Genomic DNA, 108475 nt, shown 5'->3' with positions numbered 1-108475 from the left:
CCATTTCAACTGAGCTTCCAATTCTGTTTTTAACTATCCCATTGATTACAAAGCCTCTATCACTGACCATTCTTCAACAGGAAATAATAGGCTTTGAGAATATTCTATAAAATCAGAGCAGCATAACCAAAGGGTGGCTGCAGTTTATAAGCAGCAGTTAGTTTTAGCTGTTTTTCCATACTTTTAGACATAAAACCTAAGATGCCTAATTCCACAGCTGTTCTTTTTGTGCTCTTTCATTTAAAAGATCCAGCTGCTCTTCTCCAGCTTTAGGGAACACACACTGATTTCCCCAAAGTTCCATTGTATAAATAGCTCCCATCTGCTCCACAATCTCTTTCTACCATATACGCAGCCATAACCAGAAAAATCATCAACACACACCTTGCGTTTCACTCCAGTTTATTAAAATGCAAGTTTTTCTTTTAATCACTGAAGTCACGTTAAATATAATCCCACCGGAGAGCCAAGTTCTATCTCCTCCCTCCATTCTGGGCTTGCCAGCTCCCAGTCCTGATGCCAGGCTGACCAACACATGCCCCTCTGAGTTCTGGGCAAGGGCACCAGGATGCAAGATAGCAAGATAACTGCAGCCCAGCAGGCAGCAAAAATGGCAGCAGGCAAGGGCAGAAATGGGGCTTGTCCCCTCAGAGCCAGAGCCAGCCTGACCGAAGGGGCAGCTGGGCTCCCCTTGCAAGAGCTGCAATCATTCCCTTTCCCCTTTGATCCTAAGCAGCGGCTAAAGCAGCCCGAGTCATGGTTGCCATGAAGAGTGTCACAGGACAAATAAAATACAACAGGAACCCCTCAGCCCTCCCAGCCACACAATGAGCAACCGCAAACCAAAGTCCAGAGGGTTGGCTTAATTCCTCCCCAAACGGGGCAATCCTGAGGGGCTGGCTAACACTGCTTCCCAGCTGTCCCACAAACCAGTCACCCAGCCTCCTCCACATCAACACGCCCCACCTTTGCTGATGCTTCTGAAAACCCTTCTTCTAGCTGTCCTGGCAGCCACCAGGCAGGAACTGGAGCCCTGAGCCATCATGCTTGCCAGCCCTCATGGCCTGGAAGAGAGGGTGAGCTTCTGCTAGACAAACAGAGCAAGACAGCCCTGGGGTGGGAACAGACACCACCCACTTCCGTTCTCTTCCCCTGTCCTTAGTGCCACCAGTAAAGCCATCTAGAAGGACACCCGAGGTTCAGAGCGTAAGCAGTCACATTCAGCTCTCCTCTGCCATTTCAGGAAGTGAAGGTAGGGGAGTGGATGTGCTGAGAGGCAGGGGAGAGCTCGGCCTCATGTACTATTGCCCTGCTCCTGCTCAAAGAGCACCATGGCCAGTTGGGAACGGGAGCCAAGGCCCTCCAAGCTGCTCTGCACGCAGCGGTGATACTGCTCCTCGCTCAGCCGGGGATTGCAGATATGGGGCCTGAAGGGCTGCAGGAGGGCAGGCTCAACTGCACGGAAGACATGCAGATTGGAATATTTGACAAAAAGGTCATATATGTCCATGGTCTCCAGGAGGTCTTCGTTGTCCTGGGCATCAGCTGCCATCCGGGTGCGTGCCGCCATGTAGTCAGCATTGTAAAAGCAAGCTTCATTGAAAGCATCACGGTCAAAATGACCAGCATCACGCACCAGGTCTAAACCAGAAAGTGGGGGTGGCTGGTTGTGGAAAGCAATTGTCGGGTTGTAGCCCTGAAAATGGATGGGGAAAAAGACCTGCCAGCTGTTGATGGTGTTCATGCGGCATCGGTTGAGGAACTCAGTGGTGACTTCAGTGCTCACCCCGGCCACAAAGAAGAGTGTATCTACTGGATGCTTCTTTGAGATGATGTCCATCACCTTAATCTGGGAGGGCACATCTGTCTTGACACTAATCCAAGGAATCTTCACCTGAGGGTGGCGCCGCTCATATTCTGTGATGTGTGCTTTCACGGCCCCAAAAACATCATTCTGAGCCACCTTCTGAGCTTCAAAAGGATCATAGATGAAGAGGAAGGTCAACACGGCATTCTCAGAATTCTCAAAGGCCGCTGCAGCGTAGACTTCAAGGAAATGAGCAGCATAGTCTTTTTCTGAGGCTGTCAGGGGCAAGATGACATTGACACGGCTAGCCTCTGTTACATAGGGCATGGGGATGATCTCTACCTCACTAAGAGGGCGCAACAGATGCACGCGTTTGACCAAGGAACGGCTATGTCCCTTCTGGGTCACCACCTCCAACTGCAGATCCAACGTGTACTCCATGCCCCGGGTAGGGTCAAAACGACGGTAGCCATTCAGCAGTTGCTGCTTGTGCACGTGTAGCACTGGCTGGTATCGGCGGTTCAGCTCTTCCACTGCTGCAGCAACCACATCTGCTACATCAGCTGCATCTGCACCTTGGAGCTCACACTTGGGGGCCCCATCCACACAGGCAAAAGCTGCCTCTTCAGTGAAATAATCCCAGCGAAGCACCTCAAAACGGGTCTTTGGCTGGAAAGGGGGAGGAATGCCAACAGGCCATGTGCTACTCAGGTCCCCATCGGCAGAAAGGCTGCTGGTATTCTGGATCTCCAGCTGCAAAAACAAGGTAAGAAAATCAAGGTAGACTCAGGAACATTTGCTTGGCTGAACCCCAAAAGGGCCCTAAGAGTTAGACTCAGATATATCCATGCAAGTCCCCATCACAGTCTCCCTACGATTAGTAGCAGATCTAACCCTTAGCTGATTTGGGGGCTAACTCCCTTCCCAAAAACTGTTGCTGCAACATAAAGAGGGGGGAAGAAGGCTGACAGACGAAATCTTGTACCCAGGCCACACACTGACTCCAATTCAAATTTCCCAGACCCAAAGGCACTCCCAGCAATCCCCTCCCCACACACACCACTGAATTTCTCTACTTAACAGAAGGAGAGAAGGATCGGAGAATAGCTGGGTGTGTAGCCTTATGCTGTTCTGCCACCTGGTGGCAGCATGTCCACAGTTAGAGCCCGATTCTGGGGATCACACCTATCCAATACTTTTCCCCATGAAGTAAAAGCGTATTTGTATTTGGGTGGAAATTGGCCACATCATTCACAGTAGCTGTTCCTTAATCATATATACAGTAAATAATATGCGTATCTATCTCCAAAGACAGTAAATAATGTGCGTATCTATCTCCAAATGGACCTGCACATATGGAGATCACTATTCTGGAGGCTAAAACGAGGCCATTTAGAGAGACCCTGCCGTAAGAATATATAAAGTTATCTTAAACCAAATCAGTCTTTCTAGCTCAGTCCTATTTACAGTGAATAGCAAGAGTCCTCCAGAACTTTAGAGAGGCATCTTTTCCATCCCATCTGGAAATTTCTTGACTGAGCCTGGGACTTTTGTATTCTAAGCACATGTCTATATCAGCACATTTGCTGCTTGACTGAAAATGTGATCCAGATTATGTTTCTGCAAGCTGTAGTTCCATTCTTAACATGTCCAATGTGCGCAACTCTCCCAAAGCTTAATCACAGCAATGTTACCTTTATGGCTATATGCTTCCTGGATCAACATACATCATTTAAATGCCCAATGACAAAACTTGAGAACAGGTCAATTTCTTTCCACTTTCTGTGCCCCAATCATTGCTTTACTTAATTCTGCTTCCATGAGCTATTATTTTCCTGGCAGTGTCCCATCTCTCTGCTTTTACAGCACAGACTACTCTGAGTATGGAAAGGGAAAATCTGTGGCACATGATACATACTGCCAAGAGCAATGCTCAAAACAGTTTTGTGTCAGATTTGGATATCCAACTCTCTCTTGACGACAAATGCATAAACTCAATTTTGTATCAACTGGGCACAAAAAGAAACTACTTAATATGGACCAGAAATCATCTAACCTCCATCAGGTCCAAATGACCCAACCTTCTAAGTAGAACCTTCAGTACCAAACTTCCATCAAAGTCTGCAGAAGCCTTCAGCCACCTCCTACAGTGTGGGCAATGTTGGAGGCTTTGATTTCTGAGCAAGCGAGCCTTACAGCCGAGTCTCCTTTCACAGGTCTGCAATTCCATGGCACTAAAACACCACTGTCTATTTTTTATGGTATACTGCATTTAATTTATGCCACATTAGTTACTGAATATTTATTCTGATTGCGTGCACGTCTCAAAATAGTGATTCCTCAAAAATAATTCCAATCTAATCTGGCCCGGGGCTCAGCTCTGCAATCAAAGCTTGCACAATGTACTTACTTGTATTATTATACAATCCTCTGGGGGTATATTCCTGTCAAATAGTTGGTCTAGACATAAAAACTCCCTGAACAAAGTGGATGCAGCATTAGCACCCAAACTTCAAGATCCTTTAATCCAGTGTTCCTTCAACCTCCCCTCCCCTCCCCCTTGCAAAGTAGTTAGAAAGAGATCCACGTCTAAACCAGGAGAAGAATAACCCATGGCTTATATCTATAACAAGCAGGAGTGAGATTAGCATGACATTTACTAGAGGGAGCTGGAGTTTACAATGGTAGCATTTATTACCCTTTGGAAATCATTTCTCACAATCAAGGGAAAGATCATAGCATTTGGATTTTTGTTAGCTGCCCAATTAATATATTCTAATTATTAAATATAGCAGATTCATTTAGTTAGGAGCATACCACAATAAATTAAATCTATATGTCTATTTAGACTTAAATAGTCTCACCTTGTAGTTTATTTACTCAGATACCAACCAATGGTCAGCAATTATACCTTATCTTAGTGGCAACTGAATACCAGCCATGCTTCCTTCCCAAGGGGCCTTCAAAGGGTTAATTCATTCAAGCAACATGTTCGCTTTCCATTCCCCATTGAAAACAGCTTCCTTAAAAGGATATGCTTTCTTTCTTCCTCTTTTTCTATTTTTGTACAGTTACTTTAAAATGTATTTTCATTTTTATTACTCAAAAGATTGCACATAATTTATATGAAACAGTTTATGAAGCTAGTGGAGACATGATAGAGATAAATCACTTAAAGATCTATTATAACCCAAGGCAGTAGACTCCTATATTAATTCACAGCAATAGAAAGAAAGACAACCTATAATAGTGATAAACATTAGTATAATCCTATTAAATGAAACATGATGTATTACAACTGAAGATGTCTTGGTCCCGTATTTTGCAAGCATGTTTTCATGTCTTCATATTCTGCTGGTTTTCTACATAAACTAAAAGATTAATAGCAGAGTTATGAAGGCATCAGTCACACCAAAAATTTCTTTGCTTCTAGAATTCACAGTTGCAGACTATGAGTCAAGATTAATTCTGGTAGCCAGCGCTAGGCCCAGCAGTGAAATTAGCAACAGCAGACTCCTGTCTGGACTCATCTGGCACCTTTCCTGAAGCAAGCCAACTTCTGCATTCTTTCGTTGCCTAATTTCTAGTAAGGAAACTGCACAGTAAGATTCAGTGGGACAAATAACTATGGGAAATATCCTTGTTTCACCTAGGCTATTTTTGTTTTAATTCCCACATTTTTAAAAGAAGTAGTAAGGACCACCATGTCCCTTAGTGAGATGTCAGCAAGTACATCTAAACTTTCAAAAGCCAACACCAACTGAAAACCATGCAAGTCGCTGGTCCATCAGAGAACCAAGGTTGTTGATCCACTATGGTCCATAATGGGGACAGAGGGGGGAACGTCAAGCCTTCTCTGGCATACTCATTTATCCCTGCAAGTGCACAATAATAACTTTTTCTTCAAAATATATACACACATTTAGTATAATAAATGTAGTTGGAATGGAAGGAAAGGAAGGAAAGGAAAGGATTTGCAGGGGAGGAAGAAGAGTTTTGCAGAGAAGGAAGAAAAGGGTTTTTCAGAGAAGAATGGTGGGAAGAGGAAAGATGACGCCTGTAAGCAAACAAATAAGCCCCATATTTTCCTTCAAGATTTGACCCTTTCTCTAATCTAGCCAATTTGCAGGGGAAAAGCAACCATTCAGGGCTCAGAGCTGTGGTGAACACAGAGATCAGTCCACCCACATGCCACTCAAGACTAAAATAATTTGTTAGCTGTACTGCTTAATGAGCTGAGAATGTGGCATGGGGTAAGGAAGACTAAGAAGTAGGACAGGTAAATATAGAAGTCAAATTTTCCATTTAGAAAGAATAAGCCTGTAGAGCAGTGTTTCTCAACCTTGGCAACTTCAAGATGTGTGAATTTCAACTCCCAGAATTCCCCAGCCAGCATGCTGGCTGGGGAATTCTGAGAGTTGAAGTCCACACATCTTGAAGTTGCCACGGTTGAGAAACATTGCTGTAGAGTGTGGCTTCTGGAATTCTTTCCACCCCCTTCATAGCAGCTTCACTCTGGATCGGGTAAACAGGAGGGAAGGAAGCTTAGACCAGAACAGTAGGCAACAGTATGAGGGGCAGCCCAATTGCCTCTCCCACAGGGAACCACTGAGGGATTTTTTTCTGTATTTCCTTTCTCCCTAGCCTGACTCAGTTCATTTTCAAACTTAGTATTTCTTTAGCCTGCCAAATCTGGTCCTCTTTTGTTTAGTTTTCAGAGAATTACAGATGGTCCTTGCTAAATGACCACTTGTTCAGCAACCATTCAAACTTGCAATGGTGCTGAACAAGTGATACTTACAACAGGTCCTTGAAGTTCCACCCATTGCAGCATCCCCGCAGTTACGTGATCGCCATTCATGACCTCCTTTGCTGGCTTCCGACAAGAAAATCAATGGGGAAGCCAGCAGGAGGTTGCAAATAGCTACCACATGATTTCCTCACTTAACAGCCTGCATGTATTCGCTTAACAGCAGCAACTAGGGGTGCCAGAATTGCCATCACTAAGTGGGGCAGTCACATGATATCATGCTTTACGACCATGTCCCTTAGCATGGCAATTCTGGTCCCAATTGTCATCATTAATCGCGGACTACCTGTCTGCTATCGGACATACGAATAGCCCCATGAAATCATTTATTTCCAACGTTCTTTTGGGTCCAGAAGAATAAAAGAGACTGACATTGTCCACCTTAGAGAAGAGATATTTTCAGTAGCTGAGGAACAGAGGGAAGAAACCATTTTTCTGACCACATTCCCTTGAGATAATCAATCAGGGCTGTGCCAGGAGAGCCTAAGCCAACAACGGTCAGGGCCAGGGCCAGAGCCAGAGCTGGGTGGGACAAACTTTCTCTCTTTCTTTTTGCCATATCCCAACACCTTCTGTTCTCTTTTCCCTTCTTACTAAAAGAAACAAAATGAACCTGAGATTTGGCTAAGGGTCAACAACTGGTCTACTTCTATCTTAACAGACACGAGAGGAGGAATAGCTTCTATTACAATTCTTCCCAATTCCTCAGACATGTTGAATTCCAATTCCCAGAATTCCCCAAAATGGCCACACTGGGTGAGCAATTCCAGGAGCTGAAGTCCACACGTTTGGAAGCTACCCAGGTTTATTGGTATTGCCCAATGTGTCTGATTTTCCTGATAAATTAATGTGGCATCACAATGACAGCAGGCATGTGTCAACAGAGTCAAGGGACCCTTGGATCAACCACTCATAGGCCTAGAATCTTGTAGTTTGCCCACCTTACCTGTAGCTGCTGGATCTCTTGGTAAGTGTGCTCCAGCTCTACACGAGCAAAGTGTCTGTGCAGCCGATACATCTGGAGAGGGTCCAGCACTGGATGAACAGTGAATGCAGCATTGAATTGGGGATCACTCTCCTTCTCAGGATCTGTGTTCTTCCCAAGCTCAAAGTAATGGTAGCGTAAGCCCTGACAGAGGAGAGGGAGAGAAGCATATCAGTCTGGAAATTCAGCCTTTCCAGCAAATATACCCAGAAGCTAACCAGCACCTCTCTCTGGTTTACTAGCAAAATAAAAGACTGCTGAAGAAGATGTTCAGTTTTCAATTGGAGGGCAGGTATGACCAACATCTTTCACAGCATACCATTCTCTCAAGTCACTCCTGATCTGTCTTCTCTGAATGAAAACATCAATTGGGCAAATTATTTTTATTGTTTGCTTTTTGCTTGTTTCACCACTCTTCAAGTCACCCTGCTCTTGCTGCTATTGGACTGGACTCCTTGGTATGGAGATGGGATGGAACTGAACAGTTTTAAAAGTTTGTTTTCTTACTTCAGCTCTCGCTTGAAGGGCGAGGGCAAATGTACTAATTACTTTAAGTCTCAAGGGCTCCTTACAATGAGAGACAGAGCAGTAGAACGTTGCTTCCCTTTTACCCAAAAAGAAAAGCTTTGCCAGTACTAAAATAGTAGTTAAAAGCTACAAAAACAACAGCTAAGTAACATTCCCTCAGTGAGAAGAGCCCAACAGGAAACATGTTCCACCCAAAAGCATCTCCTGTATCACAATGATTCAGAGACTTTACAAAAAATAAAAAATAAAACCACTTGTCTCTTTGATTCTGAAAGCCCAATGAGGCTTTAGGATAAGAGCTTGAACAGGAGATGTCTGATAATTGCATGCCACACATATCATAGCTCCCTTCCTTGAACCCTCCATGTGATAAGAGCAAAGGGTTTCCCCCCTTTTCCATTTCTCAAAAGTTGTGACTGTGAAAATATTGTACAAGCGAAGCCATCTTCAGAGGAGGAGGAAACGGGACACAGCCACATCAGGGGGAAGAAAGCCTCACCTCCTGCTCCACCACACAGTCCACTCCCGTATAGTCAATGATGCAGCGGCCCAGCCACTCATCGGGGCGTGCACTCAAGATATCATTCCGGCAGCTTTCCAAGTGAGGCTGCAAACGCAGGAGCAAAGCTCGAGAAAGTAGGTAACCAAAGCCACCATAGCAGTAGTGTCCCTGAGTGTCCCCGCCAATGAACTCCTCTGGTCGGCCCATGTAGAGCAGAGTGTCGATGCTGAGGTGCGAGGCCAAGCGGTTCACCCGATGGGCCTCGACGTAAGTATCATCCTGCACCAGGAACACCCAATCAAAGTCAGACAGGTAATGGTCTATCACGTATTTGACAGTCTGGTACATGTTCCAGATGGACCTCTCATCTCCATGAGTCACCACCGTCATGCCGTGGGGTACCTTGCGCCCCCGGGTGCCTGTGAAGTAGATCAGGCGCTCCAGCCGGTGGCCTAGCGTGCGATTCACTGCCACTGCCAGTGAGTTCAACGTGTTCTTGGAGGTCAGCACACCCACAAAGAGACGCTGCCGCATACCCAACTCTGTGCTGATGTATCGGGTTCTTCAGGAATAGGGAGGGCATGCAGAAAAAAGGAAAAAAAAGAAGACAGTTAAGTCCTTCCTTCTCCAGCAAATCACACCCCTCCGATCAAGGGAAGGGCATCTCAGCCCTGCCTCTCATAGCGACTGGCCAATCTCTAGAGGTGTGCAAATGGTTTCATTATCAAAATGTCCCAGCCCTAAAACCTTTTGTCCCAACAGTATAAGAAGACATCCAATGCCAAATAGCCTGTTCCTATCTTACCAGCAAGATCATTTGGGGGTTGAGATGCTTAAACCACAAAATGTTTTGCTTACTTTACTAATCAGCTTCGGGACTTTTTGAAGAATAGGTACCACCGAGTGGAAGTTCCGCACCAACAATGGACATATTTGGAGACCTCAAACCCAGTTTTCCCATAAAGTCCACTGTCTTCAACCCCGTTTGCTCATGTACATAAGAATCTGCTTATGGTGGAATCTGCTTCTTTATGGTGCAGTCTGATACAGTTGTAGCATATATACATGCCTGTGAAAATACAGACTCCACATGGTTGAGGAAAATCATGTTGGTCTTCACCCAGCCAAGGAAGGTGCAAGAGATGACCACTGGGTGGGAAAAACTAATGAGATTTCTGTATTTATATAAAGATCACAGCCACCTGTGTCTAAACCATAAACAAGCAGTTTCCACATCATTACCTTATATATAAGCAAATACGTACAATCTGCAGTAAACTGATGTAACATGACCTGCTCCTATTCACTTCTCCGTTTAATCAGCCACTCCCTGTTCCATGCTCCCTCATTTAATTTCTCCTCAACTATCAGTGGTCACTAGACATATGTAATCTTGTTACTGCATACATTACCAGAGTACACTTGTTCCCAGATATCCTTTGTTATCATTACCTCTCCTACACTCTACCTCCTTTCTCTTCCCATCATCACATTTCTGATCTGGAAGTTACACCCCCAGATGGGGAGGGGCTTCATACCTTTTGGCTATCCTACTCTGTAAAGCACCACGTACATTACTGTTGCTTCATCATTAATAATGTTGTATATTCCATAAATAAAGAGCCAGTTTGGGGTAGTGGTTAAAGACACCAGGCTAGAAACCAGAAGACTGTGCGTTCTAGTCCCATCTTAGGCACAAAGCCAGCTGGGTGACCTTGGGCCAGTCATTCTCTCTCAGCCCTAGGAAGAAGGCAAGGGCAAACCACTTACAAAAATGCTGCCAAGAAAACTGTAGGGACTGCTCCAGGCAATGCCAGGAGTCAACACTGATTTAAAGGTGCCACAGATATAAACATAGATACAGATACAGATAGAGATATGAATAAGTATCTCTGGCATTTGGGCATTTACAAAAGCTAAAATCCCACTTGGTTCACAGAGCACTGTATTATACTTGCAAAAATACTAAATATCGCTGTATTTGTAGCGATGTTTCAGAATGCTGTGCCTTGGAAAAGGTTATGCTCCCTACAAAGAGGTACAGTATGCACTTCCAACCAGCTGAGCCATCAAGAGCTAGGTAAAGAACAAAAAGACTTTTAATGTGTTGCAAAGTATGCAATATTAAAATGAGATGCTGTTCCTTCAGAGGGGCCTCTTCTGGAAACCCACAAACAAGGTGATCACCATAATAGGTCAGAGTCTGGAGTGCATCAATGGGGGGGCAGGACTATTTGTCTGGGCAGGACTAATAATATCCTGGAGAGTCAAATGCAAGTTGGTAGAAGAATGTCAACTCTTTAGCCCTGCTCAGACTTTGGGAAATGACACAAATAGCCAAGAGTAAATAGGCTCAGAGCGTACTTACTTATGTAAACAATTCTGAATCTCATGCACAATCTGGAACAAGCAGATCATGGCCACCAGATCCAACTATAATTCTGGCAATGAGAGCACAAAGAAAAAAAAAAGCTAGGGAAACCTCAGAACATACCAGAGAGTAATTTTACTGCCCTCAAGGTTTTTTACTCATTTCTCATCTAGGAAAACTCTCAACTTTCCTTGAGATTTACTTTTCCATAGAATTCTTTCCATTAAGGAGATCTGATTCCATTTTCAAGTTTTGGAAGCAGGTTCCATCCAAAATGAAGTATCAGGCATAACAGTAATGCCACTATAATGCCTACATTCTATTTCTATAACCAAACAAATGACTTTGTGGAGCGCCATGTAGTTTAGAATCATAAAGTTGAAACCAGCCACTTAGGCCATCAAGTCCTTCTCAGTGCAGTAATCCAAAACAGAGCATCCCAGAAAGATGGCTGTCCAGCTTCTACTTGAACATAAGTACTTTAAGTAAAAGGAAGCCTACCAATGCCCTAGCTAATTGGTCTAACTGCTCTTATGATAAGGCAGCTGTTTTTCAACTTCAATTGGAATCTGCCTTCCTGCACTTTAGATCTATTATTCTATGGAATAAGAGAGAACAAGTTCTGACCTTCCCGTCATTCAGGTATTTGATGTTTTCTCAAGGCTAAAGATACCCAGTGCCTTTAATCTCTTTTCATAGGTCTTAATTTCCAGCCCCCTGATCACCTTTGTTCTCTATCTCTTTGCCTGAGTCCATTTTAAAGTCCACACAGAACTGAACATTGTGTTTAAGGTGGATCTAACTAATGCAGAACAGAGTGGTACAATTATTTCTGATAACTTGAACATTAGATCTTAGTTCATCTTCTTTTGCAGCCCCATCATGTATTTCCCATCCCATCCCCGTGCACTTTTGTTCCTTTGATGATGCACCTTGCATTTGTTTCTGTTAAAATGAATTATATTACTTTGAGTCCATTTCTCCAGCTACTGTAATTAAGATCATTTTAAATTTTATTTCTGACTTCTAGGATATTGGCTGTCTCTGTGTGTTATTTGCAAGTCTGATCATCATTCCTTCCAACCTCTTCATCCAACTCATTAACAGAAATATGGAAGAATGCAGAAGCCAGGGCTGAACCTTGCAGCACTCCGTTTGATATCTGACAAGAAACTACTAATAAGCACTCAGACCTATTTTTGAACTAGCTATGTGTCCATGTGTAATCAGATGTCAGGATGGATTTTGTCAAATGCTTTGAAGACACAATGCATTATGTGCACAATATACCCACATTCAGTTAAGAAAGTTACCAATCAAAAAATGAGATTAAACTGGCAACATTTATTCTTGATCAATCCATGCTGACTTCTGGTAACTACTGCATTATTTTCAAGGCCTTTATAGGTCAAACTCTTTATAATCTGCTCTAGAACCTTCCCAGGTATCAATGTCAGACTAGCTATCTATAGTTTGCTGGATTTTTCTTTTCCCCTTTTTGAAGTCAGGGACCACATTTCCAGCCATCGGCACTTTACCAATTCTCTAGGTTTTCTCAAGGACCCTATAAAAGGGTTTGACCATACCTCCTTTAGTACCCTTGGAAGTAGTTTACCAGGTCCTGAAGATTTAAACTCATTCAAAATCAAGCAGTATTGCCTGGCCATTTTCTATCAATCTGAAGCTTTGTCCAGCCTCTTCACAATTTCACGATAGAACACTCTGTTTCTGTTGGAGAAGATTTTATTAAAATAGGAGGTGAGTAGTTCTACCATTTCTTGAATATCCGTAGCATTTTGCCTAACTATACAAGCCCTTTTTTTTTTTTTTTTGTGGTTATTCTTAGCATCCTTTACTCTGGGCATTCACTTTCCTAACACAGTTCAACTTGTCTATATTCTTCCTCTGTGAATTGGCTTTCATTCTATTTCCTATATGTCCTCCTTTTTGTTTTCAGATTTTCATTAAGCTTTTTGTACAGCTCCATTGGCTTTTTTCAATGTCCTTCATTTTTTATCTTAACTGGAACAGTTTGCAATTGTGCTTCTAAGGTACAGTGACCATATTGTCTTGGAAAATATAAAGGACAAACCTGAAAAAGGGGCAAGTCTGAAAGAGGTTCATGTTTATAGCTTTGCTTTACAAAGAAAAATTCAAGAGCAAAACCAAGAAAATAAATACTTAAATTAATCTAAAGAACACCTTTCTGAAATAAAGGACTGTCCTTTATAATAAGGGACTGCTAATCACTGTATTGTAATGTCATGTTCTCATGAATTCCCACCCATCTTGAGTTCTTTTTCCTATTTGTCTCTCTTCCCACAGGATCCTTATTATTACTCTATTTATTAAAATCCACCTCTAAAGATATGTGTTTGACTGCTCTCAGTTTTTATTTCTCTTAAAATCAGGAACTCCAACCTTACAGTCACTGTCCTCCAATATACCTGTTACTTCCACTTCCTCAGCTAAGTCTTCTCTATTGATTAATATCAAGTAGGGACAGTTGATCCTCTTTTCTTCCTCCACTCTCTGAAGGAGAAAGTTGTTGGCAAGGGAAGTCAGGGACTTCCTTGAAGGACAATGCTTGGCAGAAGTTGCCTTCTGTCAGATGTTGGAGTAAATGATTATTGTGTCAGGTGATTCTGGTGTGTTGTGACTATACACAAGCATAAGTCAGAATCTCAAACCAAAGAAATAAACCAAATGCCAGAGAGTAGGCATCCTGATCCAATCTGCTTTAGTACTGAACTCTTTCCTTCCTAGGCCAGTAGCTGCAACTTCCAGATCAGCCTCCTGGAAAGAGGTAATCATAATCTCCAGTTCAGCTGAAAATAACAAGAGCAGCACAAAGGGCATGAGAGGAAGAGGAAGGGAAGGTGTTAAAATTAGAATTCAGTGCCCAGGGAATCTGGGCCCCCCATCATAATCTCATGGCTGCATTGGCAAGCCTCTTTTTCTCTGGTGAACAATGGCTTTGAGTCTGGGTGTGTCTTTTCCCAGGGAATGTCTATCTTTCCCAAACATATTTGAGACTGGCAACTCAAAATTTGCTGAGTACAAGGTAATAAATCCCCAAAACAAAGCCTCCATATTAGGAAAAGCCTACCTTATGCTGCATTTTGAAGGATCAGTAAATGAAAGGAAAAGATAGAAATGTTAATTCGTTTTATCTATTCAGAATACATGGTAGGAATATAAAAGTAGACAAAAACAGTATGTTATATAAATCAAGCCAATATTAAAATAAATCAAAGTTATATATTCTCAAATCCTAGAGAGTTTTTCTTCAGAGAGCTAATCTTAGGTCAGAGAGGTAATCTTACTAGTCTAACACCATCCTTCATAGAGTTAAAAGAAGCTTCTTATATGCCTATGCGTCTCTCATTATTCACTATTAATGAGCTCATCAGTACTTGCTAAGAGTTCATTTACTCGAGCACCAAAACAAAAAAATCTGCAATCAGTTCTGTTTATGATTTAGTTTCTCATTTCACAAAAGCAGACTGCTCTTGGTTCTGGTAAATGTTTACTGTGATTTCTTTGGTTTAAAAACCATGCTGGTTTGTCTTCTTAATTTTGAGTTCTTAAAATATCAAAAGGCAGAGCAACCTGTCAAGAGTTTAATTACACAAACCTGAAGGTTGATGCTTATCTTACATATGTCTTACATGGATGTAGAACTCTTGTTTGCTCTGCTCCAGGGGATCTGATTTCCCATAACAGCTTTCCCTATCCTCATAGTAAGAGGAAATGCACAGGAATTGGATCAGGCAAAGGATGGGGAGAAGCATTTACCTGGCTCCCTATTAACATTACAGTGTTGGAAGACAGATGGCCTTTCTCTACAATTAGCTTCCAAGTTTTCTAATTCAAATGCAGCAGGATGTCCTTGCTGTCCAGCCACTCCCATCTCTAACCTCATTCACAGTAGACTCATTCAAAGCCTCCACTTCCTGTTCATTGCTCTCTCCTGTGGAAACACAACTCATTCAATCTCTCCTCTCAGGACCCCTACTGCTGATCTCAGCCAGCACACAGAAATTGAATTTGGGGCCCTCAGAAGAGAAAGGCAATGCAGCAGAGGGCATGGTCCTAAATATTAAGATGTTATTTATCCTTACACACATGGTAAAAAGGAACAAAGATGAGGAGTGAGAAAGTTTCTCACTGCTGGAAAGTAAGAAATAAAGAAGCCTGTTCACACTGGGGAGAGAGAAATAAAGTGCCAACTGAATATAGCATAAAGGGAGAAGAATGAATTAGAAAGATAGACAAATTCCGGGAAGGTCATGTGGCCTTCCAAACCAGCAATTGGTAGAATTAACCACCAGTGTCTACTAAATACACAGAATCTCTGTAACACTCTTGGAAGAGCAGATGTCTCCATAATTAGAGGAACTGATACTTTACTGAAAGGAAGTAATAAACTGATCAACAATTAAGAAAAAAAAAGAACATGCAACTGTGGCATTAGCAAATCTCTTGGCTTCCTCCAGCTGCAGTATTCTCGTTCATGCACCTATCCACCCAATTTTCATTTCTGTAATCCTAGGAGGTGTCTGCCTTTCCCTGGGAAAGTTCACTGCTCCTGATCTTTTGAATCATCACCTTAGCCAAAGAAAAACATGTTGCCCACCACAATGTGGAAATCTCTACACTAAGGTGATCTCAGCATCAACCCCTTCTCTGGCTGCTACACACAGTTAACAGGGATCCCTGCAAAACTAACAAGGATTGTCCAGGCTGCACAGATGTTGAAGTCTTTGGATGCATCCTTAAGATAGTTACCAAGCCTTGGTCTGAGCGCCAATTATGTGCAGGGGATGCTGCACTGAGGTTTCAGGATCCAGCTGACCACAAGCCAAACAGAATGACCTCAACCTCCCCAAAGCAAGCTCAGATAAGATAAGATGGTACACCCACTGGTGCTGAGAACAAGCCAGAGCAACCCAACCAAGAGATAAAAGGCAATAAGCCTGAATATACCATCTAGGGAAAAGGAAAACATCCTTCTTCCAACTCTCAGCTCAGTTACGTAAGTCTCTTTACTTTCAGTGATGCCCAGGTAATTACTGAGGGTTGGGGAATCGCTGCGCCCCTTCTTTCCATCACATTTTCTGCTAGCATCCTCATGTTGTCCTCAAATGAGAGGAAGGACCAAAAAAAAAGCAGTGGAGAGATCAGTAGAGGAATATATGCCTCAATGCATCCATATGCAAAATGCTACCCTGAGTACTGAGTATCCAAAATGATTGCATAGCCCCATCTGGTGACAGCAAGGCTACTTTTAGTTTTGCCTTCTGTCTATCTTAGTAAGATGTGCAGCACACCCACACTCCTGCTGCTATGGATGCAGGCAGCTTAGGAATGTCTAGGTGACCAGCGGCACATCAGCTTGGCTTTTTCCCTCCTGAATTTACAAAACATATGCCACCTCCTCTGCTACTCAGCTATTCTGCTGGGGACAATAGCAACTCATTTTACACAAGTAGCAATTGTAGGGCAATGAGCAAGGTGCATCCAGGTACCCACTGCTTGCATCCTAGGATGCCTAGGATCTCAGGGATAAACAAACTCATGCCCATCAATTTTTGGTCATTGGCTCTCAACAACCAAGTAGTATAGTAAATCGCAGTAGTCCAAACCATCTGGAGAACACCCAACTACATATCCAATTTCATTATATCATCCTTATTCCCTGTCCTGGAATTTGGACTAATGCAAGGCTGGGGAAACAATTTTTATGTTGGTTTTATATAATGGCTGTATTTGCTGTGCCACAATCTCTTTGGAGCAGCATGCTAGCAGAAAGGGAAAGGCAAAGTCAGATGTGGAGAGGATTCCATCTTCATGCATTTGTTTTCTCCCCATCCTGCAGAGAAACAATCATTCTTCCCAGAGGTCACACTTGCAGAGAACTGCCTAAAATAGGATAAAGGCCAAATGAAATTAAGCAAGGGGTCACAGATTGTGCTCTTCTGGATGCAGAATCATCAGACTCCTAGTGTAATTTGCTCTCTTTTTGCCAAAGAAGATTGGATAGATTTTTAATTATTGAACGGGCCAAGCAATTTACCATCAGCCAGGGAAAGCTTAAATACACACATTCTCCAGTCCACACACACACACACACACACACACACACACACACTTCCCGTCTTCATCATCTGACAGACATAGAGAGATGCGAATGCAGGAGCAAAGAACCAGGGAGGCTTTTCAGAAACGTGACAGCATTATGTACATTACTGGGAAAGACCAGAAATCAGTGCTTGTATGTGTGTGTGGACATAAAAATGGGGAGGCCCAGCCATTTTAGGAGGGTCTAAGGCTTTGGGAAAGCACACGCACACAAATCCAACTTTTCTGTCTCACTGCAAATTAACTGTTAATGGTAGCACAACATGATAAAGCAGGACCAGACAGTATATAAGTGCAGAAAAGGTGCTTCTGTAATGGTTTTATCCCATTTGGGCCAGAAGCCACAGACCAGAAACTGATGAAAACTGTGCCTCAAGGTCTCATTTTAGCCCCCATTAGTTATTTCTAAGAAAGATATGCAGTTAAGGTACGACGGATGGAAGTGAGCAGCACTGCACAAAAGGAGTTTTGTTGGTTTATTCTTTAAGCCAATAGTAGGAAAGCAATCCATGCTCAATAAGCAGTAAATTCCCCAGACACAAGGAATGGCTAGGGGTCCACAAGAGGAATTTTGTTCGTATACATGGTTTCCCTCTCTATACCTTGCCACAAAATAGATGTATGAGCACTCCTATACTTTATAGCTGTAACTGTAACATTTGACACACTTTGCCGGGGGGGGGGGGGGGGAACTAGACCACTTGTAATATAATAGAAGTTGCATTGGGAGAAATTTATTTTCTCAGTAACAAAATAGAGTATTCCTTTTGAGAACTGAAAAGATTCTTATCCCATCTTTTTTTCAGAGTATTTAAGATAGCAGTCTTAGGAATGCAGAGTCCCTGCAAGAGAACAGACCTGAATTAAATAAACTATACAGTATTTAAGAGACCTAAATGCAAATCACGAAGCACTTGATTTGAATTTTGCCTCTGTTATGAACTAGTAGATTTAGCCAGCCACTGTCTCTTAATTCCAATTCCTCCCATCTGCAATATGGGGGTGAACTAACAGTAAGGGAAACTAATCTGCAATATGCAGGATATTAATAGTATCTAGTTGAAATAACTAGACAATGTATTCACTTGAAGTTCAAATGTGAATGTTTATTTATTAGAGCTGTGCATGATTTAAAAATGATTTGGAAAAATGCTTCAGACCTTTCACAAGCAGAGTACCTCTTGGCTACATGTTAAAGCAGTTCAAACTTCTGCATGAATTTGCAGAAAAGATGTGGCTGTCCTAATCAATGGAATAATTAAAGCAGCACATTTTTAAGGTGATGTTTAAAACACCTGCATCTTCAGGGGGGGCTTGCATGTTTTAATAAATAGCAGGACACTGCTGTGCTTGTACAAAGTCCAAAACACTTCTTCTGAATTATTTTTAAAATGTGCAGAATCCTGAGATATGTTATTTCTACATTCATTGTTCCAAAGATGGGCAGACTTCAGACTTAAATCTGCTTCTTTTTTACTAATCCCACAAATCACTCAACTACTGAAGAGCTGGTTAGGGAGACTCTTCACCCCAGCATTTGTTCTGGATATCAGCACTAAAAATGGTTCAGCCCTTTTATCAATAAAGAGGGGGGGAAAGACCACTTCAGATGACTTCTTCCCCCTTTGCACTTCTTTTCTGCCACATAATTTAGGACTAGGTACAGTAGCACTTCATTGCTGGTAATGGAAACAATGAATCAGAAACTTGTCCTGATCCCCTGCAAATCCCCCAGAAACCTAACAGCAGATCCTGATCTACTTTCTGTCCGCCCTTGCATTTATCTAAAAAAACCCCACTGTCTGAAAATACTTTGAAGGAGCCCCAAACAGTTGTGTGACTCAGCCCTCTCATCCAGCCTGCTCAGAATAAGCCACAGCCACGCTGCTTGGTTTGTGGGAACAGCTGCCAACAGCACTCCTCCTCATTCTAGCCCACCTCCTTCTAAAGGAAACTATTTGCACAGAAGGACTTCCTGAATAGCGGGAGTGCAGCCCCAAGCTTTCCTGTGGGAGATCAGGTGCAGAGGTCCATCGAGCTCAAGCCCCACTACCAGAAAACAATTCTGCAAAAACAAAAACAAAACCATAGAAAACCACATGTAGCAGCTCTGCAGTATCATGCTGCCCGCACCCCACTCTTCCTCCCATCTTGGGCACTGTTTAAAAAACAAGGTTTAAATCCTTCTCCTAGACCCTTCTAATTCCAAAGATCCTTTAAGAGTAGGAGTTACCTTCAACTGCTATTACAGTGGCCCAGGAAGCTGCAGCTAATTTGTGAAGCGCACCGCTCCTTCAAGAGCTGATTAATTAAGCTATGGAATTCACTAGCCCAAGATGTAAGATGACCACCCCTTTGGATGGCTTTAAAAAAGTCTCAGCCACATTCATGGAGGAAAAGGTTATCAATGATCAGTCATGCTGGTTATATATTATGTCCACTATTGACAGGAATTAAATTCTCAATCCTGTTTGCTGATTTTGACTTATAAATTTGTAACCACTTGAGCCCAAAACTTCCTCCCATATTAGCCTTCCCATAAATTAGAGTCTTCCACTGAGGCTCAGTGGCATATCCCACTTCAAGGGGGAGCAGGTCAGCAGATCTGTGAGATGGGACCTTTTCTGTAGCAGCAACTCAGTTGTAGAACTCTCTTCTAGAATAAGCCAAGCTGCCTCCAAGCCTGTACTGGGTTTTAGGGTCTTTTTTTGGCAGAACTTTTTTAAAGATTTTTTTAAATCCTGCCTTTAATATTTTTTTTATAAATAACCCAAGGTGGTGAACATACCTAATACTCCTTCCTCCTCCTATTTTCCCCACAACCACCCTGTGAGGTGAGTTGGGCTGAGAGAGAGAGACTGGCCCAAAGTCACCCAGCCGACTTTCATGCCTAAGGCGGGACTAGAACTCACCGTCTCCTGCTTTCTAGTCTGGAGCCTTAACCACTAGACCACGCTGGCTCTCCTTTCTCCCCCTCCTCAGGACTTTCACAGTTCTGATAGTTATGGTTCACCTCTAACAAATATTTTGGTTTTGTCTTTATTTTATTCTTTTCCTGTTTTCCTAAAATTGTGACTGCACACTATCCTGAAGGCCCTAGTTGTCAGAAAAAAACATGCATAAATACTGCAAATAAAAACAAAATACTGTTTGTTTTCTGGATGCATTTATGTTACCTAATGAGGCAGTTTGGTGTGGGCCATGAGACCTGGGAAACACAAATGCAACTACTTTCTATATAGGCAGAAAGAGATTGAGCACCTCCAGTTTCACATTATACTAAGGTTAGCATAAGGACATACTGGCTCTGCCCATGAGCTGTGTAGCCAATAAGTCACCTGTGGTTTTGTAAACCATGTTTAATATCACTTATGACTCTGGAATTCTGGTTTTGCAGACACAACACCCCCCCCCCCAAGATTAGGCCTTTATTTTCAGATTGATAACTGCTTAATTTTTGGCTCCTCCTAGATTTGCAAGTTATATGAAGCTTGGTTAACCAACATGTTAGCCACACCTACTTCCAAATGGAGCCAATGGGTACACAAAAGCACATGCATATTTATTTATTTTAAAACTTAGTTTGCCATACTTCAAAGCTAAGATTTTCCAAAGTGGTTTCCAATATATTAAAATCAGAAGATAAATCCCTAAGCAATGTGGTTTTAGTGAGACCTGCAAACTGGTCCTCAAACTTTTATTTCTTAGCCTCATACTTTGTGGGGCTGTTGTGATGCAGTTCAGAAGACTGCTTTCGTATGAAGGCAATCCTGTTGCCTAAATATTGATGCCAGTAGGCCAAGAACTAAACAGACCCACAAACAGGCCTAACCTAGTTGCTGATCTGCATCAGCATTTACAAAAGGCCACAGGTTGTTCGTAAGACTCTATGTAATCCGATGCCCAACGGGAATGGTGGCAGAGGTTACACCAAGAAGGAAACCCAATCCCCTTTGGAAAAGAGTTTGTGTCCTAGACCCATCTTCCCCAACCTCTCCAGTTCCCCTTCCCCATAGGTACCTGATGGTTTTTTTGGCTGCCTTCCCTGGGTTCAGAGGCTTGTAGGGCAGAACGCGGGGCTCCCAGCTCTGTTCGGGCTCTGTGCCTAGCCCCCCAGAGACAGAATTCGGTTTGCGGGCAGCATTGCCCTGCCCTCCTTGACGCTGATGCTGCTCCAGGCCCCCATCACGTAGGCTGCCACGGCCGGGCCCACACGGCTCCTCCACCCAGGTTACACTGAGCAGGCTAAGCGTGAAACCTAGAGACACCCCAACCACCACAGGCCCCACAGGACGCAGGAGCGACAGAAGTGAAGAGAAGCGCATGGCACCGGCCGAGGGGACAAGAGCTTGGCCCAGAACGGAGGGGGCTAAATTAAAGGGACAAAAGGGGAAGCACAGCAAGCACCGAAGAAGCGCACTCTGAAGGTGTGGGGATTCCGGGGTGGAGAACCAGGGTCCTGCCCAGGAAGATCCCAAGGGGGCTCTTCAACCCGCACAGCACTCCTGGGGATCAAGGCAGCAAGGGACCATTCCCACGAGGCGGGGACGGAACCTGGTACCGGCGTGAGGTCCAGAACAGAGGGAGGGGCAGCTGCAGCTAAGTAACGGAGGAGGTGGGCCCGGCCCAATTCTGGAACCTTGAGGAAGCAGCGCCTATTGGTCCAGCCGTTCCATGCCGGCCCTAGAGAAGAAGTGGGGGTCAGTCCTTCGCCTGTGCTCGCCGAACGGGAGAAGCACCGCGGAAACGTCACTCCCGCTTCTCTTGGAAGAGTCGCCGCTGGCGCTGGCGCCGCCGTCCGACGTGTCACCCTGAATAGTCCCGCCCTCCCCGCCAACCGTCATTCGCCCTGCCGCGCCCCCTTCCCTCCTCAGCCAATCCCTGACCGAAAGTGCGTGGTCGGCAGAGCCCGCCTTAAGTTTCTAAGCTCGATTGGGTTCAGGGTGGAAAGGGGTCGTAAAGGGGCGCAGGACCTAGGGGCGCACTTCGTCTGTGCAACTGAGATCCATTGCATTGGTGCCCAACCCCCGGCTCACTGTCAAGCTTGGACCTGGAGTGCAATGCCTTTTTAACCTGGATGGTACAAATCGTGAATCCAGGTGACATGGGTGGATTGGCACATGCAATGGACTTCTGTTATGAAGTGTTAAATTAAATCGTGCTATTTCCAACCGTTGGTAGTAAGCGAACGCTTTTGAAATGGCAGCGGGGGAAACAACAATAAGCTTCCTGCATGCAGGAACCTAGCAGATCAGGAAGATACTTGGATTAGAATTTCCCCCCCTGCGCTCATAGTTTTCTCATTAACGAGAGGGAAGGGGTTCCGGTATGGCTTCTTTGCAGGCTGAAGTGGGATTTCCAATCTGCCACTTCGGGTCTTTTCTCTCTCTCATTCTGTTGAAAGCATAGATTCGCCTTTATTGCCTAAGCCACAAACAGGGATGATGAAAACGTAAAGATTCCTCAGACCTGAGCTCAGCTTCTGGTGAATACGTACTGTACAAACTTCTTGGCAGCAGTATAGATGTGGTTTCTTCCCATTGTTATCTTCCGATATTTTTTTTTTCACTTCCCTGTCTAGTCTTTAAATTCGGGATTTCCTCCTGGTCAGGATTAACCAAATCCCAGCTTGATCAGCCAAAGGCAGCTTAATTGCTGCTAAAAAAAAAGAAGCTACAAATCATATTTCACTGTTTAAAAACAAAGAAGAGCAAGACACTTTCCAGGGAATGGAGATCATTCTAAGCATCAGATACTTTTTTCACTAGTTGGCTGAATTTAATTCTTTATTAACTTTCAGGTTAATTCACAATGAATACACTTCTAAAAGTGTAGACTATGGCAGGATTCACACATAAGCCATCTTGTGGTTCTGTTTTTGGTTTAAGGTGATGAGCAAACCCAACCATTATGTAGAAGTACCATTTCTGGGCTGCAGAAATCCAGGTAACCACTCGATAACAGCAAAGGATTAAGTATTCTCTTTTTATTTCTGACATCTAGTAATACTCTGGATTTCTGCAGCCCAGATTTGATAGCCTACCAGTATGGATTATTCAATAAGCAAATATTTTAAAAATTCGTTCTGTGTTCAGTATGGATGCAGTTTATTGTAGGTACCGGTAAAATAATTTTGGCAGGCCAATTAATATAGAATGAAGTTTTGAGTATCATTTTTTTTTTAAACAGGGCAAAACAGTGTTTGCTTTCTCCTATACCAATCTATGTTGCTTCATCAGGCCATATAATTTACTGAATCTGTTATCTTTCCTTTAAGGCCCAAAGGTCAAACATTCACTTTACCTGGATATTTTGTATGATTCTTAGAAGTAATTGGGTTCATATGACTAATCCATAGAAAGCATGCCCTGTTGTAGTCCCTTCAGACAGAAATGTGGCAACCAGCCTTTGCTTTTTCTTGCCACAGTGCCTTGCTTTCATAGTTCTTATTGTTTTTATTCCCATTTTCAAAGGCAGCATATACTAATGTATGTACACATAAACTCCATTCTTGTACACAAATATCATAAATACAGTAGTCTGTCCTCTACAGAGATCATTCAGTTTTGAACTTTATTGTATACCCAAATTGGAGTGGGGGTGGGGAATTACAGATCAGTCTCAATTTATGTAAAATGGGATGGGAATCAGGAAAGGACAAATCAATATGTTCCCTTTACATTTCTCTAAGTGTGGGCATATGCAGTCCATGAAGCTTTCACATCATTTCCCAGAAGAATGGCTGTTGTAGTGAACACAACAAAAACATTATTACAATCAATCTTTAATATTGACAACAAATCTTTAAAGTGCCATATTCTCTTGTTTTCTTTTCTGCACCCTGTTTGCAGTTATGCTCGAGACCTCAAGCCACTAGCTTTTCATAACACATTGTAAATTCATAAAAAATTATTTCCTTTATATGCACATTACATTTGTATGGGAGATTAATGCTTTGCCAAATACTTATGCTTATGTTTTGTTGAATCCTTGTCAATCATCCAAGATTACATTCCAGTCCATCCCAAAGGGCTGTTTGGAAATGAAAAGCATTTTCTAAACAAAAATTTTAGAACCTTACTTATTTGGGCAAGAGCACACAAAGACAGAGGCTGAAAACTTCAGAAAGTTTTCTTTACAACTTTTTCAAACACATTAATGTTTCACTGAACTATATGTATCAATATAAAACTTTATTTTTAAAAGGTTAGCATGTATTAAGTCATATTGTTACGAACCCTGCAAATCTGATAAAAGTTTGTAAGCAGATATTCCATTTACCTGTAGCTGGGAGTAATTTGATATTAAAGCATTCTAAAACTTCACACAATGTTTCTTATTTTGTAATACATTTGCTTTCTGTCACCTCATCTTCCTTTGATTCCAAAAGCCTTTCTTTCATATACTATACTCAGAGTTTACATATTTTCAGAAATGTGCTGGTTTGAGCCAAAAGTGAGTACAGTATGCTTTAGGTTCTAAGACAGGAATATAAGTACAGTATGTCAACTCCTTCTCCCCATTGTGACAAATAAATAATAGCCTAATAGATGGAACTTCTGGGATTAGGGATGTAATACCCAGAGCTGGACAATTTAAAACATTGTTTGGCGTGCTCAAAAATAGAGGCCACATACAATTTTGAGTGCCAGTATGGGGGTTATAGTATCTTTGTACAACCATTTACATTTTAGAGGAAGATTTTAAATGTACTCAAATTCTGCTAGAGTATAGCACTAAGACAAAGAAAGGCTTTCCAGTCCACGAGGCAGAATTAATCATCTGGTATAGCAGAGGAGAATCTAAATTGAGCTGCTGAATACCAAATGTGGGAGGGGAGAAGGCAGCAAGAACAGCAAAGGCCCATCATTCCTACACATCATCCTCTTCATGATGCTGAGAGCTCAGCAGATGGCAAGTGGGATTCAGACTTGAGCAGATTGGGTGACGTGTCTAAACTAGTGAAGCAGCTAACCTCTGGGGGGGTCAAGGATGCTTGCTTTGCTTTCAAACTCACATCCTTCCTGTAATCCAAATGCCACCAATTTGGTATTTTGCAGTTATGCTTTACTATTAGCCTATATGTAAAGGAGCAACTTCAAAGAACCAGTCAAATGGCCAAGCAATTGTTATGACTTTTAGCAATGGGAATAGGAGAGTTTCCTGCTTATGGTCAAGCCAGCCATGTCAGTGGATATATTCTCCTGTCCATTGCTCTTTTAGAATGAATTCCCCAGCTCAAAGACTAGCACATAGTAGAATTAATGTTATTTTTTCCCTTTCTTATCATAACCAACTAAACTGATTGAAATGCCTTGCAATTTCATGTGAAACTCTCCATTTCATAGCCTATAGTGGGTAAAAACAATAGATCCAGGCTAGTTTTAAACTGAACTAAGTATTTCTGCCACTGCTCTGCTGGAAAAAATTAAGATACCACACCAGGTTCTGTACCATTCCAAAGCTCAGGAATACATTGATTATATTTCTCTTCTTACAGTTTTGTGTCCAACTTTCTTTAGGATCCTTGATCTTAAAATTGCTGATCTATCCAAATGGCTAGTCTTCCGGCCTCATGTATAACATCATATATAAACCTGTGGAATACCTTCTGTAAATTTCACAGTGGTGACTATTCATCTTTCTTGGTGTTTTAGTGTCATAATATTTTATGGTTCTTTCATAGGCAATAGTACAGGTGAGAAGAACTGGATTGAAAGGGTGCTTTCTACTTTGGATAAAAGCAATTCATCCATAAAAGATTTCATATATGTTGATGAAGTATAATATACTATCCTGCAACCCCTGTGGGAATTAACCTTATAGAAGGATTAACCTAATTGTCAATAGCCTAAACACAGTCTGTACAATCACAGCAGAAATAGATAATGCCAGCAATTAGCCTGTGCGTGTTTGGAGTAAGGAGGGAATGGACCGTTTCTAATTCAGTCTGATGAATGGGATTGCAGACCAAGACTTAACCCAGAATAAGGTATGAGGCGCCACACGATGCTTTTGTTTCCATTTTTCCCAGGTGCAGCGCGCGCACTAGGACTTCACAGCAAATGCAACGGGTAGCAAAAGGGGCTGCACATCCAATGTGTTGCAAATACAGAGAAGGTTCAAGCGGCGGCCACTAATGCGGTTCAATTACGACGAGGCAGCCTCAAGGACCAGCCAACGCAATGCTCTGGAAACAGGCGGTGTACCGGGATATGCCTAAACAAAGAGATCTCCAACCGGAAATACTGGGACGCGAGAGCAGCCAGAGGGGAGCTGCCTTCTCTCCTATACAGAGAGGGGCGACAGGAGGGATCCTGTGTGGGAGCTCGAAGGGCGGGTGTGACATGTTCGCCCCCCCTCCCCCGCGACTCTGCCACGCGCTCCAGGCGAAAAGCGAAGCGGGGGCGGGGGGAGGATGAGACTTGGGGGTGGGCGACGAACTCAAATTGAGGAAGGAAGGCAAAGGGAAACGAGGAAAGCGGCCGGACTGCTGTGCAACGCGCGCGCCTGGCCTGAGCCAACCTTTCTTCGCCGGGTCTCGCGAGGGCGCGCGAGGAGGAGCAGACGGGAGGGGAAAGGAAAGCGGGGGGGGGGGAGAGGGAGGGAGAGAGAGAGAGAGAGCGAGAGAGAGAGAGCGAGAGAGAGAGAAAACTGCGCCGTGACGTCACGCGGAGCTGTCCCTCAGCACCGGGCCGAGCCAGGCGGGCTCTGGCGCTCCGGGTTCGAACCTGGGTCCTGCAGGTAGGGGAACTACTGAAGCGAGGGGGGTGGTTGCTGGGGCCTGCTGTCTTGCAGCAGCGACCCTTGGTGGAGCAGGGGAGGGAAACGGCCCCCGCCGTCCCTACCGAGGGTTGGGCGGAGAACGCTCCCCGTGATGGAGGAGCAAAGGAGAGGGATCGGTGGGAGGGAGAGAGGAAACACAAAGCGGCATCTGCGCTCCGGGATCACCGGGAGCGCTGGGTTAATGCAGGAGCGAAAAAGAGAGCCACTAGTGGCCATGCCTCTTTCCTTCCTGCGCCGGGACAGCCTCGGGCAATGGTAAGAAGTTTGGAGAGCCGAGGGGTGAAGTTCACTTGCATGCCCGTCATCGCGGTGTCGGGCCACGGGAAAGCCACCGACGGGACTAGGCAGGCCTAGCCCTGGAGGGGGAGAGAAGCGGGGGGGGGGGGGGGGGAGGGGTGCTATTCCATATTGTCCTGAACATCCATGCACACAACTGGCTCTTCTCGGGTCGTAGGCAAAGCTCACCGTAGTCCGGCGCAGAGGCTACCGCTCAGATCCCCCAAGCTCACCCCCATTGCAAGCCAAACCCTCAGGGAGCCCATGTGTGCTCCTATTCTCCCGGCCTGTATTGCTTAGACATAGCATCCTGCGGGGGGAGGGGGCGGGTAGTAAAAGCCCAGCCCACCCACTACCTCCTTCCTTCTCTTCATTAGCATCGCCCTGGGTAAATAAAGGCTAAGCTTTAAAAGAACAGCCACAAAGCCCATGGCTCTTGACTGGGGGGGCAGAAACAACACCGGCCCCTTCTGCAAAAAAACCCTTGCCCTTTTGGTGTATTCCAGCTTTTATAGGGTCCCCAAGCCCATGATTCCCGGTGGACCCCTCATCCCAAACAAAGGGAGTCTGCTGGGTTCCCCAGAAGTCTTTGCAGTTCAGTATCCTAGCAACCGTCCAGCTTCCCTTATGTGGTCTGCCAGCCCCAAACAAGGATGCGTCTTGATCTGACTTGCGCTAATGACAGCAGCACACTGATGAGCTGATGGAGCAGCCTGGGGTGTCAGTGGATGGACATAGCCAGGTATGGTGGAAAGCAGAGAGAAGGAAGGAAATACAGGCTGGGAAGAAATGGGGGACAAAGTGGGATGAGGCTGATATGCTCTGGATGGCAAGAAGGTAGGCTGGTATCATTAGCAAAACAGGATTGCTTAGGAAGACATGGCAAAGGGGGAGCCTTGTAAAGCTAACTGATCCCAGTCACCCTACTACCAAGTCAGAAAGTACTTGGCAATATTTGCGGTTTTTGTTATTTACTTTCCTTTTGAAAAGACAAACTTAAGTCAAGCTCAACTTCTCTTGATAAATGGAACATCATGACGCAATGATCTTGGCAACAGTATGGGAGTAGTTTGCCATTGCCTTCTTCTAGGAGATAGACAGACACACACACACACACACACACACTTCCCAGTGACTTAACTGTTTATAATTCTCACAACTAGCACCATGTGTGTATTTATATATATCTGCAGTTATGATAAAACTTTGTATGTCTTATACAGTTGACTCTGATCTACAGAAGGTTGTGTCATAATAGAAGTGTTACTTTTTAAGGTGCCACCAGGCTCTCTGTTGTTTCAATGAAATGCTATTTTCCACAGAAGGAAGTGAACACTTATACTGATGTGACTGTTGTTTTAATCCAAGTAGTTCATTTGGATGCATAGTCGTTAGCACAGGGGTTGGCATGAGTATGGCTTCTAAATGTTCAAGTAGACTGGTTCAGTATACTTAAAAACTGTAAACATTCTTTCTGAAAATACCTGGAAGCCTAGTTTTATGTTTGGGATGGAAAGGGGTATATGATTTGCTATGAAATGGGATGTAGTCAGTCTACCAGGATGCATTTGAAGCTGGATGCTGTGTGAAACAGGGCAGTAGAAGGGGTCCTGCTGCTTGGAAAACTTTAGGATGAGGTTTGCATGGAACAGAGCAACGTGGATTCAATTCTGAAGGCTCTTGTATTCCAGAGTAATCAATCTATGCTTTGATAAAGTTACTTCTATCTGTGAAGCTGCCCCCCAGCCACTAGGCTCATTAGCTATAAGATAATGAGAAATTAGCCACAGAGAACTGCTTAATGAGGTAATCCTGAACTAATCATTCTGGAGACCAAAAAAAAAAAAAAAGCCTCTAAGTGACAAGGACATGGGTAGGCTGTGGCCATAGTCTCTGCCTTGTGTGTGCATGTGTGTTTATATGGAAATGCTATTATAAGTACTTATAGCATGCTTATCTTTCACGCAAGGAGGAATTGAGTCTAATGCCAGGTACAAAATTAATGCTAAAAACATTCAAGCCTGTGCCTTCCTTCTCAAACAAAACATACATCCTTTGCTGCTTCTCTAGAAACACTGCACACTGTTTTGTTATAGCACAAAGCAAAGCTCTGGGGTCTCCTTGCTTGCAGAGCATCTGGCACATAGGCCCCTGTGCTGCAGCTGCTCCTCATAGTACTACCACCCTGGGTTGCTCCCAGGTTAATAGGATTATTTCAGGAGGAGCTTTTCACCAAGCTGCCAGAATAATACCAGGGGGAAGAAGAAGATTCCCTTCCTCATATACAGATCCTAAGAGCTTTGAGGAAACATTTGCAGAGCATCACAAGGTATGCTCTGGCACTGTTTCCTAAGACACAAATAGCTTGGGGCCATGCCTTTGTGCCTTGCAGAGACGACTTCCATCAGGACTAGCTTGCGCAAGTGACACTTTCACAGCATCAATTTCTTGTCCAACTCCTCCCATATTCCACATGCTCTCACAACCTCTTATAATATCTTTAGTCAGGTCAATCTTTCTCCCATCTCTAAAACCTGATTCAAAGAACCTGAGCTGCATTATGGCAAGCCTTGCATGTAATTTAGGATTGCAACACTGGATGCAGTGCCTCTGTAAAAAGACTGGTTTGCAGAGCTACCCAAATCTTGCTCAGACAGATTCCCAGAAATTGGTATGGAGACAGTCTCCCCTTCTCCTCCTTCCCTTCTGGAGTCATCTATTTTGGACGGAAAGGTCAGCTTCACTGCTCTGTTTGTAACTGCAAAGTTTCCTGGGATGAATATTGTTTATGAAGGAGCCTGTGGGAAAGTGGGAACTTGAACCCTCAATCACTGCAGAGGAGGATTAGTTGGGACTCAATCAATTCCGGGAAAGGAGCCGAGCTGGCTGGCCTGGAACACACAACACAACACAGCCAGTCAGTCAGGCATGCATCCCCCCTCCAGATGCCTCTGGAGAGGACTAAAATATGTTAAAAACTAACAAGTGTTAAGGTGTGAATTGCCTTGTTCCCAGTGAAGAAGGATGGGGACGTGGGCTGTTGTCAGCCAGGAGCAGAATCTTGTTCGCTTAATGTACACATGTGAGATGGTATGGATCAAGAGTTCTTGTACAGCAAGTGTCAATGGTTATACTAGAAACTAGGGCTACCACAACTGGGTTTCAAAAATCCAGGCAACCACTAGATGGGAGCAAAGTAAAACTGTATGTCTTTGCTGCCATCTAACCCTTGACCGCAGTTTTGCAGCCCAGATATTATAGCTAGTATTGGGCCTACCAGCTTGCTGTGAGCTACATTATTCTTCTTCCCTTGGCAACAGTACCCTGTAGAAAAAGGGAACATAGCTACCAGGGTGCAAGAAGAATTAGAAAAGCTGTGCTGCGGGGGAAAAAAAGCCCAAACTGGTGGTTGATTAGAAAGTATACTCAATTGAGTCAAAGACTCAATTCCCCACATTTAGGTTTAGACCAATGTTGGCAGATAATTGGAGGGATGATTCCAAATGTTGATGTTATGGAACAAGAGCGTGATTATTTGTGTCAGTGGACTGTTGTGGCTTTCACTTATATCAACAAGGGACAGTGATTTGTTTTTATTGGACCTGTATCTTGTTAATGTAAAAAGGAAGATAAATTCCACCAAATTTGAATGATGAAACCAAGATTATAAAATTTTGTGTAACCTAACAACCTACATATTTTATTAGGGCTTCCTCTGTGGAATTTTTATGGTAGCAAATGTATTTATTCAATATTCTGTGTTTTGTGCATGCATATTTGGAATTAGGCCCTGCTGGATTCAGTGTGTTTTGTATATAAACATTCATAAGAACAGGACACAAGCCCCTTCTTGAGTTAAGAGGTTCAGCATGAGATCCTGGCATAAATTCTCTATGTGTACTAGATCTTCTGATTCTACAATTCTCAAGCCAATTTTCAGAGGTAGTGTATTTAGGAATAAGAAATGTTAAGGTTGAACTACAGGCCTGAGCTATTGGTTTGGTGTCCTGCTTGTGGGCTCGCATTTAGTGGCATTTAATTGGCCACTGTAAGAACAGGTTGCTGGATTCAGTAGACTGTTGATCTAATCCAGATGACCTTTTTCTGTCCTTCCATTTTTTATTCACTCCTCACATATATTTTCACAGTATAGCTTCCAGAAATTTATGGAAGTTTTTCACTGTATATCTATTACAATTTTCAGATTTCTTTTAAAATTACCTAGGGAAGGTAAAAGTTGTACCTCAAGGGGAGGATATTCCATCAAGTAGGGGTCACAGTTGAAAAGGCCCTGGCCTTAGTTATTTCTAGCCAGACTTCCTTTCCAGGCTGTGCCCATAACAAATCTTAGTGGAAAAATAGAGTTTTCAGTTGATAAAATATCAGGGAAGTCATTCCTTGAATTGAGCAGAATTAAGAATAAAGCAGAATTATCCTTGAATTAAGCAGATCTGACATGACCTTCACCCAGGATTCCTAGATCACCTGGTCTGGACCCATCATTCATTATCCTTAATTATATGATAGGTAGCTGACTATTGGGCAGTTTCCCATTATTACCTTTAGATGCAAATCAAATATGAGATTCGAAGAGATTTCTTCTTTCCAGTAGCTTTGATGTTCCCTTCCCTATAAACATTTGCTGCCACCCAGGACTCTGGGGATTGTGGGGCATGATTCACTGGGCTGCTGATCATGAGGGCATGTAACTTAGACAGCAATTATATGTAGCAGGGATGGCACTGCATAGCCCACCAGATGCTACTGAACTTCCCACGCTAGCCAGCTCCCACGCTAGCCAGCATATGAAGATAATGGGAGTTTCAATCTCCCAAAATCTGGAGAGGGACACATTATCCACCCTGAAAGCTATGGAGAATGAGGATAACTTTCACCCAGCTGTGCCCAACCTGGTGCTCTCCAGGTACTTTGGGCTATATCTCCCAGAATTCCCAGCCATGCATCCAGCAGATACTCTATTAGAGAAGGCTGATTTCATAATTTGGTGAGCTGTTATCTGCAAATTCTTGCCAGGTGATGAGGAGCTTTTGAAACAAAGCAAAGCAAAAACAAAAAAGCACAACCCTGAAAAACGCAGTCAGTTGGTCATTGCTCAACAACCAATCAGAAAATGCCTTGCTTCCCTTAGCAACAAAGAGCACACCAATCAGAAGAAGGTATGCTTTTAGTCCTAGTATTCATTGGCTAAGGGGAGGGGGAGGGGGAGGGAGAGAACGAAAAGCAGAGTGTGGGGAGAAAGATCAGAAGGAGCTTCAGCTTCCCTAGGCTACTGACCTCTTCCTGTGTGTTTGTGTGGGGGCCGTACCACCTTCCATGCTCCTGCCCCCCACACTAACAATTGATGGCATTGCTGCAGAAGGATTCCTGTGTGCCCATTTGGGTGGGTGGGCAGATGTAGAAGGAGGCATTCACTCATGCCTGTCTGGAAGTGGGTTGCACAAGCAATCATCCAGTCTGAGATGAATCATTGATTCAGGATGTTGCCCTTTCAGTTGCCAAACGCTAGAGCAGGGAGGGCTTGTGTGCTTCTTCAGCTTGTATTTTGGTTGATTAGCAAATTCCTTCTGAGCAGGAAATAGTTAACAAAGCCAGGCTTTGTTGCTTGCCTTGCAGCCCATAATCCATCAGACGTGAGAAAGCAGGGCAGGAAATGTGCTGTTGTATGTTCTGGTTTTAAACTGGAGCCACATGGTATCTGTCTTTAAAGTATTGTTCTTGTTCTTTGTGTGGTTAAACAGTAAGCACAATAAACACAAGAGGAGACTGCCCAAGATACTCTGATTGTTCTTAGGTTTAGATTCAGGCAGCCCACAGGCACCAAGATAGGGTTAATGCAAGTAGGCCTTTGACAGATGCTTTTTTTGAACTGCTACACCCCCTTTGATGACTCACTCCCTTACCCCTCCAGTTCATTATGCTAGAGACTGGGGGTTGGAGGTGGGGGGGGGGAATGTTGTTAAAAGTATCATCTGTTCTTGGCTTAGTTGCTATGGAGACCATACGGTGGCGATTCTCTTTATAGCCACTTTTTTTTTTTCCATTTTGGAAACTTGTCCCATTCCTGTTTAGCGCTCTCTTCTTCCAGAATTGCTCTGAGCCCATTCTGTCATGGAATATGATATAAAACTGTTTCCAGCAGGCTTTGCAAGGTTCTCATAAGGGAGTTTCTAAATAGCCTCAAGAATAGAAATAGCTAGGAGTTAGGTATCTGGCCTGTTTTGCCTCTTTAATGCCTTGCCGACATTGTAGATAGCTGTTTCTGCTTGACTGTAACATTTGCTGGATTTGGCTCAAGTTCAAGGAGTTCCTAACTCTGATGTCATATGTTTAATTCTGATTCTTAGTTGTTTCTTGCAGCCATCCCAAAAGAAGAGAGTTGTTCTAGCTCAGTGCCAGAGCACACATGCATTGCATAAAGAAGGTCCCAGCTTCTAGCAGGACTGGGAAAAACTCCTGCCCAAAGAGAGAATCAGGAGTTAGGTGAGAGTGATGATCTGATGATTGAAGGGGAGCTCCTTAAGTTCCTATGGAATTCTCAGTAGTAGAGCCCTGCCGTGTTCATAGGGACCTGCTGGTTCTTCCTTCAGAGATGTTGTAGCCCGTGAAATTCATATGGTAGGTTGTATTATCGATTGTACCACACTGGACTTCCAAGAAGCTGGGGTTCACCATTCCTTTCTTATCCTTTCTCAACAGATGGAAGCTAAGTCATGAGGCAGCATCTTCTTCTGCAAGTGACTGGGAGGGAGTGGGGAGCTTGACATTGCCACAGAAGCCCTGAAGAGCCATGACGTCAACTGTACAGACTCTGCGTTTCCCACTGCTTCCACATGAACCAGACCAAGACTGGACACATAGCTGCGATCAGGAGATTGAGAGGCACTATCAAGTAGTGCCCTCAGTTGTATGTGCCATGTGCTGCCTCTTTGGGATCATCTATTGCTTCTTTGGTGAGTGTGTTGTGGGGGGAATGGCTTGTAGATTACTCCGGGTCTACAGAGGACAAGTGAAAGTACAGCATGTGGACTCAAGGAGAATGTATTATCTCAGTGCCTTATAAGGTCATTGGAATGGGCCATCCCACTTACAGCCAGCCACAAGTCTCATTAGCTGTGTAGCATGACAAACTAAACTGATCATGAGGGAAGGAGCAAATGTGTTGTGTCAACTCTCTAATCCACACTTAACTAACCCAAGTCTCTTTTTCATTGAAACTTTTCATGTGCATACTCTGTGGCTGCAAGGGATGGAGGGGTAGGAAAGTCCCCACACACCTGTTCATAAAACACAGGAAGTGAGGAAGAAAAGGATGGCCTCCTTTGATACAGCTGGTAGAACTTAACCCCCACCCTCAAAAAAAGACTGTTGGCATGACACATTCAGCCATTTTGAGTTGTGGGCTACTTGCACACCAAAATGAGTGGCTGTGTTCCCAGGTGTGGGAGTCGGAGCCAGTGAAGTAGTTGTATTGACAATTGCTGCTATTTTTATCTTGGCTGCTGATTGTTCATTTATTTAGTGTCTCTTTTGTGCTTTTGCTAGTTTTAATTGTTAGCCACCCAGTGTCACGTGTTTGAGATGCATGGCCATGTAAATGGAATAAAATGAAATATAAAATAAAATAAAATAAAATAGTCTGTTGACTGAAGATGGTGAAGGCATCTGGATCAGCCATGTTGCATGAACACAGCCAATGTATATTTAGCATCAATGTAATGGAACTCAGGTTTCTGAACTGCTCTGGCCAATATCCTCCTGTGGTTACATTCCTAAACATAGCAAGCTCCTGTGCTAAATGTAATAAAGCCCTAGGAGGAAACATTCAGAGTGACAGTTCTTTGCTTCCAGTTACACATTACAGAGGATCTGAAATGTTAAAGTAAAGGATATAAAGTCCTGGTTTTAAAACTCCCCAGTTATCCCCTAGTAATATATTAAAAAAAGGTTGTGTGTGAGAGAAGAGAGAGAGTGTGCACACACTCTCCCTCTCTCTCACATACACACACACACACACACACACAGGTCATCCAATGGAATGGGAATTGTCCTGCTTCGCTAGAGCAAACACTTGAGTAGCCTATCCTGTCCCCCTCATCACTCTCCTTTCCTTCTTTCCTCAGGATACCGTTGCTTCAAAGCAGTGATGTTCCTGACTGGCCTGATGTTTGGTTCAGTAATCATCTTCATGTTGTGCTACAAAGAGCGGGTGCTGGACACTCAGCTGAGCGTGGAGGCCTCTGTGGGCATTGGGCTGGGCATTGGCGTGCTCTGTGGGCTGGTCACCATGTTGGTACGCAGCGTCGGGCTCTTCATGGTTGGGCTGCTGCTGGGGCTGCTGCTGGCTGTGGCTGCGCTGATAGTGATGGAGCAGTTCTACCACCCGCCTACTGTCTGGATCCCCATTGGCTTATTGCTGGGGGTGGGCATGCTGTGTGCTGTCCTGACCCTGCAATGGCAGCGCCTCTTCACCACATTGTCGACTGCTGTCTTTGGTAGTGCTGTCATGACTGCCACTGCTGACTACTTTGTTGAGCTCTTTCTGCTGCTGCAGTATGTTTATGAGCGTGTCAAGGTGGCACCTGCCCGGCCCATCTGCTGGTACAGCTGGGTCATCCTGGGTACTTGGCCTGTCCTGGCATTTTTGGGCGTCTTGGTACAGTGGAAAGTCACAGCTGAAGGATACTCACACACTGAAGGTGAGTATGGTACCATGGGGTGGATGGCAAAAAGGCCGAAAGCAAGTAAATTAATATTCAGATTGAATGAGTTTCATGGATGATTTGCTTCCTATTGACTGGTCTTGCAGATCATACTTGGTTAACCATGGTTTATTGAAGCAACAACAATTTATTGAGTTCTCCTCATACACTAAGACCTAAATTTGGAATGGATCACTTTCCCAGTTTCAGGGGCCACATCCTGCTCTGCCAACCACTTGTAGGACCACAGGTGGCATCACAAGAAGGAGTAGAATGGAAGCAAGTAACCCTACTTGAATTCTGAAGGCATGATTCAGGGAGGCCAGTTTCTTTGAGTTCTAAAGTGTGGAAATTACAGCAGCTAATTTAGGTAATAAATCTCAGGTCATTCTGGCATCACACAAATGCTTCCGTGCAATGGGTCAAAGCTTTCTGACATGTGGGGTTCTGCCCACCATCAGATTCCTGTATATCATAAACAGTAGACTGGATTTATTACTGCAGTTGGTGGTAGGGTCTAGGCTTCCTGATAATAGTGGCCAGCACTGCTTTTATTAACAAGGCTATCCTTTGCTCAGGACAAAAAAGAATTGTTTATCAACCTTTCTGCCAAAAGCAAGGAAGAGGTAGCACTGATAGTGCCTAAGCAATGCTTTTTGAGGGTGTGGCCCATTGTGTTTCAGACCCAAAGGCCCTGTTCCAAGGTTGCAAAAGAATAGAACAAGAAGTAGAGGATTCTCTTGTATCCTTCCTTAGAGGGCCACCTCTCCATTTGTGCTCCCTGTGACTCTTCTCATATACAGCAAGTTTTTCTACCAAGCTTTGCAGCTGTGCTCTTCATCACAGTGTAATGAAAGTTGCTGTGAAATTACACAGCAACTTTTCCTTATTCTGGTTTCTGTCTTTTACAGATTTGTCCTTTTCCACATTGCTTTCTGGAGCAATGAATCATTTCAACTTCCTGAGTGTGGAAAGCTTTCCCCTTGGTCAGGTGTGAGCAGAGTTTGAATGGTTAGGAGGACACAACTCGATTTCCTGAGCTTCTGGAGGGCCACGGGGGGATATCTGATGATGAGGTGACAGGGGTACCTATGAGAGGCCATCAAAAAAGTCAAAATAGCACTGTGACTGTGTGATCAGAGCCTCACCCTTTTTACATGCATTTTTACATGCGTTGCAGGTATTCAGTCATTCTGTTGCAGCCACCATCTTGACTTTTCCGTCCCCCTTCCATGCTGAGATCACCAGAAGGGGTGTAAGTGACTCTTTTCAGTCCGATAAAGGGTGGGAATAGTAGTGGGAGGCCTCAGGGAAGCAAACTGCTCCCATCCCCATCCTAAAGCCTTCCCAACTCTAAATAGATGCCCACCAGATCACCGTTTTGGAAATGATTTGGGGCCATCTTTCAGGGATGGGGAGGCAGAAAGATGGGGTGAGCTTGCTTTGCTTTTCAGAGGTCTTCTGTCCCGTTCCCACCCGTAACCCTGCAAATACCAACAATATCCAAAACTGCAGATGCCAGCAGTGTCCAAAATTAAGCCTCTAACTCCAATTTCCAGCTTTACTTTTACAACAACAACAAATCATGTCATACTGCTATCAAATATTGATAGCATGACTTAAGGCTACTAGTGAATTGCAAATGGGGGGCGGGGGGATGAATGCCTCGTGATTCACAGGCTGCCCACACCTGTTGGCCCATAAAAATATAATAAGAGTTTGTTGCATTGCTTTACTATCAACACTTGAACTATTCTTTCTTTAAAAATAAAAGCAATCCTGGCCAGCAGTCATATTATGGAGGTTGTAATCCAGATCATCTAGAGCACACCAAATTGTCTGCTGTAGATAAAATGAAATTAACCAATGAATGATTTTATATATTGCAAAATCAGAATTAAATTAAACCTGCCCAAATGAAAAAAAATATTTTGAGAAGGTGTGAGAACTTATAATTCTATAAGCAGAAGGGAAAATAAAATACTATTTTGTTACATGAACTATGCCAGAAACTAGATGGGGGAATGTGATCCTGCTAGTTCTCTTGGACCTCTTAGCTTTTGATACTATAAATTATGGTATTCTTCCAGACCATCTGGAACAGTTGGGGACTGTTTTGCAGTTCCAATTTTTTCTGTGGGGATGTACCCGGAAGATGGTGCTGAGGGACTTCCGTTTGGCATTTAGGTTACAGTATTGACCTATGGTATTCCTCAAGGTAGACTCTAAGACTGAGGTGAAGCTTGTTCTTGATAGTATTGCATTTCTCCAGAAAGAACAGGTTTACAGTTAGGTGGCTCCTTGTCCCTCATCTGCCCCTGGATATGACTGTGGTGAAGGTGTGTTTGCATATTTATGACTAGTGCACCAACTATGGCCCTTCCTGAGTTAGTCAGACTTAATTATCCATAGCTTGGTTACAGCCCAATTATTTTGAGGAATTATTTTAATTTTGGTTTTGATTTTAATGCCATTGATTGTATTATGTTTTACACTGTTAAGTTTTATTGTTGCCAGCTACCTTGAGTGTTGGAATAAACAGAAAGGCAGAGATATAAATTCAATATAAATAATCAAAATAAGATTGGAATGATGGCATGTTCCCTGCGATGGTAACACATCTGTACCAATATAGTTTGAAAAATAAATTCATGACCATTAGATTTACGTAAAGTCTAACTTTAAGAGCATATTGCCATGAATTTGGGCTATGCAACGCGTTTTATGTGGGGCTACCATTGAAAAGTGTCCATAAATTGCAATATATGGTAAATACAACAGCAAGGCTGCTGACTAGTGCAAGGTACAAGGGTCGTATATGCTTGTACTGAAAGATCTGCGCTTCACTTTATGTGGGGCTATCAGTTACTGATGGGTACAAGTTAAAATGTTGGTGTAGGCTTAGGGCTTGAATATCTGTGAGACTGCCTCTCCCAGTATGAACTTGCCCAGTTCCTTAGATCTCCTGAGGCTCTCCTGAAGATGCTCCTACGGCCTGGAGCTGTACTATCAAGTGTCCAGAAAAGGGCCTTTTCTTGTGTGGCTCCTGGGCTAAAGAATGTGTTCCCCAAAAAGCTGTATTTCACTCCCACTCTCTCAGTATTTAGGGAGACAGTAAAAACACATCTTTCACCAAGTTTTTAATTATTAATTATTTTGAGGAATTATTTTAATTTTGGTTTTGATTTTAATGCCATTGATTGTATTATGTTTTACACTGTTAAGTTTTATTGTTGCCAGCTACCTCGAGTGTTGGAATAAACAGAAAGGCAGAGATGTAAATTCAGTATAAATAATCAAAATAAGATTGGAATGATGGCATGTTCCCTGCGATGGTAACACATCTGTACCAATATAGTTTGAAAAATAAATTCATGACCATTAGATTTACGTAAAGTCTAACTTTAAGAGCATATTGCCATGAATTTCAACTGAATGCTCTCAGTGTCGGTTGCCTTGGGTTGTTATTGTTAGAAGAAAGTCACACTGATTTCATCCTGAAAGGCAACATGTGTGCTTTCTATTAGCATCAGATGGAACAAATGCCATTTCTACATTCCATTTCTCTGAAATATGCATGAGTCCTCCTCACATAAGTACCCAACAATTAATTTGGAACAAACTTTAATATATGAGTAAAGCTTAGCTGATTAATTATAGTAATTAATCAATTACTATTTTAAAACCTTTATTCAGACTTTATTCAGGCCATATATTTGCCTTTGAGAACTAAACTACATTATTACATGCAAGTAGCTATAATTGCAACTTGTCATCCTTTTTTTTAAACCCACTTTAGGAGAATGCAGCTGATTGTGGTGACAGCAGAGTATGCCCAACTCTTTTTCTATCCATTTCCTCATTGCAAATCCCTAACACCTTTTCTCCCTGAACTTTAAATGCGCACAAACAGTGCTTATTTATTTAAGGTTCCCCATATGTTCCCAGCAGAGCTTAAGACTGGGTAGAGATTATGGTGTGAACGTAGAAGACCTGCCCACGGTGAGCCTCTGCTAGTGGGGCTGTCTCCTGATTTAGTGACTGATCCTGGGGAAGGGAGCCACCAAGCCAAGTGCCTGGTCCCCAACCTATGGGAGCAAAAATGCTCCTTCTGCGGTCGTGCCAACTAATACAGTGGTACCTCAGTTCACGAACTTAATTCGTTCCACAATTCTGGTCGCCAACCTAATTGGTCGCCAACCGAATCAAATTTCCCCATAAGGTTCAATGTAAATAAGGTTAATCTGTTCTGAACCATATGTGTTTTTTTTTAACCACAAAAATATGAAACAAAGTACAGTGCAGTATGAAGAGAGAGAACACTAACTTTGCTTGAGGCGACACTAAAAACCTTCACAGCAAGTGTCTGTCTGCGACCGCGATCTCGCCTAGAGGAAGCCACGACCACGTGTCAGAGCAGGGAAGATGGCCGCAGGTCGTGTTCGTCACCCGATGCGGAGTTCGCGAACGGAAGCAAAATTTTGTAAACACTGCTCTTCGCGAACCGAATTGTTCGTGAACAGAAGCATTCGTGAACCGAGGTATTACCGTAACTCAGGACCTGTGTCAGCCATGAACTTACCAAATTTTTGGTAGGTGGCAAGTGGATATCAACTCTGCCTTTTCATTTTTTTTAAATCCGCACTAAAGAAGTTTGGAAATGGCTGCGCTCCCTCACTGCTGCCAGCCTTTTGTCCCATAGGGTTCTCACGCCACACGCTTCTTCCCTCACAGTGATTATCAGTCGGCAGCAGCGCCGTGTGCAGCTGATGCGGATCAAGCAGCGGGAAGAGCGCAAAGAGAAGAAGAAGAGGCGGCCACACTCTCACCCCCACCTGCAACACAAGGCCCACCCACCCGAGCCGGCCTACCGCCGCAAGCCTAATCCTGTGCGTCGATTTGATGGGGATGTGCTCTCCCCGGTGAGTAAACGCCAGGGCCTTCCTACACAGGGGCAGAGTGGTAGGAACCTCAGCTGAAATTGCCATTAATGGGGTAGAAGAAGCTGCTGGAGGAAATAAGCTGGCTCCTGTTCTTTTCCTCCCAGGCCCCCTGTTTGTTTCCACCATTCTGCTCACTATCCATGAAGCACTTCCACGGTGTATTCCTAGCACTTCACTTTTTCAGTAGCCTTTTCTTGCAGCATGGATGTGTTTCTGCATCGGCTGCTTTCCATGCCCCCCACCCAGTAATTTGGGTGGAATTTCTTTTGAGATGCAAGGAGGAAAACAGAAATGGAGAGAGCCCAGCCCCATTGGCTGGCTATGAATTGATGCCTTCACATTAATCAAGGTGTTGCATATATCAGGAGAAGATGCTCAGAGAAAATGTATTCCAATTCTGTTCTTGGCGGTTGCATTTGGAAGGCAGGAGTGGAGGAGCATCTTTCTAACTCTTCAAAATTTATTTTTAACCAGAGGAATGTCTGCCTTTTACCAACAGTGTTGCCATAAGGCTCTTGTGGAACCCACCTAATTAAAGTACATGCAGTGAGGTTTCCACCCAAAAATGATAAACATAGTTAACTATGCCAGCCAATGTCTATTTACACTTTTGTAATCTGTGCTATTTAGTTCCCTAACTACAAACAGCCTGGGCCAAACTTTTCTTCTGACAAGCCACCCCCCTGCTACTGGGGTGCCTAAATGCAGTAAATTGCAACCTGTTTAAAGTGGCAAAATGAGTGAAAACTCTAGCAGCTATAGAAAGTGATAGCTGTACTGCAATCATTTGTGACAGCTCAGAGATTATTCCTTCTCCCAAGCAGATCAGGAGGTGAAGCCTGGACTTACCCAAAACACTTTGGAGCAAGACAGCAAAGTCAGTTCTTCCATACAGTAAAATTTCAGCAAGAAATGGGGTGGAGATTTTTTTTTATTTTTGGTAATTTTTAATCATTTTAAAAACATTAAAAAAAATTTTTTTTTTCTTTTCCTAGAGCTACATACAGAGCTTCCGGGAACGGCAGACGGGTTCCTCTCTCAATAGCCTCCTGGCCAATGCTCATGCTGCCATTGACATAGACTATGACTGTGGCTCCACTGTGCCCCTGACAACCGGCTCAGGCCCTGCCATGCGAGTATAAACCAGCACCTCCCCCCAGAACACAGGTGCTGTCCCCTGTGGTCACCTGGGTCAAGCCATGTGGCTATAGCTAGCATCTGGGTTACCACCAGGACTTGAGGATATTCTTCATTGGTATTTGTGGCCTACGTGCAGATGTAGTTCAGCACCTCTCAAACTGTGAAGTCTAAGTGGAATTCTTCCTAGTGCTTCACTGGCTCTGTCTAAGCCATCATGCAACAAGGGGCAAGGAAGGAGTTTGAGCAGGTGCTTGAGGCAAAGGGCTGAAGAGGGATCTGGCTGCAACCCACCCCGGTCAGGAATGTGAAATGCAGAACTTGGGGGGAGGCCACTAAAGAGAGAACTACTCATCTGGAACAACCCCCACAACAAGCAATGGCAACCTTTCCTACCCATCACTTCTGGAGCGGGCTTCAAAAGGGAGGACTGTTGGGTGGTTGTGTGCTCTCTTGCCACAACTTCCTTGTCCTGCAGTCTGTCTTTGCATGCACTGACCCTAAGGACTGTTTCAGGGCGCAAGTGCCATCGTGTACTGGTAGTGGAAAGTTTTGACTCAGTTCACTCCAGTCTGGTGGGAACTAGCCAGCTCAGGGAAATGGGGCCCTCTGGCCCTGGGCCCCTTGCCCATACCAGTGCCTGGCATTCTGTTTAAATGGGTGACTCAAGGAAGAAGGGGAGGAGGGTGGGGGCTGGCAACCTGGGCTGGGCTTCGTCATTGTTGAAGTATGCAAGCGTGAGTGTGAGTCGGTGTGCATGTGGTGGCACTGGAGCAGATACAGACATGTGACTGGTATCCAGGCAATGAACCTTTTGGATGCCCCTCCCCCCTCCACTTCTGATGCTGGAAAGAGGGTGAGGTAGTAATGGAGCTGAGGAGGGGGAACCCATGTACATAGTCTTGTGACAGTTATTTGTATTAATTTATTATTGACCAAGAGCTGGGCCTGGAGAGTTTTGTCAGATCCGGAAGATGGAGAGAGAAAAGGGAATAGGATCTTAGGCCCAAACCATGTTTTCCTATCTAATCTCACGAAGCTGGGGGAGGACAGCGATGGAGGTGTTTCCCCTGCGCTGGAGTTGGACAAACTTTAGCAGCTCCGACATTTGGGTTTTGACTTCCACTGTTGTCTCTGGGGCTGGGGCTTGCTCAGTATCTCCAACTTTAAGGAGACTGGAAGGGGGGGAGGATTCATCAGCCATTTATTTCAGGGGAGGCAGATAAGGATCCAGCAAGGCTTCTCTCCATTGAGAAACTGCATGTGTCTGTCACCAATCATCACTGTTGTCACCCCAGAAACTTTGCACTCTTGTTTGTTTTGTCTCTCTCTTTTTGTATATGTGCCAAACGCTGCCGGGCTGTGGCTGCGCAAGTAAAAAAAAAAGCCTTTTAGGAGCAGTGCTTCCATCAATGAATGTGCTACAAGCATCACACTAGAACCAAACCACTGTTTCTTGCATGCGCATTAAGATAGGACTGGAGATGATTTAGAGCTTAATTTGGAAGGAGGAGAATGAAGTCAACCCACATCTTGAAACATTATTTTCAGCAGATATATCTAACAGAACAATCTTGAATTTTGACATTTTCCTGCTTTGTAGGCAAAGGCATAATGCAGCCCAAATAATTGCTTTAAATTATCCATTTGTGTTTTTCCTCCAAAGGAGGTTCTTTCTCTTTTTGACTTCAGGTCTTCCTTAAGGAATGAGGTTTGGAAGTGCAAGTAATGCACTTTGTGTATACTGCACAATGGACATATCTAGGCATACGGCCTTTCATTGAGCCTATTGCTGTTTTATATGAAGATCTTTGGAGAAGAGGGGAATGCAGTACATACCATGACATCAATTCATCTGGGGGGGGGGGGGGAGAAGAAAGCAGAGCAGTTGGCCATTCAACCAAAAAGCAACAATATTTTTTAAAAATCAGGACTTAAGAACATTTAATAAAGCAGAATGTGCTTCCCACGTCATGCAGAAGAGGAAGAAGACAAGATGACTTGTCTTTCTGTATGTCAGTTCTCGTGATTGTTCATAAAATGGTCAAACTTGTTGTCTTTGCCTTTCCAAGCTTAAACTTGGCTCCACTGTATTCAGGATTTTCCTGATGCTAGCACTCTGTTGAAAAAAGCAAAAGTTGCTACAAATAAATCTATCAGGACTGGGGAACAGTTCAGCCACTTCCCCTTCCCTCAGTTGTATATTCCCAGAGATAAGAATCTATAGTCATCCAGATGTTGCTGAACTATAATTCCTAGCAACCCTAGCTAGCATGGCCAGTAGTGAGGGATCCTAGGAACAGTAGTTCAACAGCAAGTTTAGAGATGGTCACTCTGAATTCAGTCTTTTCTTGGACCAAGTACACAGCCCATTTCATCTTCTTTGAACAGTATCCCAAGTGTGTCTGTGGTAATGTCCAAGCCATAGAAGGTCTGGTCCATTTCTCACATGATTTCACATGGTTCAGACTAGTCTTACAGCCAAGCCTTTTAGAATAGGGATTTGCTTACATGTTCTTATTCTAGAATCAATTTCACATTTTCCCTGCTCCCATCCAAACACATCAGACAGATTTACCTCGAACTGTGAGATGGGCTTTGGAACGGGCATTACCAATGGTAATCTTCACCATCCCACTCATGTTAGGGGTAGTCTTGTAGAGCCTCAGCTTATGGATGTGTCCCATGCTCTCCATTTGCACCTGCAAGCCAGGCTGCAGCTCCTCCCCATTGAGGCTCCACTGGGGAATGAAGTCTGGAGGGGCAGATATTTCACACTCAAACTGAGCCTCTGAGGGAGCCACCACTTCTGCATTCTTCAGAGGCCGGACCACCTGGATTCCCTCAGCTGCAAGGGCAGAGAACAGCAAGAGTTGTTCATCGACACAGCAGCCAATCTCTAAAGAACGAGGCTGAAACAGACTAACAGATCACTGGATAATTTGCCATGGATTAGCAAGTTTCCAATTCTTAAGTGTCAGACAACAATAACAACAGCAGCAGCAGCAACAACAACAACAGTAATGTGGCTCCTTCCATTGTGTTAAAGCTAGAATAATAAGGCAAAGGCTATTAGGTGAAAAACTCAAAAAAGGATGATTACTGCTTTTGTACGAAAAGACAGTCTAGGTAATGAAAGCAAACTCGAGCAGAGCATATAACTCGGGCTGCGCAGCTTTTTATTTTGGATGGCTGCAGTGGAAAGAATAATGGCAGAAAGTGAACTACATCTTGCAAAAAGGGAGGGGGAGGGTTTTGTTTGCTTGCTGGGGGGGGTCTTCACACATTTATTTATTTAAAGTTGTCAATCCTATTTTAAGGCTTCTGCTAGTTGTCATCTATTTGCCCCCTCAAAAGTTGAGAAATCACGCCAGGTTTAGGGTAGTGTCACCAAAATGTGGCGGGGCAGTTAGTAGGGCACCAGAGGCTGCCGAAAAGGGCTTGTTGCCATGCAGCTGCAGGTTGCCCATCCTTATTCTAATTTTAGCTCCGCTTCTGCCTCTTTGGCCTTCTCAATCTGTTGCCGGCCGGCCACACCCGCTAATCATTTCTCCGCAGCGTTGTCTTCCTTAGGAGTGTGCCATCTCCCCTCCCTGTTGTTCTTCACTGCACTCACACCCTTACCCTCCACTAGCAGGCGGGCTGTGGAATGGTCATCCAGCGCATCGCAGGTATACAGGCCTTCATCTGCAGGCTCAACACAGTGAATAACCAGAGTTCGGTAGCAATCCAAATTGCAGATCTCATACTTAGGCCCAGCAAAGATCTCTGTGTCACCACGAAACCAGCGCACACGCCCTCGAGCCTGAGACACCGTACATTCCAGGGTGGCTTTGTGGCGCACCAGTACAGTTTTATCCCGCAGCGGCTTCACAATGCGAATGGGCAGCGCTGTAGAAAGAGCAGACCCAAAGGCTCTGAGAGGTTGGCTTCTCCCCTCCTGACCCCTGACCCACTTTTGCGAATTGATAAAGGAGATCTGGGTCCTTACAGAAAACCCTGAATGGCATCCTCAGAATCTTGCAGCTTTTGTAAAGTGGAGGAAAGCAGAACCCTGCCATAAGCTCCACCCCTTTCATCATGATGCATGTACAAAGGAGGCGGGGCTTGCATCACAGCAGTGGAATGCCACTTTTCTCATTTTGCTACACGATGAGAGTCATTGGATTGTAGTGGGATAGAAATGCAACAAATAAATAAGAGTAATTCTGACCCCACCTGTAGACACTGCTGTGCACGCACAGTATATACATAACATTTCTAGACTTATCAGAGCAAGGTAGATTACTGGAGAGGCCTGTTTGCTACAAACGTGCTTTCAGCTTCCCCTTCTATGTTCACATATAGTCTTTCCCAGGCAGCCACATCAATCTTTATCCTTTCCCTGCTCGTACTTGCGTGCACACGCGTGCACAAGGCCTGGTCTAGCTGCCTATAAACATACAATCCTTGTCATTATGTAGCACATGCTTCCTTAAATTAGAGATGCACAATCTGGGGCCCTCAGGCCAAATATGGGCCCCAAATCCTTCCCAGAGACCTTCAAAGTTGTTGCTAACTCACCATTTTTAATGTACAGTATCAGGCAGGAGAAATGATTAAATATGAGACTGGAGAGCCATCACCTAAACTACGCTTAATTTTAATTAAACATACATGCAAATGAAACAACATTTCTTTTCTGTCCTGACCCTACCCACTGCTTTTTGAAGCGCATCTTGCAGCATGCCCCGGAAAGGTCAAAGCAGCTTGGGGCAAGTAGTGCCTACAAAGAGACAGGCCTGTTCATCCAGCATCCCAGCACAGACTCCATCCTTTGCCTGCCGAGCCCAGCCCAGTCTTGCCCTAGAGCTGCACATGGGGCCCAGCTGAGGAGCAGTTTCCTTACCTTCCACTTCCAGCCTGGCTTCTGAAGCAGCTGTCTTGGCCATGAAACGGACCTGGCCTGTGTCCTCGGGGCGGGCAGAGCCCAGAAGCAGGAAGTGACGGGTTCCTTGGGGTGGGGGGAGGAAAAGGGAAAAAGAGAGTTTTCTGCATTCTTAAGGAGGGATGTGGGGGGGGGGGGGTTCTGGGGGGCCCTAGAAACAAAGGGGGTGCAGGATACTGGTGGCTCTGTCTTGCTCAGAGAAGTAATGAAAGGCTTGTCTGGGTATAAAAACACAGATACAACTGTATTAGTAATAAACAGCTGTTCCAAAGGATCACAACACAGCCTTTGTTGCTTTTTCCCAGCTGTTAAACCACAACATTCAAATCCTGGGGAAAAAAACTTCCTCCGCCTATTGCAATAAAATACAATGTGGGCTGCAACCACATAGGTAATTGGTGACTGCCAGTGACATGATTCTGTCCCCCGACAACGCTACTGTTTCCAAATTAAGGCATGGAGTAAGAACTGGGAGGAAGTCACCAAAGGGAAAGTTACGTGTATGCTTAATTCCTTATATAGATTCAGCAGAACAGAAAAATGTTTTTTTCATTGGGAGACTCATGTTCCAAGCCAAGGTTGAAGATCAGCAGATGCTGTTTTCACCTCCCAAATCAGGGTTACTCTCTAAACTAGAGCAGACATCTTTCGCCATCCTTGCAAGTTTCTTGGCTGGAAGGCAGAAGCTTCCACCCGCATTGCCACTCCAAGGCCAGCACTTCAACTACAGACAGGAAAGAGAGCCTCCTGGATGGAAAGCAAGGCTTGGCTTTCTTCAGACATCTCTTCCCATGAACTGGGGGCAGCAGGGGGGAACCACTAAAATTATTGATAGGCTCAATAGGAGATAAAATGTTTTTGAAAGTAGAGGGGCTCTGTCACTGAATGGCAGCTTCCCCATCCCTCCTTCCTTGTTTTCTTTCTTCAGTGCTAGAATATCACTCTCTTGTGAACTTGAAATAGGACTACCTTCTAGAGCATTTACTTTACAGTCCAAGAAACTAGGGAGGGTCCCTTCTGAGACGTTTGCCACACTCCCATTGCTTCTGCAGGCTAAGCTGCCTCTTATCAGACCGTTGTTTAGTCTGCGGCTCTTCCTCCTGCCTCCCAAGGTCATTCCCACATACCATTACAGAAGGGGCCACAAAGTAAGAGGGAGCCAACATGATGTTTTCAGAGCAACTGCAGTAGGTTCTCTCAAATATTTTCTTAGGATCTTCACTGTCCCCCAGTTTGCTTTCTCACTCCAGGTATTGCCCCATATACTTGGAAGTCTGTCTTTGTAAATTATAAGGGTTAGGAGCTTAGCTTTCAAAAAAATCTGAGAGGAGTACTTATAGCACTTGATTGTTCAGATTTTTAAGGATATTTTTTGCCTTTGTTACAATCTGAAATAGAAGGAGGATGTGCTATTTGTTCAGCTGACATTTTCCCCAATTTGTTTTTAATCCATGGGCAAATCATCGGCCACATACTATGGCATGAATGCACCTTGCTAACCATTTTTAAGGGACATGACATTGTCTCTGTGTCAACCACACCGTGCTGGAGGCATCCAGAGCTCCACTTCAGTTGATTCACTGTCGAAGGGGGTTTTCTCTCCCCCCCCCATACAAATCTTGCTGTTTAATCTGTGATGTCTGATAATGATATATTCGGGGTAGGATCTGTCCACCAATTGTCGGCCATTTAAGTCTTCTGCAGACATGCCTCCTCCCCATTTGGTCACTGTCAGGTAGTGCCTTCCATGGCCATTTTGACTGGGGCTGTGAAACAGACCAGACACCCAACTCGCACAGCTATTTAGCTGTTGTTTCTGGCAAGGAAATATTTATTTCCTGGAAGAACAGCACTTTGTTTTTGTTATTCACCAGTCAGCTCTCCACCTTTTGGTCTACAAGGGTCTCTGCCACACCAAGCAAATGCTGTTTTTCCCGGAAATTGTGTCAAAGATGTATTTGTTTGTTTATTCTATTTAAGTATATGCCACATCTCACAATTTTTAGCAGTTCATATTATACCCATTCTCTTTCTCTTAGTTCCATAGGCACTCCTTCCTTCCTTCCTTCCTTCCTTCCTTCCTTCCTTCCTTCCTTCCTTCCTTCCTTCCTTCCTTCCTTCCTTCCTTCCTTCCCTCCCTCCCTCCCTCCCTCCCTCCCTCCCTTGTAGGCATGGGCAAGAAACAGAAGCAACAGGAATTTCAAATATGCTCTGTACTGTAGAATAACAGAATCTTGAAAGCCTGTCAGAGTTTCTCTCTGCCCCATCTTATACTAAACAAAATCAAGGTGGGGTTATTTTGAGTTTCTTTCTCACACTTTCCTCTTTCCCAAAAGTGAGTTGCCTTTCTATCTCCTTAATGGTTCATTGTTCTCTTTCCCCTCCCCAAGGCCAGTTCCTACATTTTTTCACACTTTCTTTAATCAATTCATGCTCTTTATAATTTATCTCTCTAATATTCCAAGTTGCAAACTTCCATATCCATGATCATCACTAGATAGACCTCACATAACTTTCACCGCACATCTTGACTTTATTACACTTTTTACATACATACATACATACATACATACATACATACATACATTTTAGTACAGTAGAGAAGGTGTTACCAGCTTTAGTTGCACCCATGCTACATGCAGCATTTCCTGCTAATGGTAAGAACAGTATCAGTCAGTTTGGGCCAGTATGCCACAAGTGCAATCCAAGCCCAGTTTAACTCCAGCTATGTTCATGCTATTCTGTGCAAGCTAGGATCTCAGATGGGATTGTTGCCTTATTTGTTTTGTCATCTACTGTCCAGGTATAACTGTTTTTCTTATCTACCTTTTCCCTTGTAATCTAATCAGGAAATCTCGTATTGACTGCCATTGCAAGAATGAAAGAGTACATTTACCTTCTTGCCGTATTTTCACGGTGCTGGTGACTTTGATTCTCTCTCCATTATGAAACCATTCACCTTTCACCTCCACCAGAGACACCTCACACATGAAAACAGCATTCTCATTCTCCCGTACACAGACGTCCTCCAGCTCTCGCACAATCTGGACCTGACGTTCTATGGGGGAAGAAAGCCCATGTAGTTAGGATTGAAGAGTTTTTCCACAAGTGATATTTGGACCCATGTGGATCCCCCGAAAGGACTACAGGTAGTCCTCACTTAATGACTGTTTGTTTAACTACAGTTCAAAGTTACGATAGCCTTGGAAAGGGTGCTTTATGGCCCATACACAGAGGGGAGGGGTACCCCTCAGCAGTCTGCAGGAACAGAGTTCAAATCCTGAAGATTTGAGCTCTGTTCCTGCAACCCGCAGAAGATTTTTTTGTGCACAGAGGGGAGGGGAAACCCTCGGCAGGCTGCAGGAACATTTGAAAGTGAAAGGGCTGCCTGCCAGGAGGATTTCAGTTCTGCACAGAGCTGAAATCCTTCAGCAGGTAGCTCTTTTGTTCTGTCCACTTAACAACCCAGGAGATCACTTAACAACCGTAACCGGGACTGCCTGGATTGCAGTCATTGAGCAAAACAGTCACGTAGGCGTATCGCTTAACAACCACTTTGCTCAATGATTGAGGTTTTGGTCCCAATTGTGGTCGTTAAGCAAGGACTACCTGTAAATTAAAACTCTACCCTTGATCTCCTTCAGCTGTGACTAGAACAAACAGATGTCATCTATGCAAAATATATCACAAGTCATGATTTCATGAGAAACAGTAAAGACATTCTTTAAGATTGTAGAAGCTACCAACTGTAATCTAGTCACAAGAACATATCAAGAACTCTGCTGGATCAAGGATAAAGTAATATGAGAACAATTTACCCTTCCAGACACCAGAACATAGAGTTCAAAGTGGCTGTTTTACAGTAAAGAAACTACAGTACACCTTTGCCACCATTACTGAGTGAGAGGCTGCAAAACTCACATTCATCAAAAGGTTATCTCAGAAGACCTTATCAAACACAATGGGTTTTTAACACATTACAGTTGCTAATTGATGAGGTACTTGTAATCTTTCTCACATATAACTTGCATCTTCCTACCCAATCTTTCTTCATTCAAAATCCTATAAGGATGCTTAAATCCTTCATCAGTTTAACAACCAGGCCATGCATCTGATGAAGTGAGCTGCAGTTCACAAAAGCTATGCTTTTTATTAAAATTTGTTAGTGGGAAAAAGTGCTGTCAGACTCCTCCTGATTTTGGGCTACTATGGATTAACATAGCTCTCCTTCTATAATGCCTGCTGGATCAAGGGAATCATTCATCTATTGCTCCATCCTGGTTTTCCTACTTTTAGGAAGCCCCAAGCAGGACAGGAGAAAAACAGCTCCTTAGTAACAGTGCTGTCCAGCAACAGGTATTCAGTCAGAGTGGAAATGCTCTATGTCAGTGTTTCTCAACCTTGGCAGCTTTCAGATGGATGGACTTCAACTCCCAGAATGGGAGTTAAAGTCCATCCATCTGAAAGCTGCCAAGGTTGAGAAACAGTACTCTATGTAAACATTATTTCATAGCCTGTTTCCAAGAATGGCCAGGCAGATGTTTCCAGGAAGCAGTGTTCCTTTTTATTTGTCATGAAGTTCTCCATTTCAGGCATATACATGGAAATGCTACCTAGTGACTGGGTTAGTAACCATGGATTACGTAACTCCTTTAAAAACCCACTTGAGCATTCATTGGGCTCCCATCTCTATCAGACATAGGAGTCCAAATGAATGAGTAAATTAAAACAATCTTTCCTTATTTTGGAGGTACTGGGACTGCAACTCCCACAATTCCGAGGCAACGTTATTGAACTATGTGGCTTGGAATCCTGGGAGTTGTAGACTCAACATATCTGGTGAAAGTTGGAGCATGTTGTCAAAGTATTACCGATCAGTATCATTTTCTACTAACTCCCCTCCAGATCTGGTAGCCCTAATCCAATACGTTGGGAGTGTTGTAGGGTGGGTGTTTTCAAACTTTTTCAGACTGTGGAACCTACTAATTAAAGAAACAACAACAACAGAAGCCCTGATAAAGAGACAAAGCTCTGGTGACAGAAAATTGGCTGTGTCATATGAACATTTTCCCCCTTAGTCTCTCCCAGAGCCCCATCAAGTTCTCACAGAACTCTAGAATATCTACATTAGGGCTACCATATCTGGAGTTCAAAAATTACACAACTACTAAATGAAAGCAAAGAGTTTGTATTTCCTGTACCTTTTTGCTACCAGGTACTTGTTCCAGTTTTTGCAGCCTAAACATGGTAGGCAAAATCTGCACTAAAAACATATTGGTTTTAAATCCATACAACTGTAATTTCTTCTGTACTATGCTTGGAATTGTAGATTGGTGAAATAGGTTGAAAAGTTCAGAGTTTGCTAGTCAGTCTTCCCCTTCCCCGTCACAGAAGTACAATTCACAGAGTCCTGTGAAGTATGTAAGGGTTGATCCCCAGCTGTTACCTTGCCTAGCAAGATCTGTGGCATTTAATTTCAAAAACTCAAAGGCATGGGGTTTCAAGAATCAGCTGGAGTGATTCAAGAAAGTACTCCAACTAAATGGTAGTCCTCATTTCAGTTGTGGAATTGTGTTATGGCTTTCTGACTCACAAGGCAAGCTCCGGAATTAAAAAGTCAAGGTTGAGCCTTCCTTCAGTTTAGACTGAGAGGCTGAATGGTTTCTGAATATTGATTATGTCATCAGACAGTATATTGTCTTCTGCAAGTTTTCATCCTGACTTACAAAGAGGGAATTGTACACCGCTCAGAATTTATTCTTATTGGAGCAGCCTATAAGCTCTATTTTTTTTTCCATCTTAAGCCTTTCCCCACAGCCTGCTTTCTTCACAAACCTGGAAGAGTTTTTGTGTCAATTAGCTTTAGTCTTAGTCTCCTATCCTAAGACAGGTATCCTATACTTGGAAAAAAAAACAACTCTTGACTAAAGACTACCAAATGTTCATTGTTAAGATTGTCTCCATGGGCCTGCTGCTGAAATGCTCTTATAGTTTGGTCGATTAAAAATGAAGTCTAGCTTTCTGTATGAGCCTCGCAAGTCTAAAGAAGATTCCGACTCACTATAGCACACTGTACATTGGATGATAACCAGCCTGCTCCAGGCCACCAGAGGCAAAAATCAGGGAGGCGGAAAGGGAAAGGGGCCTTACCCTCATCCAGAACATGATAGGGAGGGTGCTTTGTACAGGGAGCACCATCCCAAGCCTTGGCCCCCATTTCTGCTCTCATACCCAGCCCAAGCCTTCCATACCAAAGACCCTCAGTTTGGCAGAAGCACGGCAGTCACCAGCATCACACATATATTCGCCGGCATCTTCAAGGCTGCAGTGGCTGAGCTGCAGGAGACGCCGACGCCCCACTGAATATACGCGGCAGTTGGGGCCCACCTGGATCTCCTTGCCATCCTATGAGAATTAAGAAGACAGAGAGCAGAGGGTCTGCTTTAGAGCTGAGCAAGGCAGGGGTGGAGAAAGGACTAAGGGCAGCTCTCGGGTGTACTGAGAACACAGAGGGGAGAGATGGACCAGGTCATATTAATCAAGAATGTTCCCTTGAATAAGTCAGTTTTTCAGGAGAGCCCTGTTCTTGGAGGTATAGAGCAGCTCAAGGAAGGGGGGACAATGCTAGAGGTAGCACCCTCACCTTGTACCACTTTGCCTCAGCCAGGGGTCGGGACAGCTCGCACTCAAAGGTAGCTGAGCCCGTCTCAGGGATTCCCAAGTCCTGGGGCAAGCGCAGCATAGTCACTGGTGGCTCTGCAGAGACAGATAAACACAGAGTAGCTTGCAGGTGCACTATCTGGGAGACTAAAATGACGTAAAATCTTCAAGACATGGTGCTTAGCCAAACCACACCAGCTTGCATCCCTTATCTGCACTCAGTTTGAAGGACACCAATTTATTTATCTACTTGTCCTACTCCCCATGTCCAGTTTTTCCCAAGCTGCCATTTCTATCAACTGCTTTGCATTTGACAACACTGCAGATACCTTGAGTTTTGGACATTAGATCTGTTAGAAGGTAGGACTGAACCAAAGAGCATCTAGTCTAGCATCTTGTTTCCTGCAGTGGCCAGCTAGATGCCCCTGGGGACATTACAATCTGGGCATGATGGCAATGGCCTCCTCTTATTTTATTTCCATCACCAGCAAGTTGCGTTTCTGCTGCCCTCCCTCCACTGCTCCAGTACCTCGGACTGTAAGGCGGGCACAGCTCCGCACAGTATCAGCAGTGAAGACCACAGTCCCTGTGTCATCTAGTGTGAGCCCTTGCAGCGTCAGGCTGTGCACGCAACCATTGGTGCTCATTCGGCAGGTGGAACTAGGCTTTACACGGATGCCATCACGCATCCAGACCCCCAATACATTGGGGTGGGATAGCTCAAGCTCAAATGTCACTGTCTCCTTCTCCAACGTCTCCACATCCAATAGCGGTTTCTTCACTGTCACCTTCCGGGCTGAAGGACAAAAAAATCTGTGATAGATTCAGTTTTGTCATGAAAGGAGTTTACTTGCTCCTTATAAATAAAAGCAAGTTACCAGGAGGTGTATATATAGTATGAACAGTCTAATCCAGGGGATACAGAATCCTAGGATAACTCTCATGGGGCTCCCACTAGCAAGAAAATTGTTTGCTTCTCTGACCTACTTGGGCAGGATCCACATTTACTTCTTCTTCCTCGTGCATTTATTACTAATAGGGTAGAAGGTTCTGAATGGAATCAGCACAATTATCAGAAATCAAGATGAACTAGAATTCAAGATGATTCTTCCTCACAAGAGAAGTTACGAGCACCAGGGTAATCTTGACGAGTCTCACAAAAGCTAAGCAGGGTTGAACTTGGCTAATATTTAAATGGGAGACCAACAGGAAACCCTGGACTATAGAGTAGATTGGGATATTTAAAAAATCTCAGAAGAAGGCAATGGCAGTCCACTTCCATATTATTGCCAAGAAATTGCTTTGGACATGTCACCAGGAATCATATTCAATTCAAGTGAACTTTGGATAGAAAAATGAAATATAAGCAAAGGCAACAGTCCTATGCAGTGTCCACTACTGCACTTTGGCAATTAGATATATATCTGCTAAAGCCCAGATTTCAAAAAAGGCAAGGATAGGGCCAAAAAAGAAAAAAAAAAGATTACAATAACTGAATTAAAAACTTCTAGTTAAAAATAATGGCCTGTAAAATAATGCACCATATTTTTTAAAAAAATTGATCTCTTCTCTGTGTATACCAAGTTATTTCATTCATGCATAAATCACTCTTACATCCATAAATATGCAAGTAGATGTATACAGATACTGTCATCTTGCCTTCCAGCATAAATAGGAAAGAAAGAAAGAAAGAAAGAAAGAAAGAAAGAAAGAAAGAAAGAAAGAAAGAAAGAAAGAAAGAAAGAAAGAAAGAAAGAAAAGGAGGAGGAAGGGAAGGGGAAAGGGGGAGGGAGGGAGGGAGGAAGATGAAGATGAAGATGAAGATGAAGATGAAGTGAGAAGAAAGGTTAGCTGCACTGGGAAGGAAAGGAAAAAAGAAACAAAATTAGATGGAAATGAAGCAAGGGGAAGAGGAACTGAATATGGAATGAAGCTCTGTTTAGGGTTACAGAAAGGGTTAAATTCACCAGGCATGCAGACCTTCCCAAACAATTGGTAATATTCAGCTAATCCTTGTTAAAGGAACTCTCACATTCAGCAGAGATGTCAGTGGGGAAAAAACCCTAAGGTAAAGTGACACTGACCCTGTCTCAAGGATTTACAGTACACAACTGTGAGACAAAATAAGAACAGGATAGAAACAAGAAACTAGAAGTTGGCACCTACGTTCCACACTCAGTCTGGCTTGGGTGCGATCATGCAGGCTCTCACAGCGATAGGTGCCTCGGTCAGCAAGCTCAACATTGTGGATGGTAAGGGCCCGTTTTGGCCCTTGCACCTCCATGGAGTGTCTTGTGTTCTGCTGCAGCAAGATGCCTTGCTTCATCCACTGCACCTCAGCGCTTTCCAAGCTCAGCTCCACTTCCAAGCGTACATCCTGCCCCTCCTCAGCTGCCAAATCACGCAACGTTTGCACAAACAGCACCTGAGCCTCTGCAGAAAGAAATTCTCAAAGGTTGGCTACTAGCTGATACATCCCTAACCCAAATGCATTCCCAGGCCATGATCTTTCCCTCTTTACAGAGGGAGAAGCCAGGATTCAAGGAATGGGTCAATTAGGTATGTTTACAAACACAGATTTCAGAAGCCCGAGAACCCTAGCTTTTATTTTTCAAAAGTACAAGTTCAGAACCTGCAGGGCTATAAAGTTTTGAAAATTCGACATGCTGTGCCTAGACAGATCTTCAAAGAGGAAGGGTAGTCAAAGTAGAATTTCCAAAAGAGATTCTATTATATTCCCTATGTGACTAGGGAAGCAGCATAAATTATGTAAAATAAGTAAGTAGAGACCATTATTTTGAGCAAAGAATTTACATTTTCTTAGCGTGGAACTGGGGAGACAAGCAAGGACGCAGCCCTAGCATTAGCTGATTACCCCCTTGAAACTCTGCCTATTACTAACACACAGTAATTCTGCCCAAGTATCTGCATTTATCAAAAAGCAACACACCTAGTGTTGCCTTTCCTCTTACCTTGCACACTGAGTCTGGCTGAACTCAACAGACCTTCCGCATGGACAGTGACTATGCCAGTGTCACTCAAGCGACATTGTCGTATGGTGAGGGTATGGCAGAGCCCATTCTTGGTTATAGTCAACCGCTCATTAGGCACTACATCTTGTCCATTCAGCTGCCAATTCAAACTCACATCATCTGGACATACCACTGCTTTGAAGGTGGCATCATCCCCTTCCAGCACCGTTAAATTGTGCAGCTCAGAGATTATCTCCACCAACCTAGGGACTGAGAAAAAGGTGCCATGTAGGTTTAGAACCAATCCAATACGAGACCCCAAAGCCCACCTAACATAGTATCTCCATGAGATTCATCTCTTAGGACCTACACACTTGTCTCTTTGTAGTCAAGCTTAGCTTTATTGCCGTTCATTCCCTCTATATTTTATCTCATTCATTGATTTATGCAGATTTATGGACATCAGTTCTACTGTATAGCAATGTGCAGAGAATTATAGAATTATACTGCTGCATGGAGGGGTATGAACATGGTATTATGAACAAGAAACATAGCTAAATGACTTAAACAATTTCCTAAGACTGTGTTCTTCCTTAATTTGATGTCATTGGGATGTGTTCAAACAACTTCAGTCCCCTTTAATCAGTGGGGCCAAACGGTGGTTTACATTAACTGGAAGTTGTACCTAAAGATACTAGAAATTGAAACTAGACCTTTTCCATGCAAGGCATCTGCTCTCCAACTTCTCCAAAGGACTCACTTTGGACTGTGAGAATAGCCAAAGTACGGTCATCTTTACTTTCGCATGAATATTCGCCAGCATCTTCAGGCCTCACGTTGCTGAGTGTCAAGGAACGCTCTCGCCCCTCTGCTCGGATCTCCAGGTGTGTGTTGGGCTCCAGCTCCTGCCGATCTTTCAGCCAAGTTACATCTCCCTTGGTTTTGCACAGTTCACACCAGAACAACACTGTGTCACCCTGCAGCGCTGTCACATCTGAGAGACCCCGAACAAACTTCACCAGCAGTTCTGAGGTGTGTAAAGAACAGTATGGTTATGATGATCAAATCTTGGCAACTGGTAGAACTCATGCCAAATTGTAGGAGGTTTAGAACAGACTGGAAATCTTCAGAGCGTCCCAAATATGCCACAACTCACAGCTTTTGCAGACTTTCAAATTCCTAGTTTGCTCTCTTTCTGAACTTCTAGACCTCATGACTACAGTTTACTCTGGCTGAAAAATATCTAGGAAAGGCTTCTACAAAAAGGAGAAGGACAGTCCCTTCTGTCCCTTCTCAAGCTCAGTTATCCTTACCTATGAATGGCTCTAAAGATTATGGCTATAATCCTCGCAAGCTTGGGCCTGTTTATTTTGCCTGGCACAAGGAAGTTTCAGGAAAGAGGATTTCACTCCTTCTGTACCTTGGGATCTTTTTAACTGGAGATGACAACAAATATGCCTGAGACTTTCTGCATGTGCAGAAGCTACTCGGTGACTAAGTTGCAGCCACTCCAGAGTCAGGTTAACTGCATCAATCGTATATGAAAATCCAAAATTATTGGTCAAAATATGTGCACCTAGAAGAGAACTTTGAACATTGCTGTGTATCACTGAATAGAAACTACCTTACTGAATCAAATGGGTTCATTTCACCCTGCATTACATTTTCAACAGCGATCAGACAGACGCCTCTGAAGCCTCCCAGTAGGCTATAAAAGCTGTCCCACTGCTTGACCACAAGCATATGCTAATCAGGAATATATTGCCTCTACACACTGAGAGTCCATTTAGCTCTCATAGCTAATAACCACCAATAGTTCCCTTGTTGAAAAAAACAGGCTACTTCTTTTTCAAACAACCAAACGTTTTTATAGCAAGAACTACTGAAGGGATAATAGGAAACTCTCCCCTCCTCCCAACTGCTTGAGCAACACATTGGGAAATTATCTTTAAAGTTTCCACACTGCAGACAAAGGTTTACTGCCCAGTTTGTTTGCTGCATGATCACAAGGCTCCCTCTTGCAAAGAAAGCTAGTCAGTCTGTAGAAGATCTAGAGTCTCCTTAGTCAATCAAGCTAAAGAGACAGAAGGTCCAGCTGGGATATACAGAATCCTTAGAGAGACAGGTTCTTTTTGTGATTGTGTTGTTGGGAAAATTTCAACTAGTATGGCTTAGCCCATGGCTGAATGCTCTACCAAAGGTCCCCCGTCTGTCAAAATACTTGTTTTAATATAACAGAAAAACTCATTCCATTTTGACCCTAGTCATCCTTCCTGAGCAGGCTGTATTTTATTTATTTAGTGATCCCATAAGATAAAGATGCACAACCTGATGCCCTAAACATTGGACGTGGCCTCTGGAGGCCTCCCAAACTGATAACCAAGAGGAAAAATTAAATTGAGTACAGTTTTTGTCTGGATCCCATCTCCTACTTTGTGGAGCACAACCTCTGGCACACTACCCAAGACCAAGTAGGAGCCCCCTGCTGTGGGCCCATATCTGATTGCCTCTTGAATTGCCTGGGCTGCCATACTGAACAGCTTCTGCACAGAACTCTTACCTTTCACGCTAAGCTCAAAATGCAGCTGGTCATGAGAAGAATGGCATATGTACTCTCCGGCATCAGCTTTGCCTACATTACTCAGCAAGAGGCTGTGGACCCGTCCTTCTCTGCGCAGCTGGCAGTGCTCCCCTGCCACAAGGTTCCCTCGGGGTCCTTCCCAGCTTACCACAGATGACTCCTTGGAGACAATGGCTGAGAGCACTGCACTGCCCCCCTCCAGCACCAGCACCTTCTCTGGATGCTCTGATTTTGGCACAAACAGCACTGGGGCCTCTAGAAGAAGAAAAGGAGCAGAGAGAGGAGCACTTGAAGAAAGCAAGGAACACTCAACTACATCTCTAATCCACTTCCATCATTGTGACCATTGAAGCTGCTACTCTAACTAGCCTCTCTCTACTCCCTCTCAGCAGATGTTGCTTGGGTATCATCAAAACTCTCCCTTAGAGAATGGAGCTGGAGAAACTGGTTATTTATTTGCAACTGTGGTTCATAGGAATATTCCAGAACTTAGAGATTCTGGGGGATTCACCCCACTCTGCATACCATACATACTCATAGAAGTTACTCTTGCTAATCTCTTGTTTTTGAGATCAACATAGCAATCCTCAAAACAGACAGGTGTTATATATGCCATCAGCACTGAATGGGGATGGGTAGCATAAATTCACATATGACCACTAAAAAAAAAACACAATTAAAAGTGAATAATTAGCTCTTCATCATGGTCTCTATGACTAACACACATGGGTCATTACTTAGCTTTATTAACTGAAGGAGGTAGCAGTTCACAGAAGAAAGCTCTCTCACATCTCCAGGACTGAAGATCAAGCAAGTTGAGTTGAATAAAGGCAGACAGCTGTTCCCAAATGTTTCTTCAGTACAGTGTGGGCAAGAAAATGTGATTAAGAAAAGCTGCAGTGGCTGCTGTTGCCCTCCTTGAGTATCCCCAGTTGGCAAGTAGGCACTGATACTTAACTAAACCATAACTTATGACAGCCATAACTCATTTGGAAAATTTCTGAGTCAGTAAACCTAAACTCTTCTGAGCCTCTGAAAACACACAAATGGGTGCTGGTTTCTCCAGAAAGCAGTCAGTTGATACAAATAAAAAGCAACCATTCTGTAGATATCCAAAGCATGCATAAATCGTTCATCAGCATCAAAGAGTTTGGCGGGGGGGGGGAGTTGCATATGTCTTGATTTAAGCAGGAGGACTTCAGCAGGAAGGAAGGAAATATCAAAATGCAAATCTAACTTGTTCTCTGCCTCAGTGCATATTGTACATAAGGGATTCACCTAGTTCATCTGCCTGGAGTCACAGCTACTATGAATGTAGGGTTTCACTGCAAAAGTGGCCATCAGTTCAAATGGCTTCAGCAGTAGCACCATCAGGATCAGTGACATGCTCCATGTTGATACCAGCAGAGATAAAAGCAAGTACAGCTAAAGCAAGTATTTCATGAAACATTTATTTAACAAATGGATATAAAACCAGAAAAAAGTCCATAACCAGTAGTTGACTAGCTATAAGGTATACCCCTAACACCACTAAAGCTAATCCGCTACATGGAAAGCCAGTATATGGTGAGTATCACAAGCATTATATACTGAATAATTTGATAGGACACACAGCTATATTCTCTGAATGTCTGCCTCTCTAGGGTAGAGTGCAAATATCAGAGTTGCAATGGATGCAAGTGGGTGAACAAGGTGACAAAAGTAGCTGTTGCTATATGTCCAAGCAATTGAAGGATTGTGCAAGTATGCATCTTGCATGTGGGAGTGAAAGTGTCTGTGAGGCACTGGCAGGAATGTGTGCTTGCCAATGGGAGAAAGATTCTGTCTTTTCTTGATTCTAGAACTGCCCCAATGAACTGCATCACCTAGGAAGAGATGAAATGGACTTTCTTGGTCTGAAGTCTATAGCTAGTCAAGAATATATTGTACATTTCAAGTAAATATCCCATAGGATGCTCCAACAATAAATCAACTGTCCAAGTATGGATAGGCAATAGTGTGCAAGTGAAAATTTGTCACCATTATGGCCATATTTTTTGAAAAAAAAATTGGGAGGCCATGGCTGTTAGGATGAAGAAACTCAAAACTGATCATCCAAGCCATTTGTGATAAAACAGAGATTTTGATAGTGGTAAATGATGACAGAGATACATAATAAATAAATCTTTATGCAAGAAGGACAAAAGGGTAGAGAGTATAATCAGAATCAAAAAAGATGGAGGAAAGATGGTCATGCAAATCCTGTATGGGACAGCTCAGAGTCCAGAGTCTTCCCCAGCATCAGAGACAACAATATCATGCCCCAAGTCAATTGTGAATGATTTTTCTGAGGCTGCCTTAGACATGTTGGTTGTTGCCTAAGATATAATTAGACTGAGAGACAGACCACATTGTCTTCAAGGTAAATGCATTAATTGGTCCTGAATCAGCAGATTTCATTACCTGTTCCTGAAAGGTTGTTCTTCAGTGAGAAGAGTAGCTTAAAAAAGGATATTATATAAAGGTCTGGAAACATTAACAGACATCCACAACATGTTCCTCTCCTGGCACAACAGGCAGAGATCACAACCATGAGAGAAGGTAAGCTTGGCAACATTGGCAATTATAGAAAGAGGGCTTTGAGGCTATGCAGACCAAGAATACCACAGAATCTCTTGTCTCCATAAATCATACTAATAGATTTCAGTGAAACAAGAAATACTGTAAGCAGATGAGCACCAGACAAATTAAAACCAAGTAACAATAGAAACACATTTAAAGGGAAAGGCAAATATCCTGGAGAAGCAAACCAATGTACTACTCCTGTGGCAGTTGAAAAAACCTGAGGATATTAGCAGGACCTCAGCCTATGAGCATATCTAGTATGCAGAGGAGGATGAACCTTCAAGAAAAAGCCTCTGGGTTCTGTGCAGGCAAAGAACCTCATATGTGTGAATCTCAGAAATGGCAATATTTGAGAAATGGTCAAATCTGTTTCAGCCCCATCATTCCTCCCTGTCCACACCCCAAGGGTCATCCTATGATTCATAGCACAGTCAGACTCATAGTCCTCTTATCACAGTACCTCCTGCATCCCTTCCCCTTTTCTAAGGCCTCTCACTCCATTCCATGAGCTCCACGACCCCTTGTCCCATATATGACCTAGAACAGGGTTGTCATACAGTGACCTTAGTCTTCCAGGGATGGAAGAAGGATGGAAGGTTTCTGACACCAGAACAGCTGGCTTGAAATCAAGACTGGTACCCTTACCTTGTACATTTATTGTGTAATGCACTTCATCATCTCCAGTATTGCAGCTAAACGTGCCACGATCACATGGCTCAGATTGTTGGATGGTTAAGCTGTGTAACAGCCCCTCACTGCTCATAATCATTCGTGGCCCGGGACAAAGTGGCTGCATGTTCTTGAGCCACTGGACACAAGCCTTCTCTTGAGAAAGTTGGGCAACCAGTGTCACATTCACTCCTTCCTGGACTTCAATAGGCTCCCGGGCATCATCCTTATTCACAATGCATACAGGGGGTGCTAAGAGAAAGAGAGTTCCCTGAAATCAAAGCTGGATATGTTTCCTGTCCTATGACAGCAAAAGTAGTCAGGGACACAGAAGATGTGGGCTACCACTGAAGTACAATACGTTATAAATGTTTCTGAAACTGTGAAAAGAGGACTATATGAACTACAACTACATCTTTTCTGCTTGGATACTTATTTTATTATATCTTTCTCCAAGAGAATTGAAATCACCTTAACATTAATTCAGCATATCCAGGCAGCAGCAGCATCAATGTGAGTTCCTTCTATTAATTATTGTTATATGCTAAAAATAAATAATAACTAGACAACACTGTGACTTGTTGGGTCATCCTTTGAGAGTAAGGTAGTGTAGTCTGATGTGACCAGAATGAACATTACATTTTAGTCTGACCATATTTTTTTTTACCCCAATGCTGGACAGTCCCATGATCATCTAAGAAGAGTATATATCATAAACAGAAAAATAATTGTAGTGGCAAATGCACATCAATAATAAGTCAATATTTACTTACCTAAACAGATAAACAGAATGACCACGGGAGGGCAAAAAAGCAATGGGAGTGGGAGCAACTTCCAACTTCCTGCCGGCTTCCCCGTTGACTTTGCTTGTGGGAAGCTGGCAGGGAGCATCAGAAAACACGATCACTTGACCGTGGGGATGCTGCAATGGCCACCACTTTGCAAATAAAACTGATCTGAATATCGTGCAAATTTCAATTCCGCAGGAGTAATGGGCCCTGGATATTTTACACGTTAAGTTGGAGGATTTTGAGTACCTTGATTCAAAAACTGTTGCGATATAATGCTAATTTGAGAGTACAAACAGACAAACAAACACAATGAGAGTTTTAATATATTTTATATATACACACACACACACATATACACACACACAAACACACATACATACGTATATATATAATTTATTTTAATGGTATGTAATAATATTAGGTGGAGAGGGGAGGGGGAGGGAGAGGGGGAGGAGGAGGAGAACTGGAAATATGGAATACAATTTAGATTTTCTGTCTCTTTTTAGGACCTCTTCATATTACTCTGGGGAAACTGAGTAAAAATCCATTACCAGTGGCAGGATACCACCGCTGCTCTTTGTTCTTCTGCATAACCTTCAGAAACAAATAGCTTTTAATTAAATATAATTTACAGGGTAAATTAAATTGTTAATATCCACAATGCTCTGGATAATGTTGTTGATGTATGTGATTTATCTTGCCTCCTCCACAGAAGGATGCTGTAGAAATGGAGCTGAACTTTTGCCTCAAAATTCATTGCTATTCTAGAAATGTTCCAGTGTCCTCATTTCCCCAAAGGGCCCAGGATCTAGTCCTAGATGCTGAAAGATGCTGCTTTTCTATGCTGCCACCTCATCTTTTGGCAAGGTCTGATGAGCTATTTTCTGCTTCTCCTCAAAGCATCTGTCTTGGTGCTTCCCCCACAGTTTCTTTCAAAGTCTGTAGTCAGTAATATATGTATTGCTTTCAGTCAGGAGAGGAATTACAGGCAAAGAATATAGAAGTCTTGGTAACCTAAGAGTCTGACCAAGTTACAATCAGCTGAGCGCAGGCATGTTCCCTTCATTTGTTTTATGTCCTATCCCACTGCTGGACCTGAAAATGGGAAGAGGTCCAAGACTCAATTTCCAAAAAAGTTCAGAAACATTGGATCTGGCAACTACTGAGATAGAATCATTTTTTCACCAGAACATGGGTGTCTGTGATGGGGGCAAGGCAAGGGGGGTGCAAATGATTGCATGCGTGTGATGACATAATCACACAAATGTTAATCCTAGTGAAGTACACTACTGTGGAAGGCTAGCTCCAAGCCCTCTTAAGGTCATTCAGGCAACTAGGCAGCTTCTCACCACATCATCACTAATGCCATTGCTGAAGCAGCAGAAATCATGCTTATAGCCAGGCTTGTGTCAGAAGATGGAAAACACAACCTTAACATCAGATCAGCTAAATATGGCATTAGGCAGCTTAGCTCTGGGCTGGAGATGAGACAAGGCAGCATCATGAGGACATGTCTTTATAAAGAAAAATTGCCAAGCCATCTTTGAGCCATAGTTTAGGGGACACATGGATAAGTACTTTGTCAGTCATCTGTATTACAGCCATCAGATAGCTATTATTGCCTACTACAGTTGACAGGGTTGAGGATGAAAGATAACGGCTTCTCTGTGATACTTCATAAATTCTGAGCTGAGACGGATATGGAACCAATAACTTCTTGCTGAACATCTCAGACGCAACCATTACTCTACACCAGCTTCTCCCCCATAAGCTACAATTTGTTCTGCCCCTTCTGTGCTTCCTCCTTTCAACCCTTTCCCAAGTGTGTCATTTTTTCCCCTTCGATTCAGTCTCACCTGCTACTTCTATTGTGGTCACCCTCTGGTCTGTGCCTGCGTCACACACGTAAGAGCCTGAATCCCCTGGTCTGACACTCAGGACAGTGAGTTGTCGGCGCCTACCACTGGCTTCTGTGAGGATGCGCTTGCCAGCTACTAGCTCCTCGCCATTCCGGAGCCATCGCACAGCAGCCGTAGGTGAAGATGTATCACAAGCCAAGATTAGATCTTCTCCAGTTGCCAAGGAGCGATGCTCTGGCATCTCTGTATCTCCCACGATGGAGATGGGAGGCTCTTGGAAACCAAGAAAAAGAAAACACTGTCATAAAACAGGGCCCAGACGGGGTTTGATGGGCCTCTTGTCAGTCTTCAGAAAATATCAGTGTACTGTAACTGACCCAGACAAACAGAATTGCTCCTGAAAGTCACTTACGGTACTCCAGGAACTAAAAATATGTAGCTGCCTGTCTCACTTCCCCACTCAGGCCAAACCCAAGATTTAGCATTAGAGTCTTTTAAATGGGCAGGCCCCCAAAAGCTCCATGGCAACAAAACCTTCCCCTCGATGTCACTTGAGAGCAAAGGAGAGGACAACAAACATCTCTAATGCTGGAGGCAATATTGCCATCATGGCAAGGAAGCATCTACAACCATGTCCTATATAAACAGTGTTACTTCTCCCCACAACAAGCAAAAGTGGAAGACATTATATTAAATAAGCAAAGTGTTGTGTAGCTACTGCACTTGATGTACCTCAATAATACACAGCATTTCTTGATGCTAAATTTTGATCTTATTTTTTTAAAGAACCAGCTCTCTACAGCCTAGTAATTATTGATATAATTACTTGATATTGATATATAATTAATTGATATTGATATAATTGCTAATAATTATATTAGTAATCTGAATATCAACAGAAACAAAGCTCATCTGCTCAGACCGATAAAGCTATGTTTTATTAGTGGGATTTCAGATAGGTGTTGGAAATGCAACTCAGTAAAGATTAATTATCGTTTAAGAGTCTTTTTAGATTGAAGTGGTATATACAACCTATAAATAAATAAATAAATAAATAAATGTACAGTGGTGGTTCTGAGAAGATATTAAATCATATTGGCATTAAGTAGCCAAAAGCTAATGCCAATGTACATATACAGTGCATATATGTTGTGGAATGTGCATTTTCCTGTTTATGAATAGTGAGGATCCCTCTAAGACTCTATTCACAAAACAGCAGGCACAACTATCACTGCCAGAAACAAGAGACAAAGCTACTGACTGTGAATAAGCTGACCTTTTTCAAATGTAAGTAGCAGAACAAGTTTGTACTGAATCCTTTATTTCCTGTACTGAATATGAATTACCGAAATAGTATTGAACTAATCTGGAAGCTGGAACATAATGCTCTTTCCGTGTTATTCTTGATATTCTTGCCTTATAAAGTTGTATTTTTTTATAAAAAGAAATTGTCCATGAGTGGTCTTCCCCTCCATCCCCCCCACACTCAGACATTACCTTCAACCATGACATAGAAGATGAGGCTGTCATCACCACTGTCACACAGATACTCCCCAGCATCACAGATTTCCACTGATGAAATCACCAGTGAATGTCGTGTTCCATCCTGTTCTAGCCATGCACGTTCTGTGTCCTGCAGTTTTTCCCCATCCTTGTACCACTTCACCTCTCCTTTGGGGCAAGACAGTGTTACAGACAGCACCAGGTCTTCAGAAACCAAGCAATGGTGGTGAGTTTGCAGCTCATCTCGCCCCACTATCTGAACTGGAGGATCTGCCAGTACAAACAAATGTTAGTTAACTTTCTGTACCTGTTCTAATTTTAATGGCTGTCTTAATGAGGGGAACACTATTGTGATTAACCTAATAACAATATCCTATCTTAATCCTCTCTTGTTTTACATAAAAAGTCTCCTAAGTGGTGCACAATTTGAGAGAAATTGGAATGATGTGATGAGCTTATCCCAAGAATCTAGTCTCCAAGGGGAATCCACACTTAAGACTCATAGCTGAAGGTAAACTTGACCTTGACCTGAGAGAACATGCTGCTTGGAGAACCAAATTTCTCCTATTATACCCTTCCATCGTGTTAGATTACATTTCTCACCATCCTCAGCTAGTTTTAGAACCAGCCCTCATTTTCCAGAGAAGCACTAAGAGGCTTCTTGAGCTTGGGAAGAAATATAATAATGATTAGTCAATGTTTTCTAACAAGACTATGTCAATCATAAGATTGGCCTTTTGAATCAACAGGCATGCAGACAGTCACAGGAGTTTAAAACATGCTGAAGTCAATTGGATACCCCAGACACAAAAGAAACAAAGGATGTTATCATTTTCATTTGTAAAGCTTCAGTAATTTGGGACCACTCTCCCCTGGTTTTGTAGCATCCCATCATTGTTCATACAGAAAAGATAGCAGGGGAAAGGTATCTGTAAGACAAACAAGCATCCTATCCCTGTAGCTTTTATTTTCCCATTACAAATCCAACTGAAGAGCTCTTTAAATTGCATATCCTCCTTTTACTAGATGCTCCCTAGTAGTTTCCCATACAAAGGTTCTCTTAGACTTTCAGCAGGTCTGCAACATGAGGCACCCTGGAACATTCACTGGTCCCATGCGAGCAAAATGCCGGAGGATGCTCTGTCCCCTGAGTTTGCACGTTTCCTTTGTTGCCTTGCCTTTTGTACAAATGCCTCTTCTATCAGAGAAGAGGCCCTTAAGCCCCAAATCCCCATAACAAATGTGTATCAAAGCATGCCTTTTCCCCAAGACTAACACGTTATAGAAGCTTTCCCTGTTTAAGGTGGTGTATTAAGGAAGGCAGCCTTTGAGAGTGCTGTATCTATTTCCTACCTCCTCTCAAACAACAAAAAACAAAATCAGAACCAAACAACAAGGATCCTGTCTCCTGGCCGCCATCACCGCTGTGTACACTGAATACCCTTCGGCTGCCAAGGCTGCCACAAAGCCAGCTCCACCTAGTGGGCAAAAAACCCACAGCAGCTCACTTATGGCTTTTATTGCACACCCACTGGGGTTAAACTCATTCAGCTTCTGTAGCAGCTAATCTCTTTCCTCCAACAGGGAATTAAGTCCCGTCCCCTCCCCAGGTTTGTGCTCAAAACATACTTGAAAAATATATTGCAGATTTTTTTCTCCTGTCCTCAATTACCCAGCTAGGACATTCTTACACGTGGCTGGTATGACGGATAAAGTTCCAACTTGGCCAAAGCAGCAGTGGCCGTTCTCTTGCAACGAGTATCACTTTCCTACAGTACTTCCCATTACACTTCTTATTTGCTAGCAACTGTGTCTCTTCAAAGTGATGTATGGAAATGTAGCAGATTGATCCCAGATGTTTTGCTGCCGAAAGAAGAACATTGCTCATGCCAGCCTCTCAAATCAAGGTGTGTAAGAACCAAGCTGGTCAAGTGATTCTGGCACTGTGTCCAAGAATCCAAGCTATTGCAACAGTGACCGAATGAGTAACTTAGGACTGGCTGTCCTTTCATGACAACTAAAATGCATTGCTTAAGGCAACCTCCTTATTTTGCCTAATTGTGGGGCAGGCCCTGACCTACAAAAGATTTTTGACACCAAAAGCTACATTCTGAGGAAACACAAACCCTGAATCAATGCCATTCATACCCCAGTTTAAGAATGCAGAAGCATTTATCAAAGATCTCCATTTTTAAAAAGCAGAGCAACCATTCTATTAATAATACTTTCTCTAAGTGAAACAGCACACAGGGGAAGGAATCCAATTTTCTGTCTCAAGAAAGCTCAGGCATGCTCAAGTAAATGAAATAGCCTGAAAATGAATTCATTGTACCCAGCCACCTCCTTGGGTATTCCAGCTGCCGCTTTAGAAGGAAAGCTTTAGTCAAAGATTCCTCAGAAGCAGCAAATGATCGGATGGCCAGTTGGGGGGAAAACTTCAGTTGTGTGACATTGTGTAGGAACGTAGCAATTTGAGATATCAGAGAGGTAACTTTTAATCAGAAGGGAGACTGGACCACGTGTAACTACACTACCCTCAGAGCTTCAAGAAAGTTTATCAAACTAAGAATTAAATTTCAAAGGAATGGCCAAAAAAGCTCAGTACTTTAACAGATAAAGCACTTCTTACCACTTGCATCTACCAGACAAAGTTCAACTAAGCATTAAACACAGAGAGATTCTGTTTGTACCATAAAAAGCCTACAAGAATCCTAAAACCAGAATTTGCAAGTTAATGAGATGTATTTTGCAGGAACACCAACAGATCTGAGCTGACAAGTAGAAGATGGGTTAAATTTCCTCCTATCCTCAAATATAGGCCATGGGAAAGTTCAGATTCCTTCCATCTGCCACACTTTGGCTAAGGACCTTGGAAACTTTTTATCTGGTCCAACCACATTTTTATAAGCTGTGCATTTCTGAAAACATAAAACACTTCCAGATGCTGATTTTTCCTTGCTCCTTGGGCCCCAACCCCCCCCCCCTTAGTAGCACCACATTGTCCACAAACCAGCATTGATGCAATGCAAATTTCTAAAACCTCCAGATCCTCACCACTTTTGGATAACCCATTTGCATTCTCTTTCTCCCTCACTTCAGAGACAGATAAAATTAATTTTCCAACAAGTTCATCCTCTGTTTCTGGCCATTAAAGAGGCTGCCTTTAACATTTCCCAGCTCCTAGCCAATATTTCATTCAGCCTAGCTGGGGAAAAGCCCTTAAATGCAATTCTGCTGAGATGCCACACTCTAACAGAGTTTGCTGCCATATACATTCTCAGTTTGCAAGGTTTGCTAGAATGTTACCTCATCTGCCACATGAGTTTGGTACTATGGTGTGCAGAAAAAGGCAAGGGTTGCTTGTTAATTCTCAGAAGAATGGATTGAAAACTCTGGGGATAGTCTGCTCAGTGATTAGACAATTTGAAACAAAAAGATGAGCAGCGATTGACTAGTGTTCATCCCTGAGTATTACTATTACTACTACAATTATTACAGAAGAACTATTAAATACATTATGGCTTTAACAATCTCAAAGTCTCTCTCTCAATCAGGCCATTTCTCCCTCTCTGTTGATAGGATTGTCTATGAGAAAAGCCCCAGTTATTTTCAGTCTATGCTACACTTACAAGCTTGCAAACATACTGTAGCCAATGATTGTAAGAAAATGTACTCATTGTCCACAGTCAATGAACAATGAGCACATAAATGTAGTGGGAACACTGAGATAACACACGGAGAAAACTTAAACAGAATACTTTTAGGCCAGCAGAATAGCCAATAATCCACTCCAGGCTAACAGAAGTCAATATGTAGGGCAACTGAAATGCCTGCAGCAAGATGGTTTTGACTCATTGATAGTGTTCATACCAGTCCTCAAATACAGTCTGTCACCAAACTTGTTCAAGGCCAAACAATTGCAGACCTAGAAATGTTAACCTGCTTGGACAGTTGGGCGTAAGAGGTTGCACTTTCTGGCTTTCTTGCATTATCAAAGTATACTTTCTTTGAATTAGGAGATAAATTATACTTATGTCCAATGTACCAACTCTAGGGATCGGATAGCCCTGGCCTTTCAGAAGCTCTGGGGTGATTTTGCTCAAGCTTTGTATGGTGATGCTTTGGACTATCTACTCAGAGAAAAAAGAAGCTAAGGTCTGACACAGAGTAGTATATCTAAATGATTCAACCAATGTTAGACAAATTCTCCCAACAACCCCCCACCCCCAATAGTAGGTTCTCAGCTCCTTTTCCTAGCACTACCAGCTTCCCTGAACGCTGCACTCACCAGACACCTGGACGGTGAAGGTCATGGTATCGTCAACAGCGTTGCAGATGTATTTCCCAGAATGCTCTGGGCCAGCTGCAGGGATGGCCAAACACCGCCGGGCACCCTCTTCCTCCAGGATAAGGCCGCTGTTGGCCTCTATTGGGACACCGTCCTTAACCCAGCGGACAGGCGCATTCCCATGGGAGAGCACACAGGCCAGAGTCACTGTATCCCCCGTTGAGGCCTTCAGGACAGAGGGAGTCCTGCGCGGCTGCACGATCTTCACAGGGGGCTCTGGAAGGAGAGGGCAGGTAGCCCAGGTTTGAAGAGGCCACAGGCAACATTGCTGTTGCTGGGCAAAACTGCAAACGTTTATGGGTGAGAGAATACCTTTGCAACAAGAAAACCTTGTATCTTGGGGAGAGAGAGGGGAAGCCTTGGAGATACTTGGGATCCATCTTTTCAGTAGATACATTATGATAAATCCCTTTTCCATTTTGCCCTCAGGTTGAAGGATAAGAGATGCTCTTCCTGCCTTTCAGAAAAACACTCAGAAAATTTATCCTCTGTTCCACCTAAAGAAGTGCTTCAAGAACTCCTCTCTATCTTGATATTTTTCTCTATAGAGAGGAAATCAGCAAGATGTGGATTTCAGAAGGGAAAGGGGAAGGGAATTTGTTAAAGTTCGTCTTTTCTGCTGCCGCTAGTTGCAGCTTCTTTGTTTGTGTGCTTCTTTGTGTATATTTATATATGAAATATCCTATGTATCCTCTGTAAAAAGTAAAGATGCCCTCAAGTTGAAATATCTCCTCTTCCAAGATACGTTTTATTCCCAGCTCTAGCCAGTCGTTTTGGTATTTCATGGTGGTCACCCATCCAAATACAACCTTACTTAGCTTTAGAGGAGATCAGCCAAGATCAGCAAGGTGCTGCGACCTACTGACATGGGTAGTTTGGCTCAATTTCCCAAGGTGTAGGTTATCATTGTCTTTGCTAGTAATAATTAAAATCCCATTTTAAAGAGCTGCTATAGCTTAAAGCAATATTTTGCAACATTTTTCCCACAGCTCCATTAATAAACCCAGGTATGATATTAGCCATTTATGCTGCATCCTCACACTGGCAGCTTAGGCACAACCATTTTTCTCTGAGCTGCATACTCATTCTATAGGTGTTGCCCCTCCTATATAATGGTCAGGATAAAGGTGTGATAAATACCACTGTAGGGATGCCCTTATGCAAAATGTTGCTGTTTCACCAAGCATCTTGAAGATTCTGCATTTACTATTACTTTGGGCAGGTGTTCCGCAAAGTTCTAGCATTTCCAGCACTATGCTTAGTCAAGGCTTCAACAAGCAAAATCTCCTGTATGACATAGCAAACACTGGTGATTCAGTACAGTTTTAAAGACCCTGTAAATTTTAGTCAACGAGGATTCTCAAAGCATAGCTAGCCGAATGGTAGTCCGTTTCAGAGCAAACCAATCCCATTGCAAATATATGCAATGCATGCATACATTTAAGGACAACTTTTTCTGCATTTGCTTTTAACAGGATTTATTTTCACAGCAATTTTACTTATCCGTTTAGGGACAAAAGATTGTAACATTTGATCTCGTCATTATTTTTATTGTTTTAGGCAAAAAGCAAGCAAGGAAGGCATGTGAAGAAATGGGTAAGATTTATGCATGGTGTGGGAAAAGTAGATCAGTCTCTCAGATCCCAGAATCATCCAATGAAACTGAATGGCAGGAAATTCAGAATGACAAAATGAAGCATTCCTTTACACCTGCTTAGTTATGCTATGGAATTATTTCCCATAAAATGCAGTGATGCTTCCTAACTCAGAAGGCTTAATGGGGACTAGCCAAATTCAGGAAGGAAGCTGTTCACTATACCCAGTTTCCAACATCAGAAGCCACAGAATCCGGGCAGTAACCAGTTGCCACTGCTTTCATGTCCTGCTGTGTGGCTCCCCTCGGATATCTGATTGCCCACACTAGAAAACAAATTGCCATCACTTGACACAGATGTAGCCAGCATTATGCTTGTAGCATTTACCCCAAAAACATATTATTATTTATGCAACCAAATAATAAGTTTAGGTTAAGGAGAGAGATGCATTCTTGCTAAAATTTAATAAGGCCTAAATGTCCATAGAGGCCAATTATATAAGTTACCTTCATACTTGGCTCTCCCAGGCGCTGTACATGCCTGATCTCAGTTAATCTTTCCTTCCATTCAATTTTCCTTATTCTCCCCCACCTCCCCATCATGAACTGATAAAAGGCAAGGTTTGGAAATGAGTAGTATAATATTTATCCCATACTTGGTTGCACATTACCATAAAGAATGTAAAAAAACAACAACAACAGAGCAGAGCAGAGCAGAGCAGAGGAAACTCCATGATTTTTGTAACACTAAATTCATTCCTATTATTAATTCAGTTTGCAGAGGTTTTATAGGCATTACATAGGCTGTCAGCAAAATAGCTGTGAAAACACATTCCATATTGGGATAAAAGTAGAAGTACAAGTATAGACCCAGATTCAGGAGTGGCAGGACAGATAGACTGAAAAAGCTGCATTTATAGATTAGTTAAATTAAGGTAGGCTTTTGTGGGATTGATGGTTTTGCAATTTATAGTCTTGCATCAGATTAGGTTTTGGATTATTAATTAATTTGAGAACTGCAGAATCAGGGCTGGAGAGCTCACCTGAAACCATGACATCAAAGGAGACAGACTCATCCTTGGTCTCACAGATATATTCCCCAGCATCTTCAGCACTTGTCCGTAGGATCACCAGGCAACGTTCCGGACCTTCTGCATGAAGCAACAGGTTGTCTGTCTCATCCACCTCCAGGCCATCTTTGAACCAACGTACAGGGGCATCAGGAACGGACACTGTGCAGCTCAACTCCAGGCGGTCGAATGCCCACACCTGTTTCTCCAGTGAACATTCAGTTGGCTGCAAAATCTGCACCAGAGGCTCTGGTAGACAGACATACTGCATGAGTATAGGAGGTCACACTGCTGTGCCTAAGATCAAACCATACATCACATACATTTAAATCCAATAGCTCTAAAGCAATTAATATTGGAGTTCCTTTTGCTAGATGGGGGGGTGGGGTGGGGTTACAAATTTGTTTAATAAAAAATAATAAATCAGGAGGGGCAATTTTTAGGAGGGATGTCCCTAGAGAGATGCTAAACAACACACGAAGGTGGAAGAGAGGTGGTTCCTGAAAGTACTTTGCCAGGCATCAGTGGGATTTCTTTTGAAGAATCATTTTTATTTTATTTTATTTTATTTTATTTATTTGCTAAGTACATTCTTATACTCTTCAACATCTGAATGTCAGACAGCTACTGCTTCTAGAGAAAAGCAGCTACAGGAGAAGATAGTTTTCCATCAAGGAGCATTAAACTTTTTCCTGCTTCTCTTCTGATTGTTTCTTTCTACTCAGCTGCTTTCTCTCCTGCTAGATTTCAGGTACACTGAAAATCAGGGAATATATTGATGGGGTAGAGAATGGCAGCAGAAAAATGAAAGGGAGGAAACAGTAAGCACTTTCCAACCACTGCTTCTCCACTAACAATTGTCTTCCCTCACTGCCCTTTTCTTTAAAAGAAATCGTTCCTACAGTATCTGGATAGTGTATAATGATGATTTTGATATTTACGATGCCCCCTTCTAATTTCAGTCCAAGCCATGCCAGCAAGATCTCACACTTAAGCACAGGACTGTCCTTTCCCCTTTCCTGTTTGAAGAAGCTCAAATCCACATCATGCTGGAAAGCTCAAGAGCAACCAAAAATGCTGGAACCAAAACCTCCAGATCTGACTTCTTCTCATCAAGATACGAGCACCTTCAGGAAGTGCAAAGAGGAAACAGCCCACATCTGCAAAGTCAGAAGGGGTTGGTACTATTTATTTGAATACAAAACATATGTAGTGAGGTCAATCCCCAGAGAATTCCTCACTTGTGACGGTGACATTGAAGAAGATGGAATTGCCAGCAGCATCACACATATACTGTCCTGTATCGTGTTCCTGGGCTGCAGGGATGACCAGATGATGATGGGACCCCTCATTTTCCAGCAAAAAACCACTGTTTTCCACCACCTCCTTCCCATCCTTATACCAGCAAACTGCAGCATCTGGGCAAGACAGCTCACAGGATAGCACCACACGCTCTGAGGCCTGGTAGAGGTGAGCTGCATCTGCATTGGTGTGTATAACACGGACAGGCACCTCTGCAAAAGGAAAGACCATGATAGCATAGAATATGACATTTCCCAAATGAGCTAGGTTAGTGGAGATTATGAAGGAAATGTTACTGTGCAAAGAAATTAAATAGTTCTGATATGACAAGGAGATGGTGAACCGGTGTCTCTGCATCCCATATGCTAGCTATAAGTGAGAAGCAGAGATCCTGGTGATTGCTTGGCAAAGTTTGGTGTAATACAATCTATTAATGAACAGAAGTAACTTTTAGGAATCAATTGCAAGAAAATGGTGAGAGGGTAATGGAACAAAAGAACAAGCAGAAGTAAGACCAGTATTAAGGAGAAAAACGTAATCCAGGACCCAAGTTGGTGATGGACAGAAGAGATTCAGCAGTAACCCAAGATGCTTTCTCTTCACGTGGGAGTAACCTATCAGAGCTATGGGTTTACTCATGCACATTATTCCATCTTTTTGCCTCAACTCACCTTCCACGGTCACAGCGAAGTCAACTGAGTCATCAGATGTGCTACATGTGTATGTTCCTGAGTCCAAGAGGCAGGCTGAATGAATCAACAGTCTCCGAATGCAGCCCTCTGATTTAACAATGAGGTTATTATCATCCATCAGCACAGGATCTCCATCCTTGAGCCACTGGACAGAAGCATCAGGTGTGGAGACTTGGCACTCTAGAAGGAGTGGCGTACCAGCCAGGATAGTCTGGAAGCACTGAGCTTCTGGCATTGGAGAGATATGTACCTTGGGAGCTAAAGAGATACACTGTGAATGGGTGAAGAATCTTTGTTCTCTGATGGCCGAGTGAATTAGAACACATCCTCTCAAGGTGTTTTTTAAGCAAAAGCATGCTATGAATAAATGGAACTTCATTGTTAAAGGTGCTCCAACATTAAATAGCAAGAATGGGGACCTTCACGTATTGCTGAACTATGACTCCCATTACTCTGATCATTGGTCATGCTGACTGGGCCATGAAGGGCACAGATTATCTATCCTTCTTGCAAAAAAAAAAAAAAAGTTGTTTCTGAAAAGAGAAGTGCTGGACTCGAGCTTATCTGATCTGCGCATCTGAATTCTGCACCAGTGAGTTTAATATATTCATTAACATTCTTTGCCCATGTTTATGAATGCATTATCTTTCTAGTCCTCAGATTTCAGAACAAAATCCCAGCAGTGAACACACAGTGAGTGATGCTCTCTCTAAGGTGTTCTGGCCTCAATGCAGTTTGCTTGATATCTCTTGTTGCCAACTGGATGCTAATGAATAATAGGCAAATAAAACTTGCTCCAAAAGCTTGTTACCTCCATCTTCCTTCTCCCTTTCTCCTTCTCAATGAGTTCAGCTTATGCTAGAAGAACAGTTGAGTGGGATGTATCTCATATTACAGCCATTTATAATGTTGGACCAAGAGTTTTCTGTGAATTGTATCTTGGAAAAGATCCAAAGCTAAACTCAGTTTCTCCATGAGGAGCTTATTGGAGAACTCATGAATCTGACAGACATCCAAAGAAGTGTAAATTAACTTTACTGAGAAGTTAAAATGAAAACACAATATGTAATCAAATAGGTATTGAATAAAAAATTGCTATTCAGAGAAGTATGCAAAAGGTAATTCAATTTAGACCTGGCTACAGTCACTTTTAGGTATGTTGTAATTCTCCTCTCTATGAATGCCCACTAGGAGAAGACTTATTTTATCATTAGTTTTTATATTGCTTTCATCTTTTATTATGGCTATAAGTTTTTCAAGATATGTTCATTATAAATTTGAGAGAGAGAGACGTCTGCGAATATAAGGTGGATAGTTGTGAAAAACCACAGGCCACACAAAGTTTGTGTTGGGAGATAAAGACATCATCAATCAACAATTCCCACTGCTCCTATTGATGTTTCCAGAACATCCTCAGTCTCAATTGAGAGCTTTGGAAGTAATGGATTCCCATAGGAAGTAAACGCAATGTCTGATTATTTTCCAGGGTTTTAAATCTCCTTTCTGTGTCCCTCTCCAGCTTTTTAATAGGCAACCAGGCAAGTGCCTCCCAGAGATCAGCTGGGTGGCCAGACATTTGCCTCCCCAGAATACATAAGGATCTAAACTCCTTCTTCCCTGAGGTTTTTCCCTTCGGTGGATCCTTGCTGGAAACCAATTACTTCTAGGGGTTCCTTTTTTGCATCTGCATAAACATATTCAGAATTTATCTTTCTTCTTTGCAATAAACTAAAGCCGGAGCTGTACTAACAATTTGTTCATTGCAAAGAATGCCTGCTGCGGTCTCCAGCACTTATTTTTATATATATCTTCAGGCTGAGTAGTTTTATTTAGATTTGAGCCAGCTCAGTAAATACCTTAATACTGCATTGTCACAAAACTGGGCAAGTTCATTAATAGGTCACTGTTGCCTGTAAGTTGTGCTTAGATATACTAGACCGCAAAAGAGCAGAGAGGGCCCTGGAGAGCAAGCAGCTCGCTGAGGGGAAATAAGGGATCTCCCAATTCCCCGCAACTGAGACTTGGGCTTCTTTCATGCTACTGGAAAATCGGAAACTGAATCCAGGCACAATTGCTCAGACATAGGAACTAGAGACCTCAGATGAAGAAAACATTGGGGTTTTGTTTTTATTCTTTCAGCGCCAGAGGATGTGCACCTTCGAGGATATGACCTTTACCCAAATCTTCCCACCCGCTTCCCATTCTATTCAGCCCTCTAAGCTTGAAAGGTCAGGGATCCCCACACAACTTGATAGACCCAGGGAGGGGGTGGAGGGAAGATTTAAGAGAAAATGCACCTTTGTAATGATGGGGGGGGAGGCGTTGAATGAGTAGAGCAGGGTTTCTCAACCTTGGCATCTTTAAGACGTGTGGACTTCAACTCCCAGAATTCCCCCCCCCCCAGCAATTCTGGGAGTTGAAGTCCACACGTCTTAAAGTTGCCAAGATTGAGAAACCCTGGAGCAGAGAGAAACATCTCCATTGCTTTGACCCTCAGGGAATTAAGGAGATTCAAGCATGGTGACCTGAGCTCTTCCTTGTTAACAGCCTTGGGAGTGAAGCTGCCATCCCATAATGGAAATGGGGAGCTGGTGCAGGTCTCTGAAGGCCCATGTCCACAGAGTGAGCTCTGGTGGAGAAGCTGCACTACCCCACTGCCCCCATCGTCACCAGAAAGCCTCAGCCGGGCCCTTGCATGTAACATAAGCGTGGAGAATGGCACAAGGCCCATATTGTGCATTAATCTAATGTTATAGTGAGACGGTGGAAGGTCAGGTTCTTGGTCAAAAAGTCTGCAGTCACTCTGAGGTCATACAGATATGGCAAGAAATACAATATATACAAACTGTATTCCTTTCGGCTATTTTCATGTTTCTTAATTTTGTTTTCTCATGAATATCTCTTTGTCTTTCAGTACATATTCAATTACACGTTGTCCTTTTGTTTAAATTTCTCAGGAAATATCATGTAAATATCTCCAGCTGTCTCTCAAACTCTTGGACGACTCATGAGAGGATCAAAAAAAATTCAGAAATATTGACAAAAATAAAACTATTATTTTATTGAAAGCATTTTTATTCTGCTCTAGCTAGAAGGTCTGTCAGAACAGTCTACAAGCTCAGGACTATGCTCGCCCTGCTTATAATCGTGACACACAGAGGAAAAATGGATGGAACAGGAAAGAAGCATGTTTAGGCATCCATTTCTTAAGGTTATTGGTCTTACAAGAACCACGCGTGCACATGCAAAGGAACGTATACGTGGGTCCAGAAGTGGCAAAAGGCAGAGACAACCTAAGCAAGTTACAAGGGAACCAGGAGCCCCAGAAGGGGAGCCAAGAGTGCTTGTACCACTCTGATAATTATCATACAGTTTCTTTTCATGACAGTGTCATGCAGTTATTAAGGTTTTGAATGGGGGAGATGCAGATTCAAGTCTCTACTCAGCCAGTGAGCTCCCTGGATGGCTTTGGGTTAGGCCATCTCTTTTACTTCAACCCACCTCACTAGGTTGCTGTTACAGAGAAAGAATTAGGGGAAACCCTCATGTCCACCATCTTGAGCATGCCAAAACACAGGAGGATATAAATGCAATCCTCAGTGGAGACTGGGACTCTGCAATCTACCCAGCTGTCAGATGCACTAGGGAGATGAGGCCAGGAAATTAACTCCCCAGGAAGACTAAAACTACTTTAACTGCAATTGGCTGTAACTACAGAATCTTGCAACTCTGATTGGGCTGTACTTCCTCCCTCCCTCTTATAGTTCACTGAATTAGGGAGGTCTTTGTCTGAGCTGCTTCCAAGTGTTATCTGGTTACTCTGGACTTAAAAAATGTTTTAGCCCCTTTTGCCTAGGTAACGGCGCCTGCATTTCTCTGTCAAGGTCATCTTTCTTACTCACTACACCAGCCAGGCTGCCAAGAGACCAACTTTTTTTCTCCTGGCAGGACTGCAACACTTTCCTACTTAGGGAAAGGCAGACATTCACCATGCATACTTTTCTGCCTCTCTGGAAAAGCTTCCCCCGTTGAATTTCTACCTTTCAACACTGTTCAAAGATAGTGAGTCATTCTTTGCAGGGAACAGAGAATATAAGAATTTTCATTCATGGCTTCCCAAGATAGAATTGCCATCCTTGCTAAGAATATCCAATTACAGCAAACAGGTTCTGTATTTAAAAATAGTTGCTTTTTAAATACATATTCCTGAGAACAGGATTTCATTGCAGAAGGAAATGGCATCGTGTCAGGCAGTATGAAGTAAGGGAGAAATAGGAGAGGGAAGTGAGGTGGGGGAAGCTGTTATTTAGCACCATTAAGTGCAAACATCAAAACATTATTTCAGGACTCTTAATGGGGCTGTGTAAGCAACTGTCTCTCTAGCCTCAGAACTTCTCCTTGGACTGTTTAATTCTTTCTATTAATACCCTTGGCCCTTGCTGTTCCTGTTGCTCTCCCCTCCTTTCAAGACATAATTAATAGAAATCTGAATCTAACCCTTTTGTTGTTGCTGCAGCACTTTTCATCCACCACTTTCAGCAGCATGAGAATGTTTAATTATTTTGCCTCTCCCCCCCACACATAAAAAAAAAGCTGTGTGGTTAAATACAGGTAGTCTTTGTTTAGTGACCACAATTGGGACCCACAACTTGGTTGTTAAGTGAAGTGGTCTTACTTCAGCTTTCCTTTGCTTTACAGACCTGTGAAAGTCTTAAATGCAAGAATTTATTTGTTTGTTTATGTATCATATTTATATGGCCACCAATCTCACGAAGCATGACTCTGGGTAGCATACAATCAAACCATAAAAACAGTTGGTCTTAAAGTTACTTTTTCATCACTGTCGTAACTGTGAATGATCGCTAAATGCAGACTGACTGTAATGTTCTAATCTCAGCATCTTTGCCTCTGATGGACTGTGATCCACAAAAGCTTTTTCAGTGATAAATTTATTAGATTTTCAGATTGCGCCCCCCTCCCCAAAACTCTTCCTAATGTAGCTTCCTGGCTGAATGGCTACCTACACTGCATGCCAAAGATCCAAGTTCAATCTCTACCATATAAGGCCATGGCTGGGAAAGGCTCCTATGGAAAGCCACCTCCTCAGTGTAGGGAAAACCAAGCTAGATGTCATAAGGCTGTTTCTCATCCTCCTTTGTGAGAAAAAAAATCTTCTTTTTGCGGGGTGTAACCCAGGAAAGCTGAAATTATTCTGGCCACAAAGCAAATGATACTCTGACACTTATCGATGAGGAAGAAAATGGGCACAATGTAGATTGGGAGAGCCAAATACCTGCCTGATCCCTAACACTGAACAGAGTTATACCAGTTCAGAGTATTTAGCTCAGAATTGTTTCCTCTGAATGACAAGTCAGAACCAAACTTCCAGCGTGACTCAAAGCAAATATATTTAATTTATTGTAATGGGCCTAAAGGAAGACTCATGGCACATTACTGACCTGCAACTGTAATGTTGAAGAAGGCAGAGTCATCACCCACATCGCACACAAACTCGCCAGTATCTTGCACCTGCGCTAAGGGAAGGATGAGTCGTCGGTGGGGCCCTTCGCTTTCAAACAGCAAGCCTTCACCTTCTTCTAATTCCTCCCCATCTTTGTACCAGTGGACAGGGGCGTTGGGGCAGGACAGCTCGCAGGTCAGCACCACGCGGTCAGAAGCCTGATAAGCATGAAGTGCTTCAGCGTTGGACCGCACAATTTGCACAGGGGGTTCTGCAGGAGCGTAGGAGACAGAGAAACCAGAAGGAGTTTCAGGAGAACAGCTGTATACCTGCACACTCGAGGTGTAGGGATGAGGCCTGTAACGAAAAGGGCTCCCACGGGTGGAAGACCATCCAGTGCCCTCCAGATGTTTTTTAAAAGCAATTCCCACATTCCTGACCACTGGCCATATTGGTAAAGATTCATGGGAATAGTAGTCCAAAACATCCGGAGGGTACCTGCTTGCAATCCCGAGTGAAAAAGCACAGACCAAAACCCAGGAGGAAAGAGGAGTTGGTGCACCATGGGAAATGCATGTGTTCTGAAAGCTATTTTGTGTGAAGCAAAAAGGAAGGAAAATATTAGAGAAAATATTCACTCCTTCCCATAACATAAAAATTGAGGATCATCCTCTGAAGCCAATAGAAAGCAGGAGACTTAAGAAAAACAAAAGGAAGAATTGCTTTTCACAAGGCATAATCAGTTTATGATATTCACTGACAAGGGTTGTTGTGACGGCCGGGCATTTAACATAAACAGTCTTGTAGAAGGATTAGATAACCAGTAGAAGATAGACTGCCTTACTATGCAGAATAGCTTACTGTGCAAGTCCTACATTCCCAGTCATTGTATCTCTGAGTGACCACCAATTACCTGAAGCTAAGAACTGAACATGGAAAGCACAACTGCTACGCTGATCATAAAGTTCCTATGTGCTTCTGTTTCATCATTCATCAGAAACACGGCACAGTATAAGTGGGTCAGGGACCAATTCAAGTCTCCTTCAGACCAAAATACACCCATATAGCCTTTAAAACAACTCGGTGTGCAGCAGCTCACATTACACAGTGCATTCTAGATGTACTAGACTTTAATTCCCATAACTCTCAGCCAACCACAAACTTTGTTTCTGCTATATGGAAGTTCTAAGAGCTGTAATCCAATCCACCTAGAAGACACTTGGCAGGGGAAGAGGTGAAAGTACACGGTTTGGGAAGATGGCCTTTGCCTAGTAAGATAAAGTAATCCTCTTGCCTGTGACAGTGATGTTGAAGAATGCAGAATCGCCGCCTGCATCACACACAAACTCCCCTGAATCTTGAACTTGAGCCAAAGGAATGACCAGCCGACGATGGGGGCCCTCACTCTCCAGCAGGAGCCTCTCGCTTTCCTCCACCTCTTCTCCATCCTTGTACCAATGTACTGGAGCATCAGGATGAGAAAGCTCACAGGATAACACCACACGTTCTGCAACCTGGTAGGCTTGGGTCTCCTCGTCACTGGAGTGTATGATCCTTACAGGACGATCTATGGCAAGAGGATACATTCTATGAATGAGGATCAGCAGAAATAGGATTATGAAACATGTCCCCCCCCCACCCCATTTGTCTATCCATGTATGTGGCTTTTATAAGGTGCCTGCTCCAATGAGTTTGAAATCCAATATAGGACATGTTGGTCTGGTTGCTATATTGTGGTAAATCATGGTTTACAATTTATTGAATGAACTATAATTGGCTGTGTTCACACATACGTGCTAAGCAAAAATTGAACAAGCTACATTTAATGGGTTCACATAGTATGCTCAACCCTTAACAAGAACTTTTAAATCACAACTGCAACACTGTCATAACATATAATACCCAAATAAATAAATCTGATTTATACAACACACTAAGACAATGCCTGAGTTCCTACAACATGCTGAATCCCAAACTACCTATCTTCATTTTGCCTAGCCTAGCAGGTCATGCAAAGCTTGTCATTATGGCTCAGAGTGATTGGTAACTCAGCTATTGAAAAGAGCAGAAAAGAAGGCACAAAAATTGAGAGATGGAGCAATGATGAATGCAGAGAACTAACGATTGTTGGAGCCAAATAATTAAGAATTATATGCAAATTAATATGCAAATCTGACCCCCTTTTTTAACATTGGTAACCTTACAATGAACTCCAATTGGATTAAAAGGATTAACTGACATTTTTGTATAGGACTGGATGGAAGGAAATCTGCAAAAAATCTAGATCAAATCTGGATCCCTTCAAAAGTTACCGATGAATGATTATTTTTAATATGACAAAACTATTACATAAATGGGGAACAAACAGAATAAGCAGATTATCTCACTATAGTTGAGCCCTATGACAATGTAACTTTTATGTGACAGGCAGGCTAGCTTTTTGTCAACTATGCAAAATTGCCAGCAAACTACTTCAGAGGTTCTTCTTTTATTTGGTTTGTTTTTGGGGTGGATTGAATTAGGCTGGAGAGGTCAGTTGTTCAGGTACTTTGATGTCAAGCCATTAAGGGTTTTACAAGTCAAAATAAGCCCTTGGAGTTCCACTCAGAAGCCAATAGGAAGCCAGGGAAGGTCCCAGACCAGCTGTACAATGTGCTGCTGCTAGGATCCACCAGCTAAAAACAGAGTGCTGCATTCTGGACCACTTATAGCTTCTGTGTGGTCTTCAGAAACAACCCCACAAAGAGCCCTTTATGGTAGTCCTGACCCATAAAAATGAGGGTAGGAGTTACTGACATGAGGTCCTCCTGCTCCAGGTACTGTATGTCTGCAACTAGAGCCCCAAATGCCCCACTGGCCACAGCAAAGGGCCCCCTACTCATGGCCTCCACCTACCCATCCCAAGTTGTAGCCATGAATCCAGGGGAAACTGCAGAATTATCACCACGAAAACCAACCTTCATGAGAAAACAGTTCAGCCAAGCCTTTCAAGAAACCAAAGTCCCTGTTGGGCTCTTGGTAGTCTCTGAGCTTGGTGTTTTCCTGCAGATGTTTCATTACCAGGCTAGGTAGCATCATCAGTGCGAGGGAGAGTGGGGTTTGCTGGCTGTTTAGATATACCTTGCCCTATCAGTCTTGGCTATTGGGGGATGGTTTCTTCTTTGATAGTTACTTGATTAGGACGCTCTTTTTTCCTGATTGCTTATCTGGGGCTGTTTCCTGCTTATCTGGGTATCAGTTGCTGGGGAGGATGTGCTCTGGGCTGGTTGTTTCTTTCCATGACTTCTGTTTGTATCAATAAACGGTATTGAAGGGATCAATATCTAAAGTGGCAATGAAGCAATATCTAAATTGGCAATGTTAACTTCATAGCTTTAGAGTATGCGCAGAGTTCTCTATAGCCAAGCTTCAATACTAACAGCACTTAGCGAAATTGCAAGAGGAAGCAACTAACCACAGATGAGCTAGCTCAGATAATAGGGACAACTCCTCCCGAAGAGACTAAGTCTGAGGCCTGATAAGGAGGGAGGACCCAGAACAAGGGTCTGCAGGGACTGACAAGGTATAAGAGTTAGGGGGAACTCCTTTAAATTAATGTAAGCAAACAAGGGCAGGGAATAGAGTTAATGTAAGCAAACAAGGGCGGGGAATAATGTATTCTGCTAACGTTTCTTTGACTGGTTGTAAAACTCATCTTTATTATCTGCCTTTTTAAAAATACTATAAAAGGCTGTGGTTTTGTCTCCAAGGATGTGCCACCCTGCTCTCTCTTGGTGCATGGGGTGGGCACCCAGACTTTTGCTTGGCCAAATAAAACGCTGCTTAGAGAAGTCCCTGCTTGAAGTCTCTTATTTTGTGCTGCTGATTGATTTCAAGTTTTCTGGGTAGCCGAGAACCTTACAGTATGTAGATGAGGTTTATCTCTCTGGATCCCATGATGGCTGATTTGACTGTTTTGTTACCAAACTTGGTCATGAACCATCTGCTGGAAAACAACCAAGCTCAGAGAACACCAAGAACCCAACAAATCAAAGTCATCTAAAATGTGTAGGAAAGTGTCTGTCATGATTCAGCCACAAGTAAGATGAGCGTAGGAAAACTGGCAGCAATTTCAAAGGGGAAAGGTAAACAAGATGGTCCCTCCTGTAACCTGCTCACACATCTCCACTAAATGCCTGAGAAAAGGGACAAAAAGGAAGGTGACTGAAGTCTTCTGCAGCATCAGCTCCCTTGAGTTTGCTGAGCTAAATCAAACATGCAACCATGACAATTACAAAAAAACCCAGCCTTGTCTGAATTCCAAAACATAGTAGCTTTCTAAAGTGACGTGGAACATAGATTCTTTTTTAAAAGGTAATGCCTCCTTCAATTCAAGCTCAAATCCTGTGGACCACATGACATGCCTACATTGTTTTCTTAGCAACAGAATGGAAATGGTTTGTTATTCCCTTTCTATGGGATGTTTATGCAGCTTCCCAGTAAGCCCCAGGATTTCCTTGTGGTCTCCCATCCAAGACTGAACTAGGTCCAACCCAACTTAGCTTTTTTGAGATCAGCCAAGGTTAGCCAGGCATAGCCACCTGCTGTGGCCTTTTTAAGGAAAATGCACTTTAAATCCCTAAGAGGGAAAAATAACAGATCCCACTGACCTGAAACAGTTACAGTGAAAAAAACAGAGTTGCCTCCCACATTGCACACAAATTTTCCTGTGTCTTGCACCCGGGCTGAGGCAATGACCAGGCGGTGATGGGGCCCTTCACTTTCCAGCTGCAGACCTTCCATGTCTTCTACTTCTTTCCCATCTTTGTACCAGCGCACGAGAGCATTAGGACAGGACAGCTCACAGGCCAAGGTCACTCGTTCTGAAGCCCAGTAGGTGTGAGCTTCATCTGCATTGGAGCACACCACCTGCACAGGTGGCTCTGCAAGAGGAAGGGCACCAGATGTAAGGAAAAGACCACATTCAATAGCAGTGAGCAAATCCTGGCAACTTCAGTTATGGCCCTGTGAAGCCCTGAAGAGTTGCTGCCACTTTGGTTAAGTTCTATTGCACTAGAGAGACCATCTCAACATAATGCAGCTTCAGATGTTTTCCTAACAGGAGGGTCAGTAATTAGAAGAGTTCTCGAGCCTGGACCAAACCATCTTTGTAGCACAGCATGACGTTGTGCCACATCTCTGCATCAGGTATGATTGCATCATGTAGTCATGACTGATGAAGAGACAAGCAGAATCAGCCACTTCCACAGGAGATTTCCTGGGACTGCTCACATGACCCCTTCTTGAACTTCCCTCCAATGAGGAGAAACACCCAAAACTGTGGTGAGCTCAAGCACAGAGCTGAACTTTGACAGATATTGAGTAAAACCACCTTTTGAGATGTAAGAAATTGCAAGTGCCTCCAAGGATCGCAAACCTGGAAAAGCGGTGTTAGAGGCAACATAAAATAAAAGGGAGGTATATCCCAGCCTCTCTCGGGAAAGGAAAATGAGGAACCAAATATATCTGCAGTAACTTTGCTGAAGCAAAACAGAACTGGGCCTGCCGAGGGGTTGGAAAGAAGATTTCTTAGAACAGATTTTCCAGCTTTTCCCAATCTGAGAAATTCTGAGTGTTCTGGGAATTGCAATCCTAATTCATCTGGAGGATGGGAAGGGCTGGTTTAGGAACATCAGGTATGAGTCCAACTGAAGAACATTGAAAAATAGAAAGTAATTCTATATAAATAAAGCACGAGGCTGTTTAGAAGGGCTATTTCTGACCTGTGACGGTGATGTTGAAGAAGGCAGAGTCATCACCTGCATCACACACAAACTCTCCTGTATCTTGGACTTGGGCCGAGACAATGATCAGCCGGCAGTGTGGACCCTCCTTCTCCAGCAGGAGGCCCTGGCTTTCCTCCACCTTTTCCCCATCCTTGTACCAGCGCACAGGGACATTAGGGCGGGACAGCTCACAGGCCAGCACCACACGCTCTGAGATCCAGTAGGCGTGGGCTTCCTCAGGACTGGAATGGACAATCTGGACAGGAGTTTCTGTGGCACAAAGAAATGTGTTGGGAAGATTACAGTGCCTTCTTACCGCACCACTTCATCTGCACAAGTGGAAACTCACTAAGGGCATTTTGCATTGCATCCTTAAGCTGCTTCTGCTCTGTGTTCTTCTAAGCCACCTGAAGAAAATCCTGTCAGACTAAGACCCTTGGCAGCCACTTGCAAGGTCTTCAGTTTGGACTGTAGGCTACCATGTCTTCCCAATGGACAATTCTCCAGCTTCCCATTCCAGAAAAGCAATTGCCAGTCACTTTCATTCTTGTGGGCAGGTCCCACTGGCCATACATATTTTTACATATGTGTATGTGGGTGTGTATGTGCATATGCACACACATATGTGTATCTCGTTAAATTTATATATACAAACTTAAAGGATCAAAATGTATGTACATGTGTGTATGTGTATACACACATACACACACACAAACTTAAAGCATCAAAATGCATATATGTAGCTCCAGCCACCACCTTTAAAATAAATAAGTCTCCTACATCTCTACTAACTATATAGAAGAGGGAAATTCAGGAGATATAGCTTGACACGCAAATTATATATGGGAAACTTCTAGAGGAATCCAGCCGCTCTTGGGCCTTGGGCAAATCACTCCCTCAGCCTTACCTATTTCACATTGTTATTATTCTGATACTCAGATAAGCACTGTTAAATTCTTTATACATAAAATCTAAACAGATGAAAATAATGTCCCTCATAACAGCTTGTTCATATGTCTTACTAAGCCCTATTGTGGCTTAACAGTGAATGAGCAAAATTGGCTTCCCTTTGAAGTGGGTAGCAGGCTAACAAACAATGAAGGCTCTGCCTGAGGTTTCCTTAGTTCATGACTGAGCTCCAAATCTGTTTCTGGAGCCCAATCCCTCAGGATTCTCCATCAAAATTCAGAGGCAAACCCCCAGAAATAGCACAATTTCCCAATAAATTCCAACATAAAGAAACAAGGTTTGCAGATCGATCGATAGATCGACCGATCCTGGATGATTCATCCTTGACAAAACAATTAGCCCTTCCCACTTTTTGATGTCATTGCATTGCTGTCCACTCTTAAGTACCAAAAACATTATGTTAAAAAATGCAGCCTCCATCTGCAAAGCATTTGCTGACTCTGCTTTAGTATGTGAGGAGAACCATAAACTCTGGTATGTTTGAAGAGGTATAATCCAGAGAAGGAATCCAAGGAGATCTTTTGGAGATGCTTTCTTTGCTTGTGGCTCTCATAAAGAGACCCTCGTGTAGAAAACATGCTAAACAAACCATGGACACAACTACCTCTGATTTGTTAGCCATGCCCATTCGGGAAAGGACCAGTGACTGCGATGGTGCAGATTCACAGCTAAGCATAATATGATTTAGTGTCATATGTAAACACTGTCAATCCTATATAGGGTCCACAGATATAAACTTCCACTGAATTCAGTGGGACTTTCTCAGCCCTCACAACGCATCCTGTAAAGTGGAGCTACTGCTGGCATCCTGTGAATATGTGCCAGGATGGATGAAATGGATAAAATGGATGGATGAAAGGCTGCGAAGGTCCTTCCCTACGACTCACATTGCTCTCAATAGAAGAGAATATCTGTAGCTCAAGGTTGAACTGTGGAGTCCTTGGTGAGTCCCAGCCAAGCTCAGAGAACACCAAGGACTCCTTATATTGCTCTCCTTCCATCCTGGAAGGATGGAAGAAAACAGCGGCAGCAGGAGATTTGCAATCGCCGTTGCTGATTCCTATTCTGCTTCTTTTGCCTTTGCTCTGTAGCCTCCTGTCTTCCCTCCAAGGTGACCGGGCCTAACAGATTTTGCACACGTTGAAGCTGTCCTCAGACAGCCTCAGAACAAGAGGGAAAACATTTGTTTTTAACCCTAGCATTCCTTCGGGCGGCTTCAGCCTGCCTCACTCAAGGGCTGGGGACAAAATGAAGGCAGCCTCATCGGAACAGGGCAGTAAAAGGATGCTGCCAGAGTACGGTTACATGAGAGCAGAGAAGGACCAAAGGAAAAATTGCCTGAAGCAAGACAACACTTTTGCAGTGAGTTGACCCCAGGCTTTTAGGTCCACCGGGTTCAAAACAATATCCCTGTGGCTCTTATATCACATCACCAAAGGAATCTGTGCCAGAAAGCATCGGAAAGGCTCCCTGACCCCTTGATGAAGTTGGTCACATGTTTTTGTTTTTGTTTTAAATACATTCAGAGAGCACTCGACTTGCCCTCGGTTGTGCCTGCAGGAGCTTTTGTCTTTGAGGAAGAGGTTGTACTAAGTACCTGCTTCCACCCAAAGGCAACAAAACAAGCAGCCTTTAAAGGGAGGCTTTCAGGCATCTGCAGCAGCTGCTTCACTGGAGCTTCATACCAAGACTTTGGAATAACAATGTGGTTGAAGAGGCTTATTTTCTTGTTCACAGATAAAGAGGCACCATTTCCACTAGAAAGAAAAGGTAGAAAGAGATTCTTTCAAATCTCACATCTGCAATGAAATGGCATTAGGCCATTTCAAAAACAGCTCAACGTTTCAGATTTGTAAAATCCTACAAGTAGGCATCCAGGTTGCTGAGATCCAGAGGCACAAATTCTCCTGACTTTAGAAATCACTCCTTGCTTAAGGCATTAAAAACCAAGTCATTTCATTCTTCCGTAGATATAGACATAGAAAAGACAAGAGTTTTCATCAGAAACATGAAGTCAAAACAATACAGTATAACAAATAATTATTTTTCCATGTATAGCGAATATTTTCTTTTTTCTTCTTCCATTTAAATATGCTCTACCTAGCAAATTTTGAGAAATACCTAGTTTTGAAGTATCACAAGTCTTACAAGGCTTCTTCATGAGCCAATAGAAGTCTATGAATAACAGAATTTGGGCAGAGCAGGAATCACTTTAGTAGAATTCTGTTGTAGAACTTTTAAAGGGTTAAAATATGGTTAGACTGTTGACCTGTCATCTGGAGAGGCTACTGACCTGTAACAGTAATGTTGAAGAAGACAGATTCTCCACCTATGTCACATACAAATTCCCCTGTATCCTGCACTTGAGCAGAGGGAATGATCAACTGATGGTGAGGTCCCGTGTTCTCCAGCAGGAGGTCCTTGCTTTCTTTCACTGTTTCTTCATCCTTGTACCAACGCACAGACACATCAGGGTGGGATAACTCACAGGACAGCACCACACGATCCATAACCTTGTAGTTGTGAGCTTCTTTGGAATTGGAATGAACAGCCTTCACAGGAGGTTCTGTGGTGGGAAAGAGATGGCGAAGAGACCAAATGCTTCCAAGCTCAGGATCATTATGAATTTCCAGATTTGGAAAGAAAGGATCTGATTACAGCCTAAACCCCTGCTAATGCTGGATGGCCAAAAACTATGGACATTATTTTATGTGGGATCAACTGTATTCAAAAGCTTATGGAGCTTCATGTGCTTTATCTTTGGCACTAAGCTTTGTAGAAGGACATGCACCTTTATATTGTAAATCTCCCTGTTTATATCAAGGGGTTTTTTTCCACTTACCATCCACAGTCACAGTGAAGCTGATTGCATCATCTCTGGCATTGCACGTATATGTCCCAGAGTCCGAAGAGCAGACAGAGGGAATCACCAGCCTATGGTTGCAGCCTTCTGACTGGATACAAGCGCCATCATCCAAAGCTATGGGATTCCCTTCTTTGAGCCAGCAAACAGGGGCATCGGGTGTGGACACCTCGCATTCCAGAAGCAGAGGCATCCCGGGAAGAAGGGTTCGGAGTCGCCTGGCCTCAGGCACTGGAGTAATATGTACCTGTGGGGCTGAAAGCAGTACCTTTGCAAGTAAAACCTATGCATAGCAAAGCATTCATTTCATCTTAGGTTAATCTTGTGGCCACAGCAGCATTGACCATTTTGTACACATTCTGTACAAGGCCATGTGTGAAAAGCCACCCAGGAGACTCTTACATAAGTGGTAAAACAGAGCTGGGAGGTACCTGAGGCTTTGCACTGCCTGTCATTCAAAGAAGGCAAATGTAAATGTAAAGACTGAGTTTCTCAGATAGCCTTTGCAGTTAAATAGATCGTAGTTGCAAGCAAGCCATGGGAAAAACACAGGCCGCATGGCAAGTCAGACTTCACATGATGCAAGAAAGACACTATTGGATCTCATGATTTTTTGTTTGTTTGTTTACTTTGAAAACCACAGTGAGGGGTTCCACTTTTGACTAGAGTAACCATACTAGGGGAAAGTGCCTTTTATATCCCAGCACCAGTCAAGATTAAAATTCCACTCCCAAAAAGCAGGTGCTGTTTACTCCATAGCAGGAAAACAGAGGGATCTGCCCGCCTCTCTTTCTTATATTACAGCCATAATCCTGTCCTCTTCCTGTTCCTAGAACGTAGCTACTAGCATGTGATTGTTTTTGATTTTCTAATCCCTGCTCTGTTCTCAGGGCCAGTTAAGAACTCACCTTGTACGTGTAACACTGCCGATTCTTTCACGCCATTGGCTTCAAATCGCACCTCGGACCCATTGGCACTTAACTGCACACCTTTGATCTGCAATGTATGGTTTACTCCACTGTGTATGATACGGTATTGCTGGTCTTCCTCTTCCTTTGCCAGCCTTTTCCCATTGAGGAACCAGCAACCAGACATGGGAGCTGAAAGATGGACTGAAAACGTGGCGTCCTCGTTGATACAAACCGTCACGTCTTGCAGTCCCTCTTTTATATGGGCTCTGGGCACTGTAAGAAGAGTCAAATATTGGGAGAGTAATGTCAGCCCTATAAGGTAGACCAGACTAAGAAACCAAGTAGACCTAAAGCTACTTTTATTAGAACAGCCATAGTAACAGTTTGAATGTGCCTCCCTTCCTCCCTCTTTTAACTTCATGTGAATTAAAGGGGGGGGGGTCTGTCTGAGGCATTTTCATAAAACACTTTCTTGGCCTGGACTCAAGCCTTGTTTACCTGACAGTTACCTTGGTAATGGAACTTCGCTCTGTCCTTCAAGGCCCTCCTCTATACTTACTACAAGTAATTTGAAAATAGGTGATGCAAGTAACCACATGCAGACTGACGTTATAATCATACTAAGCTGTGTATAGTTATATAGAGAGTAAGGAGAATGATCTTGACAGGGACTCCACAGATCTTGACAGAGCTATGCAAGATCCATTACCAAAGTGACTAGTAAGACCCTGTTATTATAGCTGCTCTCAGTAAAAGTCGTTCTAGCCTTCCTGTAATGGGGCTTAAATCAATCTTGCAAGTCTGATTGTGCTGTATCTCCTCCCGCTTCTTATACTCCTGTGAATTAGGAAGGGGTCTGTCTAAGTCTCTTCCACGTATTTTCTCTCTGTTGTGTTTTATGATATGTTTTATCCCTCATCGCTTTGGTAACAGATCTTGCATATCTCCATCAAGGTCATCTTCCTTAATCTTTACAGGTTTGTAGTTTGAGACTGTAAAGGTTTGTCTGTAAAACCTGTAAAGATTTGTTGATGAATCTGTTGTGATGAGTCTAGTCATTCTGGTTTGTAAATCTTGGTTTATAAGTTAGGAGTTGTACAGACCCAGATGATTGTACTTGATTCAATAGATGGTGTGTACACATGGCTCGCACAGTTTGCAAATCCAATCATACAGAATAAATTATTCCAATGGAATTCAAACTCCAAAAAAAGAAAGGTATTCAGCAAGCTGAATGTGTAAGAAGGGTGCAGATGCAGAACAGCCAGTTGGGAAAAGCAGACTAGTGTACTAGTGCAGTGGGAAGAGGAAGAAGGAGTTGACTAATCAGTGCCTGAGGAACTAGCCAGACGTTCAGCCACAAAGCAACCAAAGTCACAAGAGGGAGATGCTTGGGACCCCCACTCTTATGCAGAGACAAAGCCCACCCCTTAGGAGCAGGGAGGCTTACCAAGATGCACGGAGCCTGGGAATTCCACATGCTCACTGCACCCATACTGATTGGCAGAGCATACACGGAAGCGGTAGTCAGCCTCCTGGGGCACACCATCCCCCGGAACTTCAACCATGCTAGCAACATCAGTGGTTAGACAAGGCACCCATTCAGCCTCTCCTGCAGCCTGCCTCTCAAGGACGTAGCTGCTTGGTGGGCTACGATGCAGATCTGGTGGTGGGCACCACGTCAGGAGGGCAGCATTGCTACGTGCTGTGCACATCTTTACTGCCACAGGTGCACTTGGTGGAATCCTTTTGGCACCTAGAGAGAAGAAGTCCTTATTTATTTATTTATTTATTTATTTATTTATTTATTTATTTATTTATTTATTTATTAAATTTATATGCTGCCCATCACCCCCGGAGGGTGACTTTATATTATCTTCTTCCTGTATTAGCCACCTGATCCCCATAAACCTATATTGTGATGTAATTAAAACTTCTGAAAAATCTGCAAAGTACAGCACATTACAATAGCCAATCAGTATAGATTTGTTCTATCAAATATAGAACAAATATAATTGTGATTGGACTATTTCTGTCCTAAACGGACAACTAGGCGGCTAGCTTGTTAGCCTCAGCTTGGCATCTAGGGACAAAACTGGCTTTAGAGGACCCACAAACTACAAATATATTTCTATAGGGGAATAGAATCCCATCCACAGCCCGGAGACAGTCTTTGAAAAGTGAGCCATCTTCCCATTGAATTTCTATGTGGACAGGAATCTCTTTCAGATCGCTGGCTTTCTTCCAGCTCATTCCCAGTTCTATGCAATGTGTAGGAACTAAGTCTTTGCAGCTAACTGTACCAGCTCCTTATTGCTGCCAAGAAAGCTATAGGGACATGAGCACAAGTCACCAGGACCTGAGCTTAACTCGAAGCAGAAAATAATCTTTCTGGGCTGCAGCATATCCAAACTACAAGTGACATATAACCCCATTTTTTAGAGCCCAAGTTCACCCTAGTAAAATTTTAGTGGCAAACTCTCAAGTTATGGAGGCACAACCTCACAACAAAGTTAAGAAAACAAAATACACTTAATATTTTGTTTATTATAATTCATTTAACTAATTTAAATTGCTAATTTAAATGGCTAATTGTTATGAAGTAAGAAAGGAATTTAATTTTACTCAGTTGATTTAGAGAAGTGTACAATAAAATGAGCAGGCTTAAATTGTGGGCTATTTTGCACAGATGTGGAGTGGAAGGTTGATTTTTAAACGTGATAATAGCAGTGTATGATAGAAGTAAAGCATGTGTGATAATAAACTGAAGACTTATGGTTCAAATAACACAAGGATTGAGATGTCCCCTTGGTCACCTGATGTGTTAAATGTTAAATGTATAAGAAATGCTTGTGATGACATTAGAGGTGTGTTCATAAGGGCATGAATGCATGTTTAATTTTATATGGCAGACAATGCCATATTGTTGGCTGAGGACCTGAACAATTTGTGATGAATGTTAGATACATTGCATGCTGTAATGAGGCATATGAATTCCAAAATGAATGGGTCAAAGTTAGTTGACTTTGCATGTAAAATAGAATGATTGCAAATTATATGTAAATGGAGGAAAACTGAAGTATGCAGATCAGTTTCAATAGAATGTTTAATGAACATGGGAAATGTCTGGAAAATTTTTGAGAGAAGTGCAAATGCTGGACAACTTCCTTATTGAATGCAGCTTCTCAGAATACTTTTTACTTTTAGCAACAAAGGAAACTTCCCAAGTCCTCCTGAGGAAGCAGGAAGTTGAAAAACTGTTGGACTGCAGCAAAAACAGAAAACAAAGACAACTGGAGTTAGAACAGCTTTCTATCCATGATGAATTTTGTTCCCGAGACATTTCGAGTACAAGAACTCTTGATCAAGAGTTATTCATAGTTTTCCACTGAGCTCACAGTCTCTTACTTATATATAGCTAAGGGTTCTTCTTGTTTCTTTCTCCCCCCCCCCCCCGCTATTAAGATTCTAGAGCAGCATTCCTCCAGTTGAGTGCCTCAGGATATGCTAGGCTGAAGTCCTCAACCATCTCCCACCAGCAGTTCTGGCTTTGAATGATGGGAGTTGTAGTCCATCATAAATGGATGGCGCTATATTGGAGGAAGCTATCCAACAGCTATTTGATTTTCTTGTGAGGTAGATAATCAGAAACACAGAACCTATTCATAGGAGAATGGATGGATGTAAGCAGAAAATAAGAACCTAAGACTTAGGTCAGAAGAAAAAATAAATAAATTATATCTGTTGAGAAAGCCAGGTCTTCATGTTTCTAAATTCTCAAGCTTTCCAAGGGTATCTGAAATTTCAATTTGAGGTCACTTCCAAAAAAAATGTAAAGCTCAAATCTGGTTGATGGATTCTAAAATCAATCACATTGACTATAACCTTGCCAAATTCAATTCTATACTGTAGTCTTAGAAGAGGAGAATGCAGATTCAAACTGTTGTAAGCACGTGTGTGTATGAAGAAGAAAAAACTAATTGTGGTGGACGATCATTTTTAGAAATAGAATATTCAAAAATGCTTTAGTAACCTTAAGACCCCGCCCTATCTCTTTCATTCATTGCTTAGATGCTCAGGAAACTGATATCCTGGTTTATATGGGCCTTTGAATGGTTTCTTTCCAAGCATGGATTAGGACAACCACATATCTTCTGCACTGTGGCAGCGGCTGATACTACAAGTCATCAGCAGGAACCTGATCACAAGCAGTGGCCTATGAGAGAAGGTCTGATAAGTAAGATGATTGAGAAAAAGTATCTGACGTACAGCCAGACACAATTTGCACTTGTCAATGCCAGTTTAGGAAGTAGCAAAACCAGCAACATCTGTAAGCACCAGCGATATGGAAATATGTTTGTTAAAGATAAAGCACTGATTTAACGATCTGGAACAGTGCAGTACTAATTTCATGCAAGCTTGTCCTGATTTGACATCATTTCTATAACAGCTTTGATCAAATTAGATCATGATCAGGTCTAAATAATTGAGCATAGTATGAATCTAAATTTACTCTAGACTTCTGGAATATAATATGGCAAACCCCTTTTCTCCCAAATATCAGGCATTGTTAAGTCCAAGATAAGGGACAAGATAAATAATTGTGAGCCCCTGTAAGAGGCTTATTTTGTGAAAGATGTTTATGTCAAAAGCAAATGGAAATGTTGAATGATCTCTAGGTAGAAAAGAAGGATATAAATAAAAAAATAATAATTCCTCCTTCCCCTCCTCAATAGCCCCATCTCCATTCCCTACTCACATTTGACACGGAGCTGTGCTGAAGTTTGTGAGTCGCCCGCCATGAAAGTGATGACTCCAGCATCATGCCGTGACACATGTACCAGTACCAAAATATGTGTTTTACCAAAGCTCCTGATTAGTGTATGTGGTGCCTCAACCAGTTCTTGCCCGTTACGGCCCCAACTTGGTGCTTCCACAGGTTCCCGTGTCTCCACGTAGAAAGCGGCATTTTCTCCTTCCATCACATCCAGTTTTCGTGGCAAACGCTTTACAATTAGACCTGAAGGAGGGAGTTTGGTCAATTACTAACAGAATGGAAACCCAAATGCTATTTAGCTGTCACCAAGATAATCATGTTGCAGTCACTACCATATTAGGGTGGCCATTTACTACTAGCCAGAAAGAAGGACTGTGATTTGCATTATTAATATTACAAATAGGTACCACTCTGTTAGGTCTTCTTATATAGAAAATACCTACCAGGTAACAGTTTAAATTTTGGAATATTATGATGTACTGTACATAGAATGCTGTAACACAATTGTGGATTACTTAGGGTGGCAAAGACCAGAGTCTTTGTCCACATGTGATCAAGACTCTGGTTTTGGCCCACCGACAATTCACAATGGTATACTATGTTAACAGCGTAATTTTGGGGGGGGTGCCTACTGAATCTTCTGTCCAGTTGCTAACATCAGAGCTCCTGCCTTGATAGAGTTCTTTATCATTAAATTGAGTTTAGACTGCACAGGCCTTCATAGCCAAGGACACCTTCAAACAGAGTAGTGTCCTCTGACAGCTCTTCAGACAAAGGATTATCTTATTGTACAATGTACAAGGGCTGGGGCTGGCAGAGTTAGAATCCATTAAGTCAAGAAATCTCAACCGTCTGCTAAAGCCACCAAGCCACCCACCTAATATCCTTCTGAAGAGGAGGAAGCCTAGGCTTCAGGAGCACAGAGATGTAATCTCCGACTCACCGGGGCAATCAACTGTTGTGTTTGAGATTTCATTCCTATCTGCAATAAAGATTCTACTGCAGTCAAGTCACATCTGAGAATATGCTGCCAAGTCCAGCTGAGAGCTGATTAAGGTTAAATGTCTACAGACCTGTGAGGTACTGCTGAGCCCAGGTATGAAGTCTTTGCCAGCTCGCATGTAAAATTATTATTCTTTATTATTATTGAATTCAATTTATAAAATTACTTCAAACAGCTCACCTTGCACCGAGAGCTCCCCAACGCTGCGGCCCTTGCCCTCCATCTCACACAAGTAGATGCCATCATCATCAGCCCGGGCATCACGCACAGTCAGTCGCCTTAGTAGGCCCTGTTCCTCCATCAGGTACTTGGGACTGGGTTGCAGGCGCTTGTCTTCCAGATACCATGCTGTAGGAATTGTCTCTAGAGGCACCTGGCACTCTAATACTGCATCTTGATGTTCCATCACTTCTACATCCACCAAAGGTGCCTGGAATCGTAGCCGGGGTTCTGGAAGGCAGACACAGAAAGACCTCATGTGGAGACCTATGCAGAAAGTCCTATATCCTTAGACTCAGCCTCAGTCTTCAAGGATCTGGGACTGACAGAGAGGCAGGGTAACAACAGTTCCTTTGTTGCCACTCCAACCCTTCTCCTTCAACCCTTAAGCTTCTTCATATTTTATTTCATAATTCTCCTCTCACTGTCCACTTCGCCAGAGTCAGAACTCTTTTAGCATATTTAACTGCAGCACGATTATTATATGTACAATGATGGAAAAGCAATGAAATCCCCACAGTGGAGGAACAAATTGTGACAATGTCAGAGCTCGCAGAAATGGGAAAACTGACCTGGTCAGAGAAAAAAACAACAAAAGCTTTTTTGAAAGACTGGAAATCTTATATGGACTTTTTGCTGAAAGAAGAAGAAATGAAATGATGGCTTACGAGTTTGAAGATTAAGATAGGCTTGGACTAAAAGAGCAGCTGAAGGAACTTATATAATACAGTATCTAAGAGGGATTATAAAATTGTAACTATCTGTTGAAAAGGAAGTCAGAGATCATTATATTTCTTAATTTTAGTTCTTTTCTTTTTTCATTTCTTGCACTTCTTTGTTTTTGTTTTTCTTTCTTTTCCTTTCTTTCAATTTGTCTTTTATTATATGGAAAAATTCTTAATAAAAATAAATAAATAAATAAATAAATAACTCTTTTAGCATATTTAAAGGAGTGCTGCTGTTTCTTGTACCTCCAGAAGACCATGAGCTCAGTTCCTATGAATTTTTCTGGCATGTATTTGGCATCCTCAGTCTCCCTGCTGAGAAACTGTGATGAACCTAGCTAAACTCTGTAGGGCTTGCCCACAAGGAGCAATCAGTAATAGGCACAGGCTTGAATTAATACAGAATCTTTCTTAAAAAAATACCTTCACTTTCTAACAAATGCTGTAGCAATCTCCCATAATCTTTACAGAATAATTTAACATTAAACTAGAATATTTTGATTATGGGTGTAAGGGTGTAGGTTGAACCTAATTGTTTAATGAATGGTGGCACCCTCTCTCCCTTTTAGAATGTTTTGCATTAAACTGACAAAGGATTACAAGCACAGGCATTTAATGCCATTATTTTTAACGTTTGGGATTTAAGGATTATTGAGAAAATGCCTGTCCTACCTTGGTTTGCTTTAGGGGAAGTGCAGGAGTGGGGAGGGGGGGAAGGAGGATGGCCCTTCTCCAAAGGATTATTCTGAGAAACAACAGAGGGCTAAGTGGGTGGCATGTGGTATCTATAGCACTCAAGCGCCATACTGTCAGCTCTTTGGAGCCTACTGCTATGGACACCTGCCCACCCATACAGCAAGCCAAGGATCAGAGCACAGAGATGAAATTGCAGGAAACAGCAATGTCAAATATCTTTGGAAGGACAGGTGGGAGTTGTTTAGATGGCACAGCTGAGCCCAGTGTTTTTGTTTCTAGAAGAGAGGCGCCAGGGTTAAACCTTTCTGAAAAGAAGTCTCCCCTGATCTGGGAGCCCCTTCTCTTAATCAACAATGCATAGTCCCTCTCCAAAGTTACAGAGTGCAAAACAGCTTTATATTGAACTGGAAATCATTTCCATTTTTTCCTACCAATTTCCAGGGTCAGGGATTTCCAGGGTTGAGTAGATGTTGGAGCTGAGACCTAGATGAGCCTCTTTTCTTATCCTCAGGGTAATGGCAGTTACAATTCTTCAAGATGTCCACCCATGTTTAAAAGGGCAGAATCACCTTGGAAATAGTATTTTGAGCCTGCTCTATACAAGCAGCAGATGAAGTAAGATAGAGGAGGTTTTCCTGACTGTACCACTTCATCTGGTATTGGATAATATTTGCACACTCACCCTACAGGAAATTAGCATTTCTGGGAGAAGGCCAGGCTAAAGCTTAATTTCCTATATTTATTTACTGATGTGCTGTTTGCATTGCCCATATTATAAATAATCAATAGTCCGTTGGCCAATGCTTTACTGTATTCCAGTGTTTCTCAACCTCGGTGGCTTTATGATGGCTGGAGAATTCTGGGAATTGAACTCCACACATCTTAAAGCTGCTGAGGTTAAGAAAAACACTGGTTTATTCAATCACTGAATGGGGCTTTGGAGGCCCAGTTATTTCTGCTGCTATATGTACAGTCCCATCATTGTTGTTGTGAGCCGCTCAAAGCTGTTTTTAGATGGGCAGCCACACAAATCTTTTAAATAAATAAATATAAATAAATAAATAAATAAATTACAGTCTGCCATCTCCCTCTCTCTCTCTCTTCCTAGACTAATTTTTCTTTCCTCCCTTTGTCCACGCAGGTCCCATCATGACATATGCTATGCCTATTTTTAAAACGTGCAGCCACTCCAGGCTCTCTGCATGGCTATTCTACAGACAGAAAAACTTTCCTGCTATTTAATTCCTCTTTTTCCACTCAAGCCCATCTCCCCTCTTGCCTGACCCTCAAGAGGTTTAGATAACAGTCGATTCCCTTACCAAGAGCAGCCTTTGACATATAACTGAAGCCTGTTATCTTGCATCCACCCCTCTGACTCTCCTCTCCAGGCTAAACAAACTTTACTCCTTCTGAGCCTCACATTGCATTCCATAGGCTTTATCAGCTCTCTTGCTCTCCTCAGAACATTCTGCAAAATTCATGAGTTCCATGTATCACCCAAGCATCTCTCTTGAAACAGCAAAGAGCCTGAAATCCATCTATTGATATACCACACAGTGAAAACCCTTTTTATAACCCTATTTGCTCTCCCCTTGTCATTTGCCTCAGTTCCATTAACATCCCGCCTCTTCTTTTCCCATCTTCTTCATGGTGTGATCTCTGCCATTCTGAAGGTCTGTCCCAAAGTTGAGGCTCAGAGTTGTTAAACCTGGAACCCTTCTTTCTACTGAGGTGGTACTGAAGGCAAGGAACAATCCCAGGAGCATGTCAGATGTTGAAGAGCAACCATGTCTTAAACATCACTCTCTCATCAGACTGAAATCTGGCAGTAAATGGCAATTTTTTATAACTTTTTTAAAGAACCTTAAAATAGGGTATTAAATATTTGATAAACTATTTGGAATAAGAAAATTATTCCAAATCCCACCCCAGTAGATTGAACATTTCAGCCTATTTTGCATCATTGGCCCTCATAGCCCAATACATGAAAAATTAAATTAAATTAAATTAAATTAAATTAAATTAAATTAAATTAAATTAAATTAAATTAAATTAAATTAAATTATATCCTCTGCATGGAGGAGAGTAGCCCATCCCTACCAAAATAAAGAGCAGATATAGTGTTAAAATGTTTCTTAGGCTACTAGTTCTGACTGCTGGTGATACATCACACAATGATAATATTATCTTCATATTCAAGGAGGGAAGAGAACACGTCTTGCACATATTGAACTAACAGTTAAGAGAAAGAGAAATGCTGGTCTAGAGGCTCCCGCCTGCTTCTCAGACCCATCTTGTAATCCCTCTGAGAAATTCTTGCTCCAGGCCTCTTCCCATTCTCCCAAGTGGACTGGCCACTCTGGAGTTGCACCTCCTCTTGCGGTAGTCTAATTTACCATAGGCTGGATTGGTTTATAAATTAGTCCAAGCTCAAAATTTATGCCATGGCATGCCCTTCAAGCAATACCCATATATTTTTCTTTCATTCTTGTAGTTGGTAGGTATGTCCCCCTTTGATTTGTCTGGTAATAAATAAATAATTCTTTCCTTTGGAGTTGCCCAGACATACACCGCTTTCATCCACTAACACGCCACAGCTGGGCTTGCACACCCCATTTATCCAGATCAATTAAAGTTCCTTATGAGCCCAGTCAATGTGTTGCCATCCAGATTCAGTGCTATTCCCACATCCCACCACCCACCACTCTTTTTCCTCCCCATTGGTGGATACCTCTGACATGGAGGCTCACAGCGCTGAGCGTCTGGCCAGCCATGTTGCAGGCTGTGCACACATAGAGCCCACAATCTCGTGCTGTGCAGTAAAGCACCTTAAGGATGAAGTAGCCCTCCCTGTCCTCATAGAGCAGGTGTCTTCTTCCAGGGGACAACACCTTCCCGTCCTTCTGCCAGACGATCTCTGGCTTGGGCTTGCCAGTGACGTAGCAACGGAACTTGGCGTGCTTCCCTTCATTCACAGTAAAACACTTTGTAGGGGGGAAGCCGGGAAGCACTTCTCCATTCTGCCTGGCTTCAGACAATACCATCTGCCCAGGATGGTGCTGCTGCCTCTTCTCTTCTTGTGACTCAGGTGGCTTCTTGAAATGGCAGTTTTGGGGAGCCCCCTGAAATGGGTCATCATGAGGAAGGCACGCCACAGGATCTACCAGGAGCACAGCTGCAGCCATGGTCTCTCCAAAGCTGTTCTGTGCTCGACACACATAAACACCTGCATCTGGCAATCGGGCATTATAGATGTGCAGAGAATGCCAGTCCCCAGGCTCTACATCTATTTTGTAATGGCTACTCTCAAAGATGTCTGATAATTTGCGTCCATCTTTTTCCCATTCAAGCTGCCCTGAGACTCTACAGGCAAAGGTCACATCCTGTCCCCGGGTCACGCATGCTGAGACAGGCCTGTTCAGGAAGATGGGTGGCTGGCTATCAAGATCTCCCTTAGGTTTCAGTTCAGTCCCTGTCTCCACTTTCAGCAGGGCAGCTGCGTAGGTTTCACCCACACTATTCTTCGCTTTGCACACGTAGCGTCCACTGTCTGCTGGACCAGCCTGAGAGACCAGCAGACTATAGGCATCCCCATTCACCTCAACAAGCATCCGGCCAGAGGGCAGTTCCAGCGCAGAGCCGTCTTTCTCCCAGACAACGCTGGGACGCGGCTCCCCGGCCACCTGCCATTTCAGGACTGCATTTGTGCCACTTTGGACTGTGAAAGTGCGAGGAGAGGCAAGAAATCGGGGAGCTCCACCAAAAGCATCCATTGCCAACCTAGTCAGGATACAGCTCAGGCTGGGGACCTATAAAGAATCAGATCAAGACAGAATTAGAGTCGGAGGAGGAGGAGGAGGAGGAGGAGGAGGAGGAGGAGGAGGAGGAGGAGGAGGAGGAGGAGGAGGAGGAAGGGTTGAAAGAAGGAGGACAGTATCCTTCTCTTTGGTTCTATCTTGTTCAGTTAAGCTGAAATGAGAAGAGAAAAGCTACGTGGAGTAAACAGCTCAGAGCTCAGTTGGGCATATGTGATCCCTTCACATTTCACCCTCATTCTCTCGCGTGTTTATATGTTTCTCGATCTCAATCTCCATGTCAGTCTTGGCTCTGACTTTAAACTCACTGCTATTCAATCCTCTTCCAGCTTTGCCATGATGTTATAAAACTGGGTTTGAGTGGGAAGCTGGGCACCCAGTGAAGCTATTGCCCAGCTATTAGCCAGGGGAGCCCAGAGCCATTCCAGCCCATTACTCTCACTGCCCTCTCTGCAGCAAATGGCATCTCCAGGATAACCCCAACACATATTCTCATTTTACATCATCCTTTTTCCATGAGGCTAGCTCTTTGGGGGATTGTGCTGATCTCAACTGAGTTGGGCTAATCTGCATGGGGTCAATAAATAGACAATCCTATTTTAAAATTGGGAACTGGACTCCAGTGGATAGGTCCTGTGGTGAAAATAAGATTATAATAACATTAACCCTCCAAGTAGGGAGAGATTAAGTCTCCTTGCCCGAATCTTAGCAGCTGCTTCCCGGTAGCATGATGCAAGGTCATGGCAGAACTATGACCTTTCATGAAATTCTCTGTTTGCATAAAAGTGGCTGAAAAGGTTTCTCCTTTGTGTCCATATGCATCTTCAGCCACTTCAAGGTACGATTTACCTTCCTCTTCATTCCTACCTCATTAGTAGCTACAGGGGTGGGTAATTCTGGAGGCTACCCAAGAACTACACTTTCTGGTTTTCAGAGAGGTGAGGGCCGCAGTGAGGGCAGAGTTGGTGGGTTATCATGTCACACACAGAGTCATTTTTTAAAGTCACTGTTGTTTTCCCAGGTTTGGAGGGAGCCAAGGCATTTCGTTTTAAATCTTTTTAGGGCTTACACTACATTTTTAAGTATTTCCTACCTCAAAATGTCAGGAGATGATGCGATTGATTTTCAGCAGTTGTGTTCAGATGCGTTTCAGCAGCTGAAAAACAAAAAAAGAGGCTTAGGGGCCACATTATTTGTTTATTTGCTTGCTTGCTTGTTAGATTTATATCCCATCTTATTTCCAGAAGCTCAAGGCAGCTTATATGGGAATTTTGCTTCCTTTTTTAAAAAAACAACACATCAACCCCAGGAAATACACTGAACTAAGAGTCACTGACCCAAAGTCACCCAATGAATTCCATATTCAGGGTGAACCATGAGATGTTGTGACCTCATCATTCAAATTACTTGTGGCATTTACACAGTGACATCACGATGTGCAGGACAGCATTTTGACATCACTGTGGTTTGTAACAGATGCTTACAGGGTGGATTTGCCCCAGTCCTAGTCCAACCCCTTAACCAACATGCCACTTTGGCCTTGGGTTGTCCACCCCTGCTCTAGCCCATCTCAACACAGTGTCTGTTGAATCCACCAGAAAGAAGAATGCAGAGACCACACTAAATTTCTGATTTGCAAAATAGGCATGAAGGGGGCCTAAGGAAATACATTGTGTATACGTGCAACTATATTTCAACTAAAGCTCAAGGGTGGCTTGTAGCTCAGCCACCATCCCAGCATATTTCAAGCATTTGCATAAACTGGATTCCCAATATTGTATGATTGTATGTTATAGGGCAAGTGGGAACTAAGACAGATTGCCCGGGGACCCCTTAGTGAGAGGCAGAGTGATGCGAGATTTGAACTAGGAGCTTCCCAACTTGCTTTCTTTGCTGGAATGCTACCCCAGTGCTGAGAGGATCCAGTCCCCCCCTGCCGCACCCTGTCACCACAGCCTGCCAGGCATGCCTGCCCTATCATGCATTCCTCCCCTATCAGGCTCTAAATAGTTTTTCGCTGATAATAGGCTGCCACTCACTGTCGCACAGCGCCCCCCCCCCCACACACACACACACAGGAGGAAGCAAGGGGGAGAATCCCAGCAGGATTGAACTCAAACTTCTTTTTCCCTACTTCTCACTGGAATGACTCTAATATCCTCCTGTCAGCTCTTGGCACATAAGGACAGGAAAGTGCAGGGAGAATCCCCTCAGGATGGCAGCAACTTCATGGAGAGGAAGGTTGAGCTTCTGAGGCCCTCTTGGTTTGTCTTAACCCACAAAGCTTCAGATCAGGCAGGCCTGTAGTCATACTGTTTCCTCTTGTACCTCCGAGCCTGTCCCCAGATTTTCCTTTGGTTCCATTATTCACCAACCAGGATTGTATGGCCCTCATCACTCAGAAGCATCCAGAATACCCTCATAGATAACTTTACTTCTTCCTAATCCCATTATTCACACAGGGACACAAGCTAGTAAGGGGCATGAGAAGGGTCTCCCAGCAGAACCCCCCGCGTCTCTCTCTGGGTTCACTAACCTTGTGTATCCACCTGATTCTTGCTTCTCTTGGTCCCGTCAGACAATATCCAGCTGTTCAGTCATTTGTCGGTCTGGACTCCTGTTGTTCTCCTCAATGGTTCTATCTCTTCCTGCCCCATGCCCCAGTCTGGGCATCTCTGCTGCCTGACTGCCCACTCTTCATCACACACCCCGACTGCTGTCTGCCCCTCACATGCTGTAGGACCCTGGTCTCCTTCTGCCCTGCTCCCCAGGCATCTGTGAGCGGAGCAAAGCTGAAGCGTTACAAATGCTTGCAGCTGCTGTCCCCAAAAATACTCTCTGATGACATGGCTGGGCTGATAAGCGGGGGCTGGGATTTGGCTAAGTATAGATCCCAGCGGGGAGGCGCACACAGGCATCCCTCAGACCTGAAGCTGCCTCAGGCTTAGCCCACCTCAAGGGAAGGGAGTATCAGGGAGAACAGGGTCACCCCACCTCAAAGCAGTTTGCAGTATGCCTCCAATGGCCTGAAATTCTGGTCTTCAATGTCACACCATAATGTAACAGGCCAACATCTGTACCTGACCATCCAGGCAGCTCCTAAGGACTACCCATAACAATATCGACCATGAATCTTCCACATCAGGCTGTTGAGTCTGTGAGCCTCTATTTCCATGACACTGCATTGAGTGGTAATAAAAATGGCAGCAAACCCCTGGGCTTGGACTGCTGCTCCCCAGGCATGGAAGGTGTGAAGTGCTAGAAGGTTCTTTGCCATCAGATCTCAGCCACCTGAATTGTCCCTTCCCTGTATGATTAGGAAAGTGCATCAAATATAACTCACACAGCTGCACTAGTGGCAGGAAGTATTTCATTACCAAGGACTGGAATGAAGGAGAAGGTAGCGTCAGCCAAAACAGAAGTGGAAATCACACCCACTCACACACATATGCACACCCCACACAACCAGTTACTTCAGCAAGACTGAACTGTGTAAGGATAGTTATTTGTTGTCACAGATTCAGTAAATTGGAGTCTTCACTTTCTTTTCATGTTACAAACATTATCAGCAAACACACTGCTGCCATAACAAAAATATTCTTCCCAGGATTATTTGTAACTTACTTTCCCTGTTCCTCAAGATAGGATTTTTTTCATTTTTTTCCCCCATAAAGAACCTATTTCTAGGCAGCTCTCTGTTAATGTTCAGCTCAGGGACAAAATGTAGCATTAGGGCAGGCTATTTATTTATTTAAAAAATGTCAACACTTCATAAATGAAATTTCTCTAGAAACAGAATAACCAGAGAAAAATAGATAGGACTTGCAAGGAGAGATAAACAAGGGAAAATTTTACATTCAGCACAATAGGATAGCTTTTTCTCCCCTCAAGCTGGGTCACCTCTGGCTGCAGTTGAAAACTTACACACCTGAACAAAAAAATTCCACAGACCAAGCAAATTTAAAATGTCAGGATGCTTCTAAACTGATTCCTTTGTGGCATACCATTTTTGACAGGCAAGGTGTTAGAACTGAATTCATATTTGCAACAGGCTGATATTATCTTTCTTTCATAAAAATCTTTCCTCTCATAAGTAGTCTGAGATGACACAGCAACAATTTCCTGCTTATGTATATAGCTAATAAGAGAAGGTGAATGTTATCTATATCATCAAAAAGAGGAAGAAGGAAGATCTAAGGAGCTGAAAACCAGTCCATCTGACATCAATTCCCAGTAACATCTAGAGTAAATTATAAAGAAATGGTTTGTAACCACCTTGAGAACAATGCAGTTATCACCAAAAGTATTGTAACATAGATTTGGAAGACTAATCTTATCTGATTTTTTATTAGTTAATTTCTATACTAGATGGTGGGAATTTGGTAAACATATTATGTATTGGTCTCAGCAAAGTATTTGAAGTACCCCATGATATTCTGATTAGCAAGCTAGTTAAGTATAGGTTGGATGGCATGACAATTAACTGGATATATAGCTGGCTTGAAAATCACACATAAAAAGTGGTTATCAATGTGCTTGTGAAAAAGTCGTTCTTGGAATAGTCATTGACTGCAAACTGAGAATAAGTCAGTAGTGTAATTTGGCTCCAAAACTGCTAATTATATGTTCAGCCACATTAGTTATAGACATATGGTTTCCAAATTACAGAAAGACTCTACTGTAATCTGCAGTCAGACAATGAGGATTAGGGGACTAGAAAATTCTGTGAAGAGAGATTGAAAGAAATAAAAATAATTAGCCTTGAGAAAAGGCAGAAGAGGAATATAATAATACTAAATTACTTAAGACTTAAAAGGATCCCACATGGAAGAAAGTTCTCCAGAAGGAAGGACATGAAATACTGGATTTACATTACAGAACATCCAACACCAACTTAAGAACCTGTCAGTAAGAACACTTTGACAGTGCAATCAAGTACCCAGAGAGGCAGCAGACTTCAGGTCTTCAGATGGAAGCTAGAGAGCCATCTGGATATCCTATGTCTGGGATACTTCCATCTGAATTCCTGCACTGAGCAAGGGGTTGAACTCAGTGGCTTAATGCCCTCTACGAATTTTTGGATTCTGTGAACTTGATCTTCCTTAAGAGCACTTCAGATTCCGTGGTTTTGAAATGCTAATACTTCCTTGTACAGATTGGGGGGAAAGTGTTATCATTGATTCTACTGTTTGCTGTGGTTCTGTTGAATTCAGGGAAGTTCTTTCCCTTCCTTTGTACAAAAGGTGAGAAAGTTGTGTGGAAACATGTCCCTATGTCCCAAGTGTTGCCTGGCATTACTGTTGGCCAGTGTCCAGCAAATCAATCATTCCACACTTAGTTCCTGATGGAACAGATACAATAAGGTCCTAAGGCAACTTTACCACCATCCGCATCGTGGCATAATTTTAGAGTACAGTAAAATCTAACACAAAGCTGCTCTTACCTTCTCATGTTCAATCAAAATCCAATGTAGATCAACTCTATTTTGCGAGAAATTTGGATTATTATCTCTGCTTCCACTGTGGGGTATTGCCCTGCCACCTGATTATTTGCCTTTTCTTAGTTTCCCATCCTGTGCCTCTAGAGTAGGCAAGTACTCACACAGCTTTAAAAAGTAAAAGAAATGGAGAACACTAGTGATAATGTTAGCTTTCCCATATAGCAACATTCAGTCCTTTTTACATACAGTG

General features: G+C 43.1%; 3 protein-coding genes across 10 annotated transcripts; 1 reads left to right on the top strand and 2 right to left on the bottom strand.

Annotated features, from left to right (window-relative positions):
- Positions 1–385: 385 nt before the first annotated feature.
- On the bottom strand, positions 386–21957 carry CHPF (chondroitin polymerizing factor). Its single transcript, XM_007435704.4, has 4 exons — positions 21168–21957; positions 8630–9194; positions 7564–7746; positions 386–2560 (listed from the first exon to the last, which is right to left on the bottom strand). Exons 1-4 carry the CDS (start codon positions 21470–21472, stop codon positions 1295–1297), a joined length of 2319 nt encoding a protein of 772 aa, XP_007435766.1. The 5' UTR covers positions 21473–21957; the 3' UTR covers positions 386–1294.
- A 4806-nt stretch (positions 21958–26763) lies between these two features.
- On the top strand, positions 26764–43416 carry TMEM198 (transmembrane protein 198). Its single transcript, XM_007435698.3, has 5 exons — positions 26764–26891; positions 33927–34180; positions 35351–35926; positions 40664–40851; positions 41868–43416. The coding sequence occupies exons 2-5, from the start codon at positions 34018–34020 to the stop codon at positions 42012–42014; spliced, it is 1074 nt and encodes a 357-aa protein (XP_007435760.2). The 5' UTR covers positions 26764–26891; positions 33927–34017; the 3' UTR covers positions 42015–43416.
- Positions 43417–43925: 509 nt separating this feature from the next.
- On the bottom strand, positions 43926–105590 carry OBSL1 (obscurin like cytoskeletal adaptor 1). 8 transcript variants are annotated; one of them, XM_007435699.3, is made up of 32 exons: positions 105322–105587; positions 103879–103941; positions 101702–102779; positions 97511–97780; positions 96310–96570; positions 93001–93306; positions 91548–91823; positions 90619–90894; positions 90070–90342; positions 86805–87077; positions 85692–85964; positions 82337–82609; positions 81041–81313; positions 75561–75839; positions 74829–75101; positions 73561–73836; positions 70864–71139; positions 66570–66845; positions 65070–65345; positions 62399–62674; positions 59129–59404; positions 57329–57595; positions 56569–56838; positions 55763–56029; positions 54126–54392; positions 53580–53692; positions 53188–53341; positions 49833–49994; positions 46898–47002; positions 45634–45900; positions 44588–44857; positions 43926–44128 (listed from the first exon to the last, which is right to left on the bottom strand). In XM_007435699.3, the coding sequence occupies exons 3-32, from the start codon at positions 102741–102743 to the stop codon at positions 44121–44123; spliced, it is 8154 nt and encodes a 2717-aa protein (XP_007435761.2). In that variant the 5' UTR covers positions 102744–102779; positions 103879–103941; positions 105322–105587; the 3' UTR covers positions 43926–44120. The 8 variants fall into 8 exon arrangements, with proteins under 8 accessions (XP_007435761.2, XP_088002459.1, XP_025027234.2 ...); XM_088146333.1 differs by lacking the exon at positions 45634–45900 and having other exon boundaries at positions 105322–105589; XM_025171466.2 differs by lacking the exon at positions 49833–49994 and having other exon boundaries at positions 105322–105588.
- Between the last annotated feature and the right edge of the window lie 2885 nt (positions 105591–108475).

Source organism: Python bivittatus, unplaced genomic scaffold (genome assembly GCF_059951505.1).
Source record: "Python bivittatus isolate LINGU-HERP-01145 unplaced genomic scaffold, Pbiv_v1 ctg000480_np1212, whole genome shotgun sequence".
Taxonomy (NCBI): Eukaryota; Metazoa; Chordata; class Lepidosauria; order Squamata; family Pythonidae; genus Python; species Python bivittatus.
The sequence above is the reverse complement of the archived record's forward strand: the minus strand, read 5'-3'. Positions and strand labels throughout refer to the sequence as shown.

What these genes read in the sequence shown, in the direction of transcription:
- CHPF (XM_007435704.4), bottom strand. Translation starts at nt 21,472, where the DNA reads ATGCGCTTCTCTTCACTTCTGTCGCTCCTGCGTCCTGTGGGGCCTGTG. An exon ending in GCAGCCAAAAAAACCATCAG is followed by an intron (nt 9,195 to 21,167) that starts GTACCTATGGGG and finishes CTATTCCTGAAG; the next exon opens with AACCCGATACATCAGCACAG. An exon ending in ACTGTGTGGTGGAGCAGGAG is followed by an intron (nt 7,747 to 8,629) that starts GTGAGGCTTTCT and finishes CTCCTCTGTCAG; the next exon opens with GGCTTACGCTACCATTACTT.
- OBSL1 (XM_007435699.3), bottom strand. Translation starts at nt 102,743, where the DNA reads ATGGATGCTTTTGGTGGAGCTCCCCGATTTCTTGCCTCTCCTCGCACT. An exon ending in CTTCAACATCACCGTCACAG is followed by an intron (nt 85,965 to 86,804) that starts GTCAGAAATAGC and finishes TTCCTCTTGCAG; the next exon opens with AGCCACCTGTGCAGGTGGTG. An exon ending in CTTCAATGTCACCGTCACAA is followed by an intron (nt 73,837 to 74,828) that starts GTGAGGAATTCT and finishes TCTGTCTACCAG; the next exon opens with AGCCTCTGGTGCAGATTTTG.
- TMEM198 (XM_007435698.3), top strand. Translation starts at nt 34,018, where the DNA reads ATGACGTCAACTGTACAGACTCTGCGTTTCCCACTGCTTCCACATGAA. An exon ending in AGGATACTCACACACTGAAG is followed by an intron (nt 35,927 to 40,663) that starts GTGAGTATGGTA and finishes CTTCCCTCACAG; the next exon opens with TGATTATCAGTCGGCAGCAG. An exon ending in ATGGGGATGTGCTCTCCCCG is followed by an intron (nt 40,852 to 41,867) that starts GTGAGTAAACGC and finishes TTCTTTTCCTAG; the next exon opens with AGCTACATACAGAGCTTCCG.